Raw genomic sequence first — 144179 nt, forward strand, 5'->3', positions numbered from 1 at the left:
AAAAACAGCTGGTGAAAAATTAAGCCAACTGCATTTCCAAGTAAATCCTGGAATGCAGTATGCAAACCAACACATGTTTCATCAGAAATCCTCAAAAGAAAAGGCCATTTCCTCAAGTAAATTAGCTACCTCAGATGTGGGACACTATAATCAAATCGGCAGCTTGTCATCCAAGTCACCTTTACCTGGGTCTCCTTATTTTCCATGATTCCAACAGGAGCTGAGAATACTCAACGCCATAAAACAGGTGAGGCTTTAGGAGACTATGACAGCAGGCATTGCCTTCAGACTTGAATTAACCAAAGAAATTTCTCTTGAGGCTTAACAGTTTTCTCCTAAGATATCCCACACTCATCTCTTCTTTCATTAATCTCACTTTTGACTCTTAATGTGAATGATAAACAATATATGAAAAATTGTATGACATATATGAAACCACATACTGCTACTCAATCTTCCAGACACACTTTCGGACACAACTGCCACACAACAGCAAGACAGAAACTTTACCAAAGCTCTGAAAAGCCAACATACAGATTTTTATATATATATATTCACAAGAGCAATTTTTTAATCTTAAACCCTTTCTATAACAGGCATATACTGCAGGCTTTGGCAATAGAGATAAAATATTATGGGATCCAGCCTTATTTTGTTTTCTCATCCAAATATACACATTGTTATAACAGAGGAATAGTTGCATCCAGAATTATCACTTCTGCTTGATGACCAAAATGCCTCATATCCTGCTCCACACATGAAGCTACTGCAAATATCCATTTTGCCTGATCAACAACAGCTTCTTTGGGGTGAAGGAAAAGAAAAGCAGCATATATGTGGTTCACTTAAAATGCAGTGACAAAAACAGCATTCGAAGGCATGTGTTCAAAACAGTCCCATATTGTTATTACAGATGGAAACAGTGAAGGAAGAGAAACAGAAGAAACAAAAGCCAGCTTTTGTGAGTTCCAGAGCAATCCCTTATGATCCTGGGTCTTGTATAAGATGATTTGGAAGCTTTGGAAAGGCATTCAGGGTCTCTCCCTGAATAAGGCACTGTAACACACTGTCTTCCTGGCCCAGTGCCATGACAGTTTCTGAGTAATTCATTGCACGTTTTGCTAAGTGTTCTCTGTGTATCTATATGGATATATACACAGACATATATGTAATTTTCCATATGTTTTCCTGCAAAACATCAGAAAAACAAAATCAATTACATAATGGAACACAGAATTCAGAATAGGCTAAACTTAGTACCCGCTGACATGTCGCATGTGCCCCAAACCAAACCAGAGATGAATTTATTTGGAAGCTGCATGTATTCTGAGTCTGTAGATATAAATTATTTCTTCCCTCAGAAAGATTTCTTATAGCCCAGCCAGGAGGTCTAATGTTTGACTTTCCAAGTAGCTTCTAGCCTTTTTAAGCCTCATCATCTTTTCATCTTTTTATCAGCACAATTTCTACAACTTCCTTATGTCACTCTCCATGACAAAAAGGTTCATTAGGAAAAAAGAAAACAAAACTTTTTTTTCAATTCTTAGAGTTTAGATTTCCAAAAGTAGACAGTAATATCTTGAACCTCATCCTCTCTGAACATAAAATGCTTAAGAGATCCATACAGCACATCCTTATTCTTCTTGTGTAGAAATGTCTTCAAACATCATTCTCCCTTCATCTTTTCTTCTGCAGCTGAAAAGAAGTTCAACTAGAGAGATTGAGTGGCTGGCCCAATAGCTTATGGAATACTCAGATCTTAATTTCAAGATTACCAGTCTGGAATCAAAGATCACAACCAGCAATTGGCCTCTCAGTGAATCCGGGTGAAGTGAGCAATGAACCCTCACCAAGACTTCTCAGTAGGAAAAGCAGAGGCCATTGTGAGAACTGGCTAACCTGGACGAGGCATCAACCCAGTCCTGTATTCCCATCTCCAAAAGTGATATTCTTTTGGTAAGAAATATGCCAATTATAGCATTATCTTCCCAGTCCAAGTGGGCAGTGACTTGGAGATAAACTTAATGCCGTGTTTAACACGTCTATAGGTCTATTTTCCTTTGATTTGTCTAATTTTTTTAATCCATTTTGAGCTCACACGATCTTTTGCATCAGTAAGCTTCATAGTTTGTTGTCTTCCTTTTTAACTAGTTGCTTAAAACTATCATGAAATACCTTTTCAGGAATCTAGTAAAAAATTACTTTCATATTTACCTCTTGTGACTGCTGTGGCTATAAGCAGAAGCCACTATAAACACTCCACTCACTGATAAAACAGATATATACTCTCTGCTTCATTTTTCAAAATAATGTACTTTTGACCCTTTTTGATTCTGCAATTTTGATTCTGAAAAATGTTTTAGTGAAAGTCTTTGAGTCTAGGGCTCAGGCACCCATTTGTTATGTTTCAATCATACTTCTAAATTGGAAATATTTACACAACAGTCTGAGAACTGGGTCCCTGATTCAATTAAACTACAGTTGTTACCACTCACATCATGTGCTTGTGTGAGTTCACATTTTATCTCAGTTCTTCTTCCTCTTCCTCATCCTCCATTTCTTCTTCTGATTCATCCTTATTCTTTGAACTGTTACTGAGTTCAAGGTTCCCTTCAATATCCAGTACTTGTAAGTGCTTTAGGTTTTGGAAGGTACTTTCCTTCAGTGCTCCAACAGCAATCTTATTAAACCTTTAAACAAACAAAAAGGCCTTCCTGTTAAAATAAACCCATTTTTATATCCAACACAGAAATGAGAAGCCTAGGAGGAAACCATTCTGTAGTTACTCAACTTACACTGACCCAAGTTACTCTAACTTTCCGGTGTCCCACAACAGCACCCTAGGAGTACTGACTCCTCCAGATGGGAAACAAAAACCAAAGCAGGTAAGATTATCAAGCAGGTAAATGCAGGGACTGAACAAAGTTTGCTGACAGTTCACTGCATTATCACAAAAGACCTTACAGGAAAATAAGAGGAAATATTAAGTATCTCCTACTGATTTCAAATTCACTCACCAACCTATCAAAAAACTACTTTCCTCCTCCACCCCAGACCCTCTTCCCCCTTTTATAACCATATTCTGCAAGGAAAAAAATCGTAATAGTGGAATTCTTCCCCCAGAAATTCTTTGTCGTGGTATTCGGCTCTCTCCTTCCCAGAGAGGAAAGGCATCCACTCCATAGCACACATTTCAAAGTGTAACTTGCTTTTTCAGGAGATTCTGTGTCACCCCTTGATAGTTTAATTTTTCTCCCACAAAACTCAGAATTCTGGTACAAAGAGCCCTTTTAGAAACAAAGCAAAATGCAGTAATTTTTCATCTGTTATTTGGATTTCTAAGAATATATTTAAACTAATCTGCAATTTAAGATCCTCTGACATATACTGCTTGGTCTATTACTTTCGAACATGCTTAGAATCATATTCTGTCTAGTATTCCAGATGTATATTATTATTTCACAGCATTTTCAGTGATTAATAGCCTTCCATTAAGAAATACAACTTAACTTGGGTGGAGTTGCCTCCTAAATATGTTAGCAAAACAGTTTTGCAAATTCCTTTTTTCTCTTTATATAGAAATATAGAATGTGGTATGTGGTTTCTGGTTTGTATCCAAGCATTCACTAAAAATCTCATAAATGTGAGCAGCTGAATAGACAGACTGCTCTAATTTACACCAGACTTTGTAATTTTATTTGCTTGGTATGGAACCATTCCTCCAAAAAGGTCTGATTCAGAACTTTAGATCAGTTTCCTTGCATGAAGACAAAATAAGGCTGTATTTAGTCTTTTGCAGCAGGCAGCCTGGGATCTTTGAACACATCCATGAGATCAGTTTAATCAAATATTCTCAAGGTGTTCATAAATTACCCCTAAGCAATATTTTCAGTATTGTTACATATTACTGGGCCAGATTCTTGCTTCACTTCTTGCACTATAAATTTCTGCTTAAATCAGTTACATTATATGTAAAAAGTTCAGTATCTGTCACCTATTAAAACAAAGTCCTCATCCAAATGACAGAGTGGGAAAAACAACAGAAAAGCTTCTATACTGAGTTACATAACTGTCACAGTTGTAACTCGTCATCTGTTTCTGACAAACCATCAAGGGAATGTGCACAACTTCAAGATTAGTCACACACGCCTCACTAGAGGGGGGGTGTTGTTAAAATCCAGGGCTAACAGACACAGACGAAGCTGTAGTCCTACAAGTGGAATGTAAACTTTTAGCTCGCAGCTGAATATTGGAATATGACATAATGTTAACCATTAATTTCCCAGAATTTAAGACTAATCCATTCTAATAAGCACAGAAAGGACAAGCTCTTAGAACATAAAGATGTGCACCCATGTCTTTTCTGAGCAGATGAACGTAGTTTCATCACAAATTGCTATATAGTTACTTATTTAGAAAGTTATGATTTTAAATACTTTCTAAAAAGTAAGCAACTATAAAGTGGCTGAAGAAGAAAAAGTCTTGTGTGTTGAAGTGGCAACTTGCCCTTACCTGAGGTAAATCCCCTTTATTTTGGGTGTGGATTCAAAAGCACTCTCTGAAACCGTTGTGATCTTGTTGTTCTGAAGATACAGATACTCTAGAGATTCTGGCAGGCCTGATGGGATAGAAGTCAGCTGGTTGCCAGCCATGTCTAGGGACTGTGAGGAAGAGACAATAAGGGGTCAAATAAATAATTTAATTTTAATGATTAGCAGCACTCCAAAAAGACATTTGACAACAAATAAGCTTCCAAAGAGTGGCTCTATACACGCACACATCCCCCTTTGGAAGGTTATTCATTAATTTTTTATATATATACAAACATACACACACATATACACATGTCTATAAAAATACATGTAGTTTATGCAAAGCTTATCCAGGATTTGTTGTGTTTGAAAAATCACCTGAAAACTAGCTTTATTTTTCATATGGTACTTTGGTGAGTCTGCTTCAGAACCCATTCCTTCTGGTGAGGTTAAGAAAATGACAAACACCATGTGTACAGTGAGAATTGTAAATTCTCAGTCATGCAGAAAGGTTCAGTTTGAGTTTATAGAGCAAAAACTGAAGTGATATTTCTTATAACATACCTAATTTAATCTACCTCTAATTTGCATCAAGGAAAGTGTGGCCATGACAATTCTGTTCTCTTCCACTACTATTTAGCATCATGATTATAGATAAGACATCATGCTGTTTTGTTTAGGAGTCCCAACATTTCTTTATCTCTGTCCCCAGGCTTTAGCCTGTGCCTGCTTTCAGTGAATTAAAAGCAGACTGGGTTTCAGATATGCATAACAATTCCTTGGAAGCTGCTACTGCAAACACTTCACTAGCTAAGTTTAGTGACTAGTTAGAGTTGCACATAGAAACGCCTGGAAATATTCTAACATGGAGAATGTATGAAGATGTCAGGAGTAAAGGCCGTGATAATTTCTCAGATGAATTTTAAACAAGAAAATGCATTGATAGAAGTGGGGGTTTTATCCTGCATTATAGCATTTTCATAGCACCAAGCTGACACACTACTTGCACATTATTCAAAGCTACACTTCTGCAAATGATTATCATGATTTCAGTGCTCTTATTCTCCACATAGTCCCAGTCTGGCAAACAATTATGTAAGTGTCTAGCTTTGCCATTGCAGATAGTCTCCTGTGATTTCCATGGAAACAGTGTGGCCTGAAGTGTATGCTAAGTACATGCACAATCAGGATCTTACGTGATGGTTATTTGTCAAATCCACTCCAGTGCACCTACTCATAAATGAATCGCTCCGTTAAGCCCTTAATGATAAAAAAGATTCATATATACTATCAAGGAAATAACTAACAAGTAGTAACGCTGGTCTAGAAAAAATCAACAGCCAAAAATGCAACATTAGTCTAAAAGAATTTTAAGTATGTGCTATTACCTTTACCTTGCTTAATACAAACAGGGGGTGCTGTGGAGTAGGTACAACTGAAAGGCCAACGTTTGATTCAGCAACGCGTTACTCTGGCTTGAGATTGTCATTCAAACCAACAACTAAAGCTGCCTAATCAGTCTCATGACCCGTTTTTGTTTGGGAAAAAACAACCCAGGTGACAGCATCTACATCTTATTACACTACTGCAGTGGAACAATTCCAGCATCTGTAATTCTCAATAGCATCTTCCTTCCAGACTACTTTTCATCTTAGATGGATTTGCATTCCTGCACACACACATATCAATGAGGTAGCAAAGAAATGCAAAATATGTTATTAAAGCCATGGACCAAATGTGCAGCTGGTGCAAACCAACTCTAAAGGTATTGTTGCTGGATTGCTGATTCAGATTCACTGAAAAACGAGCTGTTGTTTATTCCCAGAACCAACAGAAAGGGAAATGTTCACATAGATAAATGTTTGGATTGTCTGAAAACATGCTGGGGCCCGGTGTGACTTATGCTCCGTGTCCCTTAACCCTGATCTGCTCTGAGATGTACAAACTTTGCCTGTACAGTGACCGAACCATATGCACCATAGATAGTTGCCATATGACACAGGTAATACCTTTTACTGCAGGAAACAGGCTGCTGTCTAAACGGAAATGAGACAAATCCTTCAGCCAGTGTAACAATTCTGAAAGGTTGTTTTGCACAGCACAAACGTGATTGTGCTTGCCTGCCTTATGGTTTGTGTATAACTTTCTCCAACAATTAAGCAAATGAGAAGACTGCTGATTGAATCCAGACCTCCTAGCTGCTATCCAGGTGCCTTAGCCAGCTGAGCTGCTAAACCCTACAGCTTGGCCTGTCTGACTGTAAGCTGATGGGGCTTTGAGAATTAAGAGTGTTTTTGTTTATGCATTCCTTCCTCCTGCTGTCTCTCTTCAGAGCTGACCTTAAATCTTTTAGGAGACAAGCTATTTGAAAAGCATCATTTCAGTTTTAATGACAACATTCAATAATGTTTATCTGCGAATAAAGGACACTGTTAGGGTTCAGAAACAAAGACTTTACATTTCCCATAATTAGACCACTGCCCCGGCGAGCAGTGGGAGGTACCCACCTCTGGCACATCAGCGTGTCATTTGTACTCTAGAAACAGAAGGTGTAGTGCTTACAACACATGCCCAAAACACAAGGACCAAGCAAATTTAGTACCAGTGCTATACAAACGGCTTAGGCAGACAGAAGAGGACACTGTCATGACTAAAACAATTAGAGAAGGTGATGTTTCTACCTGAAGACTGCTGAGTTCTCTCCACGCTCTTGAATAAAAGGAATTTACTTTCAGTTTATTGTTGCTCAAATACAGTTCTCGCAGCTTAGTCATCCCAGACAAAGTCCCTTTTGGGATGACGCTTATCTCGTTCTCCTTCAGCTTCAGAATCTGCAAATTCTTGGGAAAGCCAAAGGGCACTGTGTGGAGATTGTTTCCAGAGAGATCCAAGGACTTCAGTTGTCTCAGTTTACGGAAGGCCTCCCTATGGATCTGGGGACTTTTGAGCTTATTGTAGCTCAGGTTCAGCTCTTCAAGGAAGTAAGTGGTTGCAAAGTCATTCCTGTTAATCTCAGAGATCTGGTTATGAAGGATCATAAGAGTTTTCACTCGCCGGGGTAGCCCACTGGGAATCCTTTCCAGCATGTTGTTGTAGAGGTGGACAGTGTGCAGCTTCTTTAAGCCGTGGAAAGCTAAAGGGTGAATACCTCGGGCTTTTAATTTGTTATTGTGGAGCAGAAGGTACTCCAGGTTCTTAATTTGGGTCAAGACATCTCTGCCAATCACCTTAATTGCATTCTTCTCCAGGTGGAGGAGGACGATGTTTCGAGGTAAACCACTTGGGATTTGTGAGAGGTTATTGCTGGACAAATCCAGATATTCAAGACTAGACAATTTCCTTGGGAAAGCAGGAAAGAAAACACTCTCCATTTAGATTCTGCAAGGTAAAACGATAACCAACTTCCCCTAGTACTTTACAATACTTGCTTTAGAGACTTATTACCTGGCACAGCTCCCACTACTGCCCCTATTTGTCTTATGATGTAGATGGCAGAACAAAGAGCTCCCATGCTGCCATTAGGGATTAGGCCTAGGCGCTGGCATTGCTCCCTAGCCACGCTAGCAAGAGAACCTCGTAAGAGTGCACAGACACCCCAAACTGCCACCTGGCTGAGACCAGAGATCAGTTTTGCAGTCTACTATTCTTTTGTTTCTCACCAAAGATGGTAACACATGAGCAATTTCAGTGAACAAATACCACAAGAAAGATGCTATGGGAGTGCCATTAGATGCAGAGTTTAGCTCTTGGTTTCACAGAAGTGTAGCCTGAGCAGGAGTATTTCTGCCTCTCTGAAAGGGTATACTGGAACTAAGAAGCAGGCCTGCTTCTCAGATGATGAAATATTACTCTTATGAGAAGTAGAAATGCTAATTCAGTGTCCTAGGCTAAGGTAGTGAACTTCTTCTGACCCTCCAGCATTATGGAAGTGAATCAGGGCTAGAGCTGCTTTGTGTAAGCTACTGAATCTGGATTCCACAGACTCAGTTGAAGCTCAAATAAATCCTCAGACCAGCCACTTATACCAACTGGATGTGGATCAATGGTATTATATGCCAGGACTGAGAAGCCCTCTATTCCCTTGTATGTCAAGTCAGTTTCTCCATTCAAATGACACTTTTGATCTGCATGGTACCACATAATCCGCTGCAGATGACTAGAACGTTTTCAGGAAATGCAGGATCTAATGTCTTACAGACTTTACTTACTGGTTACTACACTGCTATTTACAGCTATCCAAGCATGCTCTGAATGAGCTGATATATTCTCTGGGTAAAGCACGTTGCTGCTCCAAGTTGTAATGCCTCCCCAGCTTGCGTACATCTCAATAGCACTATGCTGTGCGCTACGAACAGTATCATGAGAGCAAGGAACAACATCCAGCCCCTCTGCTGACTGTGACTCTTGCTTTAGCTATAGCCACTGTACTCTATTCATCAAAATCCTAATAGATATGCCCAACATGACCTGGAGGTGGACAGGACAGAGCTATGGTTAATTACCAAGGGAGGTTTCTGAGAGTGGGACGTGGAAAAGGAAAGCATAGTTTGATACGTTTTCATGTCTGAAGATCGGAAAAGTTTACAGTATTAAGTATAGGCAGGACAGATGACATGATCTGGATTTTCAGGTGGAACATGACAGCACTCGGTGCAAGCAGAGACACAAATTCATTTTGAAGTGTGAGGTGCAAGGCTAATTTTAGGACAGCCAAAGGCTATTTCTGCTGTGCCGATTTGTAGCAAAGCTTTTGCAGCCATCTGGCTATTGAGCAGCACCATTGCATCCCCTTCTGCTCCAGCAACCTATCTGCACTGGGGTACAGCTGTGCCAGAAGAACACACACCTGTGTATCTGTGGGTGTTTTCAAGTCATAGAATCATAGAATCATAGAATTCACCTTCACTGATACACAGAAGTGGCTTTAGGGAAGATAAAGGTCTGGCCTTAACTTCCAGTGAACTGTCCTTAGAACTGGAAAGCCCCAAATAACCTCACTTTTGACTCTTTGGGAAGAAAACCAGCTTTCAACATTGTACTAAGTGGCCTTTTCCTAGAGGACACTTTGTACCTGGTATCTTGGCTCTGGTTCAGTCTGCCATTTATTGTTGTGTCTTTTGTATAAAAGTATTCTGCAGTTTGAATCCAAACCACACACCCAGACCTTTGCTTCTGAATGGCAGCATCTGAATCTAAGTCTCTTCATACAGACTGAGCAGAGAAATGCATAATGTCCTGCAGCTTTTAATAAATGTACCTTCTAAGGTGTGCTTTTTTTCAGTGGATATACTACTGAGTGAAAAAAGAGAGACAGACACAGAGAGAGGTGGAAACCACAGATCTCTGCCTTACCAGAAAGTTTCGTTGTCCATCCCTTCATTAGTCAAATAGTTATTCTGTAAATACAGCTCCCGCAGACCTGTAAGTTCACTGAAGGCTCCTTTGGGAATCTTCTCTAGCTTGTTATTCTAGAGTCACCAGAAGCACAAAGCACGTTATTTGGCATGAAGTGACATAGGACATTCAGGTTCTGCTCAACTAACACCAGGCAATTAAACTTCCAAAGAGAAGATACTTCAGTAGGCATTATAACTCTGCTTAAGATATAAATACAAATACTAGACTGAAATATTACAACCTGTTTTTACTGATTCCCCATGGACTCTTTGGGCTGAGGAGTGAGAAGTTGAATAGAATTAAGTTGGAAGCTGGGAACCAGCCATCCTTCCAGCATTAATGGCATTCCAAAAGGTACATTTCCTGCAGTGTAAATTCCAAAATAATTACTCCTGTTGCCTTAGTATGGCTTTGGAGTAGCCAGCAGGCAGACACAAACAAAATATAAAACTAAATTCCACTTAGAAATTCTATACAAGAATTGTAGGAATTATAAAATTATATATAAAACACTAGGAATTATAAAAGGTTATATAAAAAAAAGGCAAAAAAAAGATCTGTTATATCTAAGATACACCTTTTGGACATTATTGGGTGTCCCTCATCTTTCCCAATCAAAATATCAAGGTAAATGTTACTACTAACTGTGCACTTGAAAACAAAATGCTCATTTCTCTCCTCAGCTTCTCTGCCCTTAACACAACTGGTGACAGCAGGGAAAGATACAAGTTCAAAGTGTAGTCCTCAAAGTCTGAGACCTCTTTGGAAGATAATGATTACCTATAAATGGCAATAAAATGAAGAGGACTAGTAACTTCACACTTTGCAGAGAAATTCCAACAATTTACAGGATCAGACTTTTCTTCAAGCTGGAGAAGCCTGTTTTCTGGAAGACTTTAATGGGAATTAGCAGTGAAACCTTCAAGGGAAAAGAAAGCTGGGAGGCAACACAGAACTGCCTAAGTCCAGGGGCTGATAACAGACTCCAGTTTACACACGTCCAAGGAGCTGTCAACACCAGGAATAAGCAGAACCCGGACTCCCCATCACTGTAGCTCTCCCATTGTTAACAAGGCTGAGATCTCAAGCACAGACACGATTAAGTGTTTTTATCAAAATCAGATGACATGGAATTAACAATGCTGGAGACTAGTTAACAGCACAATTTCGGCTATTGCACTACTGTTGGAGAAGCAGCAGTAAAGAATCACTGATTCAAAATTCCTTTGTGTTCTCTGAATTGCCAGTTCAGTAGCAAACAAAAAATCACTGATGCTAGGAAACAGTAGCCTGCATGAAATGAGTTAGTGAGCAAAGCCAGGACACAGTGGTAAGCAGCTGTCAGGAACAACAGCACCATCAGTGGCAAACTTAACTGGGACACCAGTCACTCGATGGCCATGGAGAATGATCTACCTTCATGTAGAAGGTATGCATCCCTGTATGCAGCACAGAGACCAAGAGTGCTACCACACAGGCATTTGCAATACCTGCCCCAGAAAACACTGAGAAGCCCTTTTTTCCCATGAGCACACTGTTACTTACGATCAAAACCGGACAGATGTGGGAGACAGCTACTGTTGAGGATACAGCAGACAAGACTTAAGATGGGCCTGGGAATGTTTCCAAGTGCACAGAAATGGTTTGGCTGTGTAGTCTGAATCCCATGCAAACACAGTACTTTGTCACAATCATAAAAGAATACAAAACCTTGCTGTTGTTACCTTTAAGTGTAATTTATATAGTGCTGGCGGGAGATTCTTTGGAACATACTTCAAGAAATTGCTGGACATGATGAGTATCTCCACATTATCAGAGCCATTGAACATATTATCAGGTAACCCAGCATCTGAAAGTTTGTTGTTGTGAAGATACACAGATCTGTTGGAAGGATTAAAAAAGATTAAGTTAAACAGATAGTGAGATCTGGGGGTTTTGTTTACAGAGAGAAAGCTGTTTACAAACTGTATTTCAATCATTTCTTCCTTCCTTGGGATAATTAGATTTGTCTTTTAAAATGTGCCCGTTAATTTAGCCAGGGATATAGCTGCAAAACCAAATGGTTGGTCCAAATACTCTCTGAAATTTAGGTCTATTCAAAATCCAAACCTGCATGTGTATACAGATTTCATAAGTAGCCTTATCTTCTTAATAGGAAACTGAGTGCAAGTCTGGGATTGTGCAGTGCTTTGAAAGAATGTTGGTGTGGTGGCATCACTTGAGAGGGTTAGAACTCATATCTGATTCACAGATATGTCCCCATTTTTAACTCCTATTTGGAATCAAACCTGGGCTTTTCAGGCTTGCAAAAATCAATCTGTAGATCCCTTAAGAAAGGGCTGTCACCTCTCCATTCTTTCTGCTCCTGTCAAGCCTGGAAATACCCCAGGAAAGAGTTTCTGTCCTACTCCTAGAACTCAGAAAGGCATAAACTACTGACAGAAAGACAGAGCAGATTTACTCAGTCTTGAAGAATTCTGGTTTTTAATGCACATTTGGGATCACAAGAAAGAGGGTTCCTTATTTTTCCTTTGCCCTTCTTACTTTTAATGTTCAATATTCACAGAAAAGTTTCTTCAATCACATTTTTACAAATGCATTAATTTTTTCTTACATGGGTTTTAATTCTGCATGCAACAATTGACCCTTATGAAGCTAGTCCTGCTTTTCATTGGCTTAACTTCCAAACTAATTACTTTGACTTCTTTTTAACAGAAGAAATTAGAGGATTTTACTGATTCCACCCACCCCTTCCTTTCCTGTGTTTACCCCAAGATGCAGCAGGTGGCTAAAATTGTTAAGACAGATTAGAACTGCAAAAGAGCACAGTATCAAAGTGTGCTTTTTTAACTTGTTCTTGGGTTCCCTACCAGTCGTAGAGAACTTGGCAAGATCCTTCTGGAAGGAAGGAAAGGCTCAGTTTGGAAACAGAACTGTGTGATCACACACCCCAGGGAGTTCAGAGCCACACTGAAAATATTGTTCACCCTGCATGGTCAGCTGTACTTTTAACTCACAAATATTTGCCTTTCTGAAAACCTTGCTTTCCAAATAATCAGCCTGAGACCTTGAACTCTGCTGAGGGCAAATAAACCAAGTGAAACCAACTATGTGTTAGGATTTTAGATCAGCAATCTTGGAAATCAATGAGTTACTATGTTGATTTAAATTACTGTTGGTATAGGAGTGTGTAAAATAGTGCAAGAAGTTTAATATGAATTCAAAACACAGCAGTTTCTGCAACTCAGATTAAGGAAGAAGAGATGTAGATGTATATATCTGGCTTCTTTCATGATGAGATACCATCAGAAATCAGTGACTGACAGCTTTTTCAGCTACCAAGAGCCTATGAGACTAAAGTACCAGGTAGCTTCAGCTCTCAACAGATTTGGTTAGAACTGAGAGTTCTTCAGCTCATCACAAGGCAGCTCTAGGAGCAAAACTGGGTCAGCTATTATTAACTGCTTCCAAACTTGAATGTGTAAATTGCTACCAATAGAGTCTGAGATGCCTTTGCAGGATTTAGATGCTGTCGTTGTCCGAAGAGCCTTGGGAAAAGACTGGTCTCATAAGAGGCCATCTACATGCATCTGAATTTGAGGTGGGGCAATGTTTTCTCCAGCTGAGAAAATGACAACCTGAAACTAGCAGAGAGACCTTTGAAACCAGACCTGAGGGTATGAACCACTTCTGAAGGTGCTAAAGTGCTCAGCTGCACTGAGTACTGTACTCTCAGCCGGATTCTGTTTTTTTCAATGAATGTAAATGTAATAAAACTAGGGATTTCTAAGCAGTTAATCTCCATTTTGAGGAAACCAAAGCTGTTTCTTTCAACTTCACTTATAACTGATACACAAATAAAATGGAGACAATTTTTAATTTTTATCTATGCAAAACTATCTGGCAGCCAGTAAAAGCCCTAGGAATGTACTTGTCTGTGGGATTATTTGATCTTTCATGCTGAGAATAACAAACAGTCAGCTGCTTTCCAAAAAACATAACTAGGCAAGAACATGGTTTAGATAGATAGCTTCTTATCACTCACCAACTGCATCCAAGCAGTAGCAAAACCTGTTATTGTTTTACTTCCTGATCCCTTACCTCAAGTTTGGTTTCTGTCCAAAAGTGAGCCCATATATCTTAGTTAGATAATTGGCTGCAAAATCTGCACTGATCAAGGTATTCGGTAGGAATTTCGGAGCCACTGTTAGCTGCAAAAGAAATACACAGGGAAATTCCAATTAAATGCAACAAATGTTTTAACCAAGTGTTAGACCAGCAATAAAATACTTGCAAATTTAGTTTCTCTAAACCAGCAAAAATAATTGAAACTATGCATAGATTTCATGAACAAAAACAAACTGTCCTCACTCACTAATCTCTCCAGGAAGGAGACAGACTTTTGCTCCAAGATATGTGAATGTTTGTTTTGGTTGGAGGAGTCCTGTCTCTTTTTGATGGAAGAAATCAAGAAATTGTTATTCAGAGAGCAAACACATTGCTTATTATTGTTCCTAATTCCTCAGTCTGCTGTGCCAAAAAAAATCCAACCCACCTTACAGTGGCCTATTGCTTACTCCCATATGAAAGTGTGTTGGGGAGCAGGAACTGTCACTTCATCTGTCTGTTCCAATATTGCACCCATTTACAATGACCTTTTCAACAGAAGATTCAGGTTCCAAAGGACACAGATACTCCTGCACTAAATGTTGGAGTAGCAGATGGGACTTTAAAGGAAAGACCTAATGTACACTGATACTTTGTTCACTGAAAAAATGATGTATCAGAAATAAAACACAGAAAGGTCCTGCCTCCAAAACTCTATGGTTGAGAAGAGGTATTGGATTTGCTCAGTTTTACAGAGCATTCAGTTCATATAACTGCTAGGTTCACTGAGTGCCAGCTAATAGCCAAGTCATTCATCTAGAAACCAAGCATCCAGGTTACAACACAGGCTGGAGGACAGTACTCTGGAAAACATAACCCCAGAACATTTATGCATCTAAGCCCTTGGGAATCAAATTCATAACATGTTGCTGTAGCAGACATGATCCTTGAGTCCAGAAGCAGAAGACTACTGAATTGCAGTAGCAGGTGCAAACACCATGCTTACAGATGTTAACTACAGAATTAATGAGACTGCTCTTGCAATGTTTTATGTACACTGAAAGGGTCCAGAGAGAACATCTTTTCTAGGGAGACATGGAAGTCTGTCATCTAAAGCTTTGAGATCAGGATGGGAAACTGGGCAATGGAAAACAACTGCCTTCTGGCTTGAAATTCTTTGAATCCATAAAGCTTCTTCCTCCAGCACTGTTGTGTGAAAGAGAACTCAGACCTCACAGCCAGCTATGAACAGCAAGACTCACACCAGGAGAAAACATATTTTCCAAGTTTTTATTATGATAAAGTTGACATGTGTTATTAATAATAATAATGTAAAACCAAAAATATTTAGAAAAACAATATGTGAGAGAACAGTTTATTGGAGATCTGCCTAACCCAAGCTTTAGGCTATGTATTTATCTAAAGAGTGCTTAGATCTCTCTCTACCAGTTTGTCGAATGTGTATTGATGGTGCTATATCCATGAGCTTGCAGTTTACTGGACAGATAATACAAACCTATTTTTAAAAGATTAAAGTAGATTATTTACTGGTTTTCATTTTCACTTGTGCCAGAACCTCCATCCTTAAATTGGTTTAAATGTTTAATGGTCACAAACATAACTAAGTCCTTTCCTACAGGTCACACTCCTGTTAGTATCTCCAGATACTACATAAGCAGTAGAAACAGGCGTTTTACATCTTTACTACAGTTGCCATGGTACTGCTCTTGGCTTTACTGGTCATCTCACAACTCCTGACCTGGAAGATTTGATTTCAAGGAAGTTGATAAAGGCACTCGTCTCTGACTAGGAAGGTCTGACAGTGCCTCAGAAAGAAATAAGTCTCTACTGTGATGTAATATTGAGAATTGAGAGACAGGAATTAGACTTAATCACAGTGGCATATAAACACTTTTCTCCTGAAACACACTCCTAACTTTTATACAAAATGAAGGGCACGTCTCAGATACGTGCTGTGGAAGGTGTCAGAACCACAAGAAAGAGGAAAGAGAAGTTTCACCCCAAAAAAAGTTTTTTAGTTGGTCAAGACTTTGCTTTGGCATTTCAGCACTTAGACAGGAGATGAATTATCTCTACTGGTTGACTGCTTGAAGGATTAATACCGGATAGTTCTATCTGTTAGCAAAAATGAAGTTGGCTGAGTAGCTTTAACATGCTGCCTAATAAGCAGCAATCTGCATTTCTTCATTTGTGGTTTTCTTGCAGCTTTACTGAGGAATCTTCCTTTCCATGTGGCAGATAGTGTTTCTCCAGCATTAACTAGTGAGTTAACCCATGAACTCAAAGATTTTACAGAAGTTATTACTGGCTTTGGAACAAGTTTTCTCGTGTATAACAAGCTTTGACATAAACAGAAGCACTGGATCCATGTGAATCCCACAGCACTTTGGGGATACTGGGAAGTGTAAAACCTGTCACTAAAATCACCATGTTGCAGCAAATAGTAATGACAGCTGGGGACCTGCTCTACAGCTCGGTGGAAGGAATTCTCATTATTAACAAGGGTTACTGTGGATACTATGTGACAGGAATGACAAGAGTGGGGTGAAAAATTAAACCAGAAACTGCAGGATCTGTTCTTAAAGTAATTGTTTCTCATATGCCAAAGAAAGCTTTTAGTCTATTATGATATTTCTTTCCTCCAGCCATGCTAGTTTAACGGAAGATAATTTAGCTACATCTGATGAGATCACAGTTGAAGATAAAGCAGCATTAAGATAATCCATAAAACAAGGAGCAAACTACCAGCAAATCCCTGCTCTCCTCCAGACACTGCAGTTACTTGATCTGCAGTGTTTCCTGCTGCAGACTGGATGCAGTTTGAAGCCAATCTGGTTTGCCCTGGCTTGTGATTTATAAAGAAACGTGTTATTTTTGTGGGTCCACGACTTCTCACTATAACTGGTTCTGACATTCGCTGATGTTTGCATTTTCTTTTGGGATCTTTTTCTCTCTGCAGCAAAGCCAGAAAAACCAAACACTTTGTTTTGTCACAGAGGGAAAATTGGAGTGCAAAGTTCTGGAATATTAGTCACAGTCTGGCTTGTTCCTTTTTATGGAGTTTAACTGCCAAGATTGTTATATGGAAATGGTGCTTGAAAGAGAGAAAAGAACACAATGTTACTGTACTAAGGAATGGGTTCTATTCTCAATCACTCCATACGGAAATCTATGGAGTGATTCTGGATATGTCTTGGCCTGACTGAAACCTAAATGTGGCCACATGTATATAAACAAAACATCAAAAGGTCACATATTTTAAGAGGATAATAAAATATATATACAGACATGTATATAATATATACACACACACACACACACACACATATATATATATATAGAAAAAGAGGGCTGGAAGGGCAGGGATTCTGCAGATAAAATAAGCTCTGCCTGATGATTTAACTTATATTTTTTCCATGGCATTTCAGTTTCTTCTGCAGCAAATATTCGTGGACAATAACTGGGGAAAAAGCAAGCCATAATGGGAACACCACAGATGTAAGGGTATGTAAGAAGTGGTTTCATTTCCTAGCCTGTGCAGAAAAGATGTGCTTCTGTAATGATCCAACATGGATCATTAACAGAAAAGCACCTGGGATCTTCTCCATTAAAAAAGAAATTCAGCTTCTACCACTGCAGGTAAAAGAATAAATTCACAACTTGTGCAGTTTCACTGTGTGTAGGTATCCACCTACATCAAACCTACTTAAGAATGGGGATGAGGGAAAGCTGGATAGCTTTTTTACAGATTTTGATGGTTAAAACAAAGGTATTACCAATTACCCCAGATCTTATTTGGATACAGGCAGCTGCCAAATCTGCAGCTGATTCAGAGCCTACTGAAGTGAGTGTAATTTATAAATGCAGGGGCTCTCTGTACCTCCTTACATACAGAAGGGAAACCTTTCACCAGTTGCACAAAGAAGCATTCAAAATATACTCTCATGTGTACCCTCTAACTTTTTAGTGTACTTACTGTCTTGACCTTAGATGAACCTGCATTAGAATATCACTTTGGCACAATTTCACTTACGTAGAATATATATGTTAAAAGAAGTAAAGACTTGCTTGTTTCACTTTCAGAACCCAATTAGAAAAGAACTCTGAAAGTCTTGTGAGCCTCTTACCTTATTGTTTGCCAGGTACAGGTAATTCAGGTTCTCCAGATGCTCAAATGCTTCCTCTGGCAGCCCTTGAAACAGGAATAACTCTAATCAGTGACCCTGGCACTTCATTACCTCTCTAAGTGAAAATATCCAAGGGTAGCTTTCTCTCTCAGACAACATCTTTAATGTGAGATTTAAATATTTTGCATTGCCACTGAAACAACCTGGCCCAGACCTATTGTTGTTTTTGTTTTGGTTGGTTTGTTTTTAATAAAAACCCCATACCAACAGACTGCTAAGAGCAATGCAAGACCATTAAAAACCCTCAGCTTGCAAGACTTGTGGCCAGCTCCACTGGCAAGGGTCAGGTACAGAGCTGAGCAGGCTTGCTGTATGGTTGGTTACTGGTGCTCACAGCAAGCGTGCTATCTGAGAAGTGTCTTTTGGCATTTGCTCATGAATCTGCAGATTGGAAGGACATCATCTGAGGTTGTTTAATGATCAGATCAATCTAATCTATGACCATGATGTTGCCAAAGTAACAATGGTAGCTGAGTATCATAACCCTTTTCTTGTTCTGCTCCCCCACAACCCAGCTGGCCAGGCAGTAGCCAGCTCAGAAAGCTCATCCAACTCAGAGCTAACCCTCCCCCAATAATTATTAATTTTCAGCTGAATCACCACATCCAGCTGATCATACAAGTGGAATTGCTGTCACAAATGGAAAGGCAAAAAATGATAACCGTAAGTCAAAGGTGAAGCTATTTCCCTTGTCTAAATGTGTTGTAAACTCAGGGCTGCACTGAAGCTCGTGAAAGAAAGATCAAGCCCCAAAGGTAATACCATCGAAGTCTGCATCTATTAAGCACAGCCTTCCTTGTACCATGCAAGGGTGGTATTTTTTGGTTCCATGCATAATATGCCCACGTTCTCAATAAAGGCTGTTCTCTATCACTGGAATAAGGAGCTCAATAGCATTCAGAGCAACCCGGTGACAGACAAGCTAACAACAATTACATCTTTTCTATTGCATATCCTCCTGTCTTACTATTTACTCCAATTCCTGGGTTTATTTGCTTTCCTTACTAACTCCTTGTCAAGTTTCTCTAATAAGCATATGACTTAGTAAGCAAAACCAGACTACAAAAATAAAAACAGTTTTAGAAAAATGGCAGAAGTTGCCTTATTTGTAATACATATTATTTGTATTTATATTAAATTTGACAAGGACTGAACTGGAATAAACTGCACTGAGTGACCAGACTGAACTAAACAAGTGGATTAAGAAACAAGGTCAGAAGGAAATCATTCAGCATGTAGACATTTCTGGTTCTCCAGTGCATTGCATTGATGTGCCTGTGGGACTGGAGGGAGTTTCCTGGACGAGAAGATCTCACGCCACAGTACGCAGCGCTGCTGCCAGGTCTCCTCCATCGGTTCCGTAAGGCTGCATTCTTATACACTGAGTAGTATATTTCAGATGATAAAGTGCCTCCATGATCTGTGTGATGGCCAAAGGAGTGAGCTTTACAGCTAACCTCTCCAACCAACATCAGTCCATCACTCTGCAGCTTTCCTTATCAGCTGTCACTGGCCTCACCGTGTACACAGGTGTTGTGGAGGCACAGGCACAGGCTCTGTCCACTTCACTTCAACTTACCTTTTGAAGTTAGCCTGTTGTTTTGCAAATTGAGAGTTTCCAGTCTGTAAAGACGAGCGAGCTCTTCTGGAAAGATTTCTTCTATCTGGTTATTCTAAGAATGTGGAGAGTATTAATCATCCCAAAAACCCAGACTGTGAACTCCAATAAAATTTGGAAATGAAACCACCATGTCAAACCATTGTCAAGACTTCTCTCCATTACGAGCCAAACTCAGATCTCAAAACCAAGACATCCAGACCCAGCAGCATTTGAAGGCCTGAACCAGGTTTTATAGCTTGTGCTCTTCTCCAGAAATATCCAGCTTAGGCACTGGTGGCACACAGAGTGCGATTATGCCTGGCAAGGCCTATCCTCCATCTGCCTCAGCCAAACCTCGTGGCTGCAGCAAAGCATTTGCCACAAGGTTGGCACCTTGGACTTCTGAGTTTATTACTTCTGTTATTTACGTGTTGTTTAAAAAACAACTTGTCATAGGCAGTGAAGGCTATTGAATCAGCAGGGAGAGTCAAACTGCGCTCACTTTCTCTGGTTTTACTGTCAGGGGTTTCTGCTATCAGATTTTCATTAACACACTGACTAACATTTGACAATTAATGAGTGATTCCAGTGGTTTAGAAGACCAGTCAAGGACTCACTGTGTGAAATCCAGGCCAGTGCACAGAAAGTGACAGCTGCTGCTCCATAAAGATCCTCTGCTTTTGGCAGTAGAGGCAGGAGCCATGGCTAGCACACGCCTGGGACAGATCTGCTGAGGAAGGTGCCAGCTTACATTACAGTTTTGCACTTGGATGGAAAGCTCTGAACAAAATCTGCGATTTATTCATAGAACAGAATTGTCAAATGGGACCAATAAACACAAAGCAGTTGGTTAAGGGCCAGAGAGGCATTGCAGAGCAGCCTGGAACTACTGCCTGGTCTCACAGGAGGAAAGGCCACTGGGCTGCCATGCTCTGGCCCTGCCCACATCCTCGGGTGTCAGAGCACAGATAGGCAAAGGATGCCTATATAGGCATCAATTAACTAACAGCAGAGCATGGAAACCTGCTGACAGTCTAGGACAGACCACTGCTTCCACCTGAATTTGAATCTTGCGTGCACTTGTCCTGACAAAACACGATATAACCATTTGCAGTGTAACCATTTCCAGCAGTCCTGACTTTCCCAGGAAAAACGACCCAATGGTCCCCGGGCATCAGGCTGCCCAGTGAGCGCAGCACCAGCTGTCTGGATGTCACAGGCAACACCACTCTGAGAGATGGATGGCTCAGATGTGCTACACCTGTGACTTGTTGAGTTCACATGCTGCAGGGAGCCAGCTTGAGGGGGAGACCGGACACTGGAGGCCACAGGTTGGGTCTGTGTCAGGATCACTACACATGTTCCCAACACAGACATAATGCTGACAGAAAAATTCTCATCCATGAAGTAATTTAGCCCACCCTTTCCAAAGACACCTCCAAATGAACACAACAGTAATTATCACTTTGGTCAAAGAATTATTTTCTCAGGGCTGGAGAGAGAAAGAGGTGAAAAACCTCTTAGCTCCCTGATAATTAAAGCTGATAACCAGGTGTGTTGTGGAGCACAAGGGCCTGCTGCACCTCCTGCTTTCAACACGAAGCCCAGGAACCACGCCAGGAAGGAGCCAGGTTCAGGCGAAGGGACAAGGCCCCGCCGGGCCGTGAGACCCCGGAGGCAGAGGGGAAGCATGCAGGAGCTGAGGGGGTCCGCGGCCGGGCTCGACTCCCTTACCTGCAGGGAGAGGTGGTTGGTCAGCTCCGGCAGAAGGAGCGGGAACTCCTTCAGGTCGATGCCGCCGCAGTCCACGACGCCCTCCTGGGTGCAGCCGCAGTCCCGAGGGCAGGCGGGGGCCGGGCCTGGCGACCGCCGCCGTTCCACAGCGCCCTCGGGGAAGTCGTTGTCGGCGGGCGGCGGTGAACGGGCGGCGGCACAGCCCAGCGCCAGGAGCCCCAGCGCCAGCAGCGCCCGACCGCCGGCGGGCATCGCCCCTGGAAGCCGAGAGTACGGCGTGGGGTCGGGCCCGGGCAGTGCCAGAGCGCGGCCCGGCCGAGCCCTCCTCCATCTCCCGCCCCGGGGCCGCTGTAGCCCGAGGCGCCCGCTTTCCCTGGGTGCTTTGACGTCCTTTCAAGGCGGTTTGGGAACTGGGCTGAGAGTGCCTGGCGCTGCCCCGCCAGCGGGACCTGCCACCGGGTCCCCGGCTAGAGCCAGCGGCCTGGCAGCATCCCTGCACCATCCCTGAGCCCTCAAGTTACTTATTGCGTTCTTCATCTTGAGAAACACCAGCTGATGCCGAAGATTTATAGAGGAGGTTATGCAATGTTACTTCTATGCAACAGTTGGTCTTATTCCTCCTCAGAGTTTTGCATAGGGAAGAAGCTCTTTTTGTTAACATAACCGAGGTGTGCTGGCAAAGAGCGACCTGGGCTGCCAGGGTGCCCCTCAGAGGGGCTGCGTCACATGCATCGAGCAATAACAAAAGTCTGATAGCTACTGAAAACAAAATGGGCTTCCTATTGATTTTGGACAGTGCTGATCTGAACCTTAGAGGCCTGGCCAGTGTTCAGCTTTTATCTTTCTGGCAGCAGGTTAAAATAATTCAAACAGAAGTTGAGTATCTCCTGGAAACGCCAGCTGGCCCTAATCCAGTCCCTTCGGTCTCATTTGTTGCCCTTCTCAGATTTCATACATAATGATTTGCAGCAAGGGCTGGTAACAGCATGTCTTTTATCATCTCCACTATTCTTTGGTAAGTATTAAGCAGTGATGAGAGTATCTTATTTAGGCTGATCTTTTAAGGTGAAAAAGCACCATGAATTCGTGACCTTAGTATGAAATAAGCACTCTGTTCACCTCTGCCAGCCAGGGTTCCTTTTTTGCATCGGAAACAAGAACCTCCCAGAGCCAGACTGGCTGCTGTCAGAACTGGCACATTCCTGTTTACATCCACAGGGCTTTGCTGCATCAACTGAAATTCTCTTTGGAGCTCTCTTTGGAAGCTTTGGAGAACTCCTGCTCTCAGTCAGTCAGAAAAATCTTCAACAATTTCCTTAAACACTGACTTACACTCAAAGAAATGGAAGAAGGTGGAACTAAGGGTCAGAGCATCCTGAGACATGGATGCTTTTTCTTCGTTCCTGGTGTTTCCTACATGTGTTGGGTGATTTCAAGCATTTAACACTGCTTGCTTGATTCCTTTTTCCCTCCACTACTCCACATATTTGTAAAAGCTGAATATAATGAATTAATCTCCTTTATAAAACATTCCAGAGATCAGATGGTGTTCCTTATATGGCAGCTAGATATTAATAGTGAGATCAAAATTGGCCATATGCATGTGCCAACACTGGATTAGTAAAATCCGTAGTATTTGGTGACCTAATCTCAGAAAATATTTCAGAAATTTTCAAGAAAATGATCTCAGAACACATGATATGTCACATCTCTAACAAAGTATTTTTCCTACAAATCAGCTTACCCTTATAGATAATTACAAAAGAAACTAAAGGAAAAAACACCTTCTTACATGCAGGTAACAACCAGCCCTGCTGTAACAATACCAACACTGTTCCCATAGCACACAGTTACATTGTGGTTGGCATTGGGCTTTACAGATTTACAACGTGCTGACTTTTCCACATATATAGCTGAAAAGATGTTAAAAAACCTAACTATTGTGTCTATTGCACACTCAAATTTCTGAGACAATCTCACCCTGTTGTCACCAATGCGAATGCTTCTGCTAGACAGCCTTTGAAGTGAATGCTGCTCCGGTGCCACGGGGAGACACTTTGGATACAGAAACATCTGCTTGCATCTGGAGCGCAGGCAGTAAAACCAGGCATGATTTTGATTTTCTTTTAGTTCAAAGAAAGTCTGAAGTAACTCACTCCATTTAAATTCATTCCCATGGGCCTGATCCAAAGCCTTATTAAGAAACCTTATTAAAGGAGTGGCTCAAAACCCACTAGAAAGAGACCCCTTCCCTTGCTGTCAGTGGGCTTTGCATCAGGTGCTTCCACCCAAAGACTAATGTTACACTGCAAGCAGCTTAGGAGTTTCTGTGGTAGCATCTTTCTGTGTCCAGACAGAACCACCACTGATTTCTGCACCTTGCTGCCACACAGCCCCAGAAGCAGAGTGTTACAGAAGGCACAGGCTCAAAAAGCAGCTGAAGTGTTGGGAGTTATTGTATCCTTCTCAATGATTACAGTTACCTCCATAAACCACAGAATAACATAAAAAATACCTCATCTCTGTATCATTCTCTACATGAATTCTCATAGGACACACACAGAGATGGAAAAACATCCTCTCCTTCAATATCAAGAGGTTAACTGAGTATATAAATTACAGTTAATATCCCTTCTAAAAGCTGCAGCTGAAAAGCAGGCTGCTGGATGTTGTCTGACAACCCAGCATTTAAAACAAGAAATAAAGTGCTGAAAAACTCACCTTTGCTGTCAGAAATCCGATGAATGGAGAAGAACATTTCTCTTGCCCCCACAGGCTCCCTCGGCTCATGCCATGTCAGTTACACGCGCTGAGCTCAGAGCAAGTCTCCCCTTTCCAAGCCAGATCCTTTCCAGATGTGAGCAGCAGAATTAGAGAGTGTAATAGGCAACCCTCTACCAACGAGAGTTTCCTGCACTTCCCAACGAAATCGGAGAGGAATTTTCCAAAGTCACCATATGGGAAAATGTGAGTAGGAAAGAGGAAGCAGCTATAGTCTGGATATAAAGACTTCAGGAAGAAACAATCTCCCATTGCTTTTTGTCAACATAGTTTGCAAGATCAATGACAGATGCCAAAAGCAAGCATGCTGGAATTGACAGAAGAGAAGCAGAGATGGTGTATGCTTCAGCATTTCCTTGCAGGTTACCAGAGCTGCACCATTACCAGATCTTTAATTTTAGCTGCATTCAATACAAAATCTGAATTCCAGGTGGGAATGTCCTCCCATTCCCCAGGGGTCTGGTTCAAATTAGCCAGAAACAGACAGATCAGCAGTTTTGCCTGCATTTCATCTCCCTCCCCTCTAACTCCCCCTGGTTTTCAACCCATCAACTGATCCTCATGGATCAGGGACGATAGGCTGAAACTACAAATACCTTAGCGGTGAAGTCTCCAAATTTGATATTACACCCCATCTACCCAATCTTTTGTACCTTCTAAGCCCTGTATTACAGCACTAAACATCAAAACAACCCTCCACCACAAACACACACACACTCACTCACTCACTAATTCCAGCCCTGGTCCTGTTTAGCCCAGAAGCCTCACATTTCTTATTTCTCCCCCCTTGGCAAAAAAAAAAAAGAGGAACATGCTGTTTATAACACAGCATGCTCTAAGTGCAGCAGCAATTCCAAGAAAGCAACACAGCTTTTTGTTGCTGACAGCAGAGCTCCTATTTCAAACATAAAGCCACCTGTTCAGTGAATGCCCCGCAGCGCCCCGCACAAAACCTCCCCAAACCGCCCAGAGATCTGTCCTCACCGATCACAACCTTCTTGCTGGACTCCAAAAAAGGGACACACTGATCTTTTTCCTCTTGACTCCAGCTGAACCGAACTCTAAAGCAATTAAGTTATTTCCTCCCTCTCTTCTTCCAGGCTCCTATCAACTGGAACTGATCCCCCACTGTGCCACGTGTAAGTTTCAAAAAGTGTGGGAAGTTTTTACTAAAACAAAAATAAAAACAAAGAGAAAAAAAAAAAAAAAACACCCTGGCTGCTTTTCCTCGGTGATTCAGAGATCCAGGATGCATTTGCCTGCTACCCTTTCTATGCTCCAGCACTCTGAGTCTAGGCAATAAAACTACATTTTGTGTTATGCTGCATCGTAAAGTCAGTGTTTTCAGGCAGAAGGAGAAAGTGTGATGATGTAGGAGGACCACCCCATCTTACCCCTGTCTGCAGGCAGAGAGGGGAGGAGGAGGGTGATGACCTGGCTCACTACTGATGCCAGAGCAGTCTGCAAGGGAGACAACAATGGCAGGATTCACTCTTCCCCTCAAGTGAATTTTCATCTGTGTTTGTGTTGTATAATTACAAGAATTAGGTGCAGGAAACCTTTCCAGTCAAACTCAAGTCGTTGTACTTTGCATGTTCCCTGCTGATGAGAACAGTGGTGGTGGCAACCTAAATGAAGAAACACTGTTCAGGTTTAAAAACTGAAGACTCAGTTTAATCTTTAGCATGATCACTTCTTCAGATCACACAGGAGGGAAAGAAACAGGTCTTTGGGCGAACAAAAAGGCCCAAGAAAGCCAGTTAGTGTTCAAGGACCATCTCCACCAAACACAGGAGTGATGCATCCCAAGAAAGAGGAAGCTGGGCCAAAACACCACAAGGCCTGCATGGATGAACAAGGAGCTTTTGGACAAACTCAAAACATGAAAAGAAGACTACAGAGGCTAGAAGCAAGAGCATGTAGCTTGGGAGGAATAAAGTTGACTGAGCAGTCAGAGATCAGATTAGGAAAGCTAAAGCCCCAACAGAATTAAATCTGGTCAGGGACATCAAGGGCAAGAAAAGTTTCTGTAAGTACGTTAGTGATAAAATCAGGGAAAAGGTGGGCCTTCTCCAGAAGGAAATGGGAAACATGGTTACCCAAGATATGGAGAAGGCTGGGGTTTTTTTTGCCTCAGTCTTCACCAGCAAGTGCTCCAGCCAGACCACCCAAGGGAAGTGCAGGGGCTGGGAGTATGAGGAACTAGCCACTGTAGGAGATCAGATTAGAGACCATCTAAAGAACCTGAAGATGCACAAGTCCATGGGACCTGATAAGATGCATTCGTAGGTCCTGAAGAAACTGGCAGATGAAGTTGCTAAGCCACTCTCTATCATGGTAATCTGGGAAGTCATGGCCATCCAGTGAAGTTCCCACTGACTGGAAAAGGGGAAACATAACCCCATTTTTAAGTAGGGAAAAAAGGAAGTATAAGGAACTACAGGCCGGTCAGTCTCACCTCTATGCAGAGCAAGGTCATGGAGTAGATCCTTCTGGAAACTGCTCAGGCACATGGAAATTAAAGAGGTGATTGTTCACAGCCAACATAACTTCACTAATGGCAGATCACGCCTGACAAATTTGGTGGCCTTCTACAACAAGGTTAAAGCATTGGTCAGTAAGGGAAGAGCAACTGACATCATCTACCTGGACTTGTACAAAGCATTTCACACCATCCCAGGTGACACACTGAACTCTCAATTGGACAGTCATGGATTTGAAGGGTGGATCACTTGGTGGATAAGAAACAGGCTGGATGGTTGCACTCAGAGTCATGGTCAACAATGCTCAATGTCCAAGTGGAGACCAGCAGTGAGTGGCGTTCCACAGGGGCTGGTACTGAGACCAGTGCTGTTTAACATCTTAGCCAGTGACATGACAGTGGGATCAAGGGCACCCTCAGCAGGTTTACTGACAACACACAGAATCATACAGTCATAGAATGGTTTTGGTTGGAAAAGTCCTTCAAGATCATCAAGTCCAACCACTTACCTCATGGAACCACAGAGAACCAGGACAGCACAGAGGCGGCTCAAGCCTGTGAGACCTAGCTCTGACTGCAACTATTGTCACTGTCCTGAAAAGATTAAAGGCTGAATTTAGATGTGATCAAACAACAAACACCCCACCCAAGAAACAACATGGCAGACAAGGTCTAAGCAGACCTACTAAAGCATGAACAGTGGTTCTACAGGCATCAGTTCACTTGTTACCAGCATGGAGTGAGGCATAAGACATTCAGATTTGATTTTTAGTTCTATCTTGAAAGGTAATACACTATCCTGTACTCTCACCTTTCTTGATCTCATATAAATAAGACTCTACAGAAATACTGGCATTCCTGAAGTATCCACTGCTATGTGCTGATACTGTGCCTTTATTTGAGAGAAAAAAGCCCATTAAAATTCTTTTAAATAACTTGCTGTCATGTGCTTCAAAAAATGAATAATCAAAACACAAAGAGTAAAAGGGGGTTTTGTCTCTAAAGCAGGAAGGGAAGTATTTTTCAAACCTAAGAATGCACAACAGAGCCTGGCTATGAGCCTATTGGCATCTGTGTCTTGATCCGAATGAACTTTAGGACGTCTGTTCTCCCAGAGGACATGTAGTGTTCAGAAAAAAAAATTAAAATCCAGGACTGCTTTTAATCTACCTGAAATATGAGATACAGACACAGCTTATTTTGTACTTATTTTATACTATCTATGTTCTTTTTAGCCTGATGCAGCATTATTAGGGTATTTCTCTTTCTGTATGACAGTGTATAAGTAACATTTCCCAGAGAACCTACCCAGGCCACATAAAGCCATCTGCTTTTAAGTCAGCAATGAATTCTTACAGATACAGGGTACAGAACAGCTCACACTGTCACTCCAACAAATTACACTGCTGTTTATTTAAGTAATAAAGGAATTTGTTCCAAACAGTTGGGTTTTTTTCCAGCATTTGTTCTCCATATGTGGTTTGCTTCCTCAAGTGTTGATTTTTCATAGTTAAGAGACTTTTTCCTGCCTTTTATCCATCAAGCAAATTGCACTCTTATTCTTTTCTGTTTAACAAGAGCCGACATCCAGCTCGGTGCTCGGTAAAACAGGAAGCGATGTAGTTCCTGTTCCAAGGAGGTAACAGTTTAAACTGACCTCAGATGAATTGGACATATGGGAAATGGACAAATCCAGCCTTGTGATTATTTGAAATTTTTTCTATTTTGAGAGTGAAGATGCAGTCAAGATGTCCCATCTGCCAACATCCTGAAATGATCTATCCCCCAAAAGAACAGCCCTTTAACCCAGCTGCTACAGACCACGCTCAGCTGTTCAGGACCTCCTCACCTGAACAAACTAACCTCTCCCTGCTGTTTACCAGACTACCTCCTACTTGGAGGACTTGTTTTACACAAATACAGCCAGGATGAGCCACCTGGCAGATTCTCCCACTCCCCCTCTAACACTTGCAGCTGTGAACAACTGTACTGGGCATTCTGTGTCACACTCCCCAGCAAAGTTATTCAGGAGGCAACATCAACATCAGCCCCATGCAGTAACATACAGCTGGAGTAACTGCCCTCCCCTAGACTGCCTCCTCTGCCCACAGCTATGCCCTCATTTACCCAGAGAGCTCTCTTGCAAATATCCTAAATTCAGAATTTCATAAAAAATTCCTATTTGTTATCATGATCAACACAGAAACTGAGACTTCTTGAAGTAGCATGGCTCTTTTCTTAAGGAAAGAAGCCATGTTCTGACCATCAGTTTTTCTTCTCATGAAGAGCAGCAATCACTTTTGAAAACACATATGGTATAAAGTGTCCAAGTGTAACATGCTCCACCATACCTATTTCTGATTAGGCAAAGCAGCAGGGCTGAAACACAACACTCAAGAAAAGGTTTAAAAGGAAATCTCTGCTCCAAAACCAAAGTATTCACTCAAATTCCTGCAAGGCAGATCTGCTGAGTCAAGCATCACTCTACTCACTGGTTCCAACTCTAACAAATCCACTTAGAGCAATCAAATGTTTTCCTTTTATTATGAAAGTTTCTATCTGAAAGAATTACACTAGTTTTACAGAAGAAAGTGAAGATATTCCTGCCAACCTGACAGCATCTCTGCCTTTCAAACAGCTAACACATTTATCACAGCTGGTAAGAAAATTATAATGATTTAAAAATCCAGTAGCTACAAAGGGTATTCACCAAAGTCCACGAAGGAAGAACAACCCTCCCAAGTATTTTAATGTCTAAAGCTGAAATTTCCTCTCATGTGGACTGGGAGTCTGAGAACACTAAACCTAGAGGATTAGGACTATTTTTTTTTAATTTATGCAAGGCTTCTGCAACCAAAAATTTGAACTTTGCTATGTTCAGTGACTAGCCACCTCTTGCTACCTCTAGCTCTCTGATTCTGCCCTCGAGGAATCAGTTACGCTGCAGAACTGCAGTAACACATGAACTTCAGAAGAAAGGCTGATCTGAAGTTACAGAGTATTTTATGTGGAGAAAATGGTTTAATGCTGCCTGGTCAAGAGAGCAGAGTGAGAAAAAACATTTGTGAAGAGATTTCTGAAATGGCACAAACTTAGGTAATGCCATCTTAGTTAGACAGAAATTAAGTAACAGAACTTCATGTCAAAATCTGCTCAGTATCACAGAGCTTTGACTCATCACAATGAACAGGACAAACTGTTTCTCTCCACTGTGGAATTTATTTACATGAAGTTATCAGACTCTTAAGACTGCAGAATGTAAATGGGGAATCTGGGATTTTTAAGAGAGACCCAAACATTTCACTCAGAAAAACTAGATAAAAGAATTAATCCTTTTTTTTTTCCTTTTTATTCTCTGCAAGTTATGACACAAAGAAGGTGCTGAAAATGAAGGAGTAATGCATGACAGATGTCTAAATAAGATGTTAACTGATAGATGGGGTAAATATAAGGCTTCCTTTACTAGTGCACGAGTACAGAAGTGTCAAGTTCTTTTCCAAGCAGAGAAAGCAGGCTGAGCAGTCTGTGCTAACCTCTGCATTACTCCCTCTAGCTACAATCAGTAGGTGAACTGAATATCTTCATTTAACCTGGGACCTTTCTGTTACAGTGACATCGTGTCAGCAGTGCCCCAACCCAGAAGTCCTGGGCCTGTACAAACCTGGAGATTTCTCTGAAAGTCGGTATCTCAGATTGTGTTCCTTCAGTAGCAAACAAACTCCAAAGTTTTGTTTGGTTGGGTTTTGGGTTTGTTTTTTTTTTTTAATATTCCTGTGCAGCTTTTTTCACCTCTGAAAAAGTGATCTCAATCTGCAGGCAAGCACATTAGCCAAATTTTTATTAGTATTCACTACAATGATCCATTTTTGGTTGTTTCCACTTCAAAATTCATTTGCTTCTTTTAAGTATCAGCTGCCAAAAATATGTTGTGTCCATGCTCAAAATTCTTGGAAAAGGCAGGTTCTTAGCTTGCAAACAGGCATCTTCTGGTGGCATCAGTGATTCAAAAGGAGAACAAAGCTTGCCAATGAAAAGGTATGCATGCAGCTAGGTAGAGGAACATATTTTCCTCAGCAGACTTCCAGCTGCAATCCTGAGATTCCCCCTTTATTTTAACCCACAAGCCAAATGGCAAGAATTCAGGGAAAAAACTGTGGATACATCAGCAAATGTCATTTTGTAGAGAGATAACCCTGCTTTCATTTGAGAGACAACTCCCATCTACTACAACCCTTCGGGTAAGTCAATGAACAAGCACACAGGAGAGGAAACCTGATTCATGAGACCAGATTGCATTTTAAGAGGTTTTCAGTGGAGGAAGGCTGTATCTGTCCTATTCAGCACCAAACTAATGTCTTGGAAAAGATGATGAACAGTGGAGTGATAAAAGTTGATTCCTCTGGATATTCAAGATGAGGGCTGAGTACAGAAGCTGCAGGAGGGTCTCAGACAGTTGAAATTCAGTGTATTTAAAGCAATGCAAATTGAATAGTGAAAAAAGTTTCAACTACACAGTGCAGAAATAAGCACTGAGTTAGTATGAAAGAAATGAGACTCTGGTTTTAAGATATCTAAGAACACATTAGCTCAGAATTAGTAGGGGTCAGAAAAACAACTGAGGAAAGAATAAAAGCAGAAAATGCTCTTGGACTTTGAAAGCTTTTTAACATAGGACAATCAGAATGCAGCATACAGGAAGGATACATGGATTGCCAAAGGTTACAAGGGCCTCTCCCTGTGACACAGTTGACTAGAATGTCCTCTTCTTTAAGCTGTGAAGCCTTAAGGTGATAGGTAATACCATAAACACAAGTGCTTCAAAGCTGTTCACTGCTTCTTCCAGTTACAAAACCAAAAACCAAAAAAGTAATTAAGAGGTATAAAACTGCAATGTACCAGATAAAAAGGAGTACCTTTGATTCCACATGACATGTAAGTAAGCTACAAAAATTCTTGACTCATGCTAAAAAGCTGTCAAGGATTCAAAATGGGACTGTAAGACTATCCACGAAGAACTTCAGACAATGACATACCACTTCTGGCTCAAATCTGCAAGCTGGAAAAACACCCCAATTAAAATCACTGGCAGCTAGGAAAGTATTCTGGGTAAACAGATGTTTGGGCCATCTAAATATTCCTCACAGAAAATATAATGGGCTAGTTCACTTTTCTTCTGATTTAGTAGAGCTATTCTTACTGCTCAGCAATGTGCTAACAGTTCAACACCAGATAAGCAGAATGACTGTCTTGAATTAGCTCATTTTTATTATGATTTTAGTTAAACCAGGGAAGTGAGAATTTATGCTTACGTTCCTCAGTCATGCCCCACGTATGTGAGGACGTGAGGTGTATGTATACTGGGCTGGGATGTAGCTTATGGAGTGACAATGCCTGAGGCATGGCTGCAGGCACCCTTCCTGACAACCTGTGTAAAACAGCCAATTGAGTGCATTAACATGAAACCCATGTTTACACATCTGAGGAAGAGACACACAGAAGAACAGGAAAAGTATATTTAATTTTCTATGAAACTTCCAACCAGAATACATTTTCCCAAAACAGAAGTTAAAGCTTTTACATTACTGGTAAGTATTTCATAATGATCTACATCAGATTTTCTCAGAATAAAACAGGTAAAATGTTGGTTATACACCCTCTCTGTTCTCCTGGCAAACCTAATCTTGTATTTTCAAATCTGTGAATCTCAATTTAATGCTCTGGTTTCTACTTAATTCTGGATGTTTTATTTTGTAATTCCAAAGTAGTAATAAGAAAAGTATTTTATAGCAAATTCCTAAAGCCTATTCTAAAAAAATGCAGTTAGAGATCCCCATTATAAGACCATTTTAATTTAAGCAGCAGCAAATTTGTTAGAATGGAAGTCTGAAAGCACTGGTCTGACCTATAACAGCCTTTTAAAAAAATGCAACTCATTTGATTGATATGCCAAACTATTTGTAACTTTCCTCACACCCCAACTAACCTGATCAACAGTAAGCAGCCTCATTCATCTCTAAGTTTTATAAAATGTTGCATATTGATTAAAACAAAACATATCACAGATACCACCATATACCATTTGTAAGAGTTAGTGCTTCAAGCTTAGCCTAAAAATCTTTGCCAAAGAGAAACTGATGGAATTATCAAGAGATGTCAGATCTCTAACCACAGAATTACGGTGAGAGAGGTCTAATCAAACCCAGCCTGCATCATATTACTGATAGTGTCTAGTTTCACTCTTTTTTTACCAATAATATCAAGAACTGGTTAATGAGCTCAAAGTTTAGCTTTGCCTGGCTGAAGTTGTAGATTCTGAAGTTTCATTGCCATGCCCATGTTCCCAGAGACCTTCAATTTGCCTTGAAAAAATGCCTAAAAAGAAAGAAAGATTGTATGAAATGGGATTCAACATATTACCCCATGTGCACCCATCCCAAAAGTTCTGGCTCTATATATGTGCAGGTCCTGAGCTGCAGTTTTCTAATTCCAGCAGTTCTAGCAGATACCTCACATCCATCAACAAATGTATTTTCTGACCCTAGAAGGTAGAATAGTAAACTGAGGAAGTTGTATGCTAGTGGCATTTGTGACACCTAAAGAGAATAAACTTGGCATTGCTTGTTTCTTGGATTATCATAACAATAGATCTGGACAGGGCAGAATGCCCAATGTTTTGGTGATGGCAGAAGTTCCCTATTTCAGCTGAAGATGATAAAGCAATAGCATACAGTAGATGCCACAACTTAGTTCTTACTCAGATCCCCTCCAGACAGTAATGGTTTGGTATTGATTAATTCAATTTTACAAATGTGAAGCACACACTAAAGATTTAGGGTTTTCCCTCTGAATCTTGTAAAAAACCCAAAACAAGCTCCCGACAAAAAAGCATCACACCAAACCCAACATAAAACATAGATGTAAAGTATCCAAACTGCAGATGTAAAATAGCAATTGCTTCTGAATTTCCTACATGTATATTAGAACATTTCTGCAATGTGTTTTACCTTCAGACTTCCCCCTAGACATACTTCAGTTTGTGAAAATTCTTATTCATTCTGTGATCACCAGACCAAAAACTTCAAAGAATATTACCCAGAGCACTTCAGATTTAGACATACAGAACAGCAACTTAAAATTACCTTAAACATCTGTTTTACTTGTAGGCTGTGGCTGCTTTTGACACACTGAGGCATTCAGTGGATGCTCACCTCAATTTCTAGCTTTCAGCATCAAGGCTACTCCTTACACTAATGCCATGTATGAGCATAAAGTCCTCCAAAGGGCCAACATTACTCCTTTCTTAAGTCACACTGCAAACATTGGTTTCCCCCTCTTCTCTTTTCTATCTCCCTGTGGATTACCTACAGGATGTCTGAGGCAATGTGTACCTGCTCAGAAGAGTAGATACTGTCTTTCTTGATTGATCTTACTTTGGCCAATTTGTTCAGAGAAAGACAAGAATTGACATTTTTTAGATCAGCCATGGGATTTTTGGAGGAGGTGATTTATTTAAATTATTTCAGCTTTAACACACCCAAAACAAACCAACAAACAAGTCAGTCCTCTTATTGTCTCATCTTTGCTGTACTTACTGTCTGAGGATTCATTTTGCCAGTCATGAGAGCGAGCAGATCAGCATCAGCCATTGTAATCGTACAGTCTGCCTTCTTATCTGTCAGACAGAGATGACTATGAAGATTAAAGCTGGGAGATGAAACAGTAATAGAAGCTGCAACTCCACAGGTTAACAAAATGGTATGTACAAATAAGGATGAGGTACATTACAAAGATAGCAGCAAAAGATCCCCCAATAGCCAAGAGGCATCCGTGTCACCTTGCAGCACAGACTGCCCCAATACTAAAGACAGACCCTTCTGAAAGGTGCTAAGCAAACTCCTTCCTTGAAAAGAAATAACAATCTACTTGTAATGAGACATCAATTGCAAGCATTGAGAATCATCTTAAGTTTTATCAAGTTGATGTTTACTTGTATTAAGATCAACTCAGACTGTGTTTTCCCCTGTGACACTCTCTGAAGACACTCATAACTGAAATTTCAGGCATTTCCTGCCCTCTCCTTCAATGGGAACAACATGTGCATTCTAAAAGCACTCCTTTGAATTAATCCAAATCCAGAAGATTTTAGGATCTTCTTACCAGAAATAAGGTGGAAAATTATTTTAATAAGCTTTGATAGAAATATTAATGTATATACCAAAGGGCTGAAACACACAGACCTTTTCCTAGACTATTATTAAACTCAACTCTTTGACAAAATATTGTCCATACAATAGAAAATGGCACTTTTTGTGCCAAGGGTACGAATCACTTGTTTCCAATATTTTAAGGGATTCCCCACCACCACCCTGCGTCTTACTTATGTCTGCCTTTTTAAAACTGAACTTGAAGCTGATGTCAGCCAGTACAGTACTGAAGTCAGTCATGCTTTATTGCTCAACTAGCTGCAAAGGAGAAGTAACCTGACAAGACAGACCAGCTTACCGCCTACCAGTGCCCAACAAAGCAACTGAAGAAAGAGCTAGAAATAACATTTCTGGCCCAAATTTTAAGAGGTGACAGCAAATCCCCTCAGGTTCGAATTTATTACTTTTTTTTTTAAATTCTGATTCCTGGTAAAAGTCATATGACACATTTGTCTGGGGCCCCTAAGAGAACATTCAATTATCTAGACAGAATTCAGAGTAGAAGACATTTAATTCTTGGTGCAAAACATCGTGGGTTTAAAGCATCAGTGATAAGAAAAGTTTAAAATTAAGGTAGCTCTACACCATTTTCCTCAAAGCCACTGTAGTTTAAACAGAGTATTAATTTATATTCGTAACACATAAAACTAAGAAAATAGCACTGACCTGAATTAACTGCCACAGAGCCTTTCCCATTTTTCACATCAACTACCCAAGTTGCTTCTTTCCCACCAGGACCATCTTTTATTTTGAAGGCAAAGACGCCACCAATTTTCTTGACAAATTGCTCTCCTTCCTGCAATAACCAAGTAATGAGCAAATAATTTGTTTATTTTATGGCAATTTTAAAGTTTTTTTAAAAAGTTTAAAGTTTTAAAGCTGAATGAAACCAAACAATTTACAAAGCTTTACCCTTTCTACTAACACAGAAATGATCTTTCTATTACAGTCCATTTAAAAGACTAAAGAACCCAAAACCCAAAAAAACTCACAAACTGTCTTAACAGTCTTGTCTTGAAGCAAGTTTGACAAAAATGAGTTTTCTATTAATTGCACTTATAAAGCAAATAACAAACACCAAACACAAAGTTTCTTGTTAGTTTGCAAGTTCCTCACATACAATCTAAACCTGCCTTTACTGAAATACCCTTACACAGGTAGGAACTGTATGGGGAAAAAATTAAGTTAAAATCCTAGCACAGCACAGAAAGATTTCTGACACAGCGAAATTCAAAGCTGTAATACTTGTTTCAACATGCAGTATTGAGGAAGTGATTGATGCTCCTATATTCCCATCAGGTTTTGCACATGTTCTGTCATAAGTCAAAATCCTGTTGTAGGTAAATGAAGTAGTTAAATACCTCTTGGAGCTTCTTTTCAATCTCTTTGAAAACCAAGTGTGACTTAAATCCATCAACAGCTGCGCTGAGAGGCACAGCCGCAACACGGCCAGCGCTGAAATGAAAGAAAACCCAACATTAATTTACATACTTATAATCACCTTCTCAGCATCTTCACATTATCATGAATAGGCCTAACACCAACAAGAACAGCCACACTGAAATGCTTCAGTATAGAGCAGCTTTATGATAGCAAAGTGAAGCTTACTCTCTGATGGGCTTGACAGCTGGAATTACAATCATTTCAAGTACCTAAGTGGTTTTGCATGTATGGACAGAACACTAATTTTTAAGAGAAAGTAAATCATTAATCTTGTTAAGATAAATCAACAAAAACTACTGCTACACCTTGTGTGAAGAGACAGCAGCACATACACCATCTCAGAGAAATACTCGGCAGGGGAGACAAACCCCTTCTTCCCTCCCAATTTGTGTGGGTCTCTCAACTGTCACAAGAGGTACTAAGCATTACTCCTGATTCTCTGGAGCAGTCATCCTGCATCGCCTCACAGCAGTGCAAAACCTAATTCTTCACTTCTGCAGAAGCACCCAGAGCCAAAATTAAACATAGATGTCCAAAGAAATGGCAACTCAAGAAGCAGGAATAACAAGTTTACAATTATTATCACCACTTGGCAGCAGAGTTTAAAACTGTGATCAGGTTTGATGTTGTTAAAAGTTACAAGATCTGTTAAGAAATGTTGCTAGAACTTAAATGTGCAGTACTGACACTACCCTCTACATGTATACTCGGGTCGCAATAGCAGGGACTGTCTCATCTGAAGTCGACATGATGACATCTATTTTTCTAATAACCAAAGCTGTGCTAACAGGGTGCCAAATTTTAAGGTGTCAAAAAAGAGCAGAACTGTTTTAAAGATCAATCCAAAATGGATCAAGTCCTGCTGTCATATACCTTGATGTACAATCTTGGCAGTTATTACTCAAGGCACTAATTACAGGCTAGATCTGAATCCAATTATTGCATTACTGTAGAAAAAAATGGTATGAAGTATCTTCATAAACATGAAATGCCACCACCTTTCCCTCAGTTACACAATACACACCATCGTTCAATTACATAAGTAGTATCTGAACAGATTAGCTGCATCGTTTCATTCCAAAGTCTGATATACACTGGTGCAACTCCCAGTGCCACGTATCTCCTGCACCTAAAGCCTTTGGCAGAACCAAAGGTTTAGAACTTATCTAATGTAAGATGAAATTAGTCTTGCTAGATTTCTCTGGTTTGAGTTGTACCTATGAAGGAACTTTTAAAATTCCCCATACCAATGAAGGTGAAGTGAGTTGTAGTATATTAGACTTAATTTCTTCCAAGAGAAATATTATGTATACATGCAAAGCTTTTCCTGGTCCTGGAGTAGACAAATAGCAACAGATGCCGTGTTCCATAAAATTCCAGTATTTTAAAAGACAAAGCTGAAAGCAATGGAAAATAGTGTATTCCCTATTACAGTCTTTACCCTGCAGATTTAAAATTGTACACCAACACTCACTGCCAAATTTTGTGAGCATGTTTGGAGAGAATCCATGAGATTATATGTTTTTTCCCTTATCACACCTATTTTCTCATATGGTCTAACCTCTTACAGATTACAGAAGCCATAGGATAGTACACTGTACTACAAAAAGATACTGCTGCGGCCCTTCTAAGTTCAATTGCTTCCCTCATTTTCTCAGCCACAGATTATACTGTCACCTCCCAGGAACTGTACAAATCTAGCTAAAGCGGGTATTAGAAATATGATTTTGGAGAGTACTTCCTTCTAGAAGTCCAGCACATGACAAATCTTACTGTTCATAAGCTTTTTAGAGCAAATAAAAAGTATTGACATTGAACTTCAAAACCAAAGCTGTAACACCCACAAAGAGCAGCTCAATCCTTCTAAGCAAGGCCGAAAATGAAAACGTGAAGAAAACTGTGGGTTTAAGAAGTGTCTCCTGAAATTCTAGTATACTTAGAAATTTTATGTATTCATTCTCAATTCCTGTCCACCCTAGCATAGAGCTACAGCAGGCTGCAAGAGACCTTCATAACAGGTTTTTCCTCTCACTCTGAAGGATGCTACAATTGTAAGTGTAATTCTTCAGCCAGGATCGAATGAGTAACATGCCTAAATTCTAACAAGTACTTTGAATACCACATGTAACACAGCCAAAAAAAATTCTTCCTGACACCAGAGTATTAACAATTTCAGCACTGGAAGTACAGAGGTGCTCAATTCCCATGGATGTCTTGCTTTTTGTGGCAATCCCCTAGTTCCAGTTACTTCATTTTAATGCAGCCTGTTTGAATGGGATCTTCATTTTATTTTGTTGGCTTTTTTCCCTCCAAACAATAGACTTTTCCTTACAGGAAATCATGCAAGCCATTCTTGTGAGCCAGTTTGCCCCTTTTCGGTAACTTGTGCATATTGCTTATTCAGGAGTAAAATGCTGTGTAAGTTATAATCTCTGTATACACCTCCAGCATTGTAGGTACACACCACTTCCAACTGCTGAGTTCACTGCTCAATTTCCCCCTTGTACAGAGGCAAACAGCGATTCTAAACAAAAATCATTTTGAAACACAAAGATATGGGAGCACAGTCAATACAAAGTGACCTTAGTTCACACTACTACTGAACCCACAGTGAAAGTTGCCATCGACAGCGTAACCCAGACCTGCACGGCAAAGCTGAAAGTGCACTTTCACTGAGCAGCGCAGTGAAAGCAAGCAGTTTTCTTGCTCTGCCCGGCCCGAGAGGTGACTGCTTCCTGAGGCTCTTCACTACACACGCTAAGTCAGCTACACGCAGGGGGCAGAGCCCCAGCTGCCCCACCGGTTCTTCTCCCAGGGCATTCCCGCGGTAGAACCGAGCCGCCCTGCCCGGATGGGGCGCTGAGGGCTGCCGCAGCCCCGCGGGGCTCTCACCTGCCGGCTCCGGGAAAGCCCATGCCGTAGAGGGTCACCACCACGGCCCCGCCGAGGCCCAGGTTGTGCTGCAGCGCGACCTTTGCCCCCGGGACCTGCCTCTTCCCGGCCAGGCCGCGCAGCTGCCAGCAGAGTTCGGCGCACTGCGCCAGGCCTAAAGAATCGAGCACAGAGCTTAGCTGGTTACAGGAAGGCGGGCACGTACTACAGGTATCCTGCGTACCTTCCTTCCCTAGGGAGATACTGAGGCAAGGCACGCGATAGGAGGTGAGAAAGTTAATTCACGACAGCTCAGATACCCAGAAATGTACTTGGGAGGCCCAAAGCGAAGCTGAATCCCTTTTCATTTCAGCCCTGATTTCAGGTTTCATTCACCCTCCATCAACTCTTTCTGCACTTACAATCCAGTCCGGTGTCCCGTCCCACTCCCCCCCTTCATCCCACCCCCTCCGCATATTTCTTCTTCCCTTCATTATCCTCAGACCTCCATCCCTTCCTCTCCCTTCCCCTAGATAACTGTGTAGGCCTCTGAGCAAGGCAGAGGAGGACACTGCATTGCATGCACCCAAGTTTACACCCTGCCAAACCCAGGACAAGTAATTCCAGTCACAGAGGAGAATTAACAGGTTTCGTTTACATTCCCTCAGTCCCAAGGAAAGAATGTCTACTGTCCTGGAATGGTTTGGAAATCTAAGACAACTTGTATGACCCCTGATTAGCATATCTCTAGCCTCAAGACTGTTTTATAGTGAAGTTAAACCAACAGTCTGTTGACACACCATTTCCTGATTTTGATGATTCCCCCCCTATCCCTGGGAAATAGAGGCATAAATACCAGTAACCACCTCCACATTTATCAACATGTAACCAACAAACATTTAACACAAACCCAGCAATATCATACTCTCATCCTGTTAAAGTTATCCACACTCTCAGTTACCTGGTAAGAATGTTTTTCTTCCAAAGTTTCCCACTACTTCCCCTGCCCCCCACTAACTGCAGATTATCCAGCTGTTAGAGCTGCTTCAATAAAGGTTGTTGTTTTACAAGGTTTCCTCTCCTCCAGTTTTCTGACAACTTCTCATTTCTGAACAAGGAAGGGGATTATCTTCACAAATCCAAACAAATTTAATCCAAGAGCCATCTCATTTGGAAGCAAGTGCAGCAGTTTAAAGACAACAAAGAAACAAAACAGCAACAAGAAAGGAAGAACTATGTTGCTGGGAAACGGTGACTAACTGAGCTTCTGCTGTAAACATCAGATAAATATTTTGACATCCAGTGCTTAACAGAATTAGCTTTTATTACAGCTAACAAGGGTACAGGCTATTCAGATGCAGTAAAAATCTCCCAAATCTGAATTTTAATGGCTAGCAACATCTGTGATATGAAAACAGTTATTCAAACTACATTCGGCAGAAGTTGTGCTATTGAGCAATTATGTAGAAAAAAAGCTGTTTTGCAGACTGCTTTGGTAACAACAGGGGGAAAAAGAACACTGCAGAATTAAGTAAGTGCTAATGATCAAATTCACACTCCAAGTCTTCTGGTTTGAGCAATCCTCCAATGTCCATCTGCCCTAAGGCCTTGCATTAGTTGGAAATTAGAGCCAACTCAGTGTCCTTCTATTCTTATAAAGCCCTCATGTTTCACCCAGGCAAATAAACCTGTGGGAGCATCTGTCTGCTCAAAAACTCCATTATGTCCCTAACTGGCATGACTAAACAAATAGTTTTGCATACCTGTAGCACCAAGTGGGTGTCCCTTTGAAATCAAGCCACCACTAGGATTAATAACCCATTTTCCTCCATAAGTATTGTCTCCTCTGTCAATCAGGTCACATGCTCCTCCTAGAAAACAGTATTTACAAAAGAAACATGTTCTTTTTAAGTGATTCTTCAATTCTACAGTGAGTTACCAAAGATGCTGCATGTCAGTCAAAGCCTAAGAAATACTATACCTCAGGTCTTACAAAGAGCAGAATGAAATTAGCCAAACTATGTTAATGAGACTTGCTTAGACCACTGGAGAAAGTTAACATCTAACACCAATAAGAGAGACAGTGTTTGATACAAAAGCTTTTTTCAATTTGCTGGAACTGTTTTGCTGATACATGGTATTATGATACACTCAATATAATGAAGGTGTTCATTATTCATTACTGAACCTGCAGCAATAACTATGTTGGAGAGGTTAGTTGTAATTTGTGGTCGGTCCCCAGGATGAGGGCTCTGGTGAACATCAAGTTAAACATGAGCAAATAACGTGCCCTTGCCACAAAGGCAGCTAACGGCAGCCCGGGCTGTACGAGACATTAAGATAGTAAATAAAACCATTTGTAAGACTAATGCTTAGAATTGCTTAGATTTCCAGATTGTTAGTTCCTATGCCTTCAACAGAGAGTTCTCCCTTTTAACCAGTTCCTTACTCCTTTATTCTTGTACCAGCTTCTCCAGTACATGTTCTAAACTTTGAAGTCTAAAAAAGATCCACCACATATCCCATCCTTTTAACTTACTTCTGCCATTAAAGGAGAATAGTCTTGCCTATCTACATCCACAATGTGGTTCCTGCCCTTTCACCAATCTCTGTGTCTAATTAATCTACTATTCCAAGGTAAGTTTCATGTACTATTAGGGTCAGACTGAAAGATGGTGAGAATTGCACTATTAAAATTACCATACACAAGACTTATCAAATAGATAAACACCATCTGTATCTTCAATTATAGGAATGAAGGTAAAAAGCTTAATGTACCTATTTAAATAATGTCAAATATTTACCATTTTTAGTGCAGATACCAGAAAAACCCAGCAAAAATGACAGTGAAAAGCATGCATTTGAAGGCAAATACAAGTCGTCCTGAAGATCTGTGAACTTGTCTGTTTCAGTAAGAAAGCTTAGATTTAATACAATACACCATCTAGTGATGGAGTATGATATCTTCTCAAAAGTAGTTAAAAACATGTTAGAGAAATATTTCATCAGATAGTTATTTATGCAAAGCAATAATACATTTAGAATTGAAATACATCCCACAGTAAAGCAGCAGTTCAATGCATTATTTGTTTGAAATCAAACAAAAACATCCTCAGTAGAGAATGGTTTGATTTACATAGCACTAAACTCCACTACCATTTAACCTGTTGTAAACCTTTCACTGTCTTCACTGAAGTTAAACTCATCTAGACAGATTGTGCATTGTTATACTGTTGACTTCAGAGGCATGTTCACAACCTGCTAACAACTCTATTTTCAAAGGCAAAGATTATTTCAAGATTTTGAAAAAAGTCCTATCAAAAATAAGTAACTTGCTTAGGCCCTCTATAGGCAATTCTTGTGTGGTTCTTATATTCTTAAAAGCCAAAACTGTTGTCCCAAAAGTGGGAATGTTTACCTGGACGTATGGAAATCTCAGGGTAGGTGAGTATATAACCCTGAAAAAGAGGCATAACACTAAGAAAGATCACAAGATCTTTCCTTGCTTAAGAGAGCCATCCCTACAGAAGTTAGTTGTATGATTTCACAGTTGATGTCCAACATTTTAATTGGCCTTATATACTTGTCAGAAGGATATCCATGCTCATTTGCTAAATTAATTCCAGATTTTGCAGGTCTTCTTTATGTTACTACAGCAGAAACTTGTTTTTCCCTCTTAATGAGGTTAGCTAATAAGACTTTCTGTCCAGTAGACAATTCAAAGTTCTAATCATATGAACAGATAAAAGGTATTTTTAATGCTTTCCATTTTAGCAAAACAATGATCTCCATTGATTCTATTACCTTCTGGACAGAGTCCCAGAGCTTCATAGGTAATGAACTCATTAACTGAGAAACAGTCATGAAGTTCAATCACATCAACATCTGCAGGTTTCAGGCCTGCTTTTGCAAAACATTTTTCTGCAGCTTTTTTTGTCATATCGTAGCCAACCTGGAACAAGAAGAAACTGTATGATAGACTATTATTAAAGAAACACAGCTAACAATTTCATTTCTACACTTCTATATATCCTTCAAATGAAAGTAACCTCTAAGGAGGTGGCATCCTCATTTATTTTAATGCATCACACCCTTTAATATTCATATGATACAAATTGTACAGAAAGAAATAATACATTCTAAATCTCACTGTTCACATGTGGATTTTTTTTTGTGGGGAATATCCTCTATTTTCTCAATTTTGCTCAGAAGCCAAATTGCTCCTTTGCATGACTCAAACCAACAGCCCTGGAACGAATCCCCAAAATGTCTTGCTACCTTTTTTGCTATCAGCCAGCTGACAAGAATTGTATTTGAAACCTAAACAGAACATGACTGCAGTAGAAACTATTGGGTATTCTAATGGTTTGACTTACATCCAATTATTTTAGTCAGTTTGCAGTGGGATCCAAATTTTGCAGTTCAGCACTTTGCCTTCATTCTACTTAAGCAAGGAATCCTAACTATACCCAACAGGTTATTTCAGCTCAGTGTGACACAGATATAAGTAAAATGGTTACATTACTCTTATAAATGGAAGAAATAAAGAAATACATTTCTTGCTGTTCACATTCTTTAAGAAGCAGCCTTTAAATAATTTTTAAAGCACTAGGTTTTTGATAGCCTGTTTATAAATTTCTTACTGTTATTCCACAACCACACTCTGCTTACTCCACCTGCCCAAATTAAATTACTTTTACATTCACCACAAAGTTTGCTTACAGACATGGAAATGTTTATGGTATAATAACAAGATGCAGGTTTTTAAAAAACCTCAGAGGAGTATCAGGGAATACAGAATTGTAAACCTACCATCTTCATACAACTGTTCTCTTTGAATGTGCTGGGATAATCAGTAGCCATCACCTGGGCTAGAATTTCCACAGCTTTTGGATGCAACTTATGCCTTTTCACAAAGTCCTCACTAGCCAAAATTGCAGCTGCTGCGCCATTTGACGTTGGACTGATTGAAAGAAAAAGAACGATGTAATTATTCTACATTAGCAAGGTTGATCTTCCACAGAATTATCTTTTAAATCAAAAAGGACAAATGAAACCCCCCCCTTTCTTTGGCTGATGCCACTGAAACTATAAATTCCATCAGTATTTGCTGGACACTTTCAGTAATATTTGTAACAGATGCTTGAGATGCACGACACTAAAACAGAAATGTACCACTAAGGTTTTTCAGTTTAGAAAAAAATCAAAGCTTCTACTTGGCTACAAGCATCATTAAGAACAAACCTATCAGGAGTGTGCAGGAAAGGCTGAAGAGAAGCAGCAACACTTAAAACAATGGCTGTACATTGGTAAAAGATACAGCATGATTGAAAACTTATTTCAGCTAACTGTATTGTACTGTGAAGAAGTATCTAGTTAGTGGTTGGTAAAGACAGAGATTCCACATTTGTTTTATTTATAAGAAGTTTTTCTTAAAATAATCTGTACATTCTAATTTACACAGAAACAAACTCTTTTTTAATGTAGATGTCCTATCATGTTTGTCTTAACATCAAGATTTATCTCACAATGCTGAGTCCTCTCCTTACCAACACTGTAAGACAGTCAAGAAATCAAAAATCTTGCGGGAATGCAGAACTTCATCCAGTGTGTACTCCTTCTGGAACTGGGAATACCTAAGAAAAACATACACATGCCATCTTAGTTTTAGCACAACCCATAGCTGTAAACATACCAGTATCACACTACTAGACAGCTATAGAGCTGTTTTTCACTTTGTAAAAAACATAATTCTCATTCCATAATAAAGAATATACTCTGCAAAGTATTGCTGAAAATAATCAGTCTTGCATGACTTTCTTAACAGCAACTTATGGAGGTGGAGTACATTACTCACGGGTTTTTAGTTGAATGGCTATGATTCTTCCATGCAATTTTTGCAAAGTATTCTGGATTTGTCCCTGGAAGGGGAAAGAAAACTGTGTTGAAATACTCTGCCCAAACAGAGCTAGCATTGCATTTCAAATATTGTGTCATAAGAATGTGACCTTTACAAGCATCTTTACAACAGACTCACTGTTATCAAGGCTCAACGTAGGTCTAAAAATTAAAGACTACTAAACATGGTTGAGTTTTAGCTAACACAACATCCTACTTGGATATTTAACACTCACTAACATAAGAATACAAACAGTAAGTGCATTTTATTTGAGGTGGTATTGTATTACTAAAACTTGAATGTTCATTTTCCTTTCAGTGAAAAACAGCTGCAGTGAAATACTGGAGTCTAAAATTTTTCAATATACTAGTCTAAAACTAAGTGCATGTAAGAGACACTCAACAGGCCAACCTGTTACCTTGGGAACCAATTCCCTTGTCTGGTGAGAGGCTAACAAACAGCAGTGGCAGCAGCCTAGAACTATATACTGAAACACATGAAAGCTTTTGTCCAACAATTCAGTCCCAAGCCTATCTATCCCTCCTAAGACACAAGGATAAATGCAGGAACTTTATCACCCAGATGTTAGCGAAGCACAAAGCATATCATTACCAGACACTCTGTACCACAGCCTTAATTCTATCTCTTGATGGGTTGGTTTGCCTGCACATCACTGACTTCTCTGTAGATAACTCTTTGCCCAAATGTATTCCCATATGTGGTAGCTGCAGACATTGCAATTGTAGTATTTGGGTGAAGGAAAGGATGTTGAATGCTATCATTTTGTAAAGATAAAACCCTAATATATTATTTTTAATCACTTAATTAAAATAGGACAATGGAAAAACCTGTTTTAACATACCATATTTCTCCATATGTTCTTTGCCAGCATTTGCAAACATCTGAGGTGCTACTGGAGCACTTGCTAGGCCATATTTGTTTATCATAATTTCCAAATGTTTGTCCATTGGATTAGTTCTGTCTGAATACTAAAGAGAAGAGAAATAGTTATAAAGTAAGTCATAATTACCTTTTCTTTACAACACTGCCACAAATGTGCATCATAAAGCATGCTAAAGCTAATTTTTACTTATTTCAGTCAGTTGTTAAACATTTTTCATACCCCTGCATATAGTATCAAACTTGGCAGTTCATAGAATCACAGAATGGTTCAGATTGGGAAGGGACCTCAAAGATTGTCTAGTTTCATCTCCCTGCCACGGGGGAGGGACACCTTCCACTAGCCCAGGCTGCCTAAAGCCCCATCTGACCTGGCCTTGAACCCTGCCAGGGATTCAGAGACAGCCACAGCTTCTCCTGGGCAGCATGTGCCAGGGCCTCACCACACTCACAAGGGAAGAATTTCTTCCTTATATCCAATCTAAATCTCCCTCTTTCAGTTTAAACCCATTCCCCCTTGTCCTGTTGCTCTCTGCCCTTGTAGACTGTCCCTCTCCAGCTTCCCTGTACTTCAGATACTGGAAGGCTGCTATAAAGTCTCCCCAGAGCCTTCTCTTTTCCAGACTGAAGAAGCCCAACTTTCCCAGCCTGTCTTCATAGGAGAGGCGCTGCAGTTCTTTGACCATCTTCATGGACTCTTCTGGACTTGCTCCAGCAGGTCCATGTCCTTCTTATGTGGGGGTAACCAGAGCTGAATTGAATACTCCCGGTGGGGTCTGACCAGTGCAAAGGGCAGAACCACCCCCCTCGACCTGTTGGTCACACTGCTTTTGACGCAGCCCACGACACAGTTGGCTTTCTGGGCTGCAGGCTTGCATTGTGGGGTCATGTTGAGCTTTTCATTTACCAACACCCCAACTCCCTCTCCTTAGGGCTGCTCTCAATCCATTCTCCACCCAGCCTTTAGTTGTGTTTGGAATTGCGCTGACCCACGTGCAGGACCTTGCACTTGGCCCTGCTGAACATCATGCAGTTCGCATGGGCCCACCTCTCAAGCCTGTCAAGGTCCCTACACAAACCAAAAAAAAAAGTCCCTTTCTAGGAACTACAGTTCTGTAGTTAAACAACATACAGGCTCTCATTATCGCTTGCTGTAAGACACAACACAAACAAAACCCCCACATCCACACTTCTGGAGTAAGAAAGAAGAAACAAGAAACGTTTACATAAGCCCTTAGTTTTTCAGAAAGGCATGTTCACTGGTCAAGTAAGCATCAAGCCAAAAAACAGAATACCTCCAATTCTTTCTTTAATTATTTGCTGTGTCATCTTGAGAAAGACACTGTGATTGCTTCAGTGTTCTATTTAATATTTTTGTTATTCTCTACTAACCCTGTGTTTAATGTCTTCTTGGCAAAGTAAGAGAAGTGTAACATAATGCATAAGATTAATTCTGATACACTGGATGCAAAATCTGTGTACCCTAGCTGCAATCAGAATTATAAAGCTCATTAAAGCTTCTATGGATCAAAATAATGGTTTATTTGGCAATCGTCTAGAGCAACATCTTAAAGTAACTGGCATTTATGAGACTACGCCTCAGAGGATGAGGAGGTGTATTTCATCTACAAATACAATGAAAGTATAAAGTGTTTCAGACACTTACACCTGAAGCAAGGGATCCTTTTGCCATCCTCTCAAAGCCGAGTGCCAAAACACATTCTGACAAGCCTTAAAATAAAATTTGGGGCTATTTAAAACACAATGTAATTATAAATTAATTATGTACTAATAACTATTCAATTACAAGAAATATACATAAACACCTACCAGCTCCTCTTCTGCCTTTCTTCACTTTGGTAAGAGTGTCAAATTGGGGTGGGAAATGGTATTGATAGGAACATATTGATACTGAAGAATGAGACGTCACTACAGGGTTGGGTTTATTTTTAAACCATTTGACAGCAATTACCCAAGATGACCAAGCACTTATGCCTCTGCTACAAATACTAGGATAATAATAAAGAATGCTACTCTAGTTTTCCTTCAAGGACATTTATATCCATATACAGCATCTTACTGCAGCACAAACATACTCTCTCAGGTGCATACATATTGCTGTAGTTCACGGTGATAGTCTTAACTATTTCAAGTGCTTAATCTTATTATTTGTATATACAGCTGACCAAGCTTTTCAGCCAAGTGAGACATAAAACACAATTTTTCCTAAGAGGACAGGACATTGCATGTGTTACCAAGCCCCAGAGCAAAACAACTCACCTCCTTCTACTAGCTGTCTGGCCATGAACAAAGCAGTTGATCCAGTAGCACAGTTGTTGTTCACATTAATGATAGGAATGCCAGTCAAGCCCAAACCATGATAGATAGCCCGCTGTCCACAGGTTGAGTCACCTTCAGACAAAAGGTATACAAACCGTTAAGATCAGGTACATACTCAAAGTTCACCAGCAAAAAGAAATCCCACCATGTCTGTGCAATGCTACCACTTAAACCATGAACTTGAACTTTTGAACTGCTGTCTTGAGTATGTCTCTCAAGTATCCACAGTACAAGAACCTAAGAAAGAAGACAAAGATCATCAGATTTTAAAAACAGAAGTTTGTCCCGTTTCTGTGATGACAGGACGTGAATCAACAGAAGGTAACTGGACTGAACAGAAGCAGCTTCGAGGGGTGGCTTGGAAGCTGCTACAGGTGTCACAGCTGACTAACTCTACTTCAGTTGCCATAATACAATCATTAATAAAGAAAATTAAAAACTCTTTTTGGAATGGAAATACATTTCCCCATAACAGAAACCTGATCTTGACTGCTTTGAGAAAAACATCAGACATCTGTGAACTGAAGTGACAGGAAAAGGTTCAGACCAGCCATTTAACGCCATCTGGTCTCAGTACAACAGGCAGTGACTGCAAGTTAAAAGCTTCTGCTGAGTGTGTCTGCTAGAAATCTGTCTGGGGGTTGTCCTGGTTTGGGCTGGGATAGAGTTAATGTTCTTCAGGGTAGCTAGTATGGGGCCATGTTTCAGATTTGTCCATGCTGCAGCAGGTCTCTCTCTGAAAGCACTGTGGCAAATGGGCAAGGCCACGCTGGAACAGGTGCACCTCAAAGCAACTGTGGCTGTGGATAAGTCTATGCCACAGCAGGTACACCCCTGGAGAGACTGTGGCTTGTAGATAAGGGTCCACTTGGAGCAGGTACACCCATAAGGGTTTCAGTCTAAGTCCAAGCCAGAGCATAGGCAAGTTCATTGCATGTTACATGCTATAAGTTGGCCCAAAGAAACCAGGGGTGGAGATTATAATGGAAATACCTTTACATTGCTGTAACCCAGGATCTGAGTTGCATGTTATAGGAATTACTAGAGTAGGAACCCCTAGCTGCTAGCCAGCCTAGGAGCAAAGGGAGGAGTTCACTGCAATGTTAAACCCTATAACCTGGCCCAATGGGACCAGGGCTGGAGATTATGATGGAAATACCTTTAAATTGTTGCAACCCATGATTTGAGTTGCATATTATGGGAACTGCTTTATAAGTAACCACCTGAACTAATGGAGGACAAGTAATATAAGGAGCAGTGCAAGTGCAGCAGTGACCCAACCCAAGCAGGCTTTGGAGCCCAGCAACACCACACTCACATCACCTCCCCCATCCTGAGAGATCCCCATAACAGATGGGGCCCAAAGTCATGGGCTAAATGAGCTCCATGGACAATTTGTGGACATTTTACAGGGGTGATCTCCAGACTAAGGGAATCATTGGGGGTTGGACCCGATGATCTCTCAAGGTCCCTTCCAACCCCTATGATTCTATATCTGTGTATTATATCAAAGTATGGGAAGGGGAGCAGGCATGGGAAGCACAACACAAATGGTATGAAATAAGGGGTGAAGAATACATTGGGTTTGGCTGGGATAGAGTCAGTGTCTTTCACAGTAGCTAGTATGGGGCTGTATTTTGGATTTGTGCTGAAAACAGTGTTGGTTAGCACAGGGATGTTTTTATTACTGCTGAGCAGTTGCTTACACAGAGCCAAAAGGCCTTTGCTGCTTCTCACCCCACTCCACCAATGAGGAGGCTGGGAGGGAGGCACGAGAAGCTGGGATGGGATACAGCCAGGACAGCTGACCCCACCTGACCAAAGGGGTATTCCATACCACATGACATCACACTCAGCATGTAAAGCTGTGGGAAGAAGGGAGGGGGGTGTCGGGTTTGTAACTGTTACATGTATCGAGCCCTGCTTTCCAGGAGATGGCTGAATACCTGCCTGCCAAAGGAAAGTGGGGAATTAATTCCTTGTTTTGCTTTACCTATTGGCTTTATCTCAATCCATAAGCTTTCCCACTTTTACCCTTCTGATTCTCTCCCCCATCCCACCGGGGAAGGTGAGCGAGCAGCTGGGTGGTTAATCTACAACGAAGGTCTTGCTGGTAATGAAGGCAGGACAGCACTGCCTTGGTATGTGAACAACTCAGTTATTCTGGAGCCACACTAATACACATACTCTTAAAAATCTTACAGAGCACATTAAACCATGGTTGTCTCTATATATGTCCATAGGATTAGAATAGTTATGAACCTCTCAGAGTAATTTGATCTATCACTTATGGTTGAATCCAAGCAGGTATCTCTATTCTTTGCTCTTGGGCTGAAAGTACAAGGACACAGTACATGTTTGTGAACTTGCCCAAAATACCCCTAGCACGTGTCTTCAAGAGCAGTGGATAAACAAGCACATCCATTCTAGTGTACACACAGTATCACACACAGAATAAAGGAATGTTCAAGTCTATTGCTATAAACATTGTAACATAAAGGCTTGCACCACCTGAATAAATACACCACCTGATCTTGCTGAAAGTGCTACTTGTACAAAACACATTTGCAAGACAATGTGTTTACAAGAAGTCTTTCCACACCCATGACTAGAACTGTAAACTCCACAAATAAACAGACACAGATCCGTGATCGCTAAAAAAAGATCATTTTAAAGAAGTTTGAGACAGTTCAAATTACTTTACTTACCATAAACATAGCCCACACATGCCTGCTCCACTGCTGAATAAGGAATCCCAGCATCAGCTAACGCCTTCTGGCCTGAAAAAGTTTAAAAGTTGAAACAATAAAACATAACAGCTGGGGGGGTGGGGAATAAAAAGCAATTATGGTAACCACAACAAGCAAACACAGACCAGTACATACGATTCATTCATTCACAAACAAGAAAGAGCAAGCTGTAGAACATTCTTTACTAGATGTGAATGGTTAATATAGTCCTGTATCTTCATTCTCATAAGGACAATTTTGCAGTATTTTGAGTTCTGAACAAGCTCCTTTCTCAGAAAATTTCATGCAACCAATTCATGCACAAAGGTTGGTTGTTCAAATGAAAGTATATCTGAATAATATAGGTAGGTATGAAATTATTTAAGTGTCCAATTCAATTTTAGGCTACCCTTGTCATTTCAGCACCAGAAGGCAGCGAGTTGAACGGGTCAGTTATGGATTTTGTGAAAGTTTATCAGTTCTAGATTTGCTTTCTATATGTACTGATTTACTGCACAGTAGCATAATAAAAAGATTAACTGTAAGACTTAAAATATGTGCCAGCATTCAAACAAAACACTTTATTAGTACATTACCTGCCTCCTTAGCCATGTCAGGATAATCAATAATGGTCTGCTCACTGGGCTTTGCAAACTGACAAGAAAAAAGAAAAAAAAAAGGAAAAATAAAACCCAAGATCAAATCACAGTGATATTTAATATGTCTTTCGCTCAAATTGGTATATTTAAAAGCTTGATATTCTACTTAGAAACAGGTTTGTGAACAATCAGTTTTAAATAATGCACACAATTTAGTCTAAGTAGCCCAAAAGTGCATGTACAAAATCTGCACAATTCCAAAGTGCTACTGCCAGACCCTGTGATGGCTAAATACAAGCCAGCATACAAGCTTGAAAGACTTCATAATAAAATGGTTAAGATGCAATATGGAGCCTGACAAGTTTCAGTTGTCTCTTCCATGCCATTGTTCCTTCCTCAAGCACACCACCAAAGAGTTTAGGGCAAGTTCCAGTAACTTCCAAAACAAAATTCTGTGATCCAGCCCAATACACACAATTAAGAAAACAAAGTCTTTTACATTTACTCACATCACATGCTGGAGAAATACTCATGCACCACCACCACCAAAGTTATTTTAGAAGAGTGTGTGTGTGTAGGGGGGGTGTTCTGAGTCTCTGGCAGATACCAAAGTTATCTTATGTTTTATCTACCAAGACAAAAAATGTTCCTTTAGCTTTTGTGCCATGCTGTGTGAGCTCTGTGTTGGCACCTGACCAACCAGGTACAGACAGGCAGCTGCAGACTAGCTGTGCTGAGCACTTGCAGTCCCGCTCTCCCTGGGTCCATCAGGCTCGCAGACATTAGGAGTTGGACGGGACCTCAAAAGATCATCCTGTCCAATCCCCCTGCCAGAGCAGGATCACCCAGACTAAATCCCACAGGAACGCATCCAGGCAGGTTTGAATGTCTCCAGAGCAGGAGACTCCACAAACTCTCTGGGCAGCTTGTCCCAGTGCTCCATCACCCTCACAGTGACAAAGTTTCTCCTTACATTCACATGGAACTTCCTATTCTCCAGCTTGCAGCCGCTTCACCTTGTCCTATCGTTGGCCATCCCTGAGAAGAGCCTGGCTCCATCCTCCTGACTCTCATCCTTTACCTATTTATAAACATTAATGAGGTGTCCCCTCAGTCTTCTCTTCTCCACGCTGAAGAGGCCCAGCGCCCTCAGCCTCTCCTCATATGGAAGGTGTTCCACTCCCTTCATCATCTTGGTGGCCCTGTGCTGGACTCTTTCAATGAGTTCTATGTACTTCTTGATCTGAGGGGCCCAGAACCAGACACAACATTCCAGGCGTGGCCTCACCAGGGAGAAGGACCTCTCTTGACCTACTAACTACCCCTCTTCTAGTACACCCCAGAATGCCATTGGCCTTCTTAGCCATGAGAGCACAGTGCCGGTCATGGTCATCCTGCTGTCCACCAGGACCCCCAGGCCCCTCTTGCCTATGCTGCTCTCCAACAGACCAGTCCCCAACCTGCGCTGGTACCTGGGGTGATAAGAACCAGGGGACGAGCCCTTGACCAGAGGCTGCTGTGGCGCGGGGGGGACACACCGGCCGCTACAGGTCTGTTATATCGACCGTGTAACTTGGCCGGCGGATCCGTCCTCCCTGACGCACCAACCGAAGGTGAACTTTGCGCGGAGCCGCTCCGGGCCAGCCCTGACCCGCAGGCCCAGGCTGGCACCACACGCCACTCCGCTCCGCTCAGGCTCTCCTGGGGCGGCCACGGGACTTGCTGAGGGGGCTCATCCCCACCGGGGGAAGGACGCGCAGGGCTCCCGCGACGCCGCCGTCCCCCTCAGCAGCGGCGCCAACAGGGGACGCCCGGAGACGCCTCAGAAGCGCCGGCGAGACAAGACCGGCTCGGTGCGACCCCCTCACACACACACAGACACACACACAGGGGCGCCGGGCTTCCCTCCGCGCTCCCGCACGGCCTCAGCGCGCAGGCGCCGCCAGAGAAGGCGCAGGCGGCCGGCGCGGCGCGCAGCCCCGTACCTTGGTCATACCAACGCCCACCACGAAGACCCGGCGCTGCATGGCGGCGGCGGCGGTGACAGGCGCCTGCGCGCGTCCCCTACTCCCGTCTCCCTCCGGCCGAGGCGACGCCGAGACCCCTCGCGCGGGCAGCGACGCGCGACAGCTGGGTGAAGGGGCGTGGCGAGCGCCGGGGGGCGGGAAGCAGCCACCGCCTCCCCGCCCGCCCCGCTCTGTTAAAGGCGCAGCGCCCCTCTGGCGGATCCCGGAGGTCTCGCCCTTCGCCGCCTGTAACGGGTGGCAGTCGAGCTTGGGGAACAGACGCCATGATGCGGCTGGGGAGGACGGGCTGCGAGCTGCTGCGCTGGGGCCGCGGCGTGCCTGCCTTGGCCGTCCCGCGGCGGGGCGCGGAGGTGCTGGTGGGCGCGGCCGGCGGGGAGAGCAGCGGTGAGTGCGGCGGCACCGCCCGCACCGGGGAGCGCGCGGGGCCGGGGTCAGGCCCCGGCGCTCGCTTAGCACCGGTTCCGAGGTGTCCGTGGGTGTCAGAGAGGGTTTTGCGGCGCTGCACGGAGCGGGCAGAGCCCGGTTGAATGTTACAAATTCCCGGTAAAATCACAGCGGGTCCCGACTCGGCGTCAGAGGGACTCTGGGTGTTCCCAGCCCCGCCGGGCCCTCGGCTCTGCCGGGCCCTGTTGTGCCTCAGGCAGGCCTGGAAACACCCGAGCTGTTCCTGCGGCACTGCCCGGGCGTCTCGGCCGGGGCCCCGGGGCACAGCAGGTGAGGGGCTGCTCGCAGAGGCCTTGTCAGGCAGGTGGGGTGGGCTCTGAGGCGTGTACACCTTGATGCTTCTCTCGAGAACACGATTGCCAATAAAAACACCCAGGCGATCTTTAAGTTATGCGTGCAGGAGGGCTCGGTACAAGAAGCTCTGGTTTCCATAGTGTGCAGTGCTACAGGTAGGAAGGGCGAGGGCAGGTCTCTAGAGTGTGTTTCTGCATGAGAGTCACGGAGCAATTTGAGGCCTGGTTCAGACTGCCAGTGGAACCCCTCTCTGGTAAGGGGAACTCAGGTAACAGTTCTTGGCCATTTGGCTCGTTACATACAGCCCCAGACTTGGGTGCCCGCCCTTACCTGTGTCTTTGTTCCTGTGTGACACATGTTCACTAACTGGCTGCCAGCATAGGCAGAGGAATAAAGACAGAGACCTAGCAGGGCAGAAGGACCAGGTGTGACAAATGCAAGGTGCACCTACAGCAACAGCCCCTTACAGTGCTAAGGCCTGGGGAGTGAGCAGAAGCCCAGCCAAGGAAACAGATGTGTTTTCTCTCCAAAGTGTACAGGAACTGTTGGATAATAATTTACAACACATGAGTGCAGGGGAGAAATACGCAGATGCTGTAGTCTTCTTTTTCTGCTTGGACTTAGGAACTTTGAGGAAAGTCCTTTAATTTAAATGGAGCTGCAATTTCAGAACAGTTCTGGAACGCTGAGCTGGGAATGACCAGCTTGTGGTAGTCTCATGCAAACAGCAATCCCAAGAGGATGGTTTTCTTTAAGTAAGTCCTTAATTTCATTAAGGAATACACTTGGACAGAGTGTGACTTTGCAATAAAATCTGAAACAAGTAACATTTGAAATGGAAGCCTAAGGTGGATCGTTTGGGTTTTGTTTTGGGTTTTTTTACCCTGTTCCTGCAGTAATTCTAAGACACATTCTTGGATGTCATGTTAATTTTTGTAAAAGGTTGCTTATTTGTATTATTTGCTGTGCTACTGAATTTTACAGTTGTCCTGCATAACTGGGCTTCACAGACATGGTCTACCACCTCCGCTTTCAAAATAACCAATTGTTTTAGAATATACTTTATATGCATTTTCAGGAAAGAGAAGATGCAGCATATGCAGATATTGTTCCCAGTTGAATTCCTGTGTCAGAGAATTAAATGAACTATAACTGAAATTGTCTCCTATTACTAAGGTATTGCTGAAATCCTAATGAACCGACCCCACGCAAGAAATTCATTGGGAAAAGTATTTGTAAATGAAGTGAGTATGGGCCTGGCCTGTAAATGGGTTTGGAATCATGATCAGTAGCCAACTGCAATGAGAATAGTTGTGGGAAATCTGAAATAAACACTTAACCTCTTGCTGAAGGTCAGTGGGAGACTGCAGTGGGGCAAGACAGGTTAGCCTGAAGAAAAAGAGATTGCTGTGTGTCTGTGCTGCAGTAACTTCAGGTGCAGACTGGACAGAGATACTGGAACTACCTAAGTGAGGTAGCTCGGATGCAAGTTAATGTCCTCACTTGCTGTTGTAATTACAACAAAAACATGCTCATTGTCAGACATCTTATGGCAGATGATCTGTTCAAGGTCGATGCATTCCAGAGAAAGTCTGGCTCATGCTTGGACAGGAAGGAGAGCTTAAGGTACAGCAAAGGTTCATCTCTGAATGGGAAAAAAAAGAGATGGGGAAATGTGTCATTCTGAGACTGTCATGGGAAGATCCTGCTGGCTCCACAAATATGATTTCCAGGAAATTCCCGGCACCTGGAGGGGAAAAAAGCAGAAAAACTCAACAACCTTCTATCAAAACTTTTATGATAGATTAGGAGCTTGCTATAATTAGGTGTAGTATACATATCCATATGCCTGAAGTTTTTCTTCTCTTGTTTGTACTCCTTCCCTTGTAGCTGTTCAGCGCTCTGGAAGAACTCCGCTTTGACGAGAAGGTTCGGGTGGTGGTGTTCAAGAGTGAGGTGAAAGGTGTATTTTGTGCTGGTAAGTAACAAAGGCTCTGCAAACTATTGTTAAAAAAAAAGGCTTTTAGGGCTCTGTGCTGATCAGATTGTGCCAAAACTTGGAAAATGCCTGGTAAAAATGGTCTGGCTTTTGTGTAGCAAGTAACAGACCTTACTTAATCAGAAAGCTCTAATGGCCTGTCCTCTGAAAGGGCAGAAGGGAACACAGTTCAGATTATTTTCCCTGTTCCTGGGTTTTAACTTCTTCCTTCTCTATTTAGGTGCAGACTTAAAGGAACGTGCGAAGATGGATGATGCAGAAGTTGGACACTTTGTTAAAAGGCTGAGAAATCTCATGGATGAAATAGGTACATGCTTATCTCAGTTGGGAAGTTTATTCTAGACTGCCTGTCCTGAGACACTTGGAAATGCTGCAGAAGGGGCAGGATACCCAGCAGGTTCTCCATATAGGAGCAGCTCCAGCTTCTGCCCGAAAACAAGATCTGATTAGAATTAAATACCAACTGTCCTTCTGCTGTGCCAAGGACAAGATGCATTCCAGTACTGCCTCTTCCATGACAAAGATTAGCATGCACAGTTGTGTTTAAGAAGAGAGGCAGAGCTAGACAAAATGAGCTGTGTTGGTTGTCCCACTTTCAGTACACGCTCAGAAGCACTCATGATATGGGAATGACCTAAGAATGTGGATTTGGATCTCTGAATAGATTTGCTGGATTGATTTGTTGAATGTCAAGGGATTTGTACCTATGACTTCCCCCCTCCCTTCTTTTTTTTCTTTTTTTTTTCTCTTTTTTTGGTGAAAGAACCACACATATGCTTTTATTTTTTTTTTTTTTTAAGTGTGAAAGGAGTGTGTTCTTCCACAATTGATTTCCTTTCCGTATTCATGAATTATTCTGCTCTCATTAGGAATACCAAGGTGAAATCTGACTAAAATACCTCTCAGAATTGTAGTAATTAGATTCCAAAAAACAATGTAGACAGAATGATCCTGTCTCCCAAACGACACGCAGTGTTAGAGCACAGAAATAGCACACATCTGGAGTCTGTTTCCAACCCCCTGAGTTATAAAAAAAGTCTTTTACCAAGCAGCTAATCTCGAGGTACCTCAGGCTCTTCAACTATGAGGTGACAACAATATTGACCATGTTCAGAAGCCTTGGCTCACAAAAGCACTGGAAAAGCTAATCCTTGTGACAGTGACTAGGGATGGTGCCTCTTTTGACTGTTTAACTGCAGCATCATGAGTTGGCAAGGAGACTGTTCATCATGTTTTGTGTTGCAGCATTTGTATTTGCATGCTTCTTTGCATGTATGGAGAATGTTTTACATTCTTGCAGAGAAGGGAGAGATATGAAAAGAGTTTCTACCATTTAGGGACAGTCAGAAAGTTTGTGGAGGAAGAAAATTTTTGAACAATTTTGAATTGGAGAACTATGAAAAATGTTAGAATTTAAACAAATTACAGAAGTGAGTGGAATGGAACTTCTTGAACAAGCTATGTAACCTCTCTTGTCTTCTCTAGCTGCCCTGCCTGTACCCACCATTGCTGCAATAGATGGCTATGCACTGGGTGGTGGACTAGAATTGGCGTTGGCTTGTGACCTTCGAGTAGCAGGTTTGTGTGTTGCTTCATATAGGGCTATTTGTGAAATCTGTGACTTCATTTTAAAGAGAACTTCTAATAGCTGTTAGTGGAATCCAGTAGGCTAACAGAGGAACGTCATTCAGGAAATGAGTAGACATTTGTCCAGAAATTGTGAAATTTAGTTACTATTGGGAAAGCAATTTCCTTGCTTAAAAACTGAAGCCTATTTTACAGACAAGATTAGGATTCCTTAACAAAACTATTTATTGGTAGAATAGTTATTATCATGTAATATTGGATTACCACTCTGGCTAGATCTAATTTTGCCTACTTAACTCAGCTTGGACTGGAAGCATTCCTGTTTCCATTCTTCTACCCATTGCATTTCATCTACTACAGCCCCAAGATTCATTTTTTGAGATAAAATTGCTACATTAGAGGTAAACAGCCATACTACACATCCCTCGCTGACTTGAGAGGGACATTATGTCTGTAGTATTTGGACTTTCTAGCTACTTGAAGAAATGAAGTTCCAGTTCAGTACTGACAGTTTGTAGTTTTATTAATCAGTTCAGTATCAAAAATTTGTAGCTATACAGATCAAAAAGAAACTAAGATGTTGTGTATTTTGTGTTTTTTAAATAGCTTCATCAGCTAAAATGGGACTTATTGAGACCACAAGAGGGCTGCTTCCCGGAGCAGGTATCCTTCATGAAACCTCTCTCAGCTATACAGTAAATATTTTGCCAGTAGAGCATTTTGGGTGTTTTGAAGGTAAATCAGCAGTAGCATCTTACTGTGACCCAATAAATCTCTGAATCAAGAGTTCTGTTCCAAGCCCTGTGTCAGACTTGTGAATAGGAAAGTCCCTTGTCCTGTTTGAATGCTTAACTGATGCCTCGGAAAGCCGGAATCACAACTCAGTGGCCTTGGTGACTATGAAGCAGGTATCCTTTACTGCAGCAGTGGGCACGCAGGGGGTCGCTCCTCCAAATGTGTGCACCTATGAAAGCCAAATGTCTCATATTTATACAGATGAACTATATATATTCATTCTAATTTCTAAGGAAAGGCAGGGTTATACAAATTATTTCCAGGAAGTCATTTACATTAACTTCTCCCAGATAGAGCACGCTCAGTGACACTTAGGGGGTGTCTTCTGGTGGTCTTCAGGCGTCTTCCTCACTCTCAGCATGTGCTCTTTACCTGGTTATCTGAGCTCAAAAACACATTCTGTTTTGCTGAAAACAAGATACACTCTGTCTCCCAATTGGTCATCAGTTTTACCATCCATGACTCCCCTATCTTCTACTCCCTCTGGCTTCAAGGCTGCTACCCTATTGTTATGGCTAAGTTTTGCAGCTGCTTTCATGAAACAGCTTATGTGATTACAGCCAGATTCTGCTAAAATCAAAACAAACCTATTCCTAAAAACGCACAAATTCTTACTTCTTTATCTTCAAGGCTGTTACTTTTGCATTGTTATGGTTAAGTTTTGCAGCTGCTCTCACAAGCAGCTTACACAGTTACAGCTTTCTCTTAAACTAACCTAATCTTAAACCCAGGAAAATTCTTACATCAAAGTTACATTAATTGTCTCTTAAGCTACACCTACATCAATCCACTCAGCATGATTACATTTCATTGAATCATTCCCCCCTTTTCATTATCCTTAAAAATTCTGTTGTAATTTCAAATTATACTACTCTATTGCAATGCTTCAAAAAGTATTGACCTGTTTCTACTTGATGTCTTATTTTATTTCTTCTCCAATCCCCCTATGTTATACTGGTCTGTTATATTCCTCCAGCAGGAATTCTACGAACCCCTCGGAGGACAATAGATAAAAAAGGGCCTAAACCCCCTAGTTTGTGAAAGGCCAACTGCTTTTCACGATTTTGCAAGATAGTTTCTCCCATGGCTTGGAGTAAGTGAGTTGAAAAAGCTATACTTAACATATCTGCTAGCATGAGTTATTCCAAAGGGACACAAGTGATGCTATCCACAGATTGCAATTAGAAGTTTCCTCCTTAAGTAACGTAGTTAGGCACAATCAGATGGCCTTAGATCTGCTCCTGGCCAAAGAAGGAGGCATGTGCATGGTAATGAATCAAAGCTGTTGTGCATAGGTAAATCAGGAAAAAGAAATTGAAACAGATTTAAATAATATGTGGAAGCAAACAAAGACTCTTTACCAAGTAGCTCAAGATGATACATCATGGGGATTTAAAGAAGTTTGGAATAAGCTTATTTCCTGGCTCCCAAACTTTGCCTGGCTCAAACAACTTTTCTCATTTGTTATTTTGGTAAGTATGTTACATGTTTGGAGGAGCAATCCCCTGTGTGCCCAGCGCTGCAATAAAGGATACCTGCTTAATAGTCACCAAGGCCAGTGAGTTGTGATTCCGGCTTTCCGAGGTATCATAACTCAAAGTATGCTGAAGCCTTTCAGATGCCTTGCAAAATGTGGACATATTCATCCAGTAGTTATTTAAGAAACATGATCCCTTTATTTTCAAACCTTGATATAAGGAGACAAAATACTATTGTTTGGGGGGGGGTGGGGGGCATTTCTCAGAAATGAAAAACGGTGGTTGTGCTGTTGTCACCAGGTGGAACCCAGCGCCTGCCCAGATGTGTTGGAATAGGTCTTGCCAAGGAGCTCATTTTCACGGGCAGACAGATTGATGGGCAAGAAGCCTTCTCAATGGGGTTAGTAAACCACACAGTGCCACAGAACGACCAGGGAGATGCAGCTTACCAGAGAGCCTTAGCTTTGGCTAAAGAAATCCTTCCTCAGGTGAGTGCATTATTCATGTGGTCCATGTAAAGAAGGCATTTCTGCTTCCCTTTAAGAAAGCAAACAAACAACTGGAATGCCTTTCTATGAAATGGCAAAGTCTTGGTTCCTGGGAGTTAAGTCTCTTGATTCTTTTTTGTGAATGCATTTTCTGTAGGAACAAGTGTAATGTCCAGCAGCTTAATCCATAACACAGTTTTACCTCACAGCTGCTGTACTGAAACCTTGCACCATGTATATCTGTTAACTGTAGATAATGCCAGATTGGCTTTCAAAAATACTTACTATCCTCCTGCAAGTTTCTATAGATTCAAAGGTCGTTTGGTGGTAGGATAATAATATAACTACTCACTGCTATGAACTGATGTGGCTTTAATTATTTTTAAATGTTGCGGTTTGGTGTTTGTTTTCTTTTAATAAAGGCTCCATTTGCTGTGAAAATGGGAAAGCTGGCAATAAACAGAGGAATGGAGGTAACAATGTTACTTTTTAAAAATACTAAGTTAAATGAAGTGGGTAGGAAGTTCTTACAAATTACTACAGTAACTGTACTGTAGTAACTACAGTAACTGTGGTCACAGTGTTTAGACCAGGCATTTACAAACATTTCAAGGGTTGTAAAGATTTTCTTTAAAGACAAGATTAATACAGCAGGATGTTTTTTCTGTAGTTCTGGTACAGGAATGAAGGGCACTCACAAGAAGTGAGCTGTGTGTCTGACAAACCTCACTCTTTCCCTCTCACCCCAGGTTGACATTGCATCAGGGATGGCTATTGAGGGGATGTGCTATGCCCAGGTAGGTTACCTCTGGAATAGAAAGAAACAACTGTACATTTTCTAAAGCCAGATATTGACAGTGTCCTCTGGTAATTTCCTCTAAGGGAATGCTAACAGCTAAATCTCAAGCTTTGGGAACATATTCAATTGCAGTTCCAGATACCTGTTTCAGAATGTTAACTGTTGTATCCTGCATAGCTGCCCCTCTCAGCCTGCCTGAGGCCTTCCTTACATACCCTTCTGTCTGAATTAATTGTATATTCTTAGTCTTAACAATATGTTAATTGTGGGACGAGCTTTGCAAATGGTTTCAGGTTTAACAGATTTTAAAAAGCATTCTTCTGTAGTCATTCTCATAGGGTTTGAGAGCATCCCTGTTTTTCAGCTAATGGAACTGCTCTGCCTCTCATATTTCAAGATGGTAAAGTATTATATTAATGGGTACCTAAATAGTTCTCTGGTCCACAGCCTTTGTCTTAGATGCTTTGATGGTGCAATTTACACTACAACCCAGTCTCTTAATTTTCCTAAATACAAATTGTGGAAGGGGGCACTCAATGCATCATTGAAAGAAAAGCAATCTTAGTCTTAGATGATTAAAGCCAAATTAGCCAGGACTTAGAAACACATCAGACTTGTCAATGAAAACTGTACCACTTGGTGGTTGTTGTCTTTTAAAAACAGAATATTCCCACAAGAGACCGTCAGGAAGGGATGGCTGCCTTCAAGGAGAAACGACCACCTCAGTTTATTGGCAAATGATGCTTCCTAGCTTCCCCCGATTTTTTGAAGGTAAAGAACTGAAGAGGACCCGCTGATTTCTTGGGGTTATTTTTATGACTGCACTCTGTGTGCTTAGTTCCTTGCCTTGGACTGCATTTCTAAATACTCCACTGGATCATCTGTAAGAATTCCCAAATAAAGATGTAACTTTGTATATTTGATTGTTTAAAAGAGCATACATCTCAAGTCAATGCTTATGGCTCTCAAATGTCAAGTAAGGAGTGTGAAGAAACTTTGGCTCACCGTAAGCATGTTTGGGGTTTTTTTGTTGATGGGATTTTGGGTTTTTTTTTAAAGCAGAAAAGTTGGTGCAATTAAACATTGATTGGACAAATGAAAAAAAAAATCCCTCTGAAGAGAAAGGCACCTTGCAAAGAAAGAAAACCTTGCTAAGCTTACTTCTTCCAACTCAGTGGACAGAACTAGCAGTATTAAAACAGCAACAGCCTTTCACCCCAGATCAACTGTTGTGAACAGTGCAAAACATGGAGCTGTCACTCCACCCAAATGAACTTACATCATATCAGTCCAAGATAGACACCTCTCCCATCACATTTCTTCCTTTGTTCCCTAACTGGAAGTTGAATGGATTTTTTCCTCCTTCTGCTAAGTTTTCCAGCACTGGACTGTGTCACACAATGTAGTCTCTTGGCTTCTTCCCTCTCTAGACTAGGGCCTTCAAGCAGAAGTGAATTAGTATAGTTAGAGGAATGTATTTGTAATAAACACAGGTTATCAAAATATACTTACAAAGTGTGGCTTACCACGTTAGAACTGGGCATCACTTCATGCTATGATGGTCTTGAAGTACACCACAATTTCACTTGTGCCAAAAGTTAACCAATAAATTCTGTGGGTGAGGGAACCTTGCCAGATTATAAATACACAAATTTCTTTGTAAAGCAGAGTCATGATCTTCAGTGTTCACAAAAAAGGTGGCAGATGCCACTGGTGAGATGCAGGAGTTTAAAATTTGCTTCTGGAATTGGCCTACCCTCACAGGAACTCCTGAAGCTACTCAAAAGACCTTTCTGTAACCAGTGCATGAACCTAAACTTGAGGGGTTTACACCTTGTAGGTATTCACACCTTTAATCTTGAAAGAAGCCTGCTTACTGTTTGTGTGCCTGAAGGGGAGGGGAAATCAGGTACAACTTCTGGGCTTGCTGGTTGCAGAACTTCACGATGTGACACCTTCACTGTCAGGCCTGATCCCAGCATCACATTCATTCTGTGCTGCAGGCAGTAGATGAGTTTTTTCCCCCCCCCTCCAGTTTTAGTTAGGATGCTCCAGCTACCTTCCTGCCATTTCAGATTGCTTTCTGCTAGTAGGAAAAAAAAAAGTACTGTGAGGGGAGTTGCCATCTTTATTTTAAAGTCTTGTAGCAATTGATTTATATTCATTCTATTAACACAAATTTGGACAAGTTCTGTGTTCCATTTCATGTAACAAAGTTTGTAGCATGAGTCCCATAGCAGACATGTCAGAAGGGATGGGGGGGTAAAGGCTCACAGGCTGTTTTGAATTATTTTAACCACCTTCATAATTCAAAGCCACAACCAGTTTTTTTCCTTCTGAATTAAGAAAAATGGCTATAGCCAGATACACACATGAAAATGAGGCTAGCCAAATTATACTGTCATACAAAAAGCAGTTACACCACATTGATTAAATTACTGGATCAGTACCTTTTGAAGTTGCTGAAATACACCGTAACTAGATTATTGAAGATTAGAGGTGATGTTTTTATCTGAAGGATGGGAGTTGGGAGAAGGAAGTTTAAAAATAGTGAAATATGGTCATCATGAAGAAGCCATCCCTGCTAGTATGCTACCAAACATAAGTTTTCATTTTAGAGTCAATTACCAATATATTTACAGAAGAATCTCTGCATATCAATCAGTTGCCATAAAAATATGGAGATTAACCAAACAAACACAACTAATACCTGAAACTAAACTGAATTTGAGTGGACATGCAGTTTGCTTCCATCACTTGTATGCTTGTGCAGTATGTTTCATTCAACACATCATTTGAAACCCATAGGTAACCAAGAAAGAAGTTGTTACAATTAGCATCTTTATGTAAAATTTCACACTCCACAGAACAATGCAATTGACACAGGGCTTACATAGAACATTGGGTGGTATTTTGTACTGTGATGACTTGGAAATATAATTCACTGCACAATATTGACAGAATATGTACAAAAAAAGAACAGAGCAATCGTTAAGTCTCTTATAAATAAGGTGACCAAATATCCTGGGCCTCCTATAAAGACATGCAATACCCCTTCATGATGAAGACAAGTCAGGATTTTGCTCTAATGAGCTTTCTCATTTCCATATCGATATTATAAAAACAAGAGAGATCACACAGAACCAAAAGTAGTCAGACAACACATCCCCTTCTTATTACCAGGTTTAAAACCTCAAGCTGAATTCATCCTTTTAGTCTTGTGTCTCTGTTTAATCCTGTTTCTATTGCTTTACTGTAGCAGGTTTCCCCTTTCCCTGATGCAATGCAGATCCCCACCTTACCAAGAGTAGGGAGGGCTCAGGAGGGCTCAACTACAAAACAACTTTGTTCTAGCAGGAAAGAAAACAAAAAGAACACAGCTTGTAGGCAAAAAGGAAGAGGAACTTAAAGACCCCATTTGTGTTTAGAAGGTTATGAGACAATGGACATTTTGGTCACCTTAATTACAAGTCTCATTGTAACCTGCATGCATGTACTTTTGCTTTGATCTGTAGAAGTGGTGAATCTCACAGCCACACACAAGTTCTATTCAAACACCAAACTGGTAAACAGTGTTAGGAACAGCAATCGTAGGGATGAAGTCTTTCTCTCTCCCAGAAGTCTTCTCTTCAGATGTGCATATTGCTCTGTACAAGTCCCATGTCTGTAGCCAGCAGTAACCCTGCAGGTGTGACCAGCTCAAGCAGTGACCCTTTACAAGTCGCGTACGCGGTTGCCATTAAAGTTGACGTTCACCGACAGTTACCAGACATGGTTCTGGGTACCACAATTACTGGCAAATCACTTTAATGGTGACCACTATATTACAAGTTACTCCAACTACACACACATCAGAAAGGATTATTACAGAGACAATACCTGACGCTCCTATACCTGCAGCTTTCAGTTTGGTTTGGTTTGTTGCTGTCTCCTACACGGCGGTGGCCTCCCGTGGCGCATGATGTGTTTTTCCAAACTATCTAGGATGGCAACAGCAATCCTTTGGACATGTGGATCAGTCTGGACGTTTTCCTTGATGTTGTATAAGTGCTGTAAACCACCTTCTTCGATTAGCATGCTGCAGTATCTGGCAGCTGGAATAAGATTTTAATAAGGGAATTAAAAAAAATTCTCTAGGCTAAGGGTAGCAGATACAGATACACTGATTCAAATGTACTTTCATCTCCTAGAACAAGCAGCATTTAGGACATTCCCTGAAGTGTTTTCAGAAGTGTATTTGTACTCCAACAAGTGACAACAGAGTTGTTTGGACAGGACTCTGACTGTAATCAGGTCTGTCTCCATGTCTGTTTTAATTGATTGGGAAGGGCCTTGTAATATGCACAGCATTCTGTCCCCAGCTCTACTCCCCTGTCTCTCCAAAGCCATTTTAAGTGCAGATATATAAATTTAAAGAAATGAGAATCAGCAGTACTACAGTGAATATTCAGGTAAAAATATGGCCTTTACCAAAAAAACCTCTGTATGAGACAGTTACCAAAAACTGGTATCAGATATACCACATCTTTTGTACAGGCTTGCAGAGTGAACAGGAACTAGTTCCTTCAGAAACAGTCTGACAAACACTATTGCTGGTGGCAGTATGAATGCCTTTTCTGGGATAAAATTATACTTTTCTTGCCACTTTCATTACTGATTTTAAAAAGTTGAACATGCTCCAGCTCCAGTGATGTTACGTGCAGGGACCAGGTGTAAAGAGAGCTGTATGTTTTATATGACATGCAAGCTTCAGAGGCTGTTACAGAAAGGTCAGGATGACTGCAATGCAGCCCACAGAGCATTACCTCAGATGTGCCCGATTTCACCATTCGTATCGGTGAGGCAACACCAGAGCTCTTTAAATGCTGACAATAAGCATTTCACAGGGATCACACTTACCACAATACTACTAACATTTTACTTAAGTTACCTCATCGGGGTGGATGGAATACAGAGAAACAACCAAAAGAGGAAAAAGAAAACACCCAAAACCTGAGAAAAAGAAATCCCATTAATTCCAGGCTACTCTTCACCCTCATCTGATAAAAGAGAGGCCAAAATAAAATGCATCTCTACTCCAGGACAAAAAGCCTTCTTGGTGCCAAGTACCAAAAGCTTAAGATTTTCTCCTAAACTAAATCTCTGTATTTCAGAGTTAGACAAATTTTCCCTCTGGGTAGGTGATCACATTTGCTACCAAACATTTGGTTTCTCTGCAACTTTGTCCATAAGCTTCTGGCACCAACCACCAACAGAACTATTCAGGAATGCTGTCCTGACCTCAGATCAGGAGTATGCATACAAGTATTTCCAGCCTTTCCATTCTACAGAGCAGTTACTCACTGTCAACACAAACCTCTGTGGCATGTTGAAAGCCCAGAGGTTAGGGCAGTACAAAAACAAACACTAAAAATAAATAGAATATGACAATATTAAGTTAACAGGGCTGAGGCACAAAGAGGGGGTAAAAGCTTGCTTTAATTTTATTAACACACAGTTACAGGGTATCAATCAAAAACTGTTATCCAGAGCCTGACTAGTAAAAACTTTGTCAGAACAGTCCTACTTCAACATAGGAGAAGTCCTCACAGATCTCTGGCCTGCATACCCTGGGAACAGTGTCTCATTACTGTGACAAGCTCTACAAAAACCCAGCACTCTGTGTGCAGTTATCTATTGTGCTGTGTTTATCACTTGGTCCGGAACACGTCTTCTCACTGCAGAGATAAGTGAGTTGTGGGACAGGGATAAATAAGCGTCATATACTGTTGTCAAGAACATTTTAAAAATGGCACTGGAAGTGCTTTTAGGACTTTAGAGGAAAGCTGCTTTATATCTGGTAGAAGTTAATGGCAATACACACATTCACATCATACAAATTTACATCCCAAAAAAAGGCATTAAGAGGCAGGGAGGTTTGTCCAGTCATACATTTAGGTATGCTCAGAGGATTTAATTCCTTTCCCATGCTCAGGGGATTTATTTCCTTTCCCAACACTTAAGCATTTCATCACATGCTCTCAAATCATTTTACATGTTGGTGTTCTCATTTTGCAGATGGGAAAGACAGATTAAGAAACTGACCTTCATGTCACAGCAAGTTATTGCTAAAAGGGGATTAGAGACACGGATTACCTAAAACTTCTGTTCTGATAGTGAGAGACAGCTACCTGCTACAATCTTGGTTTTTAATTAAAAAGTGTTGCCCATTTTTACTATTTCTGAATAATAACACCTGTGCAAGCCTAAAAAGTCATTAACTATAGAATCATCATAGAATGCATTAGGTTGGAAGGGACCTTTAAAGGTCATCTAGTCCAACCCCCTGCAGTGAGCAGGGACATCTTCACTAGACCACATGTCCACATTTTTAAATTAACACTGTGCATTTAACCGTAAAACTCTAGTACATAAAAAGGATATAAAAGAACTCTTCCTAGTCTCTTTTCCTGCCCTATTTAGTCAAAGCCTAAATGTAGTTTCTCCAGAGGATCAGGAATGAATACCCTAGCAATTCTTATTTTTCCCCACTTCATGCTAGAAAGAAATAAGAATTTTAAAGGTAGTTTTATCTTAATACGTACGATTTTTGCTGCAGACGTGCTGCATGGCCCACACTGCCCATAACTGGACACCAGGTGTCATGAAACAGCCAAGTAGAGGAAAAAATGGATTGAAAGACCTATTTAAAAAAAAAATGATTAGAAACTTGCTATTAGATATTATTACTTAAGAGGTCACATGTAGCCTACACATTTACCTACAGCTTTTGCTAGGGGAGACATAAAACTAGAGGTTTAGATGCAAACTTTTGATGTTAGACAATTATAAGCAAAAATTATATATAGTGGATACATGGTATGCTTTTACCATGGTGTGCAAATGCCTTGAAAACAGGTGTAAACAATGGAAATTACAAGGATTAGATAGGCAGTAGTTATCTAATTGTACTTTTTGGCCTCAAGATTCTTTATCTAGGACAGATAGTGCTAACCTAGTACTTGCCAACATAACCCTTACTGATTAATCTTCATGTCTAAATCTTTTAGATATTCAGCTGAATACATTTGAGAGAAAAGCAGACAGAACAACATTACATATTACTGTTACAGGAGTCCCTAACCTTCTTTGGTTACAGAAGGAAAATTAACATGCTGTATATTTTTGTGTATTTTTCCATTGGATAAAACCATGTCTAGCTAGTAGGCTCACTTTGCCTTGGGACCAGGTTTTAAATCTAGTTCAGTTTATTTTCCAAACTCCAATCAAGACAGTAGTTACCTGTAAGCCACCATCTCACATTCTGGGGTTGGCCAATTCAAAATGGCAGAATGCTGCAAAATACAGAACCAAGAACACTCACTGTTAAATACAAACACTGAAAAAAATATAACAGAGTATGATAAAATTCACCATCATTTCTGTACCAGCTGTTCAAGGAGAGACGTCCTCTGGCTGCGACTTAACGTCCAGGCCTGCTCCCCTCGAGATATCAAGTGAGCAATAATCCCTGCTGCAAAGTAGCTAACTTCCACCTCCACACTGTGCAATAATTTACTGATGTGGTCTATAAAGTCCTTCCACATTAACTCAGAATGGAGTTCTTTAACTTCAGCTATATTATTCTGGAAGGGAGGAGAAAAAGAAAAGAGAAAATATCAACAGAAAGAATAAGATAGGAGGGAGCTAAACATGTAAACTTGAACTAGGGTTTGTAAAGAGACATATATAAACACCAGGATGAGATCTTCATATATCCAGGTGACCAGCAAATGCCAAAATACTATTGGTTTTGAAAACTTCTCTAGTCTCATGCGGTAATAAAACAAACAGGTTCTCCCGTAAGTAATTTTAGGCCATTAGTGTGCAGATTACACTAAGGGCTGATTTTAACATTCTTAAACACAGTCAATTTCAGTAGACTACAGCAGTGCATGATTTTAAATTCCACTCCTTTTTGTATTTGGACTCATCTGAAGCCTTTTCTCACTGCCCTTTCTTGAAAGTTCTTTTAGTTTACTCTAACCACCAATTTCAATGTAACTAGTGCTTTTTGGAGAACTGGTGAAACAGTCCAAAACAATATCAATTGTGAATAATGAAGACTATAAAGACTAAGGAAGGGCATAAAAATATTAGACCAGGTTTCATATTAACATGAAGTAAATAAATACCAATTTTTTACAGTATATATTTGGGAGGGTGGGGGTGTTGGGAGGGTTGTTTGGGATTTGTTGTTCATCTCACCAGAAGTCCAAGAACTTTCTGTTGGATGGATGATTCAGATGGAAAAGACTGTGGAAAAAAAGAAAGAAACTGTAAATAACTATTTATACTTATTATTGAAACAATGTTAATTATAAATCTACATTGATAATTCACCACCAAACCCATACTCCTCACCTCTAAGACTCTCATGAAAAGTTCTAGCCCTTGATTTTCAATGAAGTGCCGACATGTTGTGGGAGATTCATCAGTGAGGTTCCAAAGTGCACTCAACGTGAACTTGAGGGTAGTATCTACAAGATTCTGGTTTGTTTTCTGTTTAACTATTTGTAGAAGTTGCTGGGAATAAACACAACACCACAACATCCCAGTTACGATTGTGTATCAAAAAAATGTATCAGCTCCTCTGCTTCATTCTGCACCAAATGAGGTCACACATAGCTGTCATTTATATGCAGAGTAAAGATCCACACATTTAGGGTCAAACCATACAAAATAAAACAGCTGCTGAACTTTTTGCCTCCCTTTGGAAGGTGGTTGCCTGCTAGAGGATTTCCTTTCTTCACCATAATTATATGTGTAGTATTAGGGATGGCACAAAGCCATCCACAGAACTCTGGACCCCACACGTAATTTACTTCAAATACTCTCTTTTTGAGCATCTTTCATGTTATAAAACAGATTTCAAATCCATTTATTTTTATATATTTATATATATAACCAAAGACTTATCTTGCTATTTACTTTGTATTAATAGCACCAAAATTTTCAACTTTGCCTTCTTTTCATCTATGCTAATATGTCTCATAGCCACTGCCTCTGATATCTTGTACAAATACTCCAGGCTTTTCCCTTCTAAAGAACTTTCAAATGAATACATGTTAATGTGTTCTTATAATTCTATCTACTATTTTATAGCTTTAGGAATACTGCTAGCATGAAACCCTGGAGAGGCTATTTTTGACTGTCAGGAAAGTGTCTTACCCTAACAATGAAGAGCTCTGCGCCAAGTTGAGCCGTTTGCTCTGTTGAAAGCTGTGAAGAAAACAAACCCATATCAACAATTTTTTAGACTTTAGAAATGTGCTATCATTTCAAAGCTTAAATTTCATACCTTTGCAGCAAGAATGGAAATTATGGCTACAGCCATCCTTTGCATGTTTTGATCTTCATGATTACACAGCCACTGCATGACGAGTTTGGCTGCTTCGAACCTGGAAGTTAAAAATAAATTTAATTTTCAAAAGTCACGTAAGTCTTAGCAGAATGAAGGTGTACAGACAACACATCAGACAGAAATGCATGCAAGACAAGAGGAATTGAAGAAGCATACCTAGTACACAAAAGAGAAAAGTAAAAATACACAGTGAAATTACAGGTATTGAGCAAGTCGCTGACAGCTTGGAGTTGTTTGCTTAGGGTCTCTTAATTCTAATTATACATCAAAGTACACAGGAGTGCTTCCAAAGGAGAATGAAAAATTTGGCACAATCTCCTGAAACATCAGGCCAACACACTTCAAAGCACTTGGGGAAAACGTTTAGAGTCTCTCTGAAAAAACAATCCCATAGTTGCCCAGAGAAATCCTGACTTCTATTACATGCAGTTAGTGATAAACCCATCCCAGTGTAGTAAAACACACCTGTACACCAAAAGATTTTTGTCAGGCCTATGTTAAATTGTGAATTACAAGCCCAAATAATATAGGACAGACAAATTCAGCACACTGGAATGACTTAAACCAGGCAAAACTGAGACCAGAAACAACTGAAGGAACAGATAACAAAGACAAATATTCTGCAGTGCTACAACTTGTTGTAACTGACATAAAAAACTTGCCTGTTAAATGGAACATCCTGAAGGATTCTGTCACTGCATAGTGAAAGAAGGCAATTCTTTTGCAGCTATGAGAAATGAAAAGGGAGTTATTTCATCAGACACATCCACATTTCAGAACACTTGCCTGTTATGAATCATTGAACATATTTAAAAGAAGTCCTGAGGTGTGGAGAAACTTTGTGCAAGACCCACAAAACAGGGAATCCTACAAAAAAAAAAAAAAAAGAAGCTTTGTCTTTTACCTGTTGATGATTGGGGAAGTGTTCCATGGCCTTCAGGAGCAAGTGAGTGACATTGGCCAGGAGCCGCACAGGCATGCCGGCTGCTAAATCTTGCTTGGTTAGGTTAAAGACACACGCACTTGCTGCTAACTGCACAGGCAAGTTCAGGGGGTGATTCCTCATCCCAATAACCACAAGCTGAAATGCAAGAGTTTTGCCCACGTTAGTTACAGGCTCCTGCACACACCCCAAGAGCAATCCACTGTTGCTTGAGGTCACGACAATGACTCACAGCCCCCAATTTCTGCCTCTCTCTTACTTAAGGGAAAAATCCATCTGGCATGATTTTAATTCTCAGGAAGAACATTTCCTTCTGCTCAGTGATTCAAAGCTGACAACTTCTATTTCTCCCAGTCATTTTGCACTGGTTGTGGCAGCCTCTCCAAGGAGATGCTGCATGGAGTGCAAGAGATTCCTAGAAAGATCCAAGCTTTGCTCTATACACTGGCACGAAAGAAAAATCACCAAACCCTTTCAGAGATGAATGGGGGAGGACAGAGTTTCTGCCAACGCCTAGAACATGTTTCTAAGGAAGCTGCAAATTTGAGCCCAATGTAGAACACTAATGATATTTATTCACTTGCTATCCTACTGGAAGGTGACCTGCAGAGTGAAATAGCACTGAACGCCTCCCTTTTTACTGCTTTGGAAGCATCAGCGGAAGGCACTGTGATACCTGGGGAGTGAGATTAGACAGACCTTTGGTTTGATCCAGTACACGTGTTCTAATGACAGAACTCAGCATCTAAAGAAAATTTCATATCAGATTCAAAATGGCATTAAATAAATTAGATGCTAATGAATTTAGATACTAATAAATTTACATACTGTATGTTAGTCCGGATCAATTTTACCTTACATAAACCACTACAGGGCATCTTCTACATCACTGTTATTTAAATAGATGTTACTTCTTAATTCAACATCAAAATCTTAAAGATCATAACAAAAAACCATAAAAGCTTATAAAGCAATTTATACCAGGGGTTTGGGGATGGGCTCAGTTTAAGGGACAGGGCATGAGACAACCATGAAAAGCTGTAGTATTTTACCTTTAAAATTTCAGGCTTTGTTTTTTCCATTACATGTGTCAGGCTGAATAAGTGAAAGAGTGCTTCTCTCACAAAAAAGGCCCGTTCGCTGTATCGCTTCAGCGCTTCCGAAATCTGAGTTTCATTTGCTTCTCCTGACACCTATGAGAAAAAGAAGTAATCTTTAGTTCATGATGTCATAGTTTTTCTTGGAAAGTGCAAATCTGTTTCAGAGGTGGTGATTTTTTTAGCCAAAGCCTTCAGTAAGCAAACAATTACTTTATCTGGCCCTATTAATGCAGAACCACATAATCTTCAAACATAAAAAGGATCCATACTGTAAGCCAAACTTAGGTTTCAGCCACGTCTTTAATCAGAACTGTATGAAACCACTAAGTAAAGTAGCACTTCATAACCAACAAAAGCTGCTTATGATGCACCAAATGCCTACAAGCACTCTTTGTGCTCTGTCACATGCAGCAGATAAACTGACAAAGATGGGATTTTGGCTGAAACTTTCTGGCTCTGGGTTCTAGATCTGGCAATAGAAAAAAAGAATTCCCATTCTTTGCCTACATCAAGATTCAGGTACAACTTACAGCAAACAACAGATTTTCTAGCACCATTTTCAAGAACCTTAAAACCAGACTTTAAAAATGTGTGAAAACCAAACAATGAGCTAACTTAGGTGAAGACTGCATTAGAAGCTGTAAGCTGTTGACTAACAAAAGCTTAAGTGCAGAATATTAAATCAGCAACTTGCTGCAAACTTTTCTGCTTCCCAATCTGCTGCATTGTCCTTTTAACTATACTTTATCTACTTTGTAAGTAACTGTAAGCTGTCTAACTGTTTGTTCCTCAGTCCTACTATTTAATGAATCATCACTGCAATCCCTGTTTTTTTAAAATTCTCAGGGAATCATGCAGAACTTGTTCTACTTAATGCTTCACATAAGGGAAAGCAAATGTTCCTCGACTGAAGCGTCACATTCTGTGCATCCTGTGCTGTACAGAGCCAAATTTTTCAAAACTTGCTAGATCAGGAATACATTACAGCCTTGAGAGAACTGATACTGTCTTAGATTTTGTTTTATATTCTCTACTGAATAGGACAGGGCAATCATATTTACTGACATGTGCTGCAGCCAGTTATAAACCATATGAAGAATTTCCACTTGGCTTCATGTTCTCAACTATACCATCTGCCTAGTGTTTGATCTTTCAAGGATTTTCTACAATCACATTTTACAGGACTGCTGTAAATATAGTAATACTTCAATTCTGCTGTCTCCATGAGTGCTGTGTCCCATTTCTTCTTTAGCAGTGTCTAGACTAAGCAGATGAATATTTCAGTATATTCACTAATGAATTGTCACACACCAAAAAAAAAAAACCCCTTAAAAAAAAATCAATGCCTACAGTGTCCTCTTACAATATACTGTGCCTTAACAAAAGAAATGCAAACTTCTTTTTGCTAACTACACTGCTACAAATCCATCATGATTTTCACATTACCAGAACTTTCCTCCTTCCTGCCTTTTCATAGCAAAGTCACTTCTATGAAGCACATATTCTAAAAAGCAGGGATTATATTGAAGCATTTTATACCAAACAGAAGATATAATTTACTGATGCTGTACACCATCACACCAAATAGGAACTTGCTTTCTTCAATGGTGCCTTTCAAAATTAATACACATTGCTATCAGCTGTGACAAAGTATGAGAGAGACTCAGCCATTAAAAACTGCCAAACTTTCCAGGGAGGGGAAAAGAGTTACAAAATTGTGTAGCTGTGCTACCTTACTTGCCTATAACAAGAGCACTCTTGCATTTTAAAACTGTGAACTCTTCCTCATATCCTCTACAGTTTCCATCGCCCTCATGGCACAGTAGAAAACAAAACTCAAGAATCAAAGAAAATACACCACAGACATGCCTAAAACTTCTCTTTTTCTTCTTTAATTCTGACCCCTTCATAGCAGGGACAGGATAAGCTCATTCTCCAGCATGTGCATGCATATTCTACAGAACAGGGAATGATGCCTTATTGCCTAGCACTAAAAAAAAATAAATATAAGTAAATGCACTTCAGCAAACATCATCTCATCCTGAAGGGCTAAGTAATTTAGGATTTATTCAAGCAGAGGAAGTTTTTCTTCCTTAGTAATAGCTTTTTACACATTCATCACCAAAAGACCTTTCAAGGTGGGTAAAAATATGGTAATAGGAAATAGAAGTGGTGATGGAGTACAATAAAATCTAATAACTGAGCTGCTTTTGTATCTGCTGAGTTAATCATGAACAGCTCAAAGCTTATGCAAATTGTACCTCCACCTCTACATACTGCTGCCTTATGCTAGATAGTGTGCTGGAATACAGAGAACATTATTCCAGTAAATAACTTCAGACTAGACAAAGTTCAGCTCTCAGATCCAATATGCTACATCAAGATCTAAGGCTCGCTGAAAAGGCACAGAAAATAGATGCTCCTTACAACAGTATTATAATAATTTAGCAGATCCTGTGCCAGAGTTCAGTAAGAATTTGACATAAAGTCTGTAATTACAGCTAACAGTTAAAAAAAAAAGAACCTACAGCCTCCTCCTGAAACACCCACATAGATTTGTTATAAATTATTAGTTCTATTTTTCTTGCACAATGTAATTTTTCAGTAAAATTAATTCTCCCACTTAACCTTTAGGTTTCCTTCTCCTGTCAGGAATTCTGAGTAGCCGGCATCAGTAGCTAGCAGTCCTACAAACTGCATTGTGGGCCGCTGCTGAATAAATGCTTCTACAGCTCTATCTGTAACATGTTTTCTTCCAGAAATGTCCAAAGACACGAGGTTAGGCAAGATATCTTTCTGTTCCAGTAAACGAAGTGCTATGTCTGATGTGAACTGTTTGTCATCTGAAATATCAAGGTGATTCAGGTATTTCAGTTCTCTTATGACATCCAGAATCTGGGTTGTGGTCATTTTCAAGCATTTCAGGTGGTGCATGGTCAAAGACTTGAGCCGGTCTTTGCAGGTGAGGAGTGCTGTTATGTCAGTGACAGAGGTGTTTGATATATCCAGACTTTCTAATCTAGGAAGTGAAGCAACATCTGCCAAGTCCTCATTGTAGAACAGAACATTGGTAATACTCAACGCACGAAGGCCAGACAACTGACTGAAGCACCTCTCATACGGGTCTTCCAAAGAAAGAGTTAGTGAGTTCAGCACAAGGCATTGCAGGTTTTGTTGGATCCATTTATTGCTGCCAAGTCCACTTATAATGTCTGTGATTGTTATATCTGCATTCACCCCAGTAGCATCGAGTTCTACCAGCTTGTGATGGCAGAATGCTTTCCTGAAAGCCACAGCAGAGATTTTCGCTTTCCGGATACAAGCTCGTTTCAGACGCATCTGGTTGCCTCGGAAGATGCCCACAGTTCCATCGTTCAGAAGCCCTGTTGGAAAAGAGCATCAAGTGTTGACAAAGAAAATAAATCCAAGTAGTTTGTCCTGGATCATTATGCCACGATTCCAAAATTTTATGTGAGATTCTACTTCTAAGATTATGAACTCCCTTTTGGAAAATGCCAGGTGTAGGAATAGGACAGCTAAATGAAGACATAGTATATACACATTACCTGCTTGGTTGAGAACGTGGAACATGCAACGAATAAAGTGTGGATAGGATTCACAAACATTCAGACTGCTGCCTGCATCTTCTGGATTTTTTTCACTGAACTGGCTAGAAAGAAATATTCTAAAAGCAGAATTTCAAAGTTTCGGAGAGTTAATTCTTCCTTGGCCGTGGTCAAAGTCCCTTTAACCTCAATATAGTACCAGCAATCAGTGGCCAGTTCTCATCTTGCTTTAAATCGATTGAATAATTTAGCATTTGATTGAATTCATAAGTAGGATCAATACACTAAACTAAGCTAATTAAGTTCTGTATATCCCTCACGAAGAGGGTAGGAGTGTTGCTCAGAAACAAGCTACATGTTTGAAAGAAACCTAAAAAGTGATTCAAAGAGGAGAAACGGGAGGACAAGGAAAGGGAGGGAAGGAGAGACAGCAATGAAAAAAGGAAATGCAACAATCTAATTTGACATTATGATCTTTTTGCTCTGCCTAATTAGTCTTCTCTTGCAGCACACGGGCAACACCCTAACTGAAATACATTTAGTTCCATGCACAGGATTATCAAAATGCATTGAAAACACCAAGATTTCTTATTGTATCTTATCAGCCAAAGGACTACTGCTTTATCAAAAGCAGTATGAGACAGCTATGGATACAAAGGCATTCACACAAAAGCAGCAGGAAGAACATGCCCTCCTGGTTTCACTATCAAAGGTGATAAATGCCAACGCTCCTGCTTTTTCTCTCCTATTGTGAAGCATATGTCACATAGGAAAGAAACTGAAAATTGAATATATTTGAATAAAACATTGCTGCCATTACAGTTTGGATTTAAGTCACAAGCTAATAATTGCCTCTGTGACAAAGTCAAATCAACACTAAGATTTGTAGACCTTTCTAAAGGGAAGATGGTTTAGGTATTTCTGACCAAGCAGTCTAAGCATTCCTTTTTGGCAGGGAAAACAAAAATATAGGGTGAAACATTGGTACACAGCAGGGGAAAAAAATTAATTATGATTTGAATAAAGTACTGCTAAATTACTTCTTAGTTTTTGCTTATCTTTGCATTCAAGGATCAAGTTAGGCTCTCTCCCTGGCCTACCTTAGCCACACCCTGTTTATCTGGCACGCAGTTTTTTCATCCTGCACTCTGACACAGTGTTTGTGATGTTTTGGTATCTGGGACTGCCTTCATCACTACTGGCACTGGTAATAAGTTTCTGGTAATTCAGTTTCCTTGAATCCAATTTCTTGGGACTACTCTAATTACTTACCAGAAAGTAATGTATGTTGAAGATTAAGAGGTTTTTTGGGGTTGCCTTTTTTAAAAAGGCCTATTCTTTCCATTGTATCTGACTAGAACAACTTGAGAAAACCAGAACACCAGTATTTGCACAATAAGACCAAATCAAATCTAAAACCTACGGGGTAGAGCACTTCATCTATTTAAAGTATTTTTTCTGGTAGCATGTCTCATCTCTAAAAAATCTCCAGGGCCTCCAGGAACGGTCTCCTGCCTCTTCTCTAGAGTTACCTACATATTGACTCTTCCCATCCTAAGAAGCTTTTATTAACACAACATTTTCCTTTGTCATGCTGAAAGGAAAGAAAGGAGAGGGCAGCCCTCTCCTCAAAGATGTGCTGACAGAGAACATGACAGGCCAGCTCCTACAAGGTAAGAACACCATGAAGCTGTTTCCACAGGTGTTTATACTGTTCTTGAAATTGACTCCTTTGCAGCAAATCATTCCACTTCAGCAAAAATGTCAACAGAGATGAGAAACTATTTTAATGAAAATCATAAAATTATTTCCTACTTTAATCACAAGGACACAGAGTAAAGAAAATTCAATTAATTGCTCTGTGGGAGATACTCAAATATTTGAACGCTCCTAGAAATACCAGAGTCAAATAAACATAATTATTTTTAATGGAAGTAAGATCTATTAAAGAATATTCAATTACAAGAATATTAAATTAAAATAATAAACCAAAGATAAAGGACTTTCTATTTAGAGCTATCAATATGGCAATGCAACATTCAGCTGAAGCTGTGGAAAAGCTCAAGTAGCAAACTTTGTCTATTAAGAGCTTAAGGAACACACTTTAAATAGCTGCCAGTAAAATATTTTCACTGATGACCCACAAATAATTGGCTTTACCATGAAACGCCATCGTCTGCAGCAACCGATCAGCCACTTCTTGAGGAAACATCCCTGGCTCCTGCAAGCACAGAGTTCCATCTTGCCTTTCCATGCAAAACTTCTCTAGGTTGGCAGTCAGGAAATTCAAACAGATATCAAGTAAAGAATAAGGAGAAGCTTCCTCCTGTCGTACACAGAACACAGTGAAACAAAGGCGGTTTAGTCATATCATTGTCTAAGAATCATCCATTCCTCTATAACATTGGGTTTAGGCAAATAATTCTTTTTTGTTGGCCTCATTCTCTGTGGAACAGGCAACTACTACAAAAGGAGACGTTCCCCCTCAGAGCCATGCAAAGGTCTATTAGGTTGCAATAAATGACTGGCCAAACTGTCTCCTCCTGCAGTCACTCCCAGAACCACATCTAGTCTGGTCCATTGTGCTTGAGCCCTGCTTGCGTTCATAGAGAGAGAAAAGCAACTGCTGATAAGATTTGAATTGATGAAGTATACAGGTAACTAATCAATCAAGATAACCTGAAAGAAGATTAAAATTTACTTCTTGATTTAAACCATTTATTTCAAACTTTCATTTAGATCAATCCACATTTGAAGTCTTACTACCAACCTCCAGGAGAGCATAGGTAAGTTTCATACATGGTTCAGAGCAATTTTTTTTATATACTAGAAAAGGCAGCTAGAGCTTCAGATCAAAAATAGAAACTCAAAAGGAACCATTATATTGCTGTACAAAATTTGTACTTGAAGTAACTACTATTACAGTATTACTTCTGATTATAGATACCTATAAGCACCTGGAAATTCTAATAAACCCTGGGTGCACAGGACAAGGCAGAATGTAAACTTGAACTTTTCCTCCAGAGTTGGAAATTCTGCATTGATACATGAAATCTCAAAGGTTGGTGGTGTTGGGAGTTTTTAATTCAATGTCTAATAATAGCCTACTGTTTTCAGTCACAGAGATTAATCAACATAAAGAATGACTCGCAGCACTGTGAATCATCCCCAGCGCTACACAAAAGAAGGCCAAGTGACTGGTACATACTCCCCCAGACAATTTTGAAAATAACAGCATCAACTGTTGCCAGATCTCATCTGTGGGAAAAATTGTAGCTTGCCTTTTATACTGAAAGTTCTGGATAATTTCACCTTTCTTTCCCAGCTCATTTAAGTTCTCTTCTGTTGCTTCATTTGCCTAATGCGCTCGTCACAGAAGTACAGAAATATAAAAACGAAAATGACAGAAATATGTCTTATAAAGTGAGGTACATATATTTGAAGACTGGGAGGCACCACATTAGGGCAGAGAGTGGAATGGAGCTTATCTTTAATGAATCACATATTGACAACAATAAGAGACTGCATTTTAACAGCTCCTGAAGGCTTAAGTACAGGTTTGGCAACTAGAAACTCCAATTTATTCAAATACAAGCTCCTTCTGCAGCTTTTGACATGCAACTTCCAACTCCTTTGACTTGATTTCAACAAGTGTTTAATTTAATTTTGTTTTAAAGCTTTATTATTACATTTTATTGTTGAAGAAACAGGAGTTATTCTGTGACAAGGCTTGGTCTCATCATCAGAAAACAGCAACTTTGGCTGCCTCCCATCTCAAGCTGCTATGAAAAGGCAGGACAGAATTTGGAACTGTTAACATCTTTTGTTTCTTTATAATGTTCAACAATGCCTGAAATACTTCTAAAGAGAAAAAAACCCAACTGATTATTTTAAAATAGTACATTTTTTGAAGAGGAACATTTTATTTTTAACCTGAAATTGATTCACACAGACAGGACTTATATGACAGCTGCTGATTCAAACAAAAGAGCAGGATCTTTACTCAAAGGCATAGGAAAAGTTATTCCCACTGAAGCAAAGCCATCCTCATCTCCCATTTGATCTTGTGTTTCTAATTTCATCCTTAAAAATGACAAAACCAGAATACTGGCTGTCTTCGTTCCCTCTGGCACTGTTCCATAGTTTCTGCCAGAAAAGCTAAAACACTTTTATATACCAGTGAGCGAACTCCGATGAGAATTTTTAGCCCTGCAGATAGGCTGTTAAGCATATGACTCAGAAAACTATTTTTTCAACCAGTACCTCTGACTGGCCAGTCTATAATTTGGAGATATTGTTTTAATTTTCATAGAAAGTAGTAACTTTAGAAGTCCATACACAACACCTCTATACAATACAAGAAATGAAATCCACAAGCAGGGATCAGTAACACTTGTGAACCACACAGTGTTGTTTTTATTAACTCAGCTGCAAAAAGGCTGAGGACATACTCCTAACAATGGCTCCTGAGGTAACCTGGGCAGATGGGTGAAACATTTTTATCTATATCTAATAAAGTCCCTTGACAAGCATCATAAAAATGATCCTAGACTGTCTGCTACTGAAACAGAGCAACTTGAACGCAACCTGTAAACTTTTTATGAGAGCCAGAGGCATTCCTTTTCTCAACTTTTCTTTTCTTAAAGAGAATATTGCCCACTTAAAGACCTCACAGTAAAAGGCTTCAGTTGTAGTTAAGCTCTTACAAGGTTAGGATTTCTCTAGCTGTGTTTGTAAATGTCACCTCCAAAACAAACCTGGCATTTGTTTCCAGCTCATTTCCCTTTCTGGTTCTAACAGTCTAATGGGACCCTGTCAATGTGCACCAACCATACCACAGGATTTTATTTTCAGTTCATAAAGATCGTTCAGCAGTATTTGAGTAGAACTTTTATTATGTGTAGTTGACTTCATAACCATCTTAACTATCTGATACTTCCATGTAACCTCACAGTCTCTTTCATTCTCCCAAACTGAGAGTGGCCAGAAAATAAATTCCCTGAACCACAGAATCATGCATTACATGATGCAAATCTGAGTGTCTTCATTAGCTAAAACTTGTAAAACTAATGTGACACACATCCAAAACCACCCAGTTTATGGAATAGCATAAAAAGTAGAATAATTCCAGTTATATGGTCTCTTAAAGGCTTATTTCAACTATTTTTTTTTTTAATGTAACTGTATTGGTGCTTAATATAACCAAAGCAAACAAACAAGCAAAAGTGTTGGGGAGGGGTGAGAGGTGTTGGGGGGTAAGCTGCACAGCTACTGGCATCTAACAGTAATCCAATACACCAGTGGACTGAAATGCAATACCTACTTCAACCTGGTGTTACCCAGTTCAGCTTATGCCTCAAACAACTGTAAAGGTTCCCATGAAGAACACTATCCTCCACATTTGCTTTTTAAAACTCCTTAAAATCAACTTTAAGTATTGCTGGAATAGATTTACCCTGTGTTTCAAAGGACAATTAACAAGAAAAAAAAAAAAAACCAACGAGTTTATGGGGACATCTTAAAGTATCTGTAATGAGACTCTTAAACCTGACATTGTGCCTAGATTAACTGGCTGAGTGTAACAAAAAATCCTGTTCCTTTGGGGAAGCATCACCACACAAGCCACCAGCTTAAACCTGTCTCTTTTTTTGTTATTGCTGTGTAACTGATGTTTTCCATCAGTAGTTCTGCTCTAGCTTTGCACAAAATCTAATTTCTGCTGCTGCATGGGTCTCCTGTGCTACAGGTGTTGTGATTCTACCAACTCCAACCCAAAAGATTCAGTGCCGTCTGGTTTTGCATCTCAAACTGAAGTCAAACTCTTCTTCCCACAGGTAGTTTTGGCAGGGCTTTCCCCCACCTTCCCCTCCATAAACCACTAGAAAACATTGGAAGACAAATACCAATCTCAGCTCTAATAGAACCACTTCTATGATGTGCTCTCCAAATTTTATACCCAATTGCAGGCTTGGTATGACAGACCCCCATGTATAAGGTCTCTACTTGGTCCATCTGCTTTCCTGCCTCCTTGCAGCCTCCAACAAGGAGATGGGGTAAAGGATTCTGCAAATCATGGCAGTTATTTCTCTTGGAACATTAGCAGGAAAATAAGAGGCAGTTTAGAGCGTTAATCTTCCATCTTAGACATATCGTGTTTCTCACTATTTTCCACCACTCCACAGCCCCAAGACTTTATGTTCTTAGAAAGGACAATCTTAGAACGATCACATAATAGCAACTCAAGTAACAGTCCTCAAAATTCTTCTAGGCACCAGTGAACAAAAGGCAGTGAAAAATAAGCAGTCCTGTGATTTGTCTTTTGAATAAAGCTTTCTGATTATCCTACTTAAATTTAATGGAATAAACCAGATGTAGGCATTTTGTTAACCAAACTCAAGGAAGGATTATGCTCAAAACTCAAACTTAACATGAGCTTTTGGCACAGCAAGTGGGAACATACTGATTAAAGTTGCTAGTGATACAAAGTTGGCAGACATCATCATGAGAGGTCTAAAATTAAATCATCCTACATTAAAACTTCATAGTAAGGCCATGTAATTCAAGATTAATATCAAAACCATCAAATACGAATTTATCAATTAGAAATGACTGGAAAGAACCTGTATGGTTTGCTTAACCACAAGAAAACTATACAAGGCAGACAAAGAAGTTATCGGGAGAAGCATCGAGCAAAAATAAGGAAGTGTTATATAATTTTCAAGACAAGATGAGATCTCATGAGGCTATTTATGTTAAGAAATACCAGCACCATTTCAGTTTGAACATAACAGCTAGAATGCTCCTGGGGGAGTGGGTAGGGAAAAAGCATGTTGGGAATAGAAAACAAATCCAGCTTTTCTTAGCCAGGCAGACCAAAAGGTGAGAGATATGAACGCTGTCTATAAATACAGCACAGTGAACAAAACCTATGGAAGAAGAAAAAAGTTAAGGTGAAGCACAGCACCAGCACAGCAACAAAGGCCCATAGAAATCCACAGATTAAGATTTTTTTTTTTTTTGCCATGAATTTAAAGGTCAGTATATAGCTCCAAAATAACAAAAAAGTTCTACTTTAGCCACTGAATAGAACAGCAGGCACAAAAGGGATCTACTTTTAAAGTAAACATCAAAACCTTTTTATTGGAAGACTAAATTAATTTATGCTTTTAATAACAAGGGATGAGACCAGATAAGCCAGGAAGGTCCTGCTAGTCCTTTAAAAGCAAACATGCACACTCATCTCTGAGGAGCAATCAAAACAGCACCCATATGTTCTGCTCCGAGGCCTGTCCCTAACAGAGAGAAAGGCTGTTTCCAGCCACCAGCTCCGGGCTGCAGTAGCACCCTACTACACGTTACACACAGCAGCAAGGCCCGCGTACCCCGTGCTTTCGGTGGCACGGCCTTTTCCAGGCAGCCTCTGGACAAAGGAAGCCCCAGTGGGAAAAGCGTTGTTAGAGGGTTGGACTGCACCCAGACAGAGCTGGGGGAGGCATGAGCCAGAGGCGGCTGTCCTGACCTGTCCTGTCCTTCATGCCGGCCGGCTGAGGAGCTCTACCCGCCGGGATGACCCCCGCTCCCGTGTGGCGGCAAGCCAGCCGCAGCCGCTGGTCCTCGGCCCCACAAGGTGCTGCGAGAAGACCCGGTCAGCGGCCGGGCCGGGCCGGCCATCACCCTCGCGCTGCTGTAAAGATGCCGGAGCGCACTGGGCAAGGTTGCCGCTGCCCCTCCGCATCGCGCCGGGCTTCGGCCTCCCCTTCTGCCGGATGCCGATAGCCCTTTTATATAACCGGGAGGGCGGCAGCCGCAGCGGTTACACAACAGCAAGGGGAGCGAGGGTTGCTGGCCCGGCTCGGGGGTACATGAGGGGAAGCGGCGGCCGCAGCCCCACCGGGTCGCTCTTGGCTCTGGTCGCTCCGCGGCGGGAGGTGTGTGTGGGGGGGTAACGCGTGCCCCGGGGCCCGCCTCGCACCTCACCTGCCCGGGTGCACAGCAGCCCTCACCTCCCGCCTGACAGAGCGGGACTCGCGGCGCCGCCATAGCGGGCCCTTTCCCCGGCGCGGCGGCTCGCCTCAGCTGAGCTCCCCTCCGCCGGACTCTGTCACCCTGCGGCGGGAGGAAGGCAGCCAGGCTGCCAGCCTGCCCTTACCGGCGCCACGGTGACCCCCCCCCAGTCCCCTCAGCCCGGCGCTGCCCGCGGCGCTCACTCACCATCGCGGCGCTGGGTGCCGGCGGCGAGTGCCCAGCCAGCCGGGTCCCGGAGCGTCGCTCCTTTTTTTTTGCCTTCCCCCCGTTTTTTAACACCTCCCCGACCTGGAAGTGAATCTGACTCAGCCGGCCGGGAAGCGACGCCGAGCCCGCCTCCCTTAAAGGGGCCGCGCCAGGCAGACGCTGCCAGGTTTAAGGATGAAGAGCCCCAGGTGTCCGCAGAAGGGCTTATTACTCAGTGAGGTGCATTGCGGTGTTACGGTGTGCCTGAGACTCTCCCTGGCGTCGAGTTGCTTTCGTTTCACAGCAAGGGTGAAGCAACACCGAAGCACCAGTGAGTCTGTCCCAGCAGAGGTTGCTGAGGGCTGAAGCTGTTTCATCGCAGTCCCTTGACTTTGGGTAACCTCTCTCAACCAGGAGTCCAAACTCATCTTATACTTGTTGCTCACTGATTAACCCCTGTAATTTAAATGTTTCCCGTCCAAACTGGTTTCTTCTGGGAATATGAATAATAATCTCCAGTAGGATAGGTTTTGCCACCTGCTTCCAGCTTGGAGAGGAACTTTGTCATAAGCTTTTACACTAAACAATTTCAGATTTCAGGTGTAGTAGTAGTGATGAAAACCTGTCTCCCAATACTGTATTGTTGGTAAAGAGAACACAGGTGGGTTTTTTTTTATTTTGGGATATAAAGAGTGACACAATTACCCTGTCCCAGTAAAATGAAATTCTCAAGAATTAAATGCATTCAGGAATTGCTGATTTTATGTACAGCAGCTTTAGACAGAAACAGCAAAACACATAAATATTAAGGAACAATTGCTAAAATTAGTTACATTTCTGTCATCAGAAGATGACAAAATTCTGCCTGTTGAAGGACACAATTTTGCCTGTTGAAGGACTCCATAGCAAAGGTCAGTGGTAGCCCCAGTTCTTTAGATTAGATTGCTGGTGTAGGGAAAACAAATTACGTGCTCAGGATCTGACAAGAACAGAACCAAAAGTCTTCATGTTCTAAATTTAATGACTTACAAATCTAAGATGCTTAGAATAATTTATGTAATTATGGACAGAGAAACTAGGGAGGGGCTAGTACTGTTGTTCTTAATCCTTTACATGTTTCTTCCACCTCCTCGTGTCTTTTGGAGCTTCCAGACTGTTCTTTCCATACCTACTGACAAATTCACTCCAACCTCAGTATCACCAGATGTCTTTGCCTTTACCTCCTTTTCCTCATTCCGTCCAGATTCATGACTGGAACTATCTTCCTTCCTCCTGCCTGGGCTCAGACAGTGAAAACTTCCATGCGACAGACTGATGCCCTGCTCTCAGCGTCCACTCCCCACCGTGCTGAAGAGCCTGTGGCCGCAGGGGAGGCCTCGCCACGCCACTTCGCTCCTAGTATGGAGAGAGGCCGCATGGTTGCGTCAGCACCTACTCAAAACATCGGCATCAGAAGCTCCAAAGGCACAAGACCAGCAAGACCAGGCTCCTCCGGGATTTAAGCCAACAAACCCGAAGAGTTTCTATGGACCCCACGTAAAGGGGGATGGTTTTCAGAGCTGGATTTTCAGAGGAACCCTATGGCTGGTACAAAAGCAGTTCACCTTCCACAAGCCTTCTCCAGAACTGAGACCTTCTCGGGTAGCAGTCAGCATGGGGCACACCTCGTACCGCCTGCGCTGCCGCGGGCCGGGCGGTGCGCTCGGTGGGTCGTTGTGCGTTCTGCCTCACGGGGACAGCGGGCGGGACCCCCAGCCCAGGCGCTGGGAAGTGGAACGCGTTAAGGGACTAATAATACCACAGCAGCAGCTACCGAGGTTCTAAGCGGCACTTCAGCAGCCCGTCGGCAGGCGGTGCCGTCAGTCCGTCCAGCGGCCGCTGCCGCAATCGGCTCCCGCCGTTAACTGACAACCCGGCCTCTTCCTATAGGAGCCTACGCGCGGGAGCGGCCCCGGGCGGGCAGTGCCGCATCGATCGCTCGGCGCTCGCGGAAGGCGCCCGATCGGTGGCTCGGTACTCTCGCGCGGCCCTGTCGGATCCGGCATGGCCGGGCTCGTCAACTTCGAGGATGAGGAGGAGGTGAAGGTTTATCTGGAGAACCTGCACATCGAGTACAGCTACCAGTGCTTCAAGGAGAAGGACCCGGACGGTAAGCGGACCCACCGTGCCCCGGTGACCACCGTCCTGGGGCCGGCGGGAGCCTCAACCCCCTCACCGGTGCCTTGCAGGCTGCCAGCGCCTGGCCGACTACCTGGACGCCGTGAAGAAGGACTTCGTGGCGGCGGCGCGGGTGCTGCGGGACAACTGCGAGGCGTACGGGCACAGCGAGAGCTGCTACAAGCTGGGGGCCTACCAGACCATCGGCAAAGGTGGGCGGCGGGTGGGTGGTCCTGGCGCTGGCGCGACCGCTTCCGGTTGCCTCTGAAGCCCTCCTGCCCGTGTCACTCGTGAGCTCCGCCGTCCGCGGGCACCGGGGCGGGGAGGGCGCCTGTGGGCTAACGGCTCTTGCTTTTCCAGAGGTGCCGAACGCTGGTGTTTCCTCTTGACCTTGAAGGAGGAACTACCTGGCCTGCCTTTTTTATGGCCACGTAATAAAAGCTGGGGAAGGGTGAAAGAGCCCTAAGTCACTTTCTTTTGAAAAATCAAGGTCAAATTTTGTAATTATGGCTGGACAAATGGTAAGTATATCCTGTGCTGAATGTTGCTGCGTGTCCTAGTCTCAGAATTTGGATTTCTTCCTCTCTGGCTGTTTAGAGAAAGTAAAGGAGAATAAACTTGCAGACATGTGAGTAAGCCCCAAGTCTGCCCAGCATGTATCTGCAGGGACAGCAATTGGAAGCTGCCAAACTAGTGACTGTTCTTAAAATGACAGTAATAGGAAGGAATATACTTCTACTGTAGTTCAAAGCTAGTATCTATCGCTGTAGGTATACTGGCAGAGGAGTGTTTTGTCTAGTGTAAGCTATTAAGAAATGCACCAGTGTAGGAGTGGAAAGAGTGTTTTGTGGTTTGGGTTTGTTTGGGGCCTTTTGTCTGCATAAGGTGTTGTGATTACTGGGGAGTAGACATTGGCAAAAACTTTGTAACTGAGATAACCACAGTGTCTCTCAAGTCCTAAATTTTGTCTGTAACATCTAAAGTGAAGGATGTTGGCAGTCCCAAAGAGCATGGGGAAGCATGTTGCCAACCATAGAGCTCCCATCATTTTTAGCATGTCCTTACAGTAATCTCTTGGTTTGTTGGCCAACAGGTGGACTCGACACAGATTTGAAAGCTGCCTACAACTCTTTTATGAAGTCATGTGAGAAAGGTGGGAAGAAGTCAGTAAATGCATGTCATAATGTTGGGCTGTTGGCCCATGATGGGAGAGTAAATGATGACAAATCTGACCCTGTTGTCGCTAGAGACTATTACACAAAGGCTTGTGATGGTAATTTTGCTCCTAGCTGCTTCAACCTCAGTGTAATATACCTCCAGGGAGCACCCGGGGTCCCTAAGGACATGAACCATGCCTTGAAGTACTCACTGAAAGGGTGTGAGCTGGGTCACATGTGGGCTTGTGCCAATGCCAGCCGAATGTACAAACTGGGAGATGGCGTTGAGAAGAATGATGCTAAGGCAGAGGAGTTGAAAAAAAGGGCAAAACAATTGCATAAAGAACAGAAAGAAGCCTCAAGTTCTTTTACGTTTGGGGAGTAGAACTGTCAGTTGCCTTTTTTTAGACTCCATTTTTAAATGGCAAGTGAACTTGTTACTGAAGCTGTGAGCATACGGTTCTCACTTCTAGTAAATAAATATCCTGTAAGTATTTGCATATGCAAATAAACTTATATTTTTGTGGATGCAATGAAGTACTAACTCTGTTGTGGTTTTTTACATTTTTGAACACACAAGCTCCTAAGTGTATTGCTTAGATCCCTTCTTTAAGTAAACACAAACTTTGGCCTTTTGGATGTTTGTCTGCGTGGTTTCAAGCATGAAAGGCTCGCTGTCATGTCCAAGGCTTCAGTATTGAAGCTGGTGCTTGGACACACACAGAATCACAGTTGCAAGGTAATCCAAAATTGGGCACTCAGAACTCTGCCTTCTCTCTTACAAGCAGTTGGGGAACTTTGATAATCAGTATGCACACTTAGGTGATGTGCTCTAAGGCGGCTCTGTACCAGGCTGGCTGAGAAGCTGGAGGAGGTTTATATGCTGAAGGTAACATTTCTTATCCTAAGCTTGTACTTAGACTTGCTGATTTAGTTACTTTGTTGTCAAACCATCAAAACAGCACTTGTAACTAGGAGAAAAAAAGAGATTACTTGATACTGGGAAAAATAGTAATATAACATCTTATGTTTAAATTACACATTTAATGTCACAGTCTCATCTGAGAAGTTTTGATTTCTCAGTTCAGTCTGTAAGTTTTACTGTTAGTATAATTGCTTCATTTGTGCAAATTTTTATTATTTGATTGCAAGTCAGTGCTATGAAATTATTGGATATAGTTTGATTTCTAAGTAACTAAGCATTCAGTTGAAGCCAAGACAGAGATTTCTTGTCCAAGAACACCTCCAGTAAAAAACTGGGTTCAGGAAATGGGGCCACGTGGGAAAGCTGTGAGGGAACTAGGGGTGGAGCACACAAGCTCTTCTGTAGCAGCATGCAGCTGGGATGGAGTTATTAACCTCCTGTCACCTATAAAACCCAAACAGATTTCTGTTGGATGACAACTTCTGAATGCTGGGGCTTTGTCATTCCTGATGTGAGCTATGTCTCTGTGTGCCTGCTGATTTGAAATGTGTGCCTGTGTGGGCCACTACTTGGTGTGTGTGTGTGTGCCTGACTGTCACAAACCTCACCTTATGGGGAATGCTGATTTGAACAGGGAGTGTCTGAATGTACACAGTGACATTTCTACCTATTAATCAGGCGCATTAAACAGGAGAGAAAGGATCTTAATGAGATCCTAATCTTCTGGGATCTTAATCTTCTGGGCAGAAGAGCTACAGGGCCAGAGATTGAGAGGTATCCCAGATGGTAGGGAAGAAGTAAGAGAGCTTGGAATTGGCCTGCATCTGTTGAATTGCAGTATGTATCCAAGGCAGGAGATTCCTTCACAGACAAGGTGCCCACGTGGGTTTTAAGTACCTTTAGCCCAAACATTGGTTTTAGCTTCTTGTCCAGAGGTTTGTCACAGTGTGACAGCTGTGTGTGCCTGGCTGCTTCAGGATTGGTCTCCCACACACAGTAACTGCCCCTGATTCAGTTACACACAAATTGTTTTACTGAACTGCCAGATGCTGAAATGTTTTTTTTCTATTTTCTATAATATAGATTAAGGGAACAGGTGCTAATTGATCAGGTATTGGACACCAAACCATAGCTTATAGATATGCAAACTGCAAATACATTCTCTGAAACATCAGTCTAAATAAGTAGGGCAGTAGATGTATCCATCTCTTAGAATTTTGGTATAAATAAATAGATGTGAGGTCTGTGGTATGTGCCTGTATGTTTTGCTGTAAATGTACTGCTGATTTAGAACATGAGTGCTCTGGCTAAGGTCTGTGTAAAGAGGCAGAGTTGCTATTGAAGTAAATTAAGTAGGAGAAAAAACAACACTCATTTGTCTGTTGCCACAATTGAAAGCAGAATTGTTAGAATCTCACCCTTCGCTGCCTGGGGCAGAACACGCATGAATAAAAGCAGCTTTTCCAACTTAACTGCTCTTTTAACAGACTTCTTGGCAGGGAGGTGCTCAGTGCTGGAATAAAACGCCGTGCAGAGCAGCGCAGTGATGACAGATGACCACAGATGGCAGTATATGAAAGACATTCCTGCGTACTGTGGGTGTGGGGCCCACAGCTCTTGTGCTCAGCAGCCTGCAAAAAAAAATATGAAGTGCCAGTGAGAAAAGTGAGCTTCATTTCTCTGTTAATGTGGTTAGTGTTTCATGGCAGTGCAAGAAAGTAAAGCGCTCTGGAGTAACGAGCTTGGCCTCATTCTGTGCTGGGTACTATTCTGGGGATGTTTCACTTGGGAAATGCTACCTCTGTGGAGCGTAACAGTCTAGTGATAAAACTTTGGAAGCTGTGTGTACAGCATAAGCAATTACAGGTGGCACAAGGCATCAGAGAATTGGGTGACATTTTAAGCCCTGGTCTTTTCTGAGCTCATAATGTTCTGAACAACCCTTGAGTGGGTTGTTCAGATGCTCAGTCCAACAGAACCTGCTGCACTGAGGTTTTGTTCCACGAGGACTAATGATTGCCAGTGACCCTGAGGGGGAACCTCCAGTCAACACAGCACATGGGCACCGGGGAACAGCCTCACAAACATGGCACATACAGCAAATAATTAAAGCCACATATAATGTGCATGTTACAGGGAGGTTTTTTCATATCACTTGAGAACTCAGAGACTTGAAGAGTTTAGATATTACAAAATGAACTATTTTCTTAAAAGCTGTTGAGTGTGTTAGGACATAGGAGCTTAGGAAGTATCATCCAACTTGTACCACCAGTTGAAAAGGCAAACTCAAAGTAAAGAAAGGTCTTTTGTCACACTAAAACACCATCAGTACCAGTTTAATCTGAACAGTTTGCTACCCATTTTGCAAACCCCTATCTCTGTTTTACGCTGATACTGATGATGCTGTAACAGACATGTTGGTTGGGTAAGGCCCTCTCCTGTAATAATTTTCCCTCCAGAGTGACAAAGCACAGAAAAAAATAAAAATGATCCAGTCTCATTTCAGCATATATTAAATGAGACGTGGTTAATGCAGTCCACAGGCCATGGACTCTGCTAATCACGCTCTATTCTCAACCTAGAGATTATGTTCAGGAGACAGAATCAAGAAGTGAAAATACTGCAAATTTTGGCTTACAACCACCTGGCTCTGTATTATGACGGTACTAGCAAGAGGTCGATATCTTCCTGCTCTTTCCTTTTACCTGAGGTTACAAAGGCTAAATTCTATGTCCTCTTCAAAAGAAAACTGTTCCTCCAAAGCCTCAGGTCATAAAGAAAGAGTGAGAGATATATGACTACAATAGCATACTTGGAAATACAGAAGGGTTGATATTCCATATCAGTCCTGGTGATCCCTACAGGATTAGTGGATTGGCTAAGAAACAAAGGAATTTCTCTCAGCTTCACAGCTCCTAAAGCACAGTCTGCTTTCTCTGTCATTTCTTTGTATTGGTCTGAGCACAAGGCCGACCTCCTTTAAAAAAGCAGCAGTATACTTCTGAAGGAATGGTCACCAACTCTAATTAATTAAATAGACTTAGGAATGATGGCTTTAAATGATGACAGCATTCAGTGCAGGATGCTTCCTGCAGCTCTGACAAGACCACCAGTGGAGTGCTGGTTTTGTACTGAGATGTGAAAAATACCGGTGCCACATCATGTTGTGTTGTTAAGTGTCATTTGGATTAATTTTGGACAAAAGGTGCTGTCTGCCAAAGAAGCCACATGACATCATAGAAACAGAAAACCAGTCTTGTTCTGGTGGTTCTGTTTCTGCGTTATCGTGTAACAAAAGCAGTTTGGCAGCTTGTTTACCTTTTATTCAGCCACTAGGAATAACTCCTCTGTGCAATGTGTGTGTGAAGGTAGTTCTTGGAGCTATGTACACTCACTCGGATGGATGGTCTGGGACACTTGGTATGTGTAATTACCACACCAAGAAAGCAAGATAATATTGTGTTCCTTGTTACAGTAGAAACTTTTTGTTCGCTGCAGAAAGAAAATCACTCTTATCGGCAATATTTACTTCATCATGTGAGGGAGAGAAACTCTCCCAGGTACTTATCTCCTCCTTTGGCAGATGAAGAGGGAAGAATTCCTCCTTCCCTTGCACTTCCCAGCATTTCATCCACTAGACTTCAGACTGAGACAATTCTACTTGGGATTGGGCTTTTTGGGGGGTGAAGTGAGAAGGCAGAGGGAGGAAAAGGATGCATGGCACAGCAAGAAACAGAACAGAGAATAGTCAGTATTTCCTGTTGTATGATTGCAATGATTTGTGCAGGATAACACCCAGGGATCCAGTTCCAGTCCTGATACCAGGCCATCTGTATGCACCAGAAGGACACCCTGAGAGCCACAGGCTAAGCCTCAGGTTTGCACAAGTCCCCAGGACATATTTCAGTATCAATCACTGGTATCCTGCTCTGGTTTTCCAGACACTGTATCAACAAATTTAACCCGGATTCCACACGAAACATTTCCCCAAGACTCTTTAATGATTAACTCTGTGCCAATTTTTCAATGCCTAATTTCATAGGCCATATCTGTACCCTCCCTGTGCTTTCACTTTTCAGTATCCATACTTGAAGCAAACACAATAACCATTAGTTATGCTAATTTCTCATTTTTGTTATTGCCTTCTACTCTAGTTACAACTACTAATGGTATATTCATCCTAAATATGATGTTTTATACTTCTCACATACACACTTTTTTTTACAGTCTTTTTTGTAACATGGTTTTGTAATATAGTCTTATTTGTAGTATTTTTCTTCTTCCTCCCCCCCTCCCTTAGATCAACTAGTAAGAAATTTGTGTGATATGGAATTATAAAATTAAGGCCATTTTGGACTGGTGATTTCAGATGGGATTAACAAACAGCATAATTGTAACACAGACATAAATACAATTCATGAGTATGGTGGGAGTTCTCTATAAGATCTCCTTCTGTTTGTGCAGAACTGAAATACAGTGCTTTAAACATACCCTGGAGAGTTTTTCTTAGGAACTGAGAGGTTTCAAGTAGAACAGAAGAAAGACAAAAACCCTACATGTTTATACAGCAGTTGTCACCTGCAGCTTTCTAGTGCACCTCACACAGTGAATCACAAGAAACACAGACATGCTTTTCAGCTCACAGAGGCTTTACAGTCTCTGGGGTAAGAAAGCCATAGAATAAAAATGTTGTTTGGCCATGATCTAATTCTGTAACTTTAAGGTGAGGCTAACCTGAATTTACATTAGAAGTTCCTTATTCTGACAGCCCTCGTTTGACACTTGATGGCCTGGTCTGAGCATTTCATTGCCTCACAAAACACACTGCGAAGACACAAGGTGGTTTCCTTCCAGCTCTCCTGCAACTGGAAAGACGTGTTCCTACATAGCTTCCTGCCCAGGAAAATCCCCTTGCTTTACAACAGCCTTTTTTGCAAACTCCTGAGTTGGAACCCTGTATTATCTCTGAAGTATAGGAAAGGAGAAGGTATTGAACTTGAACGGCTATCGACTGATTTCAGGTCACACAATGTCAGTGAGGGCCCAGTCTGGTTATTCTCCAGATGATATTTAGCATGGGAAGGACTTGTCAATCCTTTACAAGCCAAGAAACACTAAGATGGGAATCTGGCCCTTGAACATTATTCTGCTAATATTTCTGGAGTATTATTCCGGAAAGATCAATAGCCAACTCAGCACAAGCATTACTAGTAAGTGCTGAAAATAAAGTAAGAAGCTGTGATGCTGTCAACACTGCAGTCAGTCATTTGTGGCTGCATTATCCATAGGGAAGTTATTTCACTTGCTGCCTTAAGTGGAACATTTTCTCTGTTTTGCTTATTTGTTCTGCAGTTGGTACGAAGTAAGTATATAGTGTCTGACTTGTCAGGTAGGCTGAGCTAGAGTGACATGAGTTGTCACAGGGACCCAAACCTGCCTCAGGCTGGCATCTCACACACTCTGGTATTCATGATGAACAGACACTGGCTCTCCAAGAGATTATATGTAATTGGAAGTAAATAGCTTTAGATCTCTTTGAAACTTCAAGCTTATTCTAAGTTCTTTTCTAATGGGTTTTGTGAGTTTTTACGTGTTCCTCAGATCCCAGGATGCCAGGGATGGACAGTCACAAAGGCCACAGAACCTGTGAGTGAATTTAATTCAAGGGATGGTTTCTATAGGAGCAGCACAAAGGTTTCGTTATCACAAACAGCAACACCTTCCTACACCATTTAACAGTTAAGCAGAACGTCTTTGCAGTCTACTTGGCTTTGTTGCCTGTGGATTCCAGCATGAAGCGCCTCAGTGTGCTGTTTGCTGACTGTTCTGTTTGTTGCTCCCACCACAGTCTATGGACATTTCCAGATCACACTATCTCATCACAGCGACACTGCTGATCCATTGCTGGTTTAAACTGCAACACAGGTTAAAAGCTAGTTAACTAGTTCTGTTAATGATAGGAGATGGGTGATCCCTAGTGATCAATTCTGATTCTCTATGGACTTTCTCTCCTACACTAATGCCCTAAAAATATGTGTCAAACTAAAACCTATGGTCAGAATGTATTTTCTTACACATACCTGTATGTGCCCTTACTGATCCTTAGGTCAGCATGTAAAGTAAAGCATTCAGTCCTTCTAAATAAATGCAGGCTGATTTTGCCAAAGGCATTGTGCAGTTACAAGTAGCAATTTATAGTATAGGTATATATAGGTATAAATATAGTATATTTATACCATAGCAGACTCTTGGAAACATTTTATATATACACTATTTTCCCCATTATAATCTTAGGGCAACAATTTCAAGCAAGGGTTTTGATTAACTATTTAAAAGAATAAATAAGTAAATAACCTCTGCTTGATTCCAATTAACATTTTCCATCAGTATTTTGCAGTACTGAGCCAGAACACCTGCTGTCATTCTGCCAGGTATGTTGCAACAGTCAGTGGGAACTTCAAGGCAAAATGTGGAGAAGTTTTCCATCTTGGAAGCACCAGTGGAAACGTTGCCCCCTGGAGAGCCAAAGATGAGATCCTTTGCCAGAGTGCGATGCCAGCATCACACATACAATCTGGGAAATGGCATATAGAGGCAAAAGATACCTGGTGCTCAGGAGCCTACTGCTAACACTGCTGAAGAGCTGCAAGCTTCAGGCTGCTCTTGCTTTGCTTAGTGCTCTTGAAAGGTGTTAGCATTGCCTGGGGACATAGGTAAAGGTGACAGAAAGAAAGTTAGTAACATCTTTTGATGTTCAAGTATGAAAGAACAAAGCTTTTTGATTTAGTTCCTCTTTGCTAGGCTGAATCAGAGGTATTGTGAGACTAGGAAACAGGTACAGCCTTGAAAACTAATTGCATTGAACCTTAATACTCAAAAATTTTCTTTCAGAAAGGTCCTTGTGCAATCTGGGATAAGGGATATTTCTTCTCTGCTTTTGCCATGACACTGCAAATTGATCAGATGAATGTGTGGAGAGGAATTGATTGAGAACTCTTTGTGCTTGGAGGCTCGAACCAATAAGTGACAAACATAAATGCTGTTGCTTGTTAGAAATTGCTATGTGTGATACAGCTCAGCCTATGAATGTAGTTAAAACCAAAGGGATGCTGCACACTTTTTGCAGCACATCAAGCAACAGCCTCTCTCAGCTGGGACCTGTGAGGTTGTTTTAAAGGACTTGAGGGAGCATAACCGAGCTTGGCCCAAACACTCCGAGAAGATAGCAGAGCTGTTGAAGAAAAACAAGACGAAAATACTAGAGAAGCTGAAAGAGAGGTGTGATCACAGCAAAAATGAGACAGAATAAATTGCATAGCAGAGGAATTATTTATATCTGGAATTTACCTGTTTCTGTACAAAATTAGATTAGCTGATTAATTAATTCTAGGTGCTTAATTTCTCATTGCTTAATCAGTAAAAGAAAAGGGCAAGTAATTCAATATGGCCCTTTGAAGCATCTCCTGATGATCCCAGGAAAGCAGCATATCAACCTGCTTTCTTTCCTGATGTCTCAAGAGTGCAGCAAGATTGACAGTAACACTATCTGCACTTTCTGATAGTTTGCTAGGACTCCTTAGAGATGCTTGACTAACTTGTTTAGCTCTTGCATTAAACAAATGATGATTTCCAGAGCTTGGTCCCAGGTATGTGTGTTTCTAAAGGATATCATCACAATCCAAGGCCTATTTCACTAATTTGATGAAGAAACCAGATCCAGATTGTGGCATATTCAGATCAGGTCTTTCCTGGAATATAATCCCAAATCAGATCAAATTAGCTCTCTGGTATCTGCAAAGTGCCTGGAAAATCTGAGACAGAAATCATTCACAAGTTCAAGATCTTCTCTGTTAATTCCTCTACAATCTATATAGGATTAAACTCCCAGTAGCAACATGTGCCTATGGCTGTTAACATGCATTTATTAAATAGGGGCCTGCACAGAGTTTAAATCTCTGTGGGGCAGAGGAGGTGAGGGCTGGAACAAAAAGGCATCTTTCATCAAGGGCTCCATCACTTGCTGTCTGTAGCCAAGGCTGAACCAGTGGGTAGGTGCACACACACAGTGAGGTCTGATTTTTGGAAATTGAGCAAGCTTTTTTAGTTTAGGCCCAGCTGTGCATTTATTTGATGGAACTGCAATAGCTATTTGAAGCATTCCCAGAACCCATTAAAGGCTGAAGAGTGCCCCAGCACTTCAGATTGCAGGCGGTCTAAGCACTCAGTGGATAAAAGATTAGAGGTAGCCACCTATATTTTTTTAAAATTTAAAAAAATCAACCCTAACCCCACAACAAAACCCAGATATTTTCATGATCTGGCGAGCCTTTTGTGTGCTGCCCTCTCTACATGCTGTTCAGCTGTGTTTTTCCTATTTTCTTATTTTCCTGTGGGAGGATTGTTCCCTTGGCTACCGGTGCTGGCCTCTAATACTTGGCATTTGGGCACTCGGCGCTAACAGGATGAAAACACTGCTCTGTTTTCCTTTCATTTCTTTCATTCCTGCAGAAGCACAGGGAACACAACTGGACAGCTCCACTACATCAAGTTACATGATTTTGCCCAGTTGTACCTTTTCCTTCTGGGTGCTGTTCCAGTAGATCTCTGTATTTCTGCTGGCCACCAGCTTGTCAGAGAAGTGCTAACCAGAGGTAAGGTTTGGGGGCTTGTTTCTTCACCCTCATGTGCAGAACATTGCACACACTACGTTCAGCTGCTCCAGCTAGATGTATTTTTTTAGCCACACACATCATCGTGAGACACAGCAGCCAGTCTCATGCCATCAGCAGGGGCACGTCACGGCAGACACAGCTAATACCTGGGAGCTATAATCAGTGTCTCTTAATCTTTCTGGCTTTCTGTATTAAGGATATTGTTGCTTTTGCATTAGAGGAATGAGAATAGCCTTGTCTCTCCAGACCTCAAGGTCCTGCCTTCATTTGCCATCAAGTGCTCCATGAAACTCCATTTCATTAAAGCATCTGCGCAGTGACCTTCGCACAATAACCTGCTGTCTGTAGTATCTCCACAGTCTGAGGTTGCTCTCATTTAAATTGCTTTTATGCTGAGGCAATCAAATACATGTTTTCCTCTAATTTAGTGCCTGGAGCAAGCTAATGTTCTTCTGCATCATGAAACGCAACAAAGGGACCCTGATTTAGGGGGTCAGGTGAGGCTTGTTGTCTCTGTGGTAACTGGAGACCAGTCTAATCACAGGGTTGATGAGGAAGCAAGAGCACAGGTCCACCAGATGAAGAGAAGCCATTGGATCTCAGACCAAAGTTGAGAAAGCAAGGAGATAAATGTAGTGAGTGTATGAAGAGTTGTGCCATAGGTAGCTAGGACCTTGGTAAGGGCTCATGATTTGTAATTATCAAATTGTGTGGTACAGTAAACACAAATCCTGACACCACTAACCTGTACTGGGAGAAAAAGAGGAAAAGTCACCAGTACAGAGAGGCTATATTACTTTTATATTTCATTCCCTCATGTTTCCTGTTGTGGCTACACCAACAACAGTGTGGGCAGATCTGATAATTCAGGGAGGTGCCTGATGCACATGCTGAGAAACGCCGTCCTTATAAGCAGGGCTGCTGGCTTTGCCACCAGAAAGGCTCAGAGGGTAGGGAAGGCAGCTTGGGGAGGAGAACACGGGAGGTGTTGGTGCAGGAGCTGCATTCAGGGTTTAGCTGTTTTCCAGGAATTTGCACTCTGTCTGCCTAGTTCAAGAACAGAGGGAAGGTGGTTAGTAGGTTGGTTCACTGAGTTTGCGGGACCTGCTTTGCACTTCTTGTCTGGAAGATGTGCTGGGTGAAATCTCTCCTTTCAGAGGCCAAGGAGGTTGAACTGTAGGGTCTTTCTACACAAAAAGTGTGGCATCCAGGAGCTGTAACCAAAGATCTGCTCTGAATCCAAGAGCAGGGAAGTGCTGGGAGCCCAGTGTGAGGGTTCACTGAGTTAGGCAACCAGCCCAGGCTTGGACAGCTCCTATCTTCTTACTAAACAAACTGAACTCTCCATTTTATTTCTGCAAAGCCTCTCTCTGCCTGTTGTGCAAACATACCTGTTTCCCAGTGGTCCAAACCTTTGTGATGATGCCATGAGCTGGGGCTCCACTTTTTGCTCAAGAGACAGCACTTTCAAGCATGCCCCAGCCTTGTTCAGGGCACAGCAGTGCCCCCTCACACCAGGCACTGCTCTTCCACAGAGCGGTCACTGCTCACCAGTTCTCAGTCATGAAATCGTCACTGGCTTTACATACAGAAGTCACACTCTCTTTGTTCTTGCAGATGGCACAATGCCTTCAGGCAATGTTTTCCTGTGTTTACAATCTTTTCAGCAAAAAGCACAAGATTCATCATGGTGGAAGAAAATCTGGACATGACCAGGCAATGTGCACTTGCAGCCCAGAAAGCCAACTGTATTCACAGCTGCATCAAAAGGATCACAGCCAGCAGGCTGAGGGAAGGAATTCTCCCCCTCTGTTCCACTCTGATGAGATCCCACCTGGAGTAGTACTGCATCCAGCTCTGGGGTCCCCAACATAAGGAGCAGATCCAGAAGAGGCCACAAAGATGATCAGAGCACTGGAGGACCTCTCCTGTGAAGACAGGCTGAGAGAGTTGGGCTTGTTCAGCCAGAAGAAGGCTCCAGGGGGACCTTATTGCAGCCTTTCAGTCCTTAAAGCTGGCTTATAAGAAAGATGGGGACGAGCTTCTCAGTAAGACCTGTAGCAACAGGACAAAGGGGTTTTAAACTAAAAGAGGGTGCATTCAGACTGAATCTAAGGAAGAAACTTTTTACTCTGAGCGTGGTAAAGCATTGGCACAGGTTGCCCAGAGAGGTGGCAGATGCCCTGGGAACATTGAAGGCCAGGTTGGATGGGCTCTGAGCAGCCTGATCTAGCTGAAGATGTCCCTGGTTACTACAGGGTGGGGGTTGGACTAGATGACCTTCCAAGGTCCCTCCCAACCCAAACTATTCTATGATTTCCTCAATTACCATGCTTACAGTGAATTAATGCAGTAAAAGGACAATACACAAGCAAACAAAAATGACCCTGTTCCAACAGTAGCACAGATGCAGAAGTCCTGGCAGTCTAAGGGAAGCCCTACTTAGTTTGAGTGTTTGTTTAGTTCAAGTAGGGCATTGTCTACAACCAGGTGAAGAACAACAGTCCTTTCAGTAAGCTGGAAAATGCAGACAAGAGGAGATTACTCAGCATCAGAAAAGATAACTGACAAAGGGTCAATGTAAAAATGCAGTTCATTGCAATGAAAGGGGCAGAATAAGTGAGAAGCCTCTTACACAAGCGAGAAGGGTAGGCCCAGTTTTATTTTTCATCTGTGTCCAAGTGTGACTGCTCTTCCTTTCTATTGTTAGTGCTGTCCTTGCAGTAACATGCTAGAAATTAAATGTTTTATTTATTTATTGGTAAGAAAAGATATTTACCTGCCATCTGATATGCTGCTACTTTCACACCAATATAAAGATTGCATCAGAAATCCCAGCCTGGAAATCCCTGGACTTAGGGGAAAGGCAATAGTGGAAACATGCTGCTCCCAGTTTCTGTCCTAGAAAGCACCTCTGATTTTATTCAAAATACTTATATTTGAAAATTAATGCTCTCCAGTGTAGTGGTCTAGTTTCCCAGAAAGAGAGTGCATAGCAGTGTCCCCATCGCTGGCACAGGCAGCCCTGCTCTGTCAACTCTTTGGGAAGTGCAGCCACGAGGCCAAAGCTGTTGATCTGACAAAGCAGCCTGACGTGATTTTCCAGCTCTAATCTGGTAAATGTGCTTCTAAGGGTTTGTTTGATGAGATGGAATAGGGGAGAATAATACATTGAATACATTGTCCTCTGCACAGACAGCTTAATATATAATTTTTTTCAGCCAAAATACTCCCATTTCAGACAAAAGAAATTGGAGGAAGCCCAGCAAGGACTGTGTGAAAAGAAAACTCACCCACCCTGCTCAGTAAAAAAGCTCTTGGTGTGACCTGACAACTCAGCCCATTTCCTTTCAGGCATCTCATTTAGCAGAAGCCTCAAACCCTTTTCACTGACACAATTCTCTGAGATTTCCAAGGGAGAAAGCACCAGATCTCGTTTACACATTCCTTTTTGCATTAAAACTCTGAGCTGCCCTTTTCAGGTCAGTACTGCCTTATCACCCTCCCCAGAAGGGATTTGGTCATACGTACAACTGAATTAATATTCACTTCATCCCTTGTGTCTTGGAGTTTGCAATTTAAAATCCCAAGCGCAGCTTGGCAGCTCCAGCAAACACTAGGAAGGATTGCCAGAGTCTCTGTAACTCCCACCCCCCTGTTGCTTTGGACCTCGCAGGTACAGCCTGGAGCATCTCCAATCACAGGCTGCTCTCCTCAGATCTACCAGTCCAATGGCCCCAGTCAGAGCGCTGGGCAGAACAGCCCATAGTTTGCATTTAGTTCAACATCCTGAGTTACTGACGCAAGTAACACAGGCAGCCTAACAAGAAGAAAAGCTGCAGAGACACATTTTATCATTGACTCAAAAGAGAGATCGATACGTTTGTATATAGTAGAGGGAGCAATCTTGTTTAAAAAGCAGAAGGATGAGTCAACTATGTTCTTCATACTTGCTAAGACCCCATGGCTTTCAACATGTTTGAGTGTCTGCCTGAGGTCTCTCTCTCAAAAGCTGATGGGGTCATAGAAGAGATCAGTCAGCCCCATCCACCTGCCCTCACTGGCCCCTGGAAAACCACAAGCAATTATCAGACCCTCAAAAGCACCTGGAGGAGCTGCAAGGAAGAGGAAGACTTCAAAAGAGTTTTGCCTGTGAATGGCTCTGAATGACTAGAATATGCAGTGAGGTTCAATTTGACCATCCTGACACAGTACAGGTTTGTATTTGCACACTTAAGAAAATAAAATTACATTGATGGGGCTTATGGTCCCTCTGATTGCCAGGAGATTGAGTGGAGCCAATTAGGATCAAATTAACAATTTTAAGTGCAGCACTTTGTGCAGGTGTTCTTTTCTAAAAACAAAAAACTCAAAAGTAACCGTGAGTCATCAACAGCCTCTTTGTCTTTTGATCACTTGTGGTTTATTCTACTGAAATGAAAATTTATTGGGACATCACTGCAAGTAATTGCATTTTTTTTCTTGTGGAACAAAAAAACAAACCCCAAACCATTAAATTAGTATGAGCAAAAGCTCCTTCAAAGCAAGCAGTAGACATTGCAAGAGACCACAAGTGGCACATGCTCCCCTGGCTCTAGGAGACCAGTAAGTACAGATTTACATGGTTCCAGTCTCTGCCAAAATGCATTTTCTATAGCAAGATCCTCTGAAAGATGAGACCTGCAACATCTGCTGCAACAGCTACACAAGAAAATGCTAATTTTTTATTTTTTTTTACTGAAAACAAGAAACTCTCTAAGTGGCAATGTAAGTCATTGCATTTTGCACCTTAAATGGCTGAGGTACCAGGACTAATAGTAAGTATGGTGGAAAAAGGAATATTAACTGAGAAAAAGCACTTACTGGATGGAGACAGCAAATCAGCAGCAGAGACTCGGTGCCACGTTCACAATGAGCTGGAAGCTGCAGCTCTACAGGAGTGGAAGCATGATCTATAAAACATTCTGGCAGCCCTGAGAAGACAAGAAGTAGCAAGGTGTTACCAAAGGTGTACACTGAGGGAAGACTTAAAAGGTGACAGGTCTACTTACAATGTCAAAATAATACTTGTACATTTGCTAATACCTCAGAGAAAAGACTCTGGGGTGGAAAACCTGTAGTCAGGGAGGTACTCCAATGAACCTGGAATACAAACCTGCACTGACAATGACAGCAGAGAACAGGATCTTCACCATTTTCAGCTCTGTAAATAGTTACTAGAGTCTGCTCTCAACTCCAGGTTACCTCATAGCTTGTAGTACATGAGTGCATTACTACCTCAAAGCTCATATCAGGGTCTCTCCTTTCACCCACTAGTAAATGCTGTCTTGGCAAATCAGCTGTGGTGGCATCTTGGCTGCTTGTCTGGCAGCGAAGTGCAGCTGTGCTATCCACAAGCTAAACCACAAGATGCTACGCTCACAGAGGAGGCAAAGTGGCACTCATACTTCAACTCATAGAGTAGATATCATGAAGTATGTAAACACTTTTTTGGTAGAGTGTATATAAAAACACTGCATCAAATTGAACACGCTCAATCTAAAATCAGTTTTTACTCACTCTCTGCAAACTCAATGGAAGTCAAGACAAGCCCATCTATTTTAATCCCTGAGATGAATGTTGCTTCCTCTCATTCATTAACGTGAGTTTATCTTGCTCTCCCTTGAAGAGAAAACGCATCAGCCCTGAATTTGATTAGTGGTAATCAGAAAACATCCACACCTGTATGTTGGCAGTGCAAGGCTTTTCAATTAAAAACGGATTTCAAGAACATGATGTCTCTGTTTTGAAAGGACAAATGCATCTTTCAAGGAATACAAGCAATAAAAGTAATTTATGTATTGTTTTTCCTCAAGGATAGTAATGCTATCAGAGCATGAAGTATCTATGTTAATAGTTGAAGGGATGAATTTCTGCTCTTTGGAACTTAGTAAATTCAATGTCACTAAAGAAATCCTGGACAGTTTTTCAAAGGTTGGATGATAGAACAGCCAGTGCTTATCATCTCCCCAAAACCAGGTCCCTTTCTTCTTGTGCTATTTAGTTCTAAACCCCAGGTGTGAGGACTGTGGTGTGGAGTCCTGCACCTGACACAAAAGCAGCCCAGGTAAGTAAAGAGGCAGGACTGTGTGAGGGGGGAGCAGGATGTTTCTTCTGAAGAAAGCAGAACAGCAAAGAAGCAGTACCAACTGAGATAAGATATTTTTGTTCACCCTGTTGCCAAGTCTTTGCTATCTTTAATGACTATTGAAATAAAACATTTGGAAGAAAAATCCTCCCTCATGGTTTAACTTTCTCACCTTTTGGTTAAATTCTAAGGATGCTTCTGAGCCTCATTTGTCAAGTTCCCAGTAAAGCCAGAGGAAGACAATATTCCAATTACATCAAAATGTAAACTGCAAGCAGTATTATAAACAACCTCTACAGGCTATGTTGTTTATATGTTCTAAAAAAAACTTAGAAAAGTACATCTTCACACTTCTCTCTCCTTTTCATATTGTCTTTCAGCTCTCAGCTTCTGTTTCTCTAAATAGAAAGATAATAGTATTAATCTATTCCTTGGGGCTCTTGTAAAGATTCATCAGTTAATATTTATGCAGCAAAATAGAATAAATGCTGTATAAGTGCTAAGCATCATTATTGTTCTCTCTGTCTTCATTAGCACATCATGTACATCCCGAGTAGACTGGATAAACACACAAATTAACTGTCCTCAATGTAAGGCAAGTGAGAAAGGTAACATGACTGCTAGAGAACCACTAATTAAACGTTTGCTGTGGGTGATGCCTGTGTCTAGTAAAACAACCCACTAAGTTCTGAATAATTAAATGTATTTCTTTACTCGTATGAGCATGTTCTGTCTGCAGCAAAGAAGCTCTGAGAATACGTCCAAATTACATAGGCTGCATGTTTCCATGTGAGCTGTGCTTTGGAAAACACACATATACTAATAAACACAGGAAATAAACGAGATCTGCACAGAATCACTGAGGAGGTTTCCAAATCTTAGGATGCAAAACCTACTTGCTGCTTCAGTTGGATTCCTGTTGAAGAAGCAGCTGCTGTGGGAGGGGACAGCCATGGAGGAGTAGAGGGACAGCTCCGCTCTAGAGCTCAGTGCTGGGAAACACTCTGTGCTGGAAGAGGAAAAACAGGAAGAAAAAATAAAATAAGAACAAGCCCAAATTCCGGAAAAGAAGCCTAGCAGACTGCATCGTGGCTGCACAAGGTGTTGCTTTCTCCAGTTGCTTTCCCTACTTTGGTTTCCCTGGTTTTTCCATTCCTAGGATGGAAGAGCAGAGGTGAGCAGCAGCACACCCTTTTCAGCTTGCTGAGCCCTTCACCTCCCAGGCCCACACCAGCACACAATACCTTGGCTTTTACTGTTGGAATAGCCTGCCCTCACCTAGACATTTTCTGCCATGCAGCACAGTGTTATTTTCTAGCTGAGGCTGGCATGAAAAGCGCACAAGTACTTAAGCTGAAATAGTCTAACAGAAATAGGCTTTTTATGCTGCATCACAGCCTGACACAGGAAATTGCCACGCTTCTCTTATCAAAACGTTGCAGGGCTGTAATCACAGCTGCTGTCTGCTCAACCGTGCATCAGCACCCAGCTGGGTCTGTCAGCAAAGGTGCAAGGGGGAAAAGGGGACTTCGTGCAGAGATTCTTGCAATCAAAATCCCTAGTTTGGGAAGTTAAACAGATATATGGGAGTAAAATCAGGCTGTGAAACCAGATTTGCGTTTCTTTTCCAGAAATAACAACTTCATAATAGCAGTCTGCTGGACATTACTTTTATACCTGCTTGTATTGAAGCACCCTTCCACAGAAACATCAGAGCCATTTAAGAGTGGGTTTACTCAAAGGACAAATTCCCCAACAGCTGCTGGCTGGAGTAGCTGAGCCCTCTCACAAGAAGCATTTCCCTGCATCCCTCCACATCACGAGAGCCTCATGTGCTGCTCTTCCAACCTCCAGCTGAAGCTGCTTCATCCCAGAGTGAGTGTGTGCTGGGCAGCTTGCAAAATGGCAATTCTTGTCACTGAAGGACATAAAGATGTACCACTTCTGTGGTGTTTTGCTCATCAAGGAGCAAGCAAACTGAATAAAAGTGTGCAACTAGGGAAAGAGTAAAGATTATGGAAGAAAACCAACTTCTGACAGCACCTGGAATTTAGGGATTTTGCTTTCCAGTTGGCCAAACTGAGGCCCTGTTTTACTAAGGCACCTTATTTTGTTTATTAGTGTAGTAATTGTATTACTGTATTACTGTAATAAAATTTAAAGTACAATTAAAAAAATTTAAAATCTAAAGTAAAATTTACTGTATTACTGTAGTAAAGCTTAAGACACCTTCTCACTCACCTTGAACCTATAGTTCTGGGTACTGCAGAGACTCAGTGAAAAACTTGTCTTGCATGAAACATTTGCCCTTTGTGCATTTCAAGATGCAACATCTCAATGCTAAGGAAGGATGTGTGAGTAAGAGAAGGCTTGAAATCTGGTGTGGCTGTACATGTACACACTGGCTCTCTGGGAAGGGTTAAAATAATACCCTTTCTCATGCACAGCACGCTCCAGCAGGAAGGCCCTTCTGGCCATTATCACAAATAGTAAGAATGGTCATTACCTCAGGTAAGGGAAACATGAAAAGGATGCAAACCACTGTGCTCTGTAGCATAAATCAGTTCCCCAAAGGCAATAATTTCCTCCGAGTCTCCCAGGGCTCTTCTCCTGTGGTAGTCCTGTTAGATGGAGCTAATGCCATCTGCTTCCAGAGCCAGACTCCTGGAGCAGGTGAAGAACTGATCACAAAGAGCACAGCAACTCCTGTGTCCCTACTGAGAAGAAGTAATGGCAGCTCTCAGCTACAGCACCATGGCATAGTAATTCCTCACTTTTTAAAAATTACGAAAATCTCTGTAATGAGATGAAGTTTGGAGAAGTTTCGCTTTGTCTTTCTCAGAACGCTCTGTGAAGCTGCCAGGTGGCAGCTGTGAGCAGCTGAACTGCTGAAAATGTGCCTACTCCAAGCCACTACTGGTAGGTAAGCAGTCCTAACAGGCTCTGGGATCCTGAGGGAATAAAACACCCTTCAGAGTGTAAGCTGTATTAAAGCGTACCAAAAAAAAATGGGCTTTTAAGATTTCCAGAGGCCTGGAAAGTCAAGAAACTTGGTTTTGTTTCCCACATCTGCTGCAGATGATTCCTTTCTCTGTATCTGTTTTACGTACCTCCATCTCTCACAGTGGAGAAGAGGTTGAGAAGGGCTGAGAACTGCCAAGGTGCCTTCCCAGGTCTGCTCCTGCTTGAGTCTCTTGGACAGCATTGCATTAACCCCCCTCTGCCTCAAATTGACATCCTCAAGGCTTCCTCCTGTGTGCAATTGTCCTGTTACACAATTCCAGGATTTAGGATTACAACGGAATTCCATCATCTGGCAGGAGGAGATGCTGGGCTGCAAAGCAGAAACAGACATGCCCTTCAGATTTTACAGTGATAACCCACTCTGTCATCTCAGATCTCACAGCAACACAATTACCCTTGTTCATGGAGTGTTGCCTGGTTTAGATTAGGCTTTATGTTAAACCCATGACCAATTTTCATTCTGAGCCTTTAGAAAGTAATTTGCATCCTTTGAAACTGAATTATTGGAGACAAATTACTAGTTTAAGTAAAGGTCCTTAAACTGTATTTATATAGTGAGTGCTGATCCACCCCTTCTCATTCAAACCCAGTCTCTGACCTAAGGGAACCTGGCCCACAGGTTATACTTCAAGTCAGAATTCAGCCTTCAGTAAAGACAAACTCACTTAAGGCATTTTAAATGCAAGAGTCAAAGCCCACGTCAGGTATCAATCTTTTATTCTCTCATATTACCAGGGTGCTACAAAATCCAAGCCAGATATGTTTATTAATTAAAAAGATTTTCTCCATAGGATTATCTGGCTGGCTGATAGAGTTTAATAAACCCTGACACAAACAGCTGTCTTTATAAAAAGTACTGAACTATTGCTTGTTCTCATCATTTGCATTTCAGGAATGTCCTAAAGGAAAAGGAGGAAGAATTCATCCCATACTTTGCCTGAGCTTTTCCTTTCAAGAGGAATAATCACCAATGAGAAGCATTTAAAACTGCAGATGGCATGCCAGAATAAGTGTAGTGTGCATCTATAAAATAAAATGCCCATTTTGCCATGACAAAAGCTAGTAAAAGAAATTCAGTGAAGCAGGCTGTCTTAGCTCAATGGCTTTGCTCTGGTCAAAGTGGACAGAATCTGACTGTCAGAAGACAAAACGTTCTTTCTTTGAGCAGACCCCTACATTGCTTTTCACATGTTTTTGCATTCCAGAACAACTTCTTAAAGCAGCTTAAACTTTTGGGGTGTTCAAAACATTTCCAAATAAGCAGAGAGACACTTTGCAGGTAAAGGATAACAGGCATTCTTAAAAAGGAAGTTTGTCTGGAATTTTCACATTCTTGGTTTTCTTTTTTTTGTTTTCTTTTTTTTTTTAGTACAAGTTTCAGTAATGGATAAATGGTCTAGTGTGCTTTTTCCATTCAGACTAGGCAAAAAACATTCAATCAGTGCAACACCTGGATCATAGTCCACTAAAATAGCCATCTCCAGTTTGTATGAACATTTTGACCCTTCGGAGCCTGAGGCACCTCCTTAAACAATAGATTTTCATTACAGTCTAACATGCAGTGATGCCATCCCACAGCTCTGCCAGGATGTCAGGCACTGCTTGCAGTTTAAATGTTAAATGCCTCCCCACTGCTACTCTTGGCTAGATGTGAAGCCTTGTGCCAGAGCCACCTCTCTCCCAGCACCGTGCAAATGTTTGATGGCTTTGTTGGAGAGCAAGGAGCAAGGAGAACATCACAAGGCAAAGTTATCAGCTGCTTTTATGATGGGTAGTTTTGGATCCTTGCTTACTTGTATCAGTACCAGTGGATGATTGTTTAATTGTTTTTCTGCTGATTTCAGTGATATAGGATCAATATACTGTATTTATCAGAGTGTGAGTTGATCTGGGTTTGGTATCTGACATAAACATTTGTGGGAACAGTGAGAGGTGTAAAAAAATCTTTATGCATCTCTGGTTTGTCAGTGTTCACCTATGGTTACTGGTAAGTGCATTGCAGTCTTGCCATTTGGGATTCATCTCACCTGAGAGGCAGGACTCTGCTCTAAGACAGTTGCCTGGGTCCCTTCCAACAGCAAATGGCAGGAACGCATGTTGCTACAGGGTGAAATCTCTCTCCTGGGCCAGGATGAATTGCCAGGTGCTGGTTACTGTCAATTATTTCCATTGGCTGTAGGGGAAGTGTGGACAAATAGCTGAAATCAGCTAATTTTGGACATTAAAACAAGGTGACACACTTCTGCCCTTTGCATTTAAAAGGTCAGCTTGGTTTTACAAAACATCATAAACAAGATTCTTGCTTTCAGGGCAAAGAAGAGGAAAAATCTTTCCCTCACTGGCACATTGTTAATTCTTCCCCAGCCATTTCCACAAAACACCTGTGGGAATGAGCACTCCAAGGTAGCTGCTGGATTGAAGTAAACCTTCCCACAGGTTCAAGAGGCCTGAAATCAGCAATTCTGATGTTTGAAATTAATACTGAATCATGCATAGGCATGCTGCTGAAAAGTTTACATTTGTCTCCTCCTTGCCTTTCCTCAATTACCAGTTTGAAAGAACACCTTCTGTTCTACCAGTTATGCTGCAGTGTAAAACTTGTGTTGGGCTGTTCTTCCCTTGATTGGCTTTTGCTTTTAACAAAAGAAACATATGCAAACCCCTGCTCCTATCTAGTGCTCTATTTATGTGACAATCCATAGCAGTCCTTAACTAGAACTGTGAACTGGATGTTGCCCTGTCAATTTACATCATCAATACCAATTACACAGTGAAGGAGTGAAACCCTGGTCTTTTAAAAATAAGAGACTAATTGTAGTGGTAGTTGTTAGCTGCAATGAATTTACCAGAGTCTCAGAGAAATCTATAACGGAAAGTCATATGTTATGGTCCACAGCTGAAGCTGGGAGAGATTTCCCTTTCACCCCTATTTGCTGTGTTGTAACTACTTTTCTTGTACAGCAGGGTTTGGGTTAGGGGTAAAAATGGTTTGGGGGGTGTGTGTTTTGCTAACATAGACTTAAAATTAGCCTAATGCATTTTTATTTATTTTCTTTAACCTGGAACATTGTATGATTGCATCCTATTTTCTCCCTTGCATTTACATCACTTCTTTCTGGCTGATAGCAGGAGGAGGGAACTGGGGAGCATGCAGGGAGGAGGGTAGCGCTTGTGCGTGCCAGGGCTGGTGTTGGCTGAAGAGAAGCGACAGTCCAAACTGCTCAAGTGCTTTACAAACTCCCTGGTGAACAGCATGATTAAAAAAAGTATTCCAAGAGGAACTACAGGGAATTAAAAAACCACTGAGGCTGATAGCTCCACCAGGCCAACTCATGGAAATGATTACAAAGAACTGACTCAACAAGTCTATCGACAAACCTAGTTAAGCAGGAGACTGACTCTTGTAGAGAGGTGTCTCCTCTCAGATCTGTGCAAGCTCCTGGGAGACAAACCATGGCAAAGCATTAGTCAAACAGAAAGAAGATGGTAAAAGGAGAGTTCCCAGATAAGCCTGGGAGCAGGATTGTATAATTAACCATGTGGATGTGATGGAACGATTAGAAGTCACTGGGATCATGCTAAAGAAACTGGAATAATGAACTTGGTTCTTAAACTTCCTAATATGTACTTAACTACTTCAGTATCACTGATGGTGATACTAAGGATAGAGGCATGCTTTATTTTATAATAATAAAGGATTTGTTAGCTAGCCTCCTCATCTGCTCCCTGATAATTTAGATTAATGGCATTTATATATTTTCTTTAAAGGAATGGTTCCTGAAACTTTGCCATGGTGCCAAGAGAAAGATGCCTATTGTTCTTCATGCTAATACTATAATTTTTAAAAGTCTAAGCTGGTTTTTTAGTCACTCGAACATGGAATGTGAATAACAAAAGTGAATTACATTTGCATTGCATAAAATGAAGATGAAGTCACTTTTGCAGAGTCTTGATACACATTTAGAAAGTGTTTTTAAAATTCCCATATTCCCCAAATGTACATATACACATTGAGAATCAGTAGCTTGTTCAAAGGATAATTTACCTCATTATTATTTACACTGTTTGGCTACTGAAATGACATGCTTTCTCCTCCTTCCTGTAAGATTCTGGGTAATGTGAAAGAATCAGATGTTAGCACCTGTGGATGTAACTCACAAGTCATCCAGTATTACAAGCTTTCTTGTGCCTTTCCCCTAAAGGGGAACTTTATGCCCAGCATTAAATATGGTCATGTTTTAAGCATAAGTTGCAACAGCTCAGTCTTCATCTTTGGAGGGTGCTGGTTCAGTCCCACATGAGGACTGTACATTGTCCTTTACATATGCACATGTTCCTTTGCATAATCTGGCAGATGACAATTAAACCTAATTTTATAAATTCAGGAATAAAGTAGCCTAGTCCCTGACTAGCCCTGCAATACCAGGTACAGTATCATACCCATCATTTGTGCTTCATTTCATTCCAGTGATGAAGCCCACAAGCAGAATCCCAGCAAACCTGGAGAATTTAGGTACCAAAAGCCAGTGGCCTGGTGTACGCAGGGAGGCAGCTGGAGAACAGTTGACAGTGGTAAGTGTGCATGAGGCAATGGCAGTACCCAGGCTTTGCAACTGGATGCCTTCTCTTACAATCATTTGGTACATCAGAATGGAACTTTCTCAGCTTTTTCATCAGTGGTAAAATGGAGACATGATCTGATTTGTTAATTGTCTGGGAAGAGAACAAAAACAACACTGGTACCATCTTGTTGAACAATTTGGGTTTCATGATCTACATAGCTATGTTGCTAATTAATTCACATTCCCAGCTGTCCTTCACATTCCCCATGAATTTACCTCACCTTAACAATTCAGTATCCTTTAAAATTTGACTTAAGCTTTTCTTTTTCCCCTTGACTAACTCTGTTTGGTTTGAATTTGGGAGCCAGATAAAACTTAGCACATCACTAATATTCCTCAACACTTCAGTTTTCATTTGGCCACTGGGGAATTCTTAGTGATCGAGTGTCAGGTTTTAATTATTTGTCTTTGTTGGAAAAGCTGTTCTTTTCAGTCCTCTACCTTTCTGAGCCACATAATCAAAACGGGAAAACTGAACTGCTGTTTGAAAAATGGGTGCTGGAATACAGCATGCATATCATGGCAATCCACATACTTCTTGTGTGTAACTGAAAAATCACATGGTGCCCAAACACAGCATTGCACTGCCCAGGACACCAAACCTCACTGTGCTGAGGGAGTTATGATACAGTTTCCCTGATAGTTGGTATGTATAATTAGGTTATATTCATTTAAAGAAAGCATCTAGCAAGATGAATTCTCTTTCTAATCCCCTTCACATTAAGTAAGATTTTTGAATTGCATTCAAGTATCTGCAGATGCAGCAAAGTGCTTGCTTCACATGATTTGGTGGAGATGTAGGCTACAGTATGTTTTCTAAACCTCACTTCAGCTTCCTTAAAAGTGGCCCTTCGTTCTCTTCTCCAGCTCTCTCCTCAGCTCTCCCAGCCTGTGCTTCAGGCTGGCTGTGAGCCATACAGCTATGACAGCACCGTCCTGAAGATCAGCAAATGCAGATATCAGCACACAGTCAGGGCTTTGCTAACCCATTGTTTGAAGATAGTACTTTCCTAGCAAGCACAGAGTGAGATCATGTCTGCTCATAAAGTGTGTAGGCAGACCATTAGATATTGGGTACTGTCAATTATTCCTCCAAAGTACTGGCACATAAAGCAAACCAGAGATTAAAAGCAAATTTGGCCTTAATACTCTGTTTATGTGTTGTGCTGTTCAGGGCTCAGCAAATGTTCTCAGCCAGCAAACCCATGGGGAACCCACTTAGTCTGGCTATTAGGCCCAGGACCATAAATCATTGTACTAGAAATAAGCAGCGGTGAAAACATCAACCTTATTTAACATTGTAGAGCTCTTTCTCCAGAGAAAATACAGTTTCTACAGGGATAAAACTTATCTTATGAATTTGGGATGTACCTGTGGCATGGCAAACAGAATTTGGTCTAGCAAGTACACACAGAAGATTTTAGTAAGCCAATGTAGTTGGCGCTCCCCATTATTTACTGAGCTTGCTGTTCTGACTCCAGCCATGGATCATACTGCTCTGGGGTCCCTGAAGAACACTTCTGAACCTGGAAGCTTGGTGGGAAACAGGGCATCAATTCCTATTGATCCTTCATCTACGCCTTCATCCTGGCTAGATGAAAGCATCCCTTGCTAGCAGTAGTTATTTTTCAGTGCTGGTCTTGCACTGGAGATCATGAACAGAGCAGAAAATGCCATCCATCTTTCCTAGCACAAAACAAGGACAAAATGTTTTCCAGTTTTCTTATGTTAACAGCACAGCACCTTGGTAATTAGCAGTTGAGGGATTTCTCATTCTGCCAGGTTTAATGAACATTAGTGATGTTGAGGAATACTGCTGTGAATAGCCGAACACTGCTGTAGTTGTTTATCAACGATAATTTTCAATCTAGGTCAGGCACAGTGGATAAAAAAAAAGCTGTTTATAAAGCAGTACTGGGTAAAATACCAGTCTTGCTTAAACAACAAAAGGAACACAGGGGAAAGCTATTATACACAGTATTAACCTAAAGAATTTGATCTTTAGTCATCATTTAATGCCTTTGTGAGGCATTCTATAACATTTTGCTGCTGGTAATGCCACAGAATTTGATCAGTTTGTGTAGTAATAATCATATGCTAACACAGCAAACAGTTTTGCCCTGGAATATTTTCTCCTAAATCAATATTTGCAAAGATCCTTTCTTTAAAGACAGGAAAATAACAGCAACATAGTAGATTATCTCAAGCGATATCAAGTTAGTCCCAGTTTTAAAATGGATTCGAGCTTTTTCCCAGGTTCTGGTATTTGCATTTTGATCTACACCAAGCTACCAATCACAAATTGAAAGAAGACCTAAACCACCCCTGACAATACAATGAGATGTTTACAAAAATCATGAGATTTTAAAGTTAACTGTTTATGTCCTTGAGGAAAAGACCCTCCCCAGATTTGCAAGCCCTCCCCAACAAAGAGCAAGCAATATCAGTTCTAGTTTCTGATTAGAAATCTGGGATTAAGGCCAGGTGTGGTCACAAACAAATTGGGGAAGGTGAAGTAATTGCTATTTGTTGAAATTAATTGCTTCCTGTTATGATTACCATAGCAATTAATGTAATCCGCTCTAATACTTCTGGGAATAATAAAGTTACTGTAGAACAGCAAACAAACACCTTTGCTCTGGAAAAGAGATTAGTAGAAAACCTGGTTTGTTATATGGACAGCAGGAGAGCTGCATTGTCCTTAGCACTTTCTTGCTTTTAAATGCTTGGCTTAGTCAAAGTTATGAGAGACAATTAGGTTGTTGTCACTTAGCAACCATGACTGGGTTCGGGAGCAAAGCACTTTGGAACGGACAGTACTTGACTATTAAACACTACGGCATACGTAGGATCACTCACTTCTCTTTAGAAATGGGGAGACCAGGGCACAGAAAAACAATCAAAGTACCTTTTAAAAGTGTTCACATCCTGTTTTTCAAACTACTAGAGGACCTTTCTCTTCTCCCCCCATTTCCCACCATCCCATCACCACTACAGATGTGTTTTTGAAGAGATGTTTGAGACAGGAAGGACACAGGTAAGCACCTAAAGGTGTCTCAAGGCATCTAGGTGCTGATGCCACCAAAGTCATTTGCAGCGAACTACCTACATACTGCGGGTGTCCCAGTGGACCTCTCCTTCTGTATGTATCACTTAGGTGCTTTTGAGTTTCAAGTAGGTACTTAGGATGTTGCCTAAGGAGGTGGTGGATGCCCTTTCCCTAGAGGTGTTCAAGGCCGGGTTGGATGGGGCCTTGAGCAGCCTGGTCTGGTGAGAGGTGTCCCTGCCCCTGGCAAGGGGGTTGGAACTTGATGATCTTTAAGGTCCCTTCCAACCCTAAGAATTCTATGATTCTATGTCCTTGAACAGGAAGTTCTGAACGAAGATTAGTACTGTAATTCTACATTTCCTGTAAATGATGGGAATTCAGTACTTCAAAACATTGAAGTACATCATTGGCAACAAAAATATTATTCCTTTATACAAAAGTACCTCAAGTAACTCATTTTTCCCTCTCCCCCCAAAAATCCTAACTCAGCGGATTTATAAAAACCCTACAGTCCTTTCTCTGCCTAATCTTGTGAAGGGCTGGGGAAAGCAGTGGGACTACACAGCACCAAGGACAAGAGAATGGACATTCTGGCTCAGACCTTGATACATCCCCATGGTGCAATTATGTGCTACAAGTTATTTGCGAAAATAAAGCATAGAAGACAGAAACATGACTAATTTAGCAGGATCACAGTACTTAGTTAAGACTCAGAGTTGAAATCTGATTTTGTTTAGAGCCATTCATACCGGGGGGGTTTAAAGAACCAACACCAACGTACACCAGTGCATAGGAGGGCAGCATCTGCTTACAGATGGGACATAACAGGAGCACTACTGAATCAAGATGCACAGTAGGAGACTCAAGGCCATCCAGCATCATCCAAGAGTGCTCTAGTGTGTATTTTCCAAGAAGTTTAAACACAGACTTGAAAAATATTGATTAATATTACAGGAGCTCCCAATGGAAGCAGAGACCCAGTGCAGCTGATCTCAGTGCACTAAAGGATGAGGAGGGTTTTGCTCTGATATTGTAGCATTCAGCTAAACCATTAGGCTCTGGAAGACTGAACAGATGTAGCTGAAAATACCAGAAGCCAAGTATTTCTCATTATATTTAGCTGCTGAAAAATACTATGGGAAAGGGAGGAAATAATTTTGACTGGGGTATGCGATGCTTGCCTGGTAGTCCTTAAGTATTTTGTTCAGCCCCAGTACACAGAAAAAAAAAATAAATAAAAATGACTGAATATATTCAGTGAGGGTCCAATTCTCTGCTTGTTGCACTAGGCAGCAAAGCCGCAACTGGCTGGAACATGCTGCTGCTGTCTGGGGAAGAGCAGCTCTCGCTACGCCACCTTGCCTAATCTCTGGCACCAGTCACTGCTTATTGATCATTCCCCAGAGGTCCAGCTTTACAAGCATCACTTCCCAGGGAGGCAGGTACAGGCCCTTGGCAGCCGAAGAGCAGTTCATTGAATCACAGTAGTTGGAAGGGACTTTGAGAGACATCAGGTCCAACCCCTCTGCCAAAGCAGCTCCCCAGCTCACATCGCACAGGTCGGCATCCAGATGGGTCTGGAATATCTCCAGAGATGGAGACTCCACAACCTCCCTGGGCAGCCTGTGCCAGGGCTCTGTCACCCTCACTGTGATGTTGTCTCCCCTCAAAGCGGGATGCAGAAGTGATCCACAGGAAAAGACAAGTTCCTTCTATTGTGGTAGCAATAAGACAGAAGTCTACATTTACCTGAATCCCCCATTGCATCATCTTTAACCCTCTGTCCAGCCAAGTCCTGGTTACAAAACAGCTAGCTATGTGCATCCTGTGTGTATTTTTCTGCTTTATTCCCCATCCACAGCTGGTGGACCAAGCTGCTCTGTGCAGCTAGGGATCCTTCTCCATGCTGAGGCCTGCATACTTCCATTATGGAATGCTCCTCATACAGCAAAGGATTTTGAGGTAAGGGAAAGGGCTCAGAATCAATATAGACCTCAGAATTCTAAGAAATGCTTACAGCCCTGTTTAATGGCACTCTTAGTCTTTAGGATATGGTGTTCAGAGCTCCTGGGAACCACAGTCAGGGCAGAAGCAGTGAGGTGAGAAGTTACCACTTGAATGTAAACAAACAATATTCTGTGAAACTGCTAAAAAGTTAGTGGCTACTTAGGGTTTCAAGGTCTCTAGGTTTCAAGTGTTTTGACAATTGAATTAGTCCAAGATCCAACAACATTCTTGGTATATTAGATATGTATTAATTATATTCTATAAAGAAATAATATGACATTTAAATGGCTTCTAATAATGTAATTGCACCATGAAACTACTATATTTCCTTATGTTGAAATAAGAAACAATTATTGTGATTATATTTTTGCTTTATTAAGAGATATTCTTTTTAATCTTCTGCTTCTCATTAGCACAAAATAATGGATAACAACTGATCTACTTCTCATGCTCAATTTATGCTTAACAATAAGTCTGCACCTTAACTGCCAGAGAAATGTGTGCTCTTGGGTGTTTCCTTCCAGTTCCTTTTGTAAGTATGTGCAGCATTCCTGCCTCCTAAAAACTTGTTCTGTAAAGGCTGTTATGTGTCTTTAGTACTGTGGGATCCTATTCTTCCTAGTGATTAGACTGGAAAGCCTATGTGTTACCCAAACATTTGTTAAAATATTCATATTCCAATTCAGTTTCAAAAAAACTCAGACAAGCTTAGATTCCAAAAGCTACCAGGGATTAGTGTAACATTTTCCAGTCAAACCCCAGAGTTTTAGGTACTGAACTGAACATAGTGTTCCTGAAAGAGAAGGACAAATGGGAAAAGTGCAAATGTTAGGGGAGGTATGAGCCAGAAGCCAAATCTCCAAATACTTTTCCCTGAATCATCATCTGCTGTGAGACTTGAAATCTGCACAAACACTGTTCCCTCCTGAGGAATAATTTGAAATCTGTAAGGCTGAAAATAACTTTCCCCAAAATTTTTCTCTCTCACTGCTATTGCCACAGAAAAGGTACAGAAGTGTGATTTGGAAGTGAACATGTCATCATGTGTCATGCTCTTGTGTGATCTGCCATTAAAAGCAAGTCACAAAGGGTGACTGCAATGCAAGCATTGCTGAGTACGGCAGCAGGAGCTTTGGTAGTTGCAGAAGGAAAACATGAAAGCAGCCTGCACGGAATTCTTTGGCTGCAGCTGCACATCTGCATCCACCCTAGATCAACAAGCCCTGAGTGGAGAATCTTTTCGTCTCACCTAGTCCTTCTTTTCCTCTTTCTTTATGAACTTTTCAGATAGCATAAGAAAACAGCCAGTGTACCCCTGGAATTTTGCCTCACAACTTTGTCCCAAACAAGCTTGAACCTCAGAATTTATAATTATAATTATGATTATGACAAAGCTGGATCTGCCTGTCTACTGCCCAGTGTCCTTGCCAGGACAAATCAACACAATTTTACAGCTTTTATCTCTGGTGTAAATGACCAGACAGACCAATGCCTCCACAGCCTTTCTGTTATCCATTACATGCTACAGACAGTCCTTTCTAACTCTATCCTTCCCTACTGTGCATACTTGTTTCTCCTCTGTTTCCCCTCTCCTGTATGTTACAGGGTAGGATTAGCAATGGCTGCTGAGCACCATTCAGATACAGCCCAATGATCCCCCAATGAATTCTATCAGTGTTTGAATTCCCCAAGTGTATCTTCAAGACTTCGTTCAGTCCCATTACATCACTGAAACAGAGACCTGCACTTTCATTATTCTCTGTCCTGGGTTACTTTATGCTTCCTCCTGCTAAGCAGCATGTTTTGTTGATGGTTTTATTTATACCTGCCTCAAAATTTACAGTTGTGTGGTGCGTTAAAGCATTAGTCCATCTGTCTAACACTACAGAGTGTCTGCTTAGTGCATCCACTTTACCACCTCCTTTTTTTTTTTTTAGTATTACTTAAGATATTGTGGTCTTCTGAATGAGTTAGAAAATTACTTTATTGAAATGTTACTGCTACCACTGAGGACTCTTCAGCACCTCACACCACTTACTGTTGCCAAGCTGATAAGTGTGAAACATCGCCTGTTGATAACCTGCAAGGAACATTATTTTCCTCAAGTGGAACAAGGTCTCCAATTGGGATGTATTGGAGGGATCTTTACTCCAGCTGCCACCCATTAACACAATAATCAGCAGCAAAAGTGAAGAGTCAGAGCCAAACCCACAAGCCCAAAAACTCATCAAAACTTGAAGGAAATAACTTACATGTTACTCACCAGTAAGGCTGGCAGAGATCTGCTGTAGCTCTGTTCTTTTTGTTTCTTCTCCACAGATCAGATTATATTTATGTGAGAGGTGTTTTCCTTTCTGACTGGGTGCTTTAAATCCATACACAGAAGAAAGAATAGTAAGAGACAATGGTGAGTCACCACTCCTGAATGAAAAGTGGAGTCACAGGGGAAGACCACATAAGAATTCAAGATTACCCCTGCAGTCCCAGAATGCCAGTCCCATCCTCTTCTTTCACCTCCCTCCCCTCACCCAGGCTAAATTGCAACATCTGTTGTGATTTAGCCCAGCAGCCAGCTAAAGCAACCACAATGCTGTTTGTTCCCTCTTTCCCCAGTGGGATGGGGGAGAGAATTGGGTAAAAAGGTAAAACTTGGGGGTTGAGATAAAGACAGTTTCCTAAGATAGAAAAGGGAAATGATGATAACGATGATGATAATATACAAAACAAGTGATGCACAGCACAACAGCTCACCACCTACAGACCACTGACATTCATCTAGTTCCCCAGCCATGGTCACACCCCTGCCCAGCTTCCCCAAATTATATACTGAGCATGACATCACATGATATAGAACATTCCTTTGGTCAGTTGGGATTAGCTGCCCTGGATGTCTTCCCTCCCAGCTTGTTGTGCACCTCTAGCCTCCTTGCTGTCAGGGCAGTATGAGAAGCTGAAAAGTCCTGGACTTGGTGTAAACATTGCAACCACATCAGTGTGGTATCAACATTATTCTCATCCTAACCCAAAATGCAGCTCCATACCTGCTACTAGGAAAAAAATTAACTCTATCCCCGCTGATATCGGGACAACATCTGAGAGGGAAAGGCTTCTGTATCTGCAGTGGTAATTTAACCCCTCAGAGGTGGAAAGTTAAGCTTTGAGAAAAGATTTGGTTTACAGTGAGAATTTCTTTCAGTCCCAGGTTTGCTGCTATTGAAAGGCACAGACATGCTTTGGTCTGCATTATGAGCAATTATATAAGATAAAGCAAATTCCATATTAGACAGCTAAATATTGGGGGGATTTTTAGGAATTAAGTTTTCACATTCTCAGATTGATCTCTCAGATTTCTTACCTGGAAATAGATGAGAAATGCAGTTGGTGCATACCTGTGTTGTCTGTTATACAAAACAAACATCTCTAGTGTATTGGCTTAGGTGCATTTACTTCCACATTTTCTCAGCACGAATGCAGCTTAGGCACTGGCAATGCTATGCAGGAGATTGCATGCTAGTTCTCACTGCCTGCTCTTTAGATGTCCATCTTGGAAAGGGCTGAGTGCTCTCAAGTTTCCATCTAGTCAATGAGAAGTTAAGTCACTTTATACATTAAAGACCATATCTTGCAAACTGTCTGCTATAAAATCATCCTGAGTGAATTCTGGCGTTTTTTTCTCCATGTATCCAAAATAGGAAAACATTGACATGATTGAAACTCAAGAGCTGCCACAAAGAAGTTTGGGTAGATTGTACCCTGCCAGAGACTGAGGTCACAGCCTGGCTCTTGTAGGTTAAGAAATGAGTCCTCCTAGCAGTAGTGACACCTATTCCCTCAGTTCTAGCACAAAAGTAGGCATTTCCTTTCCCCTCACAGATTCACACAGACTGTTGTCATCAACACGGCCATGGTGTGTGGCTGTCAGACTCTGAGCCTTAGAATGGTGGACAGGTGGATTAGGCTGAATTTTTCATTATGCTGGTATCAAATAAGTGTCACACTGCTCCCACACCCTGCAATGCTATTACAGCTTTTGAAGAAGTGGTCAGTAGAAATTCAGAGAACTGTAGGTTTCTTTTCGTATTTCACTTCTTTTTTCCTAGCCAGTCCCACTGTGATCATCCATGATAAACCCCAAAACCTACTGCAAGGAGACAATGCGCTCGCTGCGACCTTCTCATCTTGCAGAGTTACTTTTCAGCATACAAGATTTCCTTTTTTGAAAACACCTCTCTCCTGGGACCCAAAAACTGCAGATGAAACAGCCAATTCTGCTCTGATGTTTTTCTGGGAAGAGAGCAGGATGTGATGGGGAAGAAAAGGAAAGTGCTGTTTCCCTCCATCCCTTCTCCCACTGGAGTGGAGGTGCTGTATGGGGCACCATTACTGCTCTGGGGAAGAGAAGAGGAAGGAGTAAAAGCCACAGCACAGCAAGACCACGGCAAACCACATCAACAGCCCTAAATGGAGCATGAGATTAACATCAGGTTATGAATATATCATGATAGTATATATTTGTATATCTCTATATGTCTCTCAAATCACAGTCCTACCATCGAATTTTTGTACCAGTTTTGCCACCAGCTTTTGCTTGGGCTCAGTATGTTCATCCTTAGGTAAGGATCTGTAGGAGATGCGTACTACTTTACCCAGCTCTTCAAAAGATTTAACCATACCTCATGACCTTTGATTTCCCAGCTCCTGCCTTCCCATGGCAATAGAGAAAACAAAAAAATAGGAAATATTCACAAATTAGAGGATCTAATAACTTGCCCTTTAGAAGAATCATATTACTCAGAAATAATCATATTACAGACCTGCGTGTGCAGTCATTAGAACCAGTACTTTCAGTAACTGCTTTCCCAACTGTGTCTCAAAATCTTGTGCTATTATTACTTTTAAAAAACACTGTATTGCATGCATACCAAATGTATTGGAGTTACTTAATGCTCCCCATTAATTATTGATTCTGATTTTGTTGCCTTCATCATAAACAAAGCTGCTGTTTTCATTGGAGATAGCTGGGGTTTCATTCAATATGAAGCAGTCAGATATAAACCTGATGTGACTTTAAAGTCACTACACCCTCTCTCTCAGCATCATTAAAATAAAGAATTACCTCTGCTTAAAAATGCAAAGAAAAACGTTGTCTCTCCTGTGTAAAGGATTTTGGGGTGACTGATCTTTAAGAATGGCAAAATGCAAAACAATATTGCATTGAAAAAATCAGGTCCTTTACCTTTTTGTAAATCCATTAATTCGGATTCTTCCTTTCCCTCGCCTCACTTCTTTGCACCTAAACAGCTCTTAAGCAAAGCCAGTATCAGACTGAAGGGTGCAACCAGCCAATGAAGCTCAGGGAGGGTGTAAAATTGAATTTTGAAACTTTGCAGACAAGTTGCTCTGAGTCAATTTTGCCACAGCTGAATATATGCTCTCATCTGTTCTCATTTCCCACAGGTAGTTACAGCAATGGCAATTTGAAGTATTTCATAAATAACTTACTGGTATTCAGCATGTTGCTTTATTTCCTCTCCTATAATTGAGTTGTGCTAGTTTGACATTTTGATTTAACATTGTAAAAAGAGCAGTCAATTTACTGAAATTTCTGTGGTGGATGTATTTAGGACAAAATACTGATTCCATTTTGCAGTGCATTCATTAAGGGAAACATACTTACCTTACATTTGTTTGCAGAACCAGGCAGTCATCAGGAACAAGAGGAACATCTCACTCTCCTCCCTGCAATAAGTCACAGCTTTGGGCAGTGATGGTTCTGACCTGAGGCCTGGTTTCCACAATGTTTTTCTGGTTTCCCAGATGGAGTCCAGTCCCATGGCTATTTGAAAGCTATCTGCAAACCATTTTTGTACTACCTTTATCCTACATGAACATTTGAAGGGTTTCCATCTGCTACATACTGTGTCACAGAAGAGGGAGAACACAGAAGCAGAAATAATGGCAAAGGACCATGTTGTTGCAAGGTATTATCTGTGAATCCAGGTTTTCATAGTAAACATGAGAACTGACAACATAGTATAGTCATCAGCCAGCTGCCTTCTGCTTCCCTCTAATTGTGGGGGCAAGTCCTGGATCATACTTCTGCACACAGTGTTGGAAATGGTACAGATTTTATCTGGATGAGGGCTCAGGATGCTGACCCATCGATACCTCCATGGCACTGAACCAGTCACACACAGCCCCTATTGCCACCACTGTCTTTGTAGCAAGGAGGAAAGGGAAGCTGTGGTTTCATAAGATACTCTTCAGCTGGAGTATCCTGAAACATCAGCTGCAAAATAGGTGCTCATATACAGCAATTTGTACTTACAGTGTCCACTAATCGATTTCTACACTTTGTGCTGCTGTTACCATCAAAATCTACTCTTCTGTATATAAAGAAAGGCTCTTCAACAGGGTTTTTTAGTACTTTGTATTGCTGTAGCCATCAAAATGTACTCTTGTGTATATAAAGCAAGACTTCAGCAGTATTTCTAAAGGACAAGGATTGGGAAAAACATAGGAATAATGGAGAAGACTAGAAGGATGTTTTTAATTAGCAAGTGTGAATGTAAAATTAGTAAATTCGTCAGAGACTTACGGACTAAGAGACACTTGGAAAGATTTTTCCCATACAAAGGCATCTGATACAAATGTGCTATATAAACATGCATATATAAATAAAAATATATAAATGAATAAATTATCTCTACCTGTAGTCCATGCTCTCATAGTCATTAGGGGACAACAGAACAAAGGAAGTTAAGTGCAATAATCTCAGCATGGTAGAGACCTCAATTTTTTTAACCATAAATAGCTTCATATGGCTAAGAAATGACTTTCTAAAAACTCACCCATTGCCAAATTCTCTCATCCTTTGCTTGCAATATTTTAATGGAACTTTAACCAACTATTTATTATCTGTTAAAATACAAAGTCTATTTATGTATTTTATATACTCATAAGTAAACTTCCAAACGTCTATTAAAAAGTAGACCTTCCATAGACACCTACTAACTGATCACTCCTCTGACCTTATAGCTATAATCACTCCTAAAAATGACAAAATCTTAAATTATTTACCTCAAATTTGTTTGAGCTTCAGACTAACAGATGCAGACTTAAAAGCTTCTTATTTGTAGTCCTATGAAGTAGGTGAATCTTTGTTTTTCCTGCCTCATGTTTTCCAAAGCTTGAACTGAAAAATCTTGAGGGTACCTAGCATTTGTCATGTTAAGAAAACAATTCAGAGATTATTTTCATTCAGCAAAACTGTGACTTCTCTTTGGTCTTTCTTCCATACTTTAGAAATTGCAAAGGGCAAAGCTTTCAGGAATTACACTTAAATGAGGTGATTAATTATGGAAGTCGTTAAGTAGTCCATTAATACTGAGGGACCATTGATTTTGTATTTTCTACCGAGACTGAATGTCAGATTAAAGATTACAAGTTAATAGCCTGTTATTAAAACTGAAGTATCATGAGAGCAACAGGGATGAGAAGGGTAGATCACTTTGGGGTAAACTGTCACATGTGCTAGTATGACTCCACAGAAAGACACAGCCAGTCCCAGAAGCACCTGTGTGTCCCAGGCAGCCTGGTCCCAGTGCAACCAGTCAGAGGCTGCTTGCGCTGGCATCTGTAAATACAGAGACACTGCACATTTCCCATGCCCCAGAGCCTGTGAGGCCTATTGCACACTGCTACACAACCCTTTGTCCATTTTTATCTTGCCCTTATGCTTAGAAAAAATTCTCAACTTGGAAAAATAATAAAAAATGCTCATAGAAACTCCTGTGAGCTTTATGAGCTTTTGTACAGCTGATGGTAGCAGAACAGCCCTGACTTTGCTTTACTACGGTCATTTAAACAACGTAAGCTTCAAATGTTCAAAGGGCAAAAATTAGGGCTATGCCTAATAAGTACATTAAGCCTTATTATCTCTATTAAGCACAGGGAGCTACCCTTATTGCAACTGCACATTATGTTTAAAAGCTGTTATGGGCAGTGTACTGAATCCCCTAATCAAACCAGCGTGGGAGGTACTTCTTTGTGACATTCTGAAACCCTCAATTACTAAATAACTAGCTAAAAAGCCAAAGAAATGGGTGTTCCTAACACAGTGCCAGAAAACATAAACAGGCACTGGACATATGCAAAAAACAGGAAATTTTTTTTTTACATTCTGGTTTTACTTTTCTAAATTACTTTGGTTTCAAGATACTTAAGAATAAAAAGCCAAATATCTGAGGGAAAACTAACCTCTTCACTTGAGGAATCAAACATTTAGAAATTAGCTAAGGAACAAAACTAAAAGATACTTTTATCTGCAACATCCAAAATAGAAATTTTTTTATACTTTAAAATTTTAAAGTTGCAATAGTTCTGGTTCAAGTTTGTATAAAGTTGAAATAACTTAAACCCCATTTTTTCCCTTATGTTCTCACAGCTTTTTATCATTGGTTTAAAATAAAACAGACTTTCAAAGTGTGCATCTCAGGGTTGGGATCCATAAAGAAAACCAGATGGCAAAAAACCCCTTTTTCCCCTTCTGTTCTTTGACAGTCTCAGTCAAAAAAGCTGGAAAATCAAGTTTATGTTCTATTGTTATGAAAATGGAAGCCCCATCCTGGGAGGTGTTAAGGCCAGGTTGGATGAGGCTTTGGTCTAGTGAAGATGTCCCTGTCCATGGCAGAGAAGTTGGAACTAGATGATCTTCAAGGTCCCTTCCAACCCAAACCATTCTATGATTCATGCATCAATGTGAATTTAATTTTCTGGAAGTCCATAGTCACAACTGCCAGTTTAGTGAGAATATATATGCAAAGCTATAGAAAGAACATACACCAATTCTCTATTTCTTTTGAAGGCATTGCTGTATTATTTGACTTACCAGAATGTGATTTCAGAGTAGTTTAGACTGGAAACTTGAAGGTTTTTTAATGCATAATACCAGATAGCTGTAGAGAAGTTTAAATTTCAAGCACTAACATACACAAAGATGTCACTCCTAAACAGCAGATAAGGATCTAGTCCTAAAAAACTGAAGTATAACCAGAGACAAAACTGACACAGTATGTAAATATTTTAAACTCAATCTGCAAATGGAAGATCTAATCTACCACCTTCACAAACCCACCATAGTTCAGTATTTCAGACATTTTGATCAGTGATGTTAAAAAACCCTCACAAGATAAAAAGAAATCATTATCATGAATGTTCACAATTTTGAGCCTTAAAGCTTTAAAGACTTGAAAGCTCAAATATGAAAGCTCAAGACCAGGTTGGTTGTTTCTAAGACTTCTGGGAAGACACAAGGTGTGATGAGAACTCTCTGATTACCTAAAGAAAGTTCAACATTCAATGAGTTAGTGCTCCAACTACTGGAGAAGTTTCAGCTTGCTCAAAATAAATACGAAGATGAATCTGCAAGAGATCTGTGGATGTTTATTTCAGTGCCTACTGTTTCCTATGAAAAACACTACTGAAAGCAAAACTTCCCTACAAAAACTACCTTTCTACTATCTTCACTTTTTTTGTTGGAAAATTCTCCATTCAAACTAATTTTAAGGTCCATGACAACCTTCTGAGGAAACAAAGGTGATCCATGACAACCTTCTGAGGAAACAAAGGTGGGGAAAATAAATTAAAACACAACACAAACAAATGCCAGATTTTATTGAGGTACTGCATTCACATGTTTGTGCACCAAACAATCACATTTGGCTAAAGATAACCATATTCATGACATGAACACACCATATTAAGATGGCACACAAGGAAAGCTTAAAATAAAGCTTGGTCCACATGGTGTGCCAAATTCTGCTCTGCTTTATAACCATATTGTCTCACTGGAATTGGACTGGGTAAAGACAACGATTTGCAATTCAAAACATTACAGTAACCATACATAAATACATAATCCTAGCACAGCTTCATATTGGCCTCTGGATATCAACAGTGTTGTAATAACCAGGAAACACCTTTGGAAGAATGAATCGGGTTCTTGTGGCTCAGTCACAGTTCATCCCTGTGGCTCAGGAAATCTCTTGAAACCACTTGGCTTTGTCAACAGCATGTTTTGGTCAGGGCCTTGTTAAAGATACAGCTCTCTACCTGCAAAATACCAAACAGTTAACTCAGACTGAACAGAAGATGATTTTTTTTTCCCCCTGTGCTGCACAACTGAATAAGGAGATCCCACAAACAAATTCAGAACAAACCACATCTCAATCCATTTCCCTGGGACTAATTCTTTGAAGCATCTCATTATATTCCTAACCTTTATCACGTGCAGAATTACACCTCTGAAAGGCATCACTACCGCTATGGGACACTAAATGCCTCCTCTGGGGATGTATGTGGATGGGTAGATCTGCTGTTCGCTCCTCTGCTGTGCAAGTGAGGATTTCACCTTGCATGTGATACAGGCTCAAGGCACAGTGGTGCTAAAACAAAACAGAAAAGGCTTAGCAGACAGTCATTCATCTAACAATTCTATGCAAGGTCTCTTGAAGAGCATATTGCTAGTATCTACATAGACCACATATGTATGTGCCCATAATCCCAAAGGATACCAAAATATATTCCAAATTACACTTGAAAAATTTCTATACAAAGAAATTACTCTACTGCCCCTTAAAACAGGATTGCTTCTGAAGTGAAGCACAACAGGTGTTGCTACAGCTGGCCTTAGAATCAGATGTTTGACTGGTTATTCAAAAATCAATGAACACACACTGAAGTTTGGCCAAAAAATCCCAGCTAATTCAGGTATCAATGTAAGTTCTGAAGGGTGAAATCGTGGATTTCAAGGCAGATGGCAATAAGCAGCAAAGAGCATCCCAACAGGCAAAGAACAACACTTCAATGCTCTCATTGCAAAGAATGACACTTATCTGAGATACCAGTGAGAACTTTCTGCAGATTCTAGATCCTTCTGCTTAAAGCTCTGAGGATGGTTATACATTCCTGACCAATGTAAAAAGTATGAGACGTTTAAACTTAGATTTGTACCCTCCCTTAGTATTTTCATCTGGTTGACATCCAGGAGGGCAAACTATATCCTATGGTGCAAAGACATTATAACCAGCTGCTCCCAAGACATGATTCTGCATTCACTGTATTCAGTGTTGGTGCAGCCTCACCATGAGTACTGTGTGCAGTTCTGGGCCCCACACTTTGAGAAGGATGTGGAGGTACTTGAAAGTGTCCAGAGTAGGGCAACAAAGCTGGTGATAGGGCTGAAAGGAAGGTCCTGGGAAAAAGTGGTCAAGGGCTTTGGGCTTGCCTAGTTTGGAGAAAAGGAGACTGAGGGACCACCTCACTGCTCTCTACAGCTCCCTGAGGGGATGTGGAGAGAAGTACTGATCTTTGCTGCCCAATATCCAGTGATAGAACACATGGGGATGGCTCAAAGCTGCATCAGGGCAGGTTCAGACTGGGCATTAGGAAGTATTTCTTTACTGAGAAGGTGGTCAAACACTGGAACAGGCTTCCTAGAGAGGTGGCCGATGCCCCAAGCCTGTCAGTGTTTAAGAGGCATTTCAGCAATGCCCTTAATTTGCTTTAACTTTTGATCAGCTCTGAAGTGGTCAGGCAGTTGGACTAGATGACTATTGTAGGTCCTTTCCAACTGAGTCTATTCTGTCTCCACATACAGAATTTTTGATTAAATACCAGATCAGAAGTGAACTCAAAGCTTCCTGTTATAGCCATCACCTTTTCTCCAGACTAGGAGGCAGACCCACACACAGCCTGACTCACCACTCAAGACTGCCTGTATTCAGAGCAGCGTGAAAGACATTTCTTTCACAGACCTGGACAGCCTATCAAAAGCCATGGGATGCCTGGGGCTAAGACAGACTCACACACACTAAGGCTGTAAAGATCAGATCCTTCTTATCTCACCCTTTGAGAAGTGAGAGTCCAGCCTGTTCAAAATGCCCTTGGAAGAAAGCCCCATGAGTTGCCTCACTGACTGGTCCAGTAGTGTATATCTCCCTTACAGTTTGGAAGGCTTTTTATTACTGAATCTGGACCTACTTCAACATGAAACTCAGCACATTGCTTACCCTGCATGGCACAGACAAGGAAAATAAACAGTCCTTTGTTTTACATAACTGAACACTGTCACTCATCTTTCTTTTCTAGACTTAAGCCAGCTTATGCCTGTCCTGCCATTCCAAAACCCTCAGAATTTTGTCAGTTTTCTCTCTTTTCCAGTACATCAACACTTCAGAGCATAACTGTAACAGAGGCACTGCCAAGCACTAACTGAAGCAAATTATTATCTTACATACTATATACAGTTCCCCTCTTCAGTATTTCAGACTGAAAGAGCCTAGAATATCAATACTGTTTATGGCATACTGTAAATCCCCAGATGTTTTTTCCCCATATTACTTATTCTCCCTTAGGTCTATTTGAGGATTTTATTTCTCCTTAAGTATAGTACTTCGCTTTTATCTTTATTGTATTTCACCTTTTAAGTTTCAGACTGTTTCTCCAGGGCACTGAGAATTCTGAAAGATAGTTTTATCCCCCTGAGTCTTGCAACCCTTCCCAGGTTGGTGTCATCCATAAATCTTATACATAGGCACTTTACTGCTTCAGCCAAGCTTTTACTACTCAACTGGGATAGACCACTGACATCCTTCCCTCCAAAAATATGTTCAAGAATGAGCCACTGAGAACTTCTGACTGCATTTTCATATAAAAACCTGTAATACACATCCACTTGTGACTATTTATCCGACAGGCAAAAGCAATTAGATTTGTTCACCATGATTTGTCAGATCTGTCAGATTTATCTTGTGCATAACTTGATTGTTTAATAATTTGATGTATTATCACTCCAAGCTCAAAGCATTGCCTCCAGATGCCTAGCTCCTCTCCTTTTCTTTTTAAAGCTAAGAGCTGTGTTCATCCTTTTGCTGGAAAAGAGCATGCAAACAAGCTTGAACTGTATGCTGAACCACATAAGTTGCAAGGGTGCAGGGGGTCCTGTTCCTAATTAAAACCTAGTGGATTTGGCAGATGAAGTATGCATGCTAAATCAAATCTAATTGCTACATGTGGCTTTCTCACAGCAGTCCAAAGTTTGCAGCCACTGATGGACTCTGGCTTATCACTGCACTATGAAGTGGCTCCCCATAATAAGTGAGGGCATGAAATCTGCAACAAGCATCAGTATGAGAAGCAGCAGACAAAAAAAAACAATTAGAGATCCTGGCATCCCTTTCCATTTTCACAGAACGTTCCCAGCTGCTCCATTCTGGATCTGGAAGCAAAAAGGCTCACAGGCTAAGGACATAGTTTTCCTGGGTTTAGTCAAAAAGAGAGAGGTTTCCAGTATTTTGAGTTTTCATGAAAATGTCGGCTTTATTTTGCCAACAAAACCGAATTGGATAATTCATCCACAAAAAAGCTTCTAAATGTTTTGGTCTTTATATAATGCATGCATTTAAACCCTAAAAAAGTCCTTTGCAGCTGGGCCTTTCAATGCTCTCTCTCCCTGTGTTTATCTCTTCCTGTAAGCAATTGTGGTCAGAAGGCCACACTTCAGGGCACTCCACAAATGTTAATCTCTATAACACAGTGGAAGACAGACAAGCTGAAGCATGAGAAAACAGGCGCTCATGGACTTCAGAAAGCAATGCCACATTCAGAGACCTGAGCTGAGGTCTCATCTCAGTACTTAGCGCCTGCCACAGATATTTTTGTATTTTCTCACTACAGACGGCTTTCTGACTGCAGGATCCGTTTTAGTCTCCCCATGGCATTTCTCCCACAAGCCATTTCACTTGCAACAGCAGAAAAAAAACCGTGTGGAGGTGGTTCAGTTTCAAAATGAGTTTTGCCACACAAGTATTTTCATGACAAGTGGCCCAAGCCAACGTGTTATGCTGATAATAAAAAGTACTGAGACAAATGTATTTCAACTTACAATGCACAGGTCTCTCTAAAGGTACAAGAGTAAAATACAAGAAGCAGGGAACTGACACATTTGCTTTCCTGTTCATCTAAGAAGAGCCATTGAGCAAACAGGTCCTTTTTTCCCCCTCCAGTGACAGACGTTGCTAATCTACGGCTATTCTCACATTCTGTGGCCACTTAGCCATGAGATTTCACCCCCTGCAGAAACTAAAATGCATGTTTCATGCCATCTGAAGTCTTTTGCATTATTCATAAATTCCTCTTAAATCTGAAGTACAATTCATCTGTACTAGTATGCATTTTAAATACTATTTTGCATGGTCTATGCCATAGGCAGTTTGACCTTTAAATACAATTTAAGCATAAAAAGCAAGTCAGCATATGAAATTTCATTTTTTGAAAGATAACTCTTCAGTTTTCTATCAGAATTGACTCAGCACTCGTAGGTAGCATCCCCAAGAAGCAGATTATGACTAAACTACCCACTGGATACTTCACTGCTCTTATCCATCCTCACACAGGAGCCTTTCTAGCAGATCATTGCTGAAGAATTTGTTTTGAATTATAAGTTACAATGTCTGCCTCCTCAGTAAGCTCTGGTGCACCCTGGACAGCATCAGGGAAAGGACAAAGACAGCATAAGGGGAATGTAATCTTCTCTGGCACACAACCATGAAGCAGCATCCATGTATGAGTAAATCACAAAGATATTTCTCTGTGGAAAGACTCTGTTCAAGTGTCTGCAGGTGTGCTGTGCAAGGACAGCATCAGGGCAATATTTAAGTCAAACTGACAGTTTGCAAGTGCTTTTCAGAAAGCTAAAATCATGACATATTGAAAAATGCTGATCATACCTATATCACCACATATAAAACAGAGCAAAGGGTATACAAATACAGCAGTGAGATGAAGTGTTCTCACTGTACCTGTTTTGATTACAGCATTGGTAGAATCCATCCAGTGCCTCTGGTTTTTAACATACTGAACTCCCTCTGGTCTCACTATCTGCAAAACAAAAGCATTTTTAGTAAAAAAGCATTATTCTTCCTTTAGTTGCAAGGAATGCAAGTTCATAGACGTGCCTGCTGCACTAGAAAAAAGTTCCTGTAAACTTCCTCTACAATCTTTAGAGGACGGGATGCCTCCTATGGAGGCAGCAATTATTGCGTTAAAAAGGAATAAACATCAAGATGAGCAGTTTAAGGTAGCAGCACTGTGATATAAGACATAGAGCAGGAAAATCAGTCTCCTAAAAGAAATGGCATAAAAGTTTCCCATTTTCAAGAAAATAAATCAGAAGTCTCAATCTTCTACCCCTCTTCTAAAAATGATCAGTCAGTATTACCTTCACAGCCCATTCCATCCAGTGATCCTAAAGTACTGTGTGGGGGAAGGCCTTCTTCGTGTCACCCTCATTTTTCAGGAAGATTGAAGGGATGACAGGAACAAAGAAAGCAATTTTTAGTTAAGCATGTCAACAGTTGCCCAGAAAATCTTAACTTCTGGCATCTCCCATCTTTTGAGTGCTTGGTTCTGAAGCTTATTAGCATTTGAATATTGTTTTTTAGAGCACAACTTCATAGGTTTTAATAAATGATAGCTCATTAAAATTGATCCAGGTAACTGATAGACACACCATCTTGGAGCAAAACAGCTGGAATCTGTAGATTCAGTGCAGATTTGAGAGTAAACTCAAGTGTGCTCAACTGATCAGAATAAACAAAGCAAAACCAGTATTCAGAGGATCACTGACAGGAAGGGAGAAGAGAGATGTTCTGCCACTGGTTTTCACTGATACCTGCTGACAGCACAGAAAGCAAAGCTCTAGAAGGGAACACTTTTCTGACCAACCTTTAAATGCCATTTCTTTTCTTTCTTACCTAATACTCATTCTTTCATTCCCTTACCATTTCCCTCAGTGTTTCCAGTCCAATTTCTCCTACTGTGCTATTATGCTTCCCATGCTAGTCTGCATCTCTGAACAACCAGCTCAGTTCATACTTTGAGTCCCTCCTATCTTTTCTCTGCCCTAAATCTTTAGTTGTTCCAACCCTGCACACGCTTCCCATCTGCAAGGCTCCCTCTCTTCATATCTGTTCCCATAGCACCCTGTGGGGAAAGGGCTAGAAAAGGTTCCCTACATCCAACAGGGATGAAAAGTTGAGAACGCTAACATTTTCATTTTAAAAATTGAAACAAAGCAAATTAAAATAATCATTTGGGTTTGAAGTGTTATGAACACTGCATTTTATTGTTTGAATTGGAAAAAACCAGTAGTTTGGGTTCAAAAATATCAAAATGGGATTTGATAGTTTGATATATCAAAAAATCTGTACAATATTTAAGCCAAGATCTTAGCTGAAACCAAGCCTTTTCAGAAAGTTATTTCAGCTGTGATCAAAAAACAAGCCCAGGAAGTAAAAAATGTTGTTGGAGGAAGACACCCTGTTTTTGAAGCCTGCCTAGATTTCATACCTAAATCAGCTTACAGCATCTACAGGTATCTCTGCAGTAAAAACCTGGCTTTTAATGAGCTGCAAAGAAACCTACTGCTACAAAAAAATTTTTGGAAGTGTTTAAATTGGACTCCTTAGCTTTTAAATTTCCCAATTTAATCTTTCCAGGTGATGTAACTGAGAATCTTTTTCTTTAGGAAATGAAGTACTTCCTTATTTTGGAATTTAGCAGAAGGGTAGTATTTTCTTAAAAATAGGTGACCCCATTTGGCTGATTTTTCCCATTTGCAAATACCTGAGGTACATGGCTGGCAAAGAGAAAAGTAGCCTGACTGGGAAAATTTAAGGCCCACTGCAGAAAGACCATATATTTAAAATTACCAATAAATCTTGAAAACAACCATATCAATGCATACTCTAAAATCCAAGCACAGCACCTCTGAATTTAGACAGTGCCTATGTGGTGTCAGAACCAATAGAATCAGGTAATTCTGAGCTAAGGAGGAGAAAGTGTGAGAGTTTGGTGCTTTTTCATCAAATACCTAAATGTTTCATATATTTGAATAGTGCCCCGTGAGGAAATGTTAATTAAGGAGAGAAATAGGGACAGAAGGTCACAAGGCTATTTCTCATGCTGAGTTTTTCCTTATTATGAAACAAACCCATGAACTTTCGCATACTATGCTGTCACTGCTTTGTAAGAACAAGGAATTAATCTCTTCTGCTAAAGCACATTTTTCCCAGCACTTACAAGTAATTTACAAGGCCACAGTTCTCTTCACACTCCAACCCAAAGGTCCCTGCTGTCTGACTCTGAATGCATTAGAGGTCTTCCTATGCTGAGTTTTAAAGGAAAATGTTGCTTACCATCATAAAATTAATTTGCTATACTCATTTTGCAGTGGGATAGGACACTTGAACCCAAAGATCTCCTCAGACTAAAATGCTGGCAGAAATATAGGTGCAGCTCAGAAAAGTGTTCCAAACTGTTTGGGTCACTGAGGTGGAGAGTCTCCATCTACCTTTATACCTGACTGCAAAACCCATTCTAAGGGGCCAGCACAGGTTGGCCTCTCCTCTCCCATCAGCTGCCTGTTCAAGGGAAGGAATGTGAACTTTCTCAGAGCTGAGCTGCAAAGACCTCTAGATTCTTCCTTTTCTGCCTGTTTACCATTCCTCTTCTAAGAATTATGCAACCTTGACTCAGTCCTCATCTTCCCTAGACACTCCAGCGTTGTTCACTCAGCCTTAACAGAACACTTGCAATCATGTCACTCTCCAGTTGCCAACATTTTGAAGGGGACAAACCTTCTGCACAAAAATGCTACGGTTGGAAGGATAACAAAGCATATAACCAAGGTGACTTTCATCTTGGGAAAATCCATAATGTTTGCATTTTTCAGGGCTTGGATTTCCTCAGGGACTTTGTTTACCAAGAAAGATTGTTACAGTTCCCCAGCCTTCAAGTGGAAGAAACAAACACCTACAATTAGTTTAGTGAAAAATCCTCTCTCAGAAAGACCTTACTGAGCAACTTTGATAATTAGAAAGACAGTTCACTACGCTATTAAGTATATTCAAATGATTTAAATATTTACTTTGGAGTCAAAAAGCATGGCTCAATTCTCTGCACTACAGAATTCCTGCATCTAGGTAGTTTTAGAGCCATATTTTTAGAACTATCATAAGCCAAAGGACGAAGGTCTTCTGGTTAGTGATGCCCTTTCAAAATCCACTGGACATTATGTCTAGACTGACACACAAAGCATTAGAAATACGACACATCCCTGCAGTTCTGTTTTTGCAAGATAGAGCTAATCAGATCTCCCAACTTCAGAAAAGTAGCTGTGAAGAAAACTAGAAGAAAAACTGTGAACCACTTTGACACTTGAGTAGGACTGTTAACCCACAGGTTATTAACATTGAGTGCAAGCAATAATATATAAATATCTGAGATTTTAATTGTAAAAGGGGAGGATTTCATTGAAATAGGTAAAACACATGGCTGCTTTTGATTGAGAAATACTAGATCTGATAAGGAAATAAACTTCTTGAGAAATGGTATCTTCTTATTTGCCTGTACACACTGTCTTGCGTGTAAAGGCTCTACTTTACATTATGATACTTCAAGTAAAAATGAGTAAGAGTTTACATCAGTATAACTCCACTAACACTTAAGTTAATCCTGGTCTACACCTGTGATTGAGCTCATTTTGCTAGAAATTCAGTTCTCATTAAAACGTGAATTTGTATTAGGACTACCAATATGCTCAGCTAACTCAGGAACCCTTAGGAGATCTTGGATGAGCCCAGAGAACAATGACCAACTTTGGCTATTACATGAGAGGGAAAAGGCATACAATAATCAATTGTATATTTAATGAAATGCAAAACTCCAACTGAGCTGATTATGGGTGAAATTGAATACAATTTAAAATATTGCTTTCATAAATGAGTACTCTGAATGGTCCAAGGGTACAGATGCTTCACAACACCTAATGTGTGACACAGCCCTCATCTAAAGGTAAAATAGATTAGGCTAGTTCAGAAAAAGCAGCGGTGAGCTTAGTTAAAGCTCAGTCTTCATGCCTAAAATTCTGAAGCTTCTAAAACTGTCTTGTTTTTATAATTCATTTTTATTGCCTATATATGGTTATGCTCAAATCCCCAAAAAACTAAAATGAGCAGGATAGAAGATGGGTTTTTTTTTTGTTCCTCAGTCCTGAAAGCAGCTAACCAGCCATCTTACAAGATACTCAGACCTTGCACGACTTCCATGCAAAAGAAACCTTAGTACGATGAAGATAAGCGCTCAGGCTTGTCAATGAAATCCTTCAACATTTTCAAAGATCTCTCAACCTTGGCAAAGCAACTGGCTTTCAATTTCTGGCAGCCCACCTCATCAACAGTTAAAGCTATCAGAATTTATATGTGAAGTAATTGTCATTCTGAGCAGCCAAAGAAAAAGAATAAAAAAACCAGTGAAAAATACAGAATGAGAGCAAAGTCCAAACAGTGTTTAAATACAAAGCAATTCAGTGTGAATGAAGCTCAAAGCAACACAGGGGATGGTTAGGGAAAAACAAATATCTCTTAGCTTCCTTGAGTCCTAACACCTGGAATCATGAGAAACAGGGTGTCTACATGAATACTGGACCATCAATGGGGAATCTTTGGCTGCTGTTGAGTTTATGAGAGAAAGAGAAGAACATTCTCTAATGCCAAAGCAAGATGTGGTTTTGCACAAGTCTGGAGAAAGGGATGGAACTACTTGGCACCGGCAGGACAACAGCACCTTCCTCCTTCCCAGATCCCTATGCACCAAGCATGCCTGGCACAAAAACACAAAGCATGACAATACATCACTGCTGTCCTAGCAATGGATTAAGAGCTGATAATATACCAGGGAAACCTGAGGGAAGATGATAAACAGCAACACATTTAAAAGCATAATGCCAGCTTATGATTAGAACACAACCATCTTGTAAAAGGTCACTAGGCATTTTGTTCATCCCACCCAAGAGTTTGAGACTGTTTTGGGTAGCAGGTCTTATTGCCTCTCAGTCCACAACAGCTGTCAAGTTTTCAATTTTCAGATTAGAAGCTGTTTGCTGAATGTGAGGCTTTCACTGTGGCAGCTTGCTCAGCTTACATAGCTCCAAAGAAAGTCTTTGCACTCCCTGACAGCCCTATAAACCACTTTTAGAGCAAAGCATGCATTATCTGGAAAGGAAGGCAAGACATAAGAAGCTTGGTATGAAGCAGACCGTGTTAACTAGACACTCAGGAGAGGACTTACTGCTGTAAATTAGGTCATTATTACAGTAACTCATTGGTCATTGATTGCCATGAAGGCATGGAAGCATTTTTAAAAACCACTAAAAATAATTTGAGGCTAGGGGACATTTTCCCAAGAGTTACTTCCCTTTAACTTGTTCAACATCCAAGGCGTAAGTACAACTTCCTACAACTTTACTGGTTGAGCTACCAAAGTTGGATTTAAACAATTAGACAGCCCATGAAAAAGGGTGAGGCTTAAAACACCATCCAAACTTGCAGTCAGATTTCACAAGTATAGTGAAACGTAGCAGTGGCCACAGGTTTTCCTATGGCAGTGGGCCAGCACTGGCTACATGCACTGTTCCTACAGGCACCTGTTGACACAGTTTGGGCCTGAATGTATGGACTACTGGGACTGAAAGAGCCTTAGATTTAAAAGACTGTATCCTGTGACAAATTTGAAAAAAGAACTATCTCCCTGTCACAAGAAAATAAAAAAATATCTTTTGAGATTCTTATTCACAGAATTAAATCACTACTATGTGTTTATGTACTCCTGACAGGAAATCCAGAGCAACTCACTCATTAAGCATATTCCTGATAAAGAGACTTACTTCTTACACCTTTACTCAGTATTGTTAAGTTTTACACTCTTCCTACTACTATATAAATATACTAAGCTTGTGTAAGTCTGCATTGGTGTTTGGTACAGACTTGATTCAGAAGGCAAAACAGCAGGATAGCTTGACTATGTCTTGAGATCACCATCAGAAAAAAAATACACACTGTTGGATTCCTCCACATCCATTTAAAGACAGACTAAGGCTTCTCCTCTGCAGGAGGTAATGTATGTCAATAACAACTGGGCTTACCTGCCATCTGGAAGCTTAAACCAGTATCCAGTTTGCTTCGTGGCTTCGTGCTGATAAACAAATAACATAGAACACACACAGTGATGATAAAAGCAAAGAGGACCACTGCTGCTATTGACAGGCCCACCAGTGCTCCAACACTAAGAGAGAAAAACAAAGAAGTTTGGTGTAGAAACAACCTGGGATACCCATTAAAACAATAGTCAGGATGATATCTGGAGATTACTTGTACTCAGGCAGAGAATGACTTGTACTTTACTATAAAACAAGTGTTAAACTCACTAAAGTTGCATAAACTGGAATTATTTCATTGCCCGCAGAAGGGTCAATGTCATTACACAGCAATGGACCATCTGGGCCCAGTAACATTTCATGCTACCTATGTATGCATACTACTCCTAAGTATAATTTAAACTGTTGATGAAAACCAGAAATAACTTTCGGTACTAGCTGGCATCAATGAGATGAAAAACTACTCCACTGCAGAGCATATTCCCAGATAAGCACAACACCTCATAAAAACCACATGTACACACAAAGAGGGATTCCAAAGATTCAGGCAGTCCATACAAACTCCTTCTCCTCAAACATAACTATTAAAGCTTTATTTTTCAGTCAGACATGCCATTTTAATTGCAAGAGCACTTTAAGGGACATATGTTTGGACTTCTCACCAAGAATGACATGCACATGTGAAATGGGATAAAAACATGTAAGCTACACTATTCAATGCTTTCTGCAGCTCTGCAGAGCAGGGTGGACTACTATAATTGCTTTTCTGCCTCTGTGTTGATGCAATAAATTTCCAAGATTACTGTCAAAGTTGTTCTATGATCTTTGTTGGGTTAAAATGAAAACTAAAGATTAATTTGCATACAATATCAAAGGAACAGGAACTGAATATTCAGAAGGTTAAACAGTAATGCAGTTTTTATCAAGATACTATCACTGAAGGATAGCAGCTACTCCATACAGCTTCCCTAGACGTTCAGTAAGACAATAGACATCTCTTCAGAGAGAATAACTTCAGTTATAGAAATCTCTTCAGTTATTTCCACCTTCCTTTTCTAATATAGATTCTTACATGAAATAAAGGACCAATTGCAACACATTCAAGCTCTCATTTGCTATCTTCCCCTGAGCCATTTAATGCCTTCAGTGTTCCAGTCCTCTGTTCTGCAGGCCAAGCAAAAACCACTGACTTCTGATGAAATTAAACAGTGGCCTTTTGGTCAGAGATTAAAAGAGTCTGAGGACTGGGAATCCTTAAGCTACTGCTGTGGTATTTACAATTTTGACAGATGTAAAAAGGACAGGAGAGAGATGAATGTCTTCCATTCTATGAACTCCATCCTCTAGTGATAGAAATGGCTTTATATATTACCACTATCAGCAAGAAGCCACTTCTTCTGTGGCCCTGCAGGGAGATGAGAAGAATTGTACCTCAGGATGTTTTTATAAATTTCACATTCAAACTACTGCAAAGCTGCTACATAAACTCCCACAGCACCAGTAGACAGATATCTCCATAGGAGAAATTCTTCAGATCAGCAGGATGAAAACAGCAGATATTGGTATGACTTTAACATGCAGTTCTCATCAGTTATCTGTCAGATCCATTAGTGAAGTTTGTGCAACTTCCAGCTCCACATACAATTAAAATCATCTAGCCACATGATGATTGGTTCTGGAAAAAAGTTTTACCCTTATGAAGCTTTTTCATGGTATTAATCATTTGCATGAATCAGAGCACTCTTGAACATGTTTGTGTTTATATATATACACATACACATGAATATATATGAAGAACTTTTTTCCTCAAGGTTTTTTTTTGCTCAAGCAACTTACAGGCAAGCAATATTCTACTTAATATGGAATCTGAGTACATCCTTACAGTCAGAGATCTCACCTGGGTTCTGGCCTCACTTTTGCATTTTCACTTGAAACACCTTGACTCAAATGGACAAAACAGAAGAAATACATAACATGACAGGAGGCTGAGGTGAGCCACCATCAAACCAAGAATGATGTCCAAGCTGAATCTATGTAAGGAAGCAATACAAACACAAAGGCTCTTCTGAAACAGGAATCTATTTTTTGTCACATCAATATTGGTCCAATTCAAAGGTTCCCTTTAAATATCAGTCTGCAATGCACGACAAAACAATTGCTCACCATTACCCAAACATTCAGCAGGGTCAGCTGTCCCACAGTGGATGAAGTATTTTTTCTATTCTGAAATCTATTACTTCTTGCTTGCATCTCTCCTCCATGCAGTTGTAGATGACATTATAGTCATCATATACTGTACACACAACATCTTCAGTATCCCCACATAACTTGTGTAAGATGCTTTGCAAGTTACAAATGTTACAAATGGTGAGAAAAGCAGTTCCTAGGCAACTCTTCAGTATTTTCTACTATAGGTTAAAGACTTACTATAGGCTACATGGTACTAAAAGTGTTTGCCATGGTCCAGTAGCAATGCAAAGTGATCTTGCCCACAACAAGGGGATCGGCATTGCAACACCAAATAGACACCTTGGATTCCACTTCCTAAATCAGAAATAAGATTCAGTTTGTACTTACTCTTTTTAAACATGCTTCAGTACCAGATTGTTCTCAACATGCTGAAGCCAAGCCATCTAAGTAATGTATGATTAATTTCTCTAAGATTAATTTTGGGTTTAACTTCAGGGGTGGGGTGAGGGGTGTTTCTTAATGTATTGAATTAGTTTAGAGGAATTTAATATGCCTTCCACCACTCTGAAGATTAAATGTTCTCAGCAAGAACAAAATCTTTTCTTTCTGGTTTTATAGCTAAAACTTATCAGAAAAAATACCAAAATAATTATGATCATTGATCATTTTAATGATCACCCTCCTCTGAAAATAGAGCCCTTCAGCTTATTCCCTAGATTCTACAACAAGGACTGTGGTACTGCATCTGGAAAATCCCTTTCTAAAAATATTTTTCCATCTTCCCATCTTTACCCTACACACTAAGCATTTCAAGTCCACCCAGCAGTCCACACAGTAACAGTCTAAGTCTCAGGGTGCATCTTCAAGATCAGTCTTCTGGCAGTAGAGACAAGCAAACTAAGTAGTCACTCTTGCCCACAGTTGCAGTCTCATCAGCATTAACAAACATCTGCATTAACAACCCACCCAGCCCCAAAAAGATGTTGCCTTTTTCATGCTAGACTGAAGGCCTAGGGGTAACCCTGGTAGCATTTACACAATTCTACAAACATAAGCAATGCTGTGCTTGGTAGAATATCCACAGACCAAACAGAACTCTCCCAAGTTACTTCCTACATACAAGGATAGTCATACAACATTTCACTGATGCTTCTCCTGCCATTACACCAAGTGCCACACACACACTTGCAGCACTGCCACAGGTTTCACTGAGCAGAGAAGCTCTACTGTCAGATGCCCCAGGGCTCCCCAAGCTTCTGTCCGGAGTTGCTTAGTGGTCATTGACATTTCTGTCAGTGAATGCTCAGCATCACACCACAACAGTTATTTTAGTCCATAAAATTACTCCAGCCACACTAGCAACATCTAGGAAAAATTTAAATATTGACTAAGCAGATGCAATGTGTCCACTGACAGATTAAAATGAAGCTCATTAGTCATCTGGATCAGAGTGAATCAAATGTTCCTAACACCATTGCTGCAGTGATATGTTGTACATAGTATCTGCAAAGCAAACAGATAAATATTCCCAGGATGTTGGAATTCCCAGGTGAACAGAAAGAAAAGACTTTCTGTTTTGGAAAGCTGCTTGGTATCTGTACAGCTAAGCAAAGCTTGGCTTCAGCACTGGGTCACCATGGCTCTACTGGTATTAATTAATACAGCATTTTGAATAAAATCTCTACTTGGCCTGCCAGAGTTTTAATTAATTATGTAGTATTACATTAAACTTATAAAGGGTACAGATTTGGAATAGATTCTGTAATTCTATGGGATACTGAAAGAAGCCATTACATTTGCAAAAGAAAACTTAATTGAACAAAATTGTAAGATTTTTAAAACAATGAGAAACAAAAGCTGACTGAATCAAACTGCACCACAGCTCAGCTCAACTACTGCATGCTCAGCATTTCTCCTCTTCCACTCAGCTTTGGAGGTAAAGTAGATGTCCTGATGACTATATGTACATGCACAGCCATGGCTGAAGGGTGAGCTGTTCAGTGTTTTACTCACTAGCGTTTTATAGCATCCTGTTTTGTGGTTTCAAAAGCTGCATAACCTACTGCTGAATTTTGTGCATCCCTGCCTTTTACTTATGTTACCTTTCCTTTTCCATGGGCTCCTGACTGCTATAAGAGCAAGAAAAAAACCACATCCTCACTCTGCTGAGCTCAGCTTTTCAATAAATGTGGAAAAGGAACCTAGGCTGATCTAACAACAAAAAGATGCTACACTATTTGATTTAAGTATCAGCAAAAAAGAAAGGATAAGGGAGAAATTAAATATTGCACACAAATTCAGGGGAAGTATGAAATGTGCCAGAGTTGCTCAAAGGTTGATTATTTATAGCTGTCCAGCAGCTGCTAGTACAGCAGGTGTTAGGATGCACTTAAATAACTGCAGGTTTTACAGGAGTGGGAGGGGAAAAGATGGTTCCATGTTGCTGAAGGATAGTGTACTATATTGTTCTAAACATAGTACAGGCAGTAGTGATTTGGCAAAAAAGAATAATGTAGGGCTACAAATGACTATTGCTTCAGGCTGCTAGTTTCTCCATGAACTGCTTCCATCAAAGCTGGCTGCCAAGTGGTCTGGCAACACATCTCCCACAGCAGGAAAAACACAGCTGCAGTGACTTCCTGAAATTCTACCTGGTGTGCCATCAAACAGAAGTAATCCTTGAGATTCCAGTACCTGAAGGGAGCTTATAAACAGCAGGGGAATCAACTTTTTAAAAGGGTAGACAATGGCAGGAGAAGGGGGAATGGATTAAAGCTAAAGGAAGGAAGGTTTAAATTAGATATTCGGGGGAAGTTTTTTACAGGGAGATTGGTGAGGTGCTGGAACAGGCTGCCCAGAGAGGGGGTGGATGCCCCGTCCCGGGAGGTGTTCAAGGCCAGGTTGGATGGGGCCCTGGGCAACCGTGTGTAGATCCAGGCCTGGAGGTTGGTGTCCCTGCCTGTGGCAAGGGGGTTGGAGCTCTATGATCCTTGGGGTCCCTTCCAACCCAGACCATTCTATGATTCTGTGCCACTTGGTGGTACATTCAGTCATTGTTTTCAAATTAATGGGGGTGTGTGAGAGTGGCAGTGTGAGGGGAAGTCAACCAAATGAAGATTTAGGATGAGAAACTTAAAGCTCTGGAGCAAAGCAAAACATGCAACAATTCCCCCATTGGAGCTTCCAACTCCTTTCCCTTCCTTAGTACATTCAGGCTCCAAGCTTATCTTGTCTGATTTGGCTAACTCTTGAATAGTTTTAACACTTAATGGTTTCAAGTCCTACAAGGATGTCCTCAAAAGCTTTAAGAAGCATCTGAAGAATTACTTTAACATATGGTTATTACATACTGACATAAGTAATGGTCTGAAACAAAGACAAGCAAGGCAGTGATCACAAGTATTCTGAGAGACCAAAAAACTGTTATTGTTATGTTTTCTTTGAACTCCTAATGGAACTATCATGTGCAAATGCATACAGTTTTCAAAGTGTTGTATTACCATAGTGTTTCCAGCATGTTAATTAAATTGTTATTTGATACTGGAAAACACTTCTGAAAACAGAAATTTCAATTCTAACCACTCAGTAGCTTTGCTTAGAGAGGTAAATGGTATTTATTCTCCACTTCTCTACAATGTAGACAGACAGTTATGGCAGAAATTAATCAGAACCAAACCCACCAGCTTCCTCAGATCCTCTTCAGGCCATTATAGAGGGGGAAAAAAAAAGAAAAATCCTGAAGTTTCAAAGTCTTCACCCAAATTTCTGATCCAGGTAGAGACTGAGCAATTGCACTTTTAAGACCCTAAAAAAACTTTGCAAAGGCATATCCTTCAGAGAGGTTCTTCATTAAAGCCTTTCGTGAGAACCAGTTCTTTGAGGTACTTCCTTGATCTTTTAGATCAAGCTTTAGTCTTCACTACAACATCACATCCAGATGTGCAAAACTATCTTAATCTTTCAGCAGTTCTACCATCTTGAGAAGGCTTCCCCATGGTTGAAATAATCAAAGACTATAAAAAAAAATCTAACAAAAACAGAATGAGTATTTGCTGAGAAATATGTAAAACAGACACTTGGGGATGTCTTCTTACATGAGAGAAGCTGAGTAGTCCTGTGTCAGTTGCAGCTGGAGATGGCTGGGAGATTCCCACATTAAACCCACTATTCACACCAGACAAACTAGATTTTAAATAATTATACACTAAATATTAAACAAGATAAGAGCAATCAT

The 144179-nt window shown here is 41.1% G+C and overlaps 6 protein-coding genes across 6 annotated transcripts in view; 2 read left to right on the forward strand and 4 right to left on the reverse strand.

Annotated features, from left to right (window-relative positions):
- Window positions 1-524: 524 nt before the first annotated feature.
- Window positions 525-24336, reverse strand: PODN (podocan; the record flags this gene model as incomplete). The annotated part of the gene is made up of 11 exons (XM_084265990.1): window positions 525-1188; window positions 2496-2690; window positions 4513-4661; window positions 7214-7871; window positions 9885-10000; window positions 11654-11810; window positions 14031-14140; window positions 18185-18249; window positions 19824-19917; window positions 21579-21835; window positions 24300-24336. The coding sequence occupies 10 exons, from the start codon at window positions 24334-24336 to the stop codon at window positions 2522-2524; spliced, it is 1812 nt and encodes a 603-aa protein (XP_084122116.1). The 3' UTR covers window positions 525-1188; window positions 2496-2521.
- An 8004-nt stretch (window positions 24337-32340) lies between these two features.
- SCP2 (sterol carrier protein 2) lies at window positions 32341-53927 on the reverse strand. Its single transcript, XM_084265942.1, has 16 exons — window positions 53812-53927; window positions 51824-51881; window positions 51207-51278; window positions 48439-48570; window positions 47825-47889; window positions 46121-46247; window positions 45217-45280; window positions 44909-44995; window positions 44172-44322; window positions 43164-43311; window positions 41123-41230; window positions 39381-39534; window positions 36407-36500; window positions 35712-35841; window positions 34434-34513; window positions 32341-33213 (listed from the first exon to the last, which is right to left on the reverse strand). Exons 1-16 carry the CDS (start codon window positions 53851-53853, stop codon window positions 33118-33120), a joined length of 1608 nt encoding a protein of 535 aa, XP_084122068.1. The 5' UTR covers window positions 53854-53927; the 3' UTR covers window positions 32341-33117.
- A 155-nt stretch (window positions 53928-54082) lies between these two features.
- Window positions 54083-62670, forward strand: ECHDC2 (enoyl-CoA hydratase domain containing 2). The gene is made up of 10 exons (XM_084266252.1): window positions 54083-54237; window positions 55768-55835; window positions 56482-56569; window positions 56811-56897; window positions 58076-58168; window positions 58784-58840; window positions 60751-60938; window positions 61361-61411; window positions 61688-61735; window positions 62401-62670. Exons 1-10 carry the CDS (start codon window positions 54117-54119, stop codon window positions 62476-62478), a joined length of 879 nt encoding a protein of 292 aa, XP_084122378.1. The 5' UTR covers window positions 54083-54116; the 3' UTR covers window positions 62479-62670.
- A 2364-nt stretch (window positions 62671-65034) lies between these two features.
- LOC311193558 (protein zyg-11 homolog B) lies at window positions 65035-84789 on the reverse strand (the record flags this gene model as incomplete). The annotated part of the gene is made up of 14 exons (XM_084266415.1): window positions 65035-65831; window positions 68322-68419; window positions 69019-69071; window positions 69165-69362; window positions 69985-70032; window positions 70141-70302; window positions 70948-70998; window positions 71078-71177; window positions 71803-71867; window positions 72045-72221; window positions 73136-73276; window positions 75812-76566; window positions 78910-79075; window positions 84727-84789. 14 exons carry the CDS (start codon window positions 84787-84789, stop codon window positions 65641-65643), a joined length of 2268 nt encoding a protein of 755 aa, XP_084122541.1. The 3' UTR covers window positions 65035-65640.
- Window positions 84790-86997: 2208 nt separating this feature from the next.
- Window positions 86998-88811, forward strand: COA7 (cytochrome c oxidase assembly factor 7). The gene is made up of 3 exons (XM_084265912.1): window positions 86998-87109; window positions 87189-87329; window positions 88211-88811. Exons 1-3 carry the CDS (start codon window positions 87004-87006, stop codon window positions 88657-88659), a joined length of 696 nt encoding a protein of 231 aa, XP_084122038.1. The 5' UTR covers window positions 86998-87003; the 3' UTR covers window positions 88660-88811.
- A 47070-nt stretch (window positions 88812-135881) lies between these two features.
- SHISAL2A (shisa like 2A) overlaps window positions 135882-144179 on the reverse strand; it is a gene marked incomplete at both ends in the record, with an annotated part of 10574 nt that continues 2276 nt past the window's right edge. Inside the window, 2 exons of the mRNA XM_084265861.1 lie at window positions 135882-136006; window positions 137744-137883. Coding sequence (XP_084121987.1) covers window positions 135882-136006; window positions 137744-137883 — 265 coding nt within the window. The remainder of the gene's footprint in view (window positions 136007-137743; window positions 137884-144179) is intronic.

The sequence above is a fragment of the Gallinula chloropus genome, assembly GCF_964237585.1.
Source record: "Gallinula chloropus genome assembly, chromosome: 6".
Lineage (NCBI taxonomy): Eukaryota > Metazoa > Chordata > Aves > Gruiformes > Rallidae > Gallinula > Gallinula chloropus.

Bases quoted from the DNA above. Each gene is read 5' to 3' on its own strand.
- ECHDC2 (XM_084266252.1), top strand. From the start codon at position 54,117: ATGATGCGGCTGGGGAGGACGGGCTGCGAGCTGCTGCGCTGGGGCCGC. The intron at 56,570-56,810 runs GTAAGTAACAAA...TTCTCTATTTAG, and splicing joins GAAAGGTGTATTTTGTGCTG to GTGCAGACTTAAAGGAACGT. The intron at 58,169-58,783 runs GTTTGTGTGTTG...TTTTTTAAATAG, and splicing joins TTGTGACCTTCGAGTAGCAG to CTTCATCAGCTAAAATGGGA.
- COA7 (XM_084265912.1), top strand. From the start codon at position 87,004: ATGGCCGGGCTCGTCAACTTCGAGGATGAGGAGGAGGTGAAGGTTTAT. The intron at 87,110-87,188 runs GTAAGCGGACCC...GGTGCCTTGCAG, and splicing joins CAAGGAGAAGGACCCGGACG to GCTGCCAGCGCCTGGCCGAC. The intron at 87,330-88,210 runs GTGGGCGGCGGG...GTTGGCCAACAG, and splicing joins CTACCAGACCATCGGCAAAG to GTGGACTCGACACAGATTTG.
- SCP2 (XM_084265942.1), bottom strand. From the start codon at position 53,853: ATGCAGCGCCGGGTCTTCGTGGTGGGCGTTGGTATGACCAAG. The intron at 47,890-48,438 runs GTGAGTTGTTTT...TTTTATTTTAAG, and splicing joins CAGACAGCTAGTAGAAGGAG to GCTTGTCAGAATGTGTTTTG. The intron at 44,996-45,216 runs GTGAGTAATGTA...TGTTTTTCTTAG, and splicing joins AGCCATTCAACTAAAAACCC to GTATTCCCAGTTCCAGAAGG.